This window comes from Cygnus olor, chromosome 24, assembly GCF_009769625.2.
Source record: "Cygnus olor isolate bCygOlo1 chromosome 24, bCygOlo1.pri.v2, whole genome shotgun sequence".
Classification (NCBI taxonomy): domain Eukaryota; kingdom Metazoa; phylum Chordata; class Aves; order Anseriformes; family Anatidae; genus Cygnus; species Cygnus olor.
Window position 1 is genome coordinate 6,861,446 of NC_049192.1, and position 113,555 is coordinate 6,975,000.

Sequence of the window (113,555 nt, forward strand, 5' to 3'; positions counted from 1 at the left end):
CGGCTCTGGTGCTGTGGGGCAGAGGTGGCCCTGGCGCAGCACAGGGGTGGGTGCTCTCTGCTTTAACCCCAATGGAAGCTGCCCTGGTTTTGGACCTTTCGTGTGCGTGAACTTGGATGCATTTTCCAGATAAGCCACACATCCCTCCAGATAGTTCCCACAGTTTCCTGCAGGACATGCACAGACTTGTTCCTCCTCCTCGCCCTTGTCTGGGAAGCTGCAGGACTCAGACCACCGGATGCTTCCCCAAACTATTCGCTGGTGCAGCCCTGTGCAGGGGCTCCGCTGGCGGAGCAGAGCCCGGCCCTCTGGGTGAAAATCCCGCAGGAGAGGCCAGGGGCAGGCCTGCAGCCAAGGACAGGGCTGGGCAGTGCCTGGGGACCAGGGGAGCATCACCCCCGAGCCGGACACCCGACGGGCAGCGAGAGCCGCCCCGCGTTACTCCGTCATTCCCCTTCCCATTTGAATTCCGCCCTCCAGCGGCCCAGGAAAGACTGGGGTGGGATGCGGAGCCCCCTCCATCCAGCAAAAACGCCGTTGCCGAAGATCCCCGCGTCTCCTGCTTGGCAAGGGGGCGGCCCCGCGGCCCCCGGTTCCTGCATCCGCTGATGGGGGGGGTTCCCGCATCGCCCCGCGTCCCCTGTCTGGCAGTCCCCGCATCCCCCCGGACGCCCCGGGCCGGGGCCGGGGTGGGGCCGAGACGCGGGGGCGGGGGGGAAATCCCGGGAGACGCCGTGAGCGGCGGGAGGCGCCGCCCCGGCCCGCCCCGCCCCGCTATAAAGGGCGGCGAGCGGCACCGGGCAGCGACGGGAGCGGCGACGCGAGGGTGAGGGCGGCGGCGGCGCTCGGTGCGGGCCGCATCGCCCCGCGGGCACTGGTGCTCGCCGGGGTTGGGCGGCAGGAGGCGGCGGTGTCGGCAGCAGCAGTAGCTCGCTGCAGCTGCTGCTGAGAGGGCGGTGGCCCTGCGCCGGTAACGGGGGAGCGGGGGGGTGGCGGCCGGGTTTAGGGGGGCCCGACGCCGGGTGGCGCTCGCCCCCCGGTGGCGACGGGCCGCAGAGCATCCCTCGCCCCAGCCGAGCCGGGGGCGGTGGAGCGGGAGCCCCTTCCCCACTCCGGGCCGTTGGCGCCGTGAGCGCGGCGTCCTTTGCCCCTTCCCCGGGTTTAGCGTCGCGTCCGCTGCCGGGTGCGGGATCCCCCCGCAGCGAGCGGGTGGAACCGGGAGCGGGCAGGTCCCGGTGCCGCAGGTGCCTGCGGGGCCGGGAGGGGGGCGAGGGGGTTGTCGCTCGCCGCGCCCGGGGGCGCCTTGGCCTCGCAGCCTCGCCGGGCGAGGTCCGGCCGCGCGCCCGCATCACCTGCCGGCCCGGCCCGTGGGGCTGGGGAGGCCGCGGAGCGGGGCCACCGCCGTGGGAGGGGACGGCGACCTGGCCCAGGTCTTTCCGCGTTCGGCCGCCCGCAGCCGTGACTCAGGCCGAAGCTGCGTGGTGGCACCCGGGCCCCCGCCGCGGCCGGAGGATGGGGACCTCGGGGCGTGGCGGAGGCGGGCAGGGCTGAGGGTGGCCGGGCCGGGTGTCGGAACGCGTCCCCTGCCCGGTACCTGCCGGGGCTTGCCTGGGCATGCTGGGACTTGCCTCGCGATGAGGTCACCCTGCTCGCGCTCCGGCTGCCAGCGGATGGGAAGCTACGCTTCTGTTTTTACTCGGGGATGCCCTCTGTGGTGTGGGAGCAGGGCAGAGGGTCGGGGCGGCCCCGTCTGGGGGCCCTGCAGCAGCTCCTGGGTGTGCTGAGCCGGCTGTGTGGGTGGTGATGCGCGGTGGGGAGCTGGGCTGGGACAGATCTTCCCTAGACCTTCCCAGCTGCTGGGGCTGGGGACAGGAGGCTCACCCCCTATCCTGGGGGAAGGCTGGAGGGGTGCGCGTCTGGGAGTCTGTTGGGGTCCTGGCTTTGGGGATCCCAGGTTGGGTGAGAAATAGCAAAGCTGTCTTGCATGCGGGGATTTTTTTTGTGTGTGTGTGTGAATCCTTTTTTAACCAGATTTAGTAAGCACAGCTACCAAAGTGGGATTGAGTTCCAAAAATCATTAATCCCAGAATGGTGTTGGTTTTGCTATGGTGTTGGTTTTGCTATGATAACAAAGCTTCTCCCACAATGGTGGGTGGTGCAGGGGATCCGTTAGCCCCACACATGTCAGGGAAGGTTGCTTGGAAAGGAAGCCTTTGCCACTTAACATGAAGGCCAAGGCTGTTGGCATTAATTTGGAAAAAACAAACAGGGTCTTGTCCCTGGTTACCCAACAGCTTCTTGCAGTTGACAAATTGGTTAAAAGTGGTCAAACTTGTGGCATGTTCTTGCAGCTGCTTAAAAGGCTTCCTTGCCACTGAGCCTGGGTTTTTGAGATGAAGAAACTAGCCAGAAAAACATCTGGTTGCTTCACTTGCACTTCACGTGCCAGCCTGAGTCTTTGTGCCTGCAAGGAAATGGGAATGTGGTGGGGTTTTAGACTGAGGTGCTGGATTCTCTGCCACGGCAGGGCTTCACCTGCTGGAAGAGGTATGGGGAATGACAACACTTGCACATTTCCCCATCTCTCTGAATCACTACAGGCTGTGTTTGACTTCAGTTGTGTTTGAGCTTATGCCCAAGACACCACTAAAAGACCAAAACGAGTGTTAGCAGATAGAGGCTCCACTCTGGGCTGTTTCGCTGCCCAGCAAGTCCCACCCTGGCTGCAGGCTGCTTTGCCCTGGCAGTAGATGTGTCAGCCCTTGGGCTTGCTCATGGCTTACCCAACACCCTCTAACCTGCTCTGCTTTCCTCTCAGCTGCCACGATGCCCCTCTCACAGAGCAGGGCTGGGCAGGTGCCGTGCAGTAGCAAGGTGTGCAGGAACCTCTTTGGCCCTGTGGACCACGACCAGCTCCAGAATGACTTTGAAGACCTGTTGAGGCAACACCTGGAAGAAGCTCAGCACCGCTGGAACTTCAACTTTGAGACAGAGACACCATTGGAAGGACACTTCAAGTGGGAGAGAGTACTCCTGGCTGAGCAGCCTTCCCAGAAGGTCCTCAGCCTTGGCAAGGCCACCAGCAGCGAGAGCAGGAGCTCCTTGGCCCACAAGGTCCCATCTAAGGACTGTCTTGGTGGGTCTCATGCCGAGGCGTCTCAGCGGAGCTCAGAGGTTGGCAGGGCTGGTTCTCCACAGCACTTGAAACGTGGGCAGACCACCATTAAAGGTGAGTTTTGGTGTCCCCCTGCGCACTCAGTGTCATTGCTGGTGTCGTGACCATCCTGGTAGGGACAGGTGGAGGGGATTAGGTGCAAGAGCCTTGTCTGACTCCTGGCCATGGGACCACCCTTCATGCATCTTTCCTGGGGAAGTGGAGCCTGTCTTCCAAGGGGAAAGGCTGTAGACTGGGGTTCCTTTTGGTTGCTGAGGGGTGGGCAGTGAGTTCACACCAGGGTTGGAGGTCTTGTAACTAAAAATGACCCAGGACAGTTCATCGGCTTCAGTTCCCATGACCTGAGCCTGTCCTCAGGATCAGGGGTGAAAATACAGTTCAGAACAAGCACTGCTGGGAGAAGAGGTGGTGGAGGCCTATGGGCTGTTCTCTCCTGGAACTCATGGCTTTGGTAGGTGGCTCTAAGATGGAGCACCCCTGGGCTGGGTTTTTGGGTGCTGCCATGGGAAGCTTATGATGGGCTGGAGGCACTTTTCAACCCTCTCTTCCTGCCCTCCAGACTTCTACAGCTCCAAGCGGAGGGTTGTCCATGACAAGCCCAGGCTGTGACTGCTGCCATCTGGGACAGATGCTGATGTGCCCTGGGGGTATCTCTGGCTCTTTCCCCCACCCTGTACTGTGTAAGTTCTGTGTATCAAGCAATGTTGAGTCTGTAGTTCCCTATTTATGAGTAGCTCTGGGGTCCTGAGGGACCTTCACTGTGTGCAATGTATAAAGAAGAGTAGGAGCCCATGTTGAAGATTGCAGCCTTGCCAAAGGGATTGAAGAGGACTGAAGGGGCGCACGTGGGACCGTCCAAGTCTATCCTCTGTCCTGTGTTGGTAGGACCAAGCACTGTCCTTGCACCATTTTTGCACTATCCTGCTGTCCAACCATGGTTCTTCCCTGCCTGATGGCCAGCTATGGAGGATGTCAGCTCTGTGGCACCAGAATTCATCAAGGTCACCAATATGGATTGTAGAGCAGTGGGACAGCCTGGCACAGAGTACACAGCATCACTGGCATGTGGTGCTGGCACAGCAGGATGGACATGTCTTGGTGAGCCTTCCCCCACATGGGGAAGCACAGCAATGCTGGGGGCTGCTCCTTCCCCCAGAAAGGAAGTGCTGGTACCTGGACAGCCCTTCCTCTGGGTGGCTCTGTGATGCTATCGATGGACACCAGAGGGGTGATGTGCTGGAGGTCCCCAGCACAGCCCCTGTGGGGCCAGCAGTGCCTGGAAGACTTTGGGTTGCTCTGAACTCTGACCCAAACTCCCATTTCCTCATCGTGTTGTTGGCTTGAGTGGTGCTGTTTGCCCTCCTGTTGTGCCTCATTCAGTGCTGACACTAGGCTGGAGAGCTGCTGCTCTGGCACTGCGGGACTGCTTGAGGGGTGGAGTCTTGCTTGTCTGCGAGGATGAAGCTGAGAGAAGTTGTAGCCTTTTCCTGGACTTTTTTCTATTAAGGAGCTGGGGGAGAGGACCCTTGCCTGGCTCTGTGGAGTGAGCAGCTTCTGTTGTCTCTGGGATGTGGGGATGTCCTGGCAGTGCCACATGGTGCTGCAGGACATGTCGCTGCTCTTGAGGGACTCAGCGCTGCCAGGTCTCAGCACTTTTACTGGGTTCATTTCCTGCCCTGCTGCATTTGGACTCTGGAAACTGGCGCAAGATGGTCCCAGGTGGAGTAGAGATGGGGTCCACCTCCCACCTTGTACCATGATGCACTTTGCTGTCAATGAAGCTGGCAAGCTCCCAGCACTAAATGTTTATTTATAAAAATGCTATTAAGGCTGCCTGGGGGAGGGGAAATACCTGTCTACACCAGGTCTACCTGGTAATACCAGTCTATAAATGTAACTGAATAAACACCTGTAACTGAATAAACACCTGTCTTGTGTAAGGGAATCAGTGGCTGTGGATTAATGGAAATAACTGTGCTGTGTGATGAGCTGGGAGCAGGGTCTGTGGGGGGAGGTGACTAGGTGCCTGCCTGGTAGGATGGGCTGGGGACTACTTTAGGGATGCAACCCTGCGCTGGGGGCTGTGCCTGTCTTTGGTCTGTCTGGGAGCAGGGATGGAAGCTGCAGCAACCATGGAGCTGTGCTTTATGTGGAGCCAGGTGGGAAGGGGCTGTCATAGCACTGGATGGTGTCTTGGCTTGAAACATCAAAGCCATGCAAAGCCATGAGATGGGAGTTTTTCAAGGGTGGTGGTGGGGCAAAACATCACCCCAGCCCATCCACTTAACCCTGTTCAATTGCAGAATTGGGAAATTGGAATTGAGTGTGGAATCCAGTGTCCCCAGCAGAAGCCGCTGCCACATGTGCGGGGACCTCTGCTATCTGTGCCATGCCTCTGCTTCCACATACCCAGAAGCCCCCTTGAAATACTTATGGAGCACTATCATTGTGCGGTCTTTTAGGTGTTGCTGACTCAAGCCTTTTTAATTTTTCCCCTTACATCAGTCCTTCCAGCCTGCTTGGCTGTTGCCAGCTGCTCCCCTCTGCTGTCACCTCACCTTTGCCAACAGCAGTGATGGTTGAAGAAGGGAGAAGTAAATCTGCAGCTGAACATCCCCCAGCACTCTTCATCGGGCTCTGAAGACAGCCAGGACCTGGCTTCTGTGGTCCTGTGTATGATGTTTGTGCTGCCCTGGGAGACCCCAGCCCTGACTGGGGGTGGCTCAGGCACTTCCCTTTCTGTCCCTACTATGGTGTTAAATCCTCTTTGACCAGCCCCTTCCTGGTGTCTTCTCAGGGCCAAAGAGTGCTATGGCTGCTGCAGGTTTGTGCTGTCCTAGAGCTACTGAAGGCTGCTGGAAGGATTCTGCAGCTGGAGGTGATGCTAGGGTCAGCTCCACCTTCCCCTCCCTGCCCTGCAAGCTGTTCCATTGTAAGTGTTGCTGGTTGGAGATATTTAGGGTTCTCCCCAAAAAAGCATTCCCAAGGAAAGCAAAGCTGAAATGCAGCCTTCTCTGTGGAGTGGCAAATGGCCCCAGGGGCTGCAAGAATTAGAGATGAATGTGAGATCGGGGTGATCTCCAAACAACCCAGCCTGGCTGTGTCTGGAGGGAGGCTGTGTTAATGCAATCTGGGGTTACAGGCACAAGCTTTGCCTTTGGAAAGCAAAACCAGAGCAGTCACACACAGCCTTTGCCCATGTAATGAAGCAGGCCTTTGTGGGGCCAGTAGCTGGATGTAAATTCTAGTTATAATCTAAAGATAATAATTGGCATTTCCCTTTGTTGTTCTTTAAGATTTTTCTTGGGATCTCTTCCCATTTTGCAGTTAAAGCTGAACAAAAATGAGTGCAACCCATTTATTCCCCCATCCTGCTGCAAACCAGAGTGGTTGCAGGCAGCTGAGCTGGCAAGTACTTTCTCAGTACTGGCTGTACATGGTGTCAGTAATTCCAGCAGCATCCCGTGGAAAAGACTGGTGCAAGCAGCATAGAGGTGATTTCTCCAAATCCTGGGGCCAAAGCCAAATCCTACAAGGGGATTTTGCAGGTTTGCTCCTTCTTCACTGGAATGTTATAATCCTGTAGTCTTTTACATGGACTTGTAGATTGAGTTATTTGGCCTTTTACTGTTTCTCTGATGCATTTCCCCTGCCTTGCCCCAGACATGTTCCATCCCTGGCCAGATTCTGCAAATGAGGAGAGGACAGGGACTTCTGCTGTGCTTACCAGCGGTGCTGGAGATGCTGCTGCAGGGCTATTGTGGGTTCAGGACAGTTTTAGGGGGTCTGGCAACCCCCTCAGGCAGGCCCTTCACATACTTGCTTGCAGCACAGCAAACAGGAAATGTGTGTGCACCGGTAGTTGAGTGCAACCCAAAAACGGAAAGCTGCCTTGAGTAAGAGAAAAATGACAGCTTGGGTGCGGGGCTGGCGGGTGCGCAGCAGCAACACCCTCGGCTCAGGGCTGATATCCCCCTGACCTCAGGGAACCTCACAGCACGGCCAGACAGCGCCTTGAAGCTCAGGGTACCTTTCAGCACGCAGAAAAGGTAAGTTTTGCTCAAGAGGTGGCTCATGCATCACTTTAAATAATAGAAAAGCATGGAAAAAATATTTTTGCTAGTGTTAGTGACTTACAGTTTAGATTTCGGCCCTCTGTTATTCCTGGCCATGCAGCTGCCAAATTTTGGCAGTGATGACCCTATGGATGCCCGTCAGCAGGAAATACCTCAGACAGGCTTCAGTGTTTAAATCCCTTAGGTATTCTTTTCATCTTTTCCTCGTTCTGTGTCCCCGTTTCATGGTGTGCAACAGGCTCAGTTGTCTGTGGCGCTGGGGCAGGTACCTAGGGATTTTTCCACCACCTTCAGCTGTCTCCCCAAAAAAATGTTGCTTCTGCTGTCTTAGAGGCTGGGACCACAAAACAAGGTACCCAGATTCTGCCCTCACCTTGCTGGGTGCCCTGTGGGACTCTGGTGACTTTGCAGGACCCTCTTATGTCTTCATGATGCTGTGGGATGGTGCTTGTGGGTGCTGCACAAGAGTTGAAGAGGATGGGGACATTTTGGGGGCCTATTCCTGCATTTCCGGTGCACCTTAGGACCTAGCAAAATTGCTGTTTCAGATTGCAAAAGGAAAGAAGCCAAGGGATGGAGCAGCAGGGGGTTTCCCCAGGCAGAGCACAAAGACAGGCTCCTACCCCTGGCCAGCTTTTGGTCAGAATTTGGTGATGTTGCGAGGCACCAAGGATGGGAGGGTTGAACCAGGGGAGAATGTATGGGCACAAGTGGAAACCTCCCCAAGATTGCATGCGACTCTGCTCAGGGATGACTCACGGCTGTGAAAGCTGGGGGAGGAATTTTAAAAGATGCTGATGAGCTCCCACAAAACAGGCGAAGCCACTCAACTTTGCCCAGACTGAGCATCACCCCAGCTGGTCCTCTGCTGAGGGCTATGCCACCTCCCAGCTGGCCTTCAGCCCTGGTGGTGATGCTGCCCTGCATGTCCCCTGTAGTCTGGGCAGCGCAGAAGCTGTGTGCCTGCTGGGTGCTGGGCTCAAAGTCTGGCTGGTGGGGATTGCTGTTGGCTGAGGCCACATTTTCTCTGTGCAACCAAAGATAAGTGCCTCTCTTCCTGTTGCCAAACCTGCCAGCCACTCAGGGCCCTTTCCACCAGTTAAAATGAATTTCTGAGGCTCAGCACTCACTGGTGAGGCTCAGCAATCACCAGTTCCCCCTCTGCAGTACCCAGCTGTGAGCCATGGCTGAACACCGGGCAGGTGCCAAGGGCCGGCGCATGGGCTCCAGCCGTCGCAGGCAGCTCTGCAAGGATCCTGGCCGCAGCGAGGAGCCACCGTGGGCATCTAAAGTCATGCAAAGGGTGCAGGACTTCATCCAGGGGCACCATAAGGACCAGACAGGGTTCATCACCCGCTCAGACATGCAGGTAAAGGATGGGACCACTGGGATCCTGCTGACTGGATGTTTTTTTTCCTAATTTCCTTTGTTCTTAGAAGTTGCAGGAGAATGATTTCCCATGCAGCACAGAGGAGCTGGAGCTCCTCTTTGATGGGCTGGATGCTGCTGGCACCGGGCGGTTGAACACTGAGGAGTTTGTTGCCGGGCTCTGTAAGTACCTACACAGTGCCTCCAAGCATCCCGGTCCCATCCCAGTGCCCCCTTTCCAAGGGGGATCTGCAACACTCCCTGTTCTGGGTGGCACACAGCGGCCCAAAAGCAGCCCTGCGGCAGGGCTCTGAGCCCATGGCTCACTGGGTCCAAGTGCACTGGAGCAGCTTGGAGAAGTGCTGGGATGGGGAATGCCAGGATTCGGGTTGGGCACTGAGGGTTCGGGCTGTGTTTTGACAGGGCAGTTCCTGAGCTCCCAAAAGGCCAGCAGGGACCATCGCCAGCGGAAAACAGCATCCTGGAGGAACTCAGTCCTTGCCGGCCCATTGTTGGAGGGGGTGGACAGTGAGGAGCAGAAACACTTTGCAGCCTTCATGGACCAGCTGGGCACAGATGACATCTCTGAAGAGTGAGCAGCCTGGCTTAGCACCCATGGGTGTCCTGTAGGATGGGGCAGAGCTGCCTGAGGTTGGAACAGGGCAGGATTTTCCCCCAGTTTGGTCCCCATACAGGCTGAGTTGGAGTTGCCTTTTTCCCAGGTGCAGGAGCAGGGGATAGGATCATGGCCATTGTCAGGACCACATGTTCCCAGCAGCATGGGCTAAATGATATGAGATGCCAGAGCTGGCAGGGTATTGGGGGATGCTTACTGCCAAATGCCTCTCTCTCAGCAGGCAGGAGATCTGGCAGCTCTGGGCCAAGCTCCGGAAGGATGAGCCCCAGCTCCTGGGCAACCTGGAGGACTTCCTGGCCAAGATGAGGCACCGCATCCAAGAAGCCAGGAGCAAGAAGGAGGCCTTGGAGGTGACCCTGAACAAGTGAGTCACCCCATGACATCAGAGAGGTACAAGGAGGGGGACAGGGACAGGAAGGATGGGGCCCCTGCTCACCCCAGCCACAGAGATGTACCCAAGGAGGCATCCAGCAGTGAATGGAGCTGAGGTTTCCCTTGGTTCCAGTGTTTGGGATTGGGCTCCCTCTACAGTCACTCACAGGATGGCAAAAGTGTCAGACTCCTGGACACATCCTTGTTGGGTGAATGCCTCCGGGCAGCCATGGCTGCAGTCTGCAGGTTGCATGGGCAACACGGGGTCCCCAGACCTGCACCCTTTTTGACGAGGTCTGAACCCCCCCCAACCCTGCTGTCCCTACCAGGTGCATGGCTGAGCACAACCTGGAGGTGCAGCGGCTCTGTGCAGCCATGGAGCAACAGATCCAGCAGGAGCAGCAGCGGCTCATGCAGGAGGTGGGGTTATTAGCTGCTCATCCCCTCCAGCCATCCACCCTGGGGGGACCTAGCACCCCCAAACCTAGATGGGTGGGTGGGTGCCAGTGTTCCTGTTGCCACCCCAGAGCATGGCCCGAAGCCACTTGCATGGCATGGAGCTGCAGCGAGTGCTGGATGCCAGCGAAAGGGAGGTGCAGCGTTTGGTCGCAGCACAGGTAGAGGTGAGATGACCCCAAATCCTGGTCCCCATTGCAATGCAGAACTTTGCGCTGTGCCTTTACCTTTGGCATGGTGTTGTACACCTGATCCTGGACAGTCCCTGCCAGCGCTTGATGCAAGTTATCACATAGGACCTCCATCACCTCCCTTCTGCCACCCTCAGTCCTGTGCTCCCCTCCTTCCCTGGGAGCATCCAAATTGAGTTTTCCACCTGACACCCTGGGGGAAATCCAGCCCCAGGTCTAGAGGATATGGTGATCCATCATTTAGAGATGGTGATCCATCATTTTTCATGTTGGGCCAAGGGGTCCCGGTTGGGTGTGAGTGTCATGGTTGTCATCCTGCAGCTGGAGACACGGTGCCACAGCCTCCGCAGCATGCAGCAAGCTGCCAGCACCGAAAAGCAGCAGCTGGAAGAGAGCAACCGGGTGCTGGAGGAGCAGCTGCAGCACATCAACCTGCAGCTGCAGCAGACCCATGGGTGCCTGTGGACCACATGGGCCACGGTGGCTCAGGAGCACACAGAGGAGCTGCAGTGAGTAGCTGAGGGACCAGCATCTCCTTCTGCTCGTACCTAGTTTCCTCCTAGGTGTTGAAGCAGATGGAAAATGAGTTGTGATGGGGCTCAGTCATCATTTTGCTTCAGTGGGGAGGCAGTGGTCTCCTTGGTGTGGATGAATAGTGGCTTGGTGTGAAAAGTATTGGGAAAAAAAAACAGGACTATCAGCATCATGCACTGAACGTCCTTTGAAGGTAGCCCCAGGAGATGGAGGCAGCCTTCACCCAGGAGGACCCCAACCAGCACTGGTGCAAGGGCCAGTGGTGGGTTTTGTTGACCTCCTCCTGGCTAGACCAAAGCCCGTTGCTACTTCTGGAGCTAGTGATGACCTGGGGGCAGGGATGGAGGCAGTGAAGAGGATGCATTTCCCATTGTGACCCCTGTGCTCTGTGCTTACAGGGACAGAGCAGTGGCAGAGCTGCCTGGTGAGACGCCGCCATCCCTGCAGGTACTGCAGCCATGCATGGTAGGGACATGACAGGGTGTCCCTGCTCCAGAGCCTGACTTTCACACAGGGGGTTGGCACCACATCCCACATGGTTGGAGAGGGATGGGGCAGCAGCATATTAGGGTTGGTACCTCCAAATTTTGTGTGGGAATGCCTGTAAACCTAAGCTGGAAAGCTAAACATCGTATGACATTGATACACTCCCTTGTCAAGCCTTATATTTTTCCCTTCTCTTTCTCTCCGTTCACCACAGATGAGTCCAGAGCAGAGTGAGAAGTACTGCTCAGAGATGCAGATCAGGCTGGGGTCCCGAGTTGGCAAGCCGCAACGCAAAAACACCCACCAAGTGTAAGGGATCCTGGGCCCAGGATCCACCCTCCCCAGGCTAAACAGCACATTTCTTCCTTTTAGTGCTCCTTTCTTACCCATCTATCTCTCATCTCAGAGGTCACATACCATGGTTCCTTGCTCTGCATTGCTCCTGTTGGAGCAGGCACTCACTGTATCTGACCGAGATTTTTCTTTTCATCTCTGATAACATGAATGCGGAGCTTGGGAAGAAGCATGCTCACTTTCTGGGCTGTGATGTGATCCTGGCTCTGTTTCTTTGCTGCTCTCTGAACTTGGCAGCTCCAGCCCAGATCGGACAATTTGAGCATGGCACCATCTGTAATACAGAGGGGTTTGGAGAGGGATAGGCAAAGTGGCAGAGGAGGCATCCTCCAAGGTGGAGGTGGATGGGACAGAGCTGCTGCCAGACCCAGCACTGTGCTCACACCATTTTCTGCTCTTCCAGGGTTTGGGAAAAGCTGCCAGCAGAAACAAGCATTTCAGGACTGCCAAGAGCACTCTCTGTAGAAGAGGACCCTTTCCCTGAATTTCTGAAAGAGGAACAGTTTTCTGACCAAGGTTCTTTGCTAAGAGAGATGAATGATGCAATAGCAGCTCTGAGCGTGCAGCTGGTGCCACAGGCACCAGCTACACCCACTGCACTGGCAGAAGCTGCCTGTTGCCTGCAAGACGATGCTGAGCCCCAAACAGGACCAGAGGCAGCAGCACTGCATGGCTCAGCCATTGGGGCCCCACAGGATACCCACGTCGGTCACAAGCTGTTCAAAGTAGACCTGAGAGAGGGACGAACTGCAGCTGAGCTTCCTGCTCGGGACATGACACAGGCCGGTGCGTCCACTGAGGAGCTGGGGGCAGAGCAGGGAAACAGCTTGGAGGGAGCAGGGCAGGGCCTGGAGGTGCAAGGGACTTTACTTGGGAAGGGAAAGGGTGCTGATGAGAAGGAGCAGATGCTAAAGGAGGCTGAGCGTCCACAAGGTGCACCTAGAGAGAGCACAGAGACAGCTGAGCAGGCATGGGTGGAGGTGGAGGGAGCAGAATGGGTGCACAAAAAGACAGAGCAGGAAAAGGCACAGCCGCCAGGAGATGCTGAAGAAGCAGTGTTAAGCCAGGGAGAAAATTTGGAGGCAACCCCTGAGGGCTGGGAACTGGAGCTTGCACCAGGTTGGGGCTTTGCCAGAGATGTGCTTGGGGTGCCGGGAGGGTGCCTGGAGCCAGAGCTGACATGCAGGGGTGAGGTGCAAATGGCAGCAAAGCAGGAAGACGGTGTCCTCCCAGGGGTGACAACAGTTCCCAACCCCGAAAATGTAGATGGGGAAGGTGATGGTGCAGAGGTGCAGTCATGGGGACAGGACAAAGGAACGGTGCAGGTAGATGCAGACCCAGCTCAGGTGCATGGAGCAAAGCATGGCAGGAGTCATGGAGCAGCCTGCGAGCTCCCAGCTGAGGCTGCAGAGGAGGAGAGGGGTGCAGGAGAGGCAATGCAGGGAGGGCAAGGTGATGCTGGGCTACAGCCCAGTGGGGAAGATTTTGGGGACATGAAGGAAGGGACCGCACATGCACACGTGCTACAGCTAGAGGCAGTGCCACAAGCTGAAACACAGGAAGGGGCAGTGGTGGCAGATGTGCAACAGCTGGAGGCCCTGAGCAGTGCTGCCTGTGTGCAGCTGCCTGCAGAGATGGGGGAGCTTGAGGCAAGCCCAGGAGGGAGCCCGGCGGCAGAGCTGCAGCGCCGAAGTGTTGCTGGTGCCCCAGGTACAGTGCAGGCAGGGAGCATGGGGCCAGATGTACAACCCCTGGAGGAGGCTGGTAGAGCAGAGCCAGGGCTGGAGGAGAGAACCAGTGCTGCTGCAGTGCTTGGTGAGGGCCTTTCCCCAGCAGAAACCCCTATGGGGAGCCTAGGTCTGGCTAGGCTGGTCCTGATTAATGCTCAGACACTGGGAATGGAGGAGGCAGAAGACTCTCCAGCAGAGACTCTGCTCCATGGGGGTCCTATCCCAGAAGCCTCAAGGGTTGTGGGGCACCACATGGCCATGCATCTCAGGGAGGAGGCTGAGGATGGGGGACAAGGGCCAAGCAAGCCTGGGCTGCCAAATCAGCCTCTGCTTGATCACCAGGGAGCAGAAGCTGGGCTGGCAGAGGGGGCTGCTTCAGAGGTGCCACCACAGGAGAAGGCTGGAAGCATGGAGGTGCTGGAGGCCCTGAGCAGTGCTGCCAGCGTGCAGCTGCTTGCAGAGCTGGGGGAGCTTGAGGCAAGCTCAGGAGGGAGCACAGCAGCAGAGCTGCAGCACCGAAGTGTTGCTGGTGCCCCAGGTACAGAGCAGGCAGGGAGTGTGTGGCCAGATGTACAACCCCTGGAGGAGGCTGGTAGAGCAGAGCCAGGGCTGGAGGAGAGAACCAGTGCTGCTGCAGTGCTTGGTGAGGGCCTTTCCCCAGCAGAAACCCCTGCAGGGAGCCCAGTCCCTGATGGACTGGTCCAAGATAAAGCTCAGGAATTGAAATTGAAGGAGGCAGAGTCACTTGTGCAGGTGGAGGAACTCTTATCAACCCCTGGAGGGAGCACATGGGCTGACCTGCAGCCCCTGGTTGCAGCAGGGACTGGGGAAGTGGCACAGAGCCAGGCTGTGGCTTTGGAAGCAGGGCTGCGCAGGGTTCACAACACAGATGCGTGGGATGGGGATGCTGATGCACTTGTGCCCCTTCCAGCTGTGGCTGCTTTGCATCATGAGTATGCTTCTGCCACTGCACATCCTTATCCAGATGTAATACTGGTAGCACTTAATGATCCAGATGAGCAGGTCCTGGAAGAAAACCAAGCTCTGGAAATTTTCCAGGAAGAGAGTGGTGATGCAAAGGGGAGGCCTCTGGATGGAGCTCAAGGTCTGGAAGTTGTGCAGGGAGCTAGACTAGAGGCAGAGACAAGGATCTTAGCTGAAGTTCAGCATTTAGAACTAAAACAGGGCCATGATACCAATGCAGCCACGCTGGCGTCCCCTGTTTCTGAGGTGCCTCTACAAATTAGCACTCTAAATTGGGATACAGTGATGCAAGAGGATGTTCTCATTCCAGATGTGCAATGGCTAGGTGGTTCGGGAAAGGCAGCCCAAAGTGAGCTCCTGGAGCAGGTCTCATCACAGGCAGACAAGGTGAGGCTTCATGCTGCTCCCCAGCAGCCACAGGAGAAGCCACCATGTGTGACAGAAACCGAGCGAGTAGCTGCTGGACCTGCCGAGCCTCCAAAACAAGAGGTACCACCAGTGTCAGCCTTTTGCACAAGGGTCCAAGAGGAGGAAGATACTGGGAATGATCTGCTGGGGATGAATCTCGGAGACAGCACACTGGTGGATGCAGCCAACAGCAGGGTGCAGCCTCAAAGGCATCTCTCAGGAGAGTGGAGGGAAGACCTTGATGTTGGCCAACCAGAGAAGAAAAAAGAGATTGGGCAGAAAATGAGCCAGGAAGGTGAGCCCAGCCCAGGAGAGCCAGGAGCTATGACTGTGAATGGAGCAGGAGCTTCCCCAAGGGGCTCTTCTGAAGTCTCCCTGGACCCAGACTACTTGTACAATGTGCTGTTTGTTGGTGATTCCCATGTGGGCAAAACATCCTTTCTGTACCGGTTGCATGCCAACACCTTCAACCCGCACCTCACTGCCACAGTAGGTAGGTTTCCTCTGACTGCACTCTTCAGGGCTCTGCACCCACTTGTGTGACTATCACAGTTCCCTTTCCTTTGCCCCATAAGCTGCTGGAATTCATTACGTGTGCATTACTGCTCACTCAAACCTGTCACCAAGGACTAAGTAGGACCACCAACTACACATACCTGGGTGATCACAAGCAGGCAATGGTGGTCTGCCTTGCCCTCTCTGGGGCAATACTGATGGCCCAGTGGTTTTTCTCTCTGGTCTGCCTTTTGGCTCTATTCTCTTCTCTGAACCAAGCTGGTCTTACTCATTGTGAAATCTGAGACCTTTCCAAAATTCAGCCACCAAAGATCATGGGCTCCTCTGGAACCATCCTGCTTGAGCTGTGGCCCCACACCATGCCTACACAGCATGGCTTCTCCATCCATTATCTATCACAGTGGTCAACTCTATGATATCAAAACATCCCCTTTCTGTGTATCCTAGGACTGGATTATCAGGTCAAAAGCCTCATCGTGGACAACAAGCACTTTGCTCTCCGTCTATGGGACTCAGCTGGGCAGGAAAGGTGAGGTGCTGTGCTGTGTGACTGGGAAGAGCAAAAAAAAGCTTTTCATTTTTTTCGTAGCTTAGTGGAATCAAATGTTTTGCCTATGCTAAGCAAAGGCGATTGTTTAGGGATGGACTCTGATTAGTGTGTGAGCTGATAAAAATAATAGAGAAAGTAATTAAGATAAAAATAAGCACTCAGGCTGTCTGTATGGCCTCTTTGATCAGGATAGGAGCAAATTTTGTTTTTTCCTTTTTGATCAACCCAAGTTTCCAGTTTTCCCTCTGGGATTTTAGATTGGTTCTAGGTGAAACCTCCATACTCCAGCCCGGTGATGGTTTGAAATGTCCACAGGTACCACAGCATCACCAAGCAGTTCTTCCGGAAAGCAGACGGGGTGGTGCTGATGTACGACATCACGTCGCAGTACTCCTTCGCAGACGTGCGCTACTGGCTCAGCTGCATCCAGGTGAGCAAGGCAGGAAAACCTTGTTCTGCTTCATGGCCTGGGGTATCATGATGACTGGCATCAGCATTTCACTGTTTGACTTCTGCCACTGGTCGTGGCTGGGCAGCTGGAGGCTGCTAAGCACTTTGCAAAGGGCATTCTGCCTTGCTTTGGTTATAAACTGATTTTTCTGGAAGGATTTAAAAAATTTAGGTGCTCACATTTTTGCAGTGAAGGTTGTTAATAACTTTGTTGTGATTGCTATCAACTTTATAAAATTAAAAACTACTGCAGAAGAATTGTTAATGTTGAAAGTGATTTTGGTAACACTTTTAAATAAAGCGTAGTCCTCTTTTGAGTACTGAGAAATAGGAGGTAACTCATGCCTTCTTAAAAACTTCCTGCCAGAGATTTTTCAATCAAGTATAAAATGTTTAAAAAACTGGAACAAAATAGTCTGTCACTATGCTCAGTGCCCATAAATCACAGTCAGAGCATCTTCTGAAGGGTTGCTGAAGTCAAACACAAAGCAAGTTCACTACAGGATTAACTTGCCCCGTTCCCTGCCCTATTAATAGATTTAACAACAAACTAACATTTTCTTAAATGCTGTTAAGTGAGTTTAAGAATTTAAAGTTTTGTTATCAGACCAAATCCATGCACATCCTTCATGATGTTCCAGGATGTCTTTGGGCAGTGTGTCTGGCTGTGATTCTAGGAGGATGTAGGTGCACTCCTGATTCTTCCCTGTTTCATTGTCCAGGAGGGAGCAGAAGATGGAGTCACTATTCTGCTTCTTGGGAACAAAACGGACTGCGCTACAGAGAGACAGGTCCCTACTCAAGAGGCGGAACGCTTGGCTGAGGTAGGTGCATGGCCCTGCTGCAGCATGCTGCCCACACGGATTCAGTAGGGACACCCAAGGATGGAAGCCACCAGCTCCTGCCTGCCTGAGGACCTGGAGGAAATCCAAAATGTACCTTTAGTGCATCAGTGGGCAGCAAAACGATCTCTGAACCCATCTTATCATTGCCGGGAAATGCCATGCATCTTCCCAGCATAATACAAATAATAAAAACACAGAACTCTATCATGTTTTAAGGATACTGAACACCAAAAATATGATCAATCTCTTAAAATGTAGGTGGCTAATAAAAATTAAGTAAGAAGAAATCCACCTTTACCCATTTAATTTCAAAGTTTTTGAGGTTTGGGCCAGTATCCCCTGACTGATTCTGCCAATGGAAGCAGCAGGACAAGGGATTAGATGCTTTTTTCTCACAAACCAGTCACTGGTAGGTACAAAAACCCAGTAACACCTCATTGCTCTCTCTGCATTTGCTCCACTAACCAGGCTGTGTTGCATTGTTCTCTGCAGTAGTAGCCTTCTTCTTGACACTAAATGTTGGTGTTGCAGCTACCAGAAAAGCTGGATTTCACCCTCACATTGCAGTAAATCAGTTATTGAGTTATCTGTTCCTTTGAGTCCTTCTGTTTTCACTTGACCATGACGTTTCTTGGCTATTTGCTCCCATATGAAGCTATTCCAAGGAAATGCACATTTCTCTGTGGACTCTGTGTCTTCCAGGAGTATCAGCTCATATTTTATGAATGCAGCGCTGCCTCGGGCCACAACGTTGCTGAGTCCATGGTCAGCCTAATCAGGTGAGGCCTGTGCCTGGATTTTGCCAGCTGTCCTGAATTTCATGGACTTCCTCCTGCTTTTTTCCACGAGGAAATGCTGGCATCTCACTGTCACCACAGCCTCCATGTCCCCAAGTGCCATGGAGAGCTCCCAGAGCAGCACATGCATGGCCAGGATGAGCTGGGGAGGTACTGTGAGATGTCACCTGGATGTACAGCATTGCAAGGGGATGAAGGAAACCCTTCTCAGGATGCTGCTGATTTCTTCCTGAGTTGCTTGAAATCAGTTCTGTCTGTGATTGGATTTAGGTTGGCATTTTCAGCAGAGTCTGCAGTTCTCACAGCATGCTGAGCTGGAAGGCTCCCAACTCCTTTCACTGCACTGAGTCCCCTTACCAATGCTTGTCCTAAAAAATATAATAGCAATGCAAAATATGGGGGAAAACACCTGACTAATTTACTTCCTTATTGCCCAGGTCACTCAAAGTTCGTGAAGATCAATTGAGAAATAAGGCAGAAGAGGTACCAAAGCTGCCTCAGAAGAAAAAGGGCTGCTGCTGATGATGAACAGAGTCCCTGCTGTGGTCTGAAACTGCTGTGGCAGAAAAGCAAAAAAACAGTTCTTGACCACCAGCTCTGCTCCCTGTGTGCCTGTCTTGCCTGAGCTCCCTTGATGCTGAGGGCAAAAAATGCTGCAGAGGAGAGGGCTGTTGTCTGTCCTGCTCCCTGCTCATCTCTGCAATTGCCAGTCGCCAGAGAGCACAAACCCTCCAAGAGACTTATTGGGAAACTGCACTGCCTTCACCTGAAGACCAAAACCAGGCTAATGAAGGAGGCAGAAAGGAACCCATCTGGATCCAAGATACTGGAACCATCCTGGAAGCAGCAGGCGGCAAAACCCAGTCTCAGGATAAAAGAAATGAGTACAGGGAGTCAGCAGAAGGTTTAAGGCCATTTGTGCTGCTGTGCAGTGGGGACTTTGGCTCTGTCTTTACAACCTGGTCAGATTTGGTTTGGACCAATGAAACATGCTGTATATCCTAAGTGCACTGTGTAAGTCTCTCCAACTTGGCGAGGCAAAGCTGTTTTCCCCTCTTGCAGTTTACATTGCGAGTGATCAACAATGGGTCCTGACTGAAAAAGATTGAAAACTTTGATCAAAATACATTGAAAAGCCCCAAGAGCAAGTCCGGGATAACAGAAAGGGCACTGAGGTGGTGAGGTATATAGACAGAAAAATGCTCATGAGTCCTTGTTTCACTGCAGTGCACCCAGAGCATAGTCTTGTACTGTCACAGCAAGCCCTCAGTATGGGCAGGGAAAAGTGAGCTTCTGCACCCTGCTCTTTAAAAGTGATACTTCTGATGAAGTACTGAATCTCAGTGTGACATCTAAAAAAGGTACACATCACAATTTCTTTTTTTTTTTTAACAGCTTGATGCAGATAACTATTTTTGCAGAGAAAGGCATACAGACTAAATAGATAAGAATACAAGTGTTACATTTTCATGTTTTTATATATTACAAAAAAAAAAAAGTGTGTTTCTGAATCTGTTATAGCCCAGCTTTCCAGTGAAACAAGGCTTCAGAGCTCCTCATGTATGTACCTAGTTTCTCTTTCCCTGCTTCTAACAGTGACTGTTTTTAACCGTATGTGATAGGTAGTGATATCAAAGCTCCGAGAAATTGCCACTTCTGTATTAATAAAGGCAGAAGTGACTGAGAGTAATTCATGTCCCCATTGTTGAAAAGTTGTTATTTAAGTTTAGTCTTTATTAGGCAATGGAAAATGTGTGTGGTGAAGACTTGCAGTGCACAGTGCCAGGCAAGGATAGACTGCCGTGGCCCTGCTCACAGAATTACACATTTAAACAGAGCACATGTGCTGCTCGCAGCCCTGTCTGAGAAACACAGAGAGGTTTCCCTGCTGTCCCCGAAACCAGGTGACATCCAAAATCAGGCTGTGGCTTTATTCCCTTATTCTCAGGAAAAGTCAACTCTGTATGATCCACAAAAAGTGTTCAGAATTGCTAATGATTTGCAGATGGAGATGAATGGAGACCAAAGAATGACCATGCTCTGAAAAATCAGGGTAACGAGCTCCACCAGGGAGGGTGGTAGGTACTGTCACTTTGCAGTGACAATAGCTGAAGCAGCAGCATCAGTACTGGCAGCTCTCTTAGACATGCCATCCCCTTTGCAGTGCCCCAACACCTCTGTATCATCAAAGCCCCCATCCCCTAAGAGTCCTTCCCAAGCCCATCCTTTTGCCAGTGGCCATCCTCCACTGGCCCTAATCTTTAAAGAACTTTATTTGCTTAATGCAACATATGACACCACTCCATGGTGATCCCCTTCTACCATATTTCATTATAGAATGGTTTTATTACTTGTTGCATTGTGGGACCAGCCTGAAAAATGCAACTACTCAGGAAGAGTTTACTTGGCTCAGCTCAGGGCTGTGGCTGGATTCAGGATATCCATAACAGGATTTGTTTGTTCCCATCTTCACTGTTTCTGCTGTTTTATCTTAAAACAACATAAAGCACACTTTGCAAGTCTAATCTGTGATGAGAGAAGCACCATTTCAGCCTGATCAGCCCAAGTGGGCTCCTTTCACTGGCTCTGTAATGGTTCCTGGCTGCACGGCCACTGTGCAAAGCTGCCCATGTGGTGAAGTTTGACGACAGATCACCTTTTCCCTTTGCTCGGATTGCATGCAGCTGTTGCTGCTTTTCCTGCACAATCTTGCTACTACACAAACGTTTTTATCTGCCACATAAATGTGAGGAGTTGAGGCTGCCGAGGCTAAATTCTCCCATTAGATGGCAGCAAATGCAGCAATACCTTCAAATCGTGAAACTTTGCTGCTCCAGGGAAAGAACAGAGGGCTTGAACAGGGCCCAAAACAGTGATCTGCAAAAGAAAAGGCTTCACAGAGCAGCAAATAGAAAGAAATGTCTGTTCTATTTCACTGGAAATATGTCTATAAAAGAGGATTGACTTTGTGCCCAAAGGTGTTGCATAAAGCAAATGTTACAGCTCTCAAATCCTCCTCTTCAAACTTTGAAATGAATTTCTCATTGAGAAAAATACTAGAAAGGCATGAAATATTAATTTTGTTATCCCAGCAACATTTGATACTGTTTCCCACAGCATTCCCCTGAAGAAACTGTCTGCTCATGGCTTGGGCAGATGTACTGCTTGCTGGGTAAAAACCTGGCTGGGTGGCCAGGCCCAAAGGGTCACTGTGAATGGAGTTCCATCTGCTTGGTGGCCCATCACCAGTAGTGTTCCCCAGGTCTCTGGACTGGGACCAGTTTTGTTTAGCATTTTTATCAACACTTCTGATGAGGGGATCAAGTGCACCCTCAGTCCGTTTGCAGACAACATCAGGTTGGGCAGGAGTGTTGATCTGCCTGAGGGTAGGAAGGCTCTGCAGAGGGACCTATCCAGCTGCATTGATCGGCTGAGGCTAAACGCCGGTTCTGCACTTAGGTCACAACAACTTCATGCAGCAACACAGGCTTGGTTAAGAGCGCCTGGAAAGCTGCCCAGCAGAAAAGGAGCTGGGGGTACTGGTCAGCAGCTGGCTGAACAAGAGACAACAGTGTGCTCAGGTGGCCAAGAAGGCCAAGGGCTTCCTGGCCTGCATCAGAAATAGTGTGGCCATCAGGACTAGGACTCCCCTTGTCCTTGCCCCCTTGTACACAGCACTGGTGAGACCGCACCTCAAGTACTGTGTTCAGTTTTGGGCACTCACTGCGAGAAAGTTATTGAGTTGCTGGAACACATTCAGAGAAGACCAACATCTGGGAAGGAATTAGAAGATGAGTTATGAGGAGTGTCTGAGGGGGCTGGGGTTGTTTAGTCTGGAGGCTGAGGGAAGACCTCATCGCTCTCTACAACTACCTAAAAGGAGGTTGCAGCAAGGTCTCTTTCCTCAGGTGACAAGTGGTACGACACAAGACAATGGCCTCAAGTTGCACTGGGGAGGTTTAGATTGAATATCAGGAAGAATTTATTTGTGGAAAGTGTGTTTCAACATTGGAACAAGCTGCCTAGGGAAGTGGTGGAGTCTTAAATACCTGTAGGTATTTAAGAAATGTGTGGGTGTGATGCTTAGGGAGATGGTTTAGTGGTGGACTTGTAATGTTAGATGGATGGTTGGACTTGATCTTAAGGGTCTTTTCCAACCTAAATGATTCTATTCTATGCTTTTCGTGCCTGAATCAAAAGGATGGCTCATTTGCTAACACATGCATGAGTGTTTGCAGGAGGATCAAAGTCTAAAAAATTAATAGCAACAGGGAAATACACATTTGTTTGAACCACAGGAATATTTTTAAATCAGGTTGTTTCCCTTTGAGCATAATTCCCGTAATTCCTCAAGGCACCTCACCAGCAATAGAGGAGCCACCCAAGTTAAATTAATAATGCAGATCTCATTCACCAGCCCCAAGTCATCAGGCATCTACCACAATGTCGCTTTGTTGTGTGCACCTTGAAAGCAGAGAAACATGATGCGATCCTGACAAGTTGGGACAAATTGGCATAAACTTTTGGTGCACCAGTTGCCAGGTTTAGCTGGCCCCTTGCCAAATTATCTGTTTGCCATTGTTTTGTGTTGACAAGTTGTTGTATTCTGGTTTGCAGATAAAAACTAGACCAAAACAGGAAAAGTGGCAAACTCAAAATAGCAGCTTCTCTTCTCTTCTCTTCTCTTCTCTTCTCTTCTCTTCTCTTCTCTTCTCTTCTCTTCTCTTCTCTTCTCTTCTCTTCTCTTCTCTTCTCTTCTCTTCTCTTCTCTTCTCTTCTCTTCTCTTCTCTTCTTCTCTTCTCTTCTCTTCTCTTCTCTTCTTCTCTTCTCTCTCCTCTCCTCTCCTTTCTCTTCTCTTCTCTTCTCTTCTCTTCTCTTCTCTTCTCTTCTCTTCTCTTCTCTTCTCTTCTCTTCTCTTCTCTTCTCTTCTCTTCTCTTCTCTTCTCTTCTCTTCTCTTCTCTTCTGTTCTCTTCTCTTCTTCTCCTTTCTCTTCTCTTCTCTTCTCTTCTCTTCCTCTTCTCTTCTCTTCTCTCTCCTCTCCTTTCTCTTCTCTTCTCTTCTCTTCTCTTCATTTCTCTTCTCTTCTCTTCTCTTCTCTTCACTTCTTCTCTTCTCTTCTCTTCTCTTCTCTTCTCTTCTGTTCTCTTCTCTTCTTCTCCTTTCTCTTCTCATTCTCTTCTATTCTCTTTCTTCTCTTCTCTTCTCTCTCCTCTCCTCTCCTCTCCTCTCCTCTCCTCTCCTCTCCTCTCCTCTCTCCTCTCCTCTCGCCCTTCCCCGCCCCTCCCCTCCCTTCTCTTCATGGCTGAAAGCCTCAAAACTCTTTCTAAAAGAGGTTCACAACTTCACTCTTGTGGATGGGGAAACTGAGGCAAGCAAAAACAGCATTTGCTTGCCCACGCCCGGCAGCATCCCCAAGAATTTCACTCTAGTCCTTTTGAAATCTGGATGTGGAGACCTTCCCACTTTACAAGCTGGGATTGGAAAGGCAGGAAATTCAAACCTGATAAGAGGATGTCCTTCTTCTCACAATGTTTAATTAAACTGCAGAATTCATCACTGCAGGAAGTTGTTGAGGCCAAGAACTTAAACAAGACTGAAAAGGGACCAGAGAGCTATAGAGATACCAGAATCACTTGTCACAGCCACATCCAGGAAATGGTTCTGAAACTGCATTCAGTCACGGTTGAGGACTGAAGCTTGCACCTGTGAAGCTCACAGGGTGAGGCTGAAATCCCTTTCTCCCACTTTTTTCCAAGCTTTTGATGCTGGGGATGGCACTGGGGACCTCTGCTTGCTCCGTGTCCCAGCCCTTTACTCCTTGAAGCCTTTCCCACAAATATTAGGGCAATAGCATCATTCCGCCCCCCCATCTGGGGTTAACACCCCTTGCTTTAGCTGCAGGGATGGACAAGGCTACACAGCCCCTAACACGCACGGTATTTGCCATCCAACAAGAGGACACCACGGGCATCTGTGTCCCTATAGGGGTAGGTGGGGCACACGGGGGCACTGGATGCATCCCCACGGGAAGCATGGAAGCAGCCCAGCAGGAGGAGGAGGCGAACCGGGACTGACGGGACTGATTTCAGCAGGGCCCGGGGCTGCTGGGGAGGTGTTTTGGGTGGCTGTGAGGACAACGTCGCAGTGGGTGCTGAGAAGGCAGGGTTTAAAGCAGGGATCAGAGATGCTTGGGGTTGGAGGAGGGTCTTGGGAGTGCTGCGACATCAGGCGGAGGAACGCAAAGGGGGTGATCGGGATTTTCGGGCAGGTTGTTGGCTGTGGCGTGTCTCGGGGGTGCTGCGAAGTCCGGTGGGTGTGGGAGGGTCTTAAGATCGTTGGGGGTTCTCAGTGTGCTGGGGGGGCCTCAGGGTGGTTTTGGTCTCAAGTGGGTGCTGGGTGGGCGGTCTCAGGGGGAACTGGGCCCCGGTGGGTGCTGGGGACTGTCCTGAGGTGCCTGGGGGCTCTCAGCGCGCCGTGGGCTCTGACTGGCGCCGGGGGCCCGGGGCAGCCAGAGGGGCTCCCCCCGGCGGTGCTAGGCCGAGCCGGAAGCAGGAAGCAGCGGCCCGGCCCCTCGGCCCGCCTCCACTGCGGGCGGGAGGAGCCCGGAGCCGGGCGGCGGAGCGGGACAGCGGGTGAGGCAGGGGGCGGCAGGCGGGGTGGGCAGTGGGGTGCCAGGAGCTCTGGGGCGAGGGCCCTGCGCTGGGCGAGCGGGCCCTCAGCCCCCTCCGGTGGTCGTGGCCCGGGCGGGCCGGAGGAGGCTCCCCTGGGCCCGAGGGGCTAGCCTGAGACGCGAAGGCGCCCCCCCCCGCCCCCCGGCTCCTGGTTGTGGGGCTTGGGGTGATTTCTGCTTCTGTTTGTTTATTTGTTAAAACCTGGACGGAGGTTCTTAGAAATAAATAAGGGCGATAACGTATTACCGTGGCGGTGGGATGCAGGCTCCTTCCCGGAGAGGGCGGGGAGCTTGTAGGCCAAGGCTCCCCACCGCCCCCTCCCCTTCCCCCCTGTACAGGGGGCAGCAGAAATGATGTTAAAGCAGATTAAAATTTTTCTCGTATATTGCTGTTTGAGGTTTACCAGATGGCATTAGCAATGCAAACAGCTGTTCCCATTTAAAGACTTCTCTAATAGCATTTCTTTCTAAATATTTGTCTTTTTAAAGCCTCAGTCCAAACGCTCCGGTGTATGCCATGGAGGCAGAGCATATTCTCTGCAAAGCCCTGCATAGAGTTTGCTGCTCAGACCGGGTGCATGAATGGAAACCTTTCAGGCCAAGATCTGCTGCTAATTCTGTTTGAGGATTGGCCAGCAGAGAGGGGCTGCTTATTCCTCTTGGGTTGGTGGAGTTCATAAAAAATAGCACTAACCATATGAGTTCTCTAGCTTAAAATGCCTGCCTCTGAGAGGTTGCTGTGTGGACCGACTCATTGTGTAACATCTAAGTGGATACAGTAGTCTCTTGTTATTATTTTGTTAGTCTTATTGTGCTGATGGGAAGGAATATAATGTATTGTTATTATTATTATTATTATTGAAGCCATCTGTTCTCAAAGCAGTGTCTTAGGATAATGCCTTATTTCCTAGCTGAGAACGTGTATTACTGTTGAATCTGTCAACAAACTATACAGGGTTTTTAAATGACTGCCTGTGACTTACAGGCATTGTCCTCAAACATACTTGCTCAGAGCTGAATACATCTTAGTTCTCCCCACCTCTACATTTGTGTCTCAGCATTTTAGTATAGTAGGATGCTTCTGCTATTTGAAAAGGGGGAAACCATCATGTTTGACAGCATGTCTGTAGGGATAATAGTTTTAAGTGACTCGAGAGATTCTGCACACAGAGGAAGCTCACTGGATCTGCTGGAATTCAGCATGGGAAAGCTTCACATGCAAAAAAGCTTTGGCACATGGGAGTGAAAGAGGAAGCTAGGTAACCTTTCAGACCATTTAGCACACCAATTGTAGTGTCAAGGCAACCAGTGTAATTCTAAAAGCTGGAAAAAAAAAGGGGATTTAATACCATGCAGATGTGCTGGCTCTTGCTTCTTTTATGAATTGGGGTATTACATAAATGAAAGAGTTAGTAAAGCAATGTATTGTTTTTATAGAACCAAGTACATGCCAAGTGCTTTACAGACCAGAAGAAAAGGTCCCTGCCTTGGAGAGCTTATGTTCCATAATGAGATATTAATCAAACCTGCCTTGGAATAGCTTTGCCAGCCCATGAAGCTGCTCGGGTAGTAAAATCTGGGACAAATATTTGCATAGAATGCTAGGAAAGGTGGCAGAATAGGGCCAAGAACTAATTAACCTGGCAGCGTAGTGCAACGTGTTCTCCTTGCATGCTTGGTGTTTGGTTTCAAATTGACATTTTACTCTTTTGTTGTTTCTAGGGCTGAAATCAGATATATGACACTAATGTTAAAGTAACATCTGACATTAACTACTTGAGTTGGATGATTAGGCAGTTGCTGACTAAACAAATATGGGTTGTTTTTCAGCCAGATAATTTTCCTGATTCACCGTGTGACCACATAAATGTACAAAGAGCAGAACAGGGACTTGATCCTGGGAGAAAGAAGTAGTTGCTGAAGCTGGTAGTAATGTTGAAATTTTTTTTTTCTTCCCCCCACCGAACTACACCTTACCATTGCAGAAAATCATTAGAAATGTCATTGCTTGAGTTCTGACTTTTAGAAACCCAGGGTTTAGGGGGAGAACTGTCAGCCAATTCTTGAAAGGCAAATCAGATTTCAAGTTTGGTTGCCAACAAGATGATCTTACTTCATGGTATATACATACATACATACATTTACGGTTGATTTGTCCTGTGGGTGCTGCCAGGATGGGTTACAGCAGAACCAATCTAAGTTTAAATAACATGTTCCTCACTGCTTGTCAGCTTGTTCTCAAGTGAGCAAAATGGACCCGTGTTTTTAAAATGCAGGAAGTACTGTGAGGCACATGCAGAGAAAACCTGTGTGAAGTTAGGTGATTATTGCAGTACAGCAACAGACTTAGCAGGGCAAGGTGATGCACTGGGTGAAGCAGCGCACTAGGTGAAGCAGCACACTGGATTTGTGAGCTGTTACTGATGTCAGGTAGTACATAAAGCAAAAGGGGGTTGGGGGCCTGATTTCCATTTTCAGCTGTGAGCTGGATATATTGGTCGAGCTCCTTGAGTTTCTCTGTGATGGTTCTCAGCCTGTGCTTTCAGGGCAATGCCCTAAATGCCCTAAACTGTGACTCTCGAGGAGAAGTGTTGGTTTGATCCAGGTTAGAGTTTTCCCATCTCAGAAACAAGAGGCAAAGCAAGACCTCACAGAAAGAGTACTCTTTCCCTCAGCAGTGTTTTGTCAAGGCTAAATGTCTGGAACAATGGGATTCTCACACTGCCTGCTATTTCCTTGTTCTGCTATTTCTTTGTATCTTTTCTTCAGCACGATCTGCTGCTCTTGATATTGTAAGGCTCATCCTTTGTGGCAGGCAGGGGGAGTGGTAGAAGAACCACTTTTTTGGTGTTTTAATGTTGATTGCTCATAGGTGTGTTCTTACAGGCTTCCCTGTTGAAACTTCAGGATGGAAAGTAATTTGCTATCAAATGCCATTTTGTCTCTGTCCTGAGTTCACAATGCAGTTCTTACTGCAGTTTTAGTTACATTGCATTTAAGTATAAGAATGACCTGAAGGCAACCTTTCAGAGGAATGCAAGAGTTTTCTTTTTGCCTGCAGACCATGCTGCTATCTTGTAACTGTTACTCAATAATCAGTTGGCCTGGACATTAGGTTGCAAAAATTTAAACAAATTGTAAACTGTCGAACTTTGCCCTGCACATACTGCTCGTTTCCCTGTTCCGTACTTAGTTGCTGACAGGGGATTTAATGAAAAGAAATCTACATTAAAATAAGTGACTACAATTACAGTGCAGGAGAGCTTTGCTTGGCTACGCTGTGTGATGATCAACTTTGTCTTGCTGGCTTTCATACTTGGTGAACAACACTTTATGGGACAGATTCATTTGGAACAGATGAATAAATGAACTTTCAGTGATTTCTGGGAAGTTTTGTTCATTTACATAATGTGAATCTCTACTGTTTTTTCTGTTGTCAGGAAATTTTACATATTCTTTTGTTCCTCTGGAGATACTGCACTACCAGAGATTATTAGGATTGCAGCTAATGTTGTGTCTTTGTCAGTGAATGGGCGTGCTCCAGAGAAGCCTTCCTTCTTGTCTAGACATTCTGGTGTTCCTGGGATCTCTTTGCACATGCTGGTGTTGAGCTGAATGACTGGGGTATGTTTTCTGTTAATATATCAAATCTTTCCACAGGGATTTTTCATCAGAGGCCATGGAGCTTTCAGCCACTGACCTCAGCATCTATGACAAGCTATCAGAGACAATTGATCTAGTGAGACAGACTGGCCACCAGTGTGGGATGTCAGAAAAAGCCATTGAGAAATTCATCAAGCAGCTCTTGGAAAGAAATGAACCCCAAAGGGGACCTCCACGCTACCCTATCTTAGTGGCTGTCTACAAGGTAAGGTGTCTTTTGTGCATGCACAGGCTATTTGAGGATCTGAATTTCTCTTTTGGCACCTGAGCCTTTTGTTTCCCATTGCGTTTTCCTGATTAATTTTTCAGAGTCCTTTATTCAAAAAACTGTTAAGTGTAGCTTCCTTCCTTCCTCCCAGAATTTGATTTGAAAAAAAGAAGACAGCTGACCAAGATTTGGAATTGCTCATATGAATTGAAAGTTGAATATGTCAACACCTCCCTTTCCTTAGATTATTGAAGAACAAAGCCTTTGGATTTTTTTTTTTTTTCAGGCATTGATTCCAAGTGTCAGCACACACAGTGGAAATGTGAGGAAGGAAGGAGATTCTTAAAGTTCAGGGTTGACTAATGAAGACATCCAAGTTCTTTTTCTGACCCTGTCATGACCTTCCACCTATCTTTATTCTCCTTCTAGTCTATAAAATGAATCAACTGCCATGGTGCTTGATGACAGAAAAATATTTTGAGGACCATAGCTAGAAGACGTTGTAAAAAGCGTTACAGAGTGGGTAAAAGGATTCCATTCTCTTAGGTAGCTTGGAGATATTACAAGTATGTAAACCTTCCTACTGATATAGTATTCCAGAGTGTTTTAGTGTTGTCTTTGCAAAATCATCACAATGGTTTCTACTCAGAAAAAAAATCCATCCCTTCTGTCTTCCCTCCATCATATAAAAGATGTAAAAATGAGTCAGGAGAACAAGAAACTGGAAGTTTGAACTTTCAGCTTCTGTTCTTGTTTTTGCTGTTGATTCACTCTGACTTTGGCCGAGGGGGAGAAATGCATAATGTAATCTCCTTAAGGCTTATTTTTAAGGGTTTATTATTAAGGGTTCTGTTACAGGGGAGGGAGCTGGCACCAGCGCTGCCGAAGTGTTTCAAGGCTTGGCGGATGTTTACAAAAGGCTTTGAAAACCTTGTGTAAGAGGCATGGTGGAAGTGCAAGCTTTTATTTGGTTAGGTGGGAGGAATTGAAACCATCTGTAGATCATTCTTGCACTGGTGCTGGATTATTCACAGTGCTAAAATAAATGAATGGAGCTGCATGGGTCTGATTTGAAGGCTGCTTTACTTCATCTTTGGAGCTGCTCTAACAATGAAACTGGGTGACAACCCTCTGTGTATGTAAATAGAATTGCAGTTGAGTGAGGAGCCACAGTGAAAAATTTGAGTGTTCATCTTACAGCGCACAGCCACAGCTCTTTGATAACAGCCAGAAGGTGTGTCCTGTTCTGAAAACACATCAGGTCACTGCAATATAATTAATTACACGGCTATTTTCTCTCACAGGGCCTGCTCATGCTGGGATTGGTCTTGCTAACCGTTTACTTCGTGATCCAGCCGTACAGCCTGCTGCCACCTGAAGCTCCACTCTCCAGAGCCCATTCCTGGGGCTCCCTCATCGGTCACCTCCGACTGCTCTCTCTACCTATGGCTAAGAAGTACATGCCTGAGAGTAAGGAAATGATTTTTCTGCTGTAACATAACCCTAGAAAGAAATACCAAGTTAAATACCAGCCATGCGAATCACTTGAGTGTCTCCTTAGACACCAAATAACAAATGTGGTATTGGCATGGCACCATGATTTTCTCTTCCCCTACCATGGTACTTAAAAACAGCATCCTGAATTCTAGCTAGGGTACTTTCCCTTCTATTCACTGGTGCCGAGGCATATTTTCTCTTAAATTCATCATTTTCTTCTTGCACCCTCTTCCTTGCTTTTAACACATTTTTATCTTCCACAAGAGTTCTCTTTTCTCTAAAAATCTTCGCAGTTCTGGGAACTGTAGTGTGATAGCTATGCTGGATAAATGTCACCTTTCTTTCTGAGTAAGCAGGCAAAAACAGTTTGTCTTCATATTTGTGAACAGGGTGTAGAAACCTCAACATGTGACCTAGGTTTAAGGAAAAGTGTTTTTTAAAAAGTGGCATACTAGGAAAGAACTGTGGGCTTGAGAGCCTACAGTGTTTATAGCAGTTGAAGTAATGTTAAGCGTAATGTGTGTGAGGAAGCTAGATAACTTCATAATGAGATGGTCCCATCATGGGAAAGGAACATGACAGATGTTACTAGACTGGCATAATAGAAATGGAAAGTTTGAATGTTTCTCATTCTCAGTTAATCATTTCCATTGACTTAGGCTGGCAAGTGGCATAAGCATGGGCTCTGCCTCTCTGATAAAATACAAAGACTGTCAGTAATGACAAAGCTGTGAATTATTTTGAGCAGGGATGTGGCGCAATGTTGATCGTCTGTTGGCTCACTGTAAAAACAAACTCTAGTGTCCATGCTCTTGGGTGGTTTGTATTTAACTTCTGCAGCTCATTGTGTTGTGGAGTTCTGTTATAGCTCTGACCTTCCTGCTGTAGCTAAAAAGGGCTCCCTGAAATGCCAGCACCATTCTGCATTTTCTGCATCTCCCTCTCTCTTCTGCTGACATGTGATTTCTGTTGATTTGAGTTTGCATGGGTTGGTCAGGGTATCCCCCATTGTTCATTTTCTTCCTTATTCATTGGAATCTCTCACAGGGAGGAAAAAACAAAGGTGAAGGGATGGCTCTTATAGCCACTTGACTTGAGTAGCCTGCTTATCTAGTACATGCATTTCAGTGTTGGCATGAGTTTGTGAACCCTCCTATACTTCTATACTATGGAGTTTGTGAACCCTCCTATACTATGGAGAAGGAAACCAACAGAAACTTCTGTTGTATTTGTTCAGTGCAATTTTGTTCAGAAAGATGTCAGATTCTTTTTTTCAGATGCTGCAGGGTCACCTTGGATGGGGAGAGCCCAATTAGTTTCCTCAGGATAGCAGAAAGTTTTAGGATGGGGCTTTTGGAAGTCTTGAGCATGTTGCTGTGAAGATAAGAGCAGGAACAGGCCTGGGCTGATGTGAAAAACATCTGACTGGAGAGGAAATAGGGAAACATCCAAAGGGAACAAGGGAAAACAAGGGGTTCTGGGAAGGCAGGATTTGAGGTGTTGGTTTAAAACCATGTAAAGCCATGTAAAATCCCTCATGCCTGCATAAGTCCTGGAAATCTTTTGAAGTGATTAGCAATACGGTGGGCAGTGAGCCAGCTCCAGGAAAGGAGGGGAGGTACAGAGGGGATGACGCAGTTCCCTCTCTGTTTCTGCAATGTGTTAGGTGGTGGTGGAAACCATGGCACATCCCAATTAACAAAATCGCTAGGGATGGCTCAGGTAACTTTGATCTAGCCTCAGAGAAAGAAACTGAGTTAGAGTCTGGCTATTTGAATGAGAGAGTGTAGCACCCAGGCTGAACCCCATCTGGATTCCTGTGGAGATCCCTCATGTCCTGGCTTCTCAGAGAGCAGCTGTGGCTACCAGGCCTTTCCCAGTGCTGGTCCAGCAGTGCTTGTGTCAGACTGCTTGCTGCTGGATGGAGCATGGTAAAATCATTCATGAGGGATAGATAAAGGGAATGGCATGGGACTGGGCTGGGTGGTCTCCATCTCTCTCTCACTACTTCTTTTGCAGAATGTAATGTTTTTCCCTTCCTTTTGGCGTTATGGTCTCCTGAAGGGAGTGGGTAATGCTACCATTTGTCGTCCTGTTCGTTGACAAGAATGTGAGGATAGGAGGTCTTGTAAGCAGGTCTAGCATTTTTCATTTGCAAATAAGACACCATGCAAAGAGTCTGCGCAGCAGAATTAAAACACTAGCCAAGGGACTCAACGTACGTACTCTTCTTCCGTTCTTGTGTATATACCTGCTGGATTAATTTTTTGAGGGGGCTGAGGATGAAACTTGAAGCTTTCTGGGCTCAGACACCAGTTCAAATCCAGCCTGGGCTATTCATGTTGAAAGCCACCTGTTAGCAGTTTGGAGGCTATATTGGCCCACCAGCAGTGCTGGCAGAATTCCCCTGTCCACATTGCTTTGATGAAGCCTGGCCACAGTGTGTGTGGGTGGCTCATTTTACTTCCTCTGGGGCAGGCAGGGGCAGTCTGCCTGTGTGGGGCTGCAGTCTGGGGTTGTGCTGTCCCTGCTGGGCCTGTTCTGGAAGCATAGATTTTGGGTAAGTTTTCTTGTCTACAGGATTGCAGGTTGGAGCATCTTCCATGGCTAGATGTGGGCTGAGCAATCAGGTTTATGGGCAGGTTTGGACACCTAGTTTTGCCAAGTGACAGAGCCCCAAGCTAGGGTGGTGGAGGGGCTTTGAGACAAGCAGGGATACAGAATGCTGCTCTTCTCTCCCTCCAATTCAGGGTGACCTGCTTTCCTCCTAACCTTCATCCTGGTCCCTTCTACCCCAGGAACTGTGCTGTGGATGAGAAAGGCTGTCTGTCTGCCTTTGGATGTGGGAGGACCTTTGAGCTGTTACAACAAAGGCAAGGTGAAGAGCAGTGCACACAAAGCTGCAACTATTGCATTAGGTTTGTAGGATTAGGTCCAAAGTAAATTTCCTCTTTGCCTGTCTTTCTGTTCTGTTGCTTGCTTGCTTTCTTTCTCCTCCGTATCAATTCCCATATTAAAAGTAATGTTCCCAGTCTTTGTGTCTTCAAAGGTGACTCTTAGATTCTTGGGTTTGGCCTCTGTGCCTCTTTTTCAGCTGTTTTCCCAGGGCTGGGAACCAAGGTCCCTTTGGATGGGGAAAAATTCTACGGAAATGTGGTTTGCATTTGCTCTTCCTGAGCTTGTGTTTACGCAGAGCTTGTGAAAACCCCAGTGCTGGGTCATGCTGCCTGCTCTGGAAAGGGTGAATGCCTCTCATCATGTGAGCATGTTTCTTTTGGCTGGATAACTTGGCACTTCACGTTGCACTGCTCCCCATGGAGGCTGTAGATTTGCAGACCTCTGGGCTCAACCTGTTGCATGCAACACAGAGAATTTTGATTGGGCCTGTGGGTTAGCGCAAAACTTCCTAGGAGAGAAAGTAGAGCCTGTGTAATCTGGATTCATTTCTCTTTTCTGAATAGGTTGGGATGGACAAGTCAATCCCTCTGTGTTTCTGTTCTGTGCCTGCAAAATAAGGCTACAAGTACTTCCCTCTCTCCTGCAAATGTTAGGAGGAAAGATAATGAGAGTGGAGCTGTTGGAGCATATAGTAATATGAGCCAAATGAAAAGGGATTGTCCTTTCTTTAACAGAACTTTTAAAACCATAACGGGGAACACTCTACATATTTATTAGTGGTTCTTCCTTTTGTGACAGTATGACATCTTTATAGCTTTGTTGATATCTAAATATTAATTTTGATGTCATGTTGGTAACTGTTCCCTGCCAACCGCACAGAGCATTGATGAGGATTTATGTTGCTCTTACATTAACTCATATGTCTGCCTATGATAAGTACAGTAAGTCCTTGCAGCTCAAAAACCTCCACAAAGCATGTTGGTCAATGATGAATGAACTGGCTCTCATCCAACAACTTGACAATTCATGTGCTGATAATAACCCCTGTAATGACCTAAAGGAAAATCCACTTTGCTTCAGTAATGAGACCCAACGCTTACCAAATACACAGCTTAAAATCAACTGGATCAGTAACTGCTCAGCACCCCAAAAATCAGATGCAAGCACACACACCTATAAAAGTGATCCTGTACAAGTTACCCCCAGTTCAGAGAAGAGTTATGTTAAAAGCTCCCTTCTGTATAGACCAGAATGGCTAAAAAACATGTTTATTGGTTTTTATACAGAACCTATTTTAGAGAAATGAACCCTGCTGGAGGAGTTGTGTTTAAGCAACACCTTGTAAATGGCATGTCACTGACATCCTGGGGCCTGTCATGTGCCTCTGAGAGCTATTTGTGGGGATGGGTCACAGCAGGCTGGGTTACTGGAGCTGCTCAGCTGGGAGAAGACAGCAGCCTCTGCCTCTTGGCTGGCCACCTTCAATTTAGCTTGAGGCTTGCCTTGGTGCCTGGCCAGGCTCTGGCTTCTTTTTGCAGTTAACCTTTTGCAGGCAGCCTGTGATGGGCCGGCTGCTGCCAGATTTCTCTCTGTTTCATGTTCATTGCCACCCCTCTTATTGTAGCCCTGAAGTATGTTTATCCTTGGCTCAGCTCTGTGCAGAAAGGGAGCATCCAGTGTGCCTTTTTTTTTTTTTTTTCCCCACCTGAGGGGGGATCTTCTGCTTCCTGAGCTCCCTGTGGGCTAAGCATCTTAGTATTCAGACTGCTTTTCCCAGCAAGTTTTGCAGCCCATGCTGCATCTGACCTGCTGGGTTCACTGATGTATGAGCCCAAGGAACATGGGTCTTCTCTGAATTAAAGGTTTGAACAAGAAAGCTGCTTGGGGCATAACTCAAGGTCTGATTTCCAACTTCTTGCACATTTTAGTGGTCTAATCACTAACCTGACCTTTTTTCCTGCCTCCAGCATAGCCTTCCCCTCTTGCTTACAATGGATCTTGCTTTTTTTCCTAAACCAAATGCATTTTGGCCTATTCAAGCTGTTTTGCTCTTGTGTTTTTACATACTCTCATGTTTCCACTTCAGGGGCTTGAGCATTTTGAGGTGTGACATGGGTTGCTGCAGACAGGGCTCCCTCCCATCCCCGTGCAGCTACTAATTTATCTGATTTGTGTGTGTGTGTAAACAACCCTTAATAATGTAACGTGAGACTGACCGACAGACACCTGTGTCGCTTGTTCAAAGGGGGGAAAAAAAAAAGGCTGATAATGTTGTGTAGGGTGGTGCCAAACTGTTTTCAAATACTGCTTTACTTTGGTCTTCATTCAGCCAGTGGACTGTTTATTTGGATTTGCTAACAGTAAACTAGCTCAAAATAATTGCGGTACTCCAGAACCTTAAAAACTCTTCCTTTTATATTTGGATGTCTCCAGAATTTCTTGTTTACTCATTAGCAGAGCAAGTGAATTCTCATTTTGGTTTGCTTCCCTGGAAAGAGTGATTGTGCCATATGTGACCTCTTGCAGAGGCAGAGCTCTGCAGACTAGCAGAACTCTGTTTGCACTAGTGATATGGGCGTGTCAGACCTCTTGCAGACTCAAGTCACTGTCAGGCAAGTGAAAGAAACTGAGAGGGATTTGCTTCAAATGCATGCTGTTCCTCCAAGCCACATTGCTCACGTAGACACTGCCAGAGCAGCACAGGCTGCCTTCTAGGGCACATAACCAGAGGTGCAGGCTGGAGTGGACTTCGAAGGATTTCCTGACAGCTTAATGCCTGCCTTCAGTTGTGCAGATTTCTCCTGGAAGTAATGCTCTTTTGTCCCAGTGGTCTGAGAGTTTCTCTTGGGCTAGGCTGAGCAGACTTGATTTCACAATGTCTTGTTGGGTCAAAGTCATTTTTGTGCTTTACTAGAGATTGACTAATCATCCTTTGGTTGTTTGACCAGCCGTTACCCATTAGTGAAATGAGCGAGTAGTTATTTGAGCTGTTGACTTTTTACCCAGAACAAAAATAAGTGTTTATTGATGGGCTTACTTGTAGCTGTTATTTTGTTGCTAGCTTTTCCTACAAATGCTCTGAAGCCAACTGAGAGGTACTTCTACAGGCATAAATACGTTAAGAAAAGTCAGAGCTACAGACATGTTCAATATGAAAAAGAGGTGAGGGTCTTGTGCGGAACAGAAACTCTCTGTGTGGTATATTATTAATAGCCCACTGTGCTGCTTTCCTTAATCGGGACTTCCACACTGTAATTAATAAGCACTCCTGATTGTTGCTTTCTAACTTACTGAGGAACCTGTTGGTTTAGCCTGAATTTGACTTGACATGTAATCGTGAATTGATATCTGTAAATGGCTTTGAGTTCTTAAAACACAGTTTTATCTTTCCATAAAGTCCGGGAAGGAGGCACAATGATAAGTTTATAGTATATCTGCTACAATGACATAGCTCAACACATGCAAACTATTTACCTGAGGAGTGTAGTATCTGTAAGCCTGCAGTGGTCCCAAAGCAACAAGAGGCTAGTTGTATCTCAGGAGCAAGGATGACCTGGCCTGTAATATTCTTTGGCTGCCAAAGCAATAACAGTACATTATGAGCTGCAGCTTCACTTTAAGGTTAAGGGCTAGACCTTGCAAATCCCTGTCCTAAAAATAATGGAAAGCAGCATTGTAAAATCCAGCATCTGGAAGCTAGATATTTCCAAATGGAGGAAGAGCTGCAGCTTTTCTGTAGTGGTAGTAATTGGAAATCAGAGCACTGAGGATCTCATGGGCCCTACATCACTTGGAATTTTACAACTGGGATTGAATGTCTTTTAAAAAGCTCTGCCCTGCGTCAGCAGTAAGAACTAACTCGTGGTTGGGCCTTAGCTACAAAAATGAATGGAGGAGGTATCTTACTGTCTGTCAGGTGCGTATCCATAAAGGGTCTTTTTAGCCAAGGGCAAAAGTATGGTCACAGCAGAGGGTAGACTGAGGTCTTAACCGCTTCCTTTTTAAGGGTCTTTTCAGATCCGCATTGAAAATCCCTTGATTTTGACAAATGTGAGGAAACATGGCAAATGTGGAGATCAGCATCTTCTCGTTGTTGCATCTAGCACATAGGAACAAGACTGTGGCTGAAGTGCAGCATCATCAATGAGGCAGTGGGCCAGGCCAAGGTGAGTCCACCCCCATCCTGAGCCTACCTTTCAATTCTCCAATGTTAGTCATGCTTTTTCTGAACCCTTGGGTTTGCCTGCTCACCCACCCTGCTTACAGGTGTAGTTCTTGATGGTATGTTGGATCCTGTGAGGGGTGGTCTGAAATAGTTGTGGGTGTTAATGGAATATTCGCAGCCATACAGTACAGCCAAGCCGTACAGTAGACTTACAATAAAGAATAGAGAAATGTCTTATGACAGTTCAATGTATAGAACAGTGTATAGTCTTTTCTTGAGAGTCCTGATTTCATTCTAGGCTTGTTAGAGTTGTTCATATATTCCTGGAACTGGTCTCCAGCGAATTATGTTGGAGGTCTAGGGAAGTGTGTCAGGCTCAGAAAGATGAATTGAGGATTTGGAAGCAACCTTTGCAAGTTGTGGAGCTGCTTAGTACATTAGACAGTCCTCTGGGAAGCTTTCTTTTGTAGGTGATGGTGGCAGAAGGTCTAGGGTGGCTGCGAATTCTTGGGAGAGGCCCCCATCCCCTGGAACAGATCTTCCTGTGCAAATTTAGCTGTCACTTGCCTAGTAGAGATTTCTTCAGCCTGAGTGCTGTGAAGCAAACCAGCTTGTTGGAGAGCCAGCAAGCTGCTTCCACACCTGCAATTCTGCAATTTTGTTTCCAGCACTTTGTTGGGGTCAGGAAGAGCCCTTGACTTCCTGTGTCATGCTGGAGCAAAAGGTTTCCTTGCTAGATGGCTTCCCTCTGAACTTGTTGCACTGGCATCAGGCTGATACTTAGCCCTCTATATGGTCCGTTAAGAGACCTGGCCCTTCTCCTGGTCTCGCGTCAATGTGGGCAAGTTTCTGTAAGTTTTACTGCTTCACTGCAGCGGGTAAAAGCAGGGCCGGGTCTTCTCAGTAACCTCTTAGCCTCCCATCTGATTGTACACGCCCAGCATCTCTGGGGCTGTGTGCACACACCCCTCTGTAGATCTGGGGACAGCCAAGAAGCTTGGGAGATCCTCTGTGAAAATGGCCAAATAGGGTGGGGTACTCATTTTAAACTAATTGTAAATTGAAAATTATTTCCCTACACAATGGAAAGTACAGCTATAAACTCCTGCCAGCATTACTCAGAGATGCATTTTAAGGAAAGTTTTCATCTCTTTGTTTGTGCTACATTAGAAGCTGGAAGTCCCCAGCCCTGGTTCTGCTAGGAGCTATCCAAACACAAGGAAGAAGACATCTCTTGTTCTGTAGAGCTAATAACGTATAAAAGCAAGTGTTAGGTGAGTGTGATCAACAGAGAACAGGTTCTGTGTAACGAAGTGAAGGCTGCTCCTCAAAGAGGGGTGAGAAAGCACAGGCGTGTAGGAGAGGTTCATTGGGTCTGGCCCACACTTCTGTCACGTAATGAATAGTTGTACGTGTCAGTACTACAGCTGCTTTCCTGCAGTCAAACTCCACAGGGATAATTGCACACGCCCAACAATTTAACATTTGAATGTGAGTGGATAGAACCATCGTGTGACAGTTGCACGTGATAGTTGCACTGAGATGAAGCGTGCATCTTTCTTTTCAATATCCAAGCAAACTATGCGTGCGCACAGTGTGCATGACTTAAACCAAAATAATCCCCCAGGGTGTCTGGGCAGGGTGGTAATGTAAAAGGAATGCAGGGAGTGTAATCAAAAGAGAGAATAAGCATCCTTGGTAAAACTCCTGCTCTGGTCCCCAATGTGCGGTTACATGCCCTCTGCTCTGTGTGCAGTCTCACCTCCCTCCCTCCCTGGTAAGGGCAGGCCCTTCTCACTGCCTGTACTTGTCATGCCAGTCACACACATGCTGGTGCACAGACTGACACCCTCAACAATAAATCTAAAAGATTAATTACAAAAAAAAAAAAAAATCCCACAGTCTCACTTGCGGCATTTGAAATGCGTCTCAACTGTGCTCTGCTTGGGTTATTCACAGGGAAAAGAAATAACCTCCTGAATCAAGCAATTGAGAATGCAAATATACCAGCCTAGCTCAAAAGAGAAATCAAGCTCTATACTGTCAAAGCTGATTAGCATCCAGTTATGGGGTACTGCCCTGAGCCCAGAGAGAAAATGTAGGGACAACTGGGCTTAACACTGTGGGATGAACTTTCTAAATTTTGCACAGAAAGAAATTTTAGTAATGTTGCTCTCTGTATCGTGACAGACCATAAGATATTTTTTCTTGTTCTCTTCATGGTGACTGCCCCTCCTCTGGAGAGATCTTTCAGCCTTTTGTTTCCTGTTGCTGACCAGCTGTTTTTTGTGAGTTGAGTTTTTTTGTTGTAAAATTGAAGCTTTCTGCAGACAGTGGAACAAAGATTTTCTTTTTTCTCTTGTGAACAGGGAGGGAAAGTGCGTTGGAACAGTTTCTCATGGGACTTCTGCTTGCAATAAGGATTTTCCACTTTGTTTTACCTTTTTACCCGTTTCCTCAAAAACAGGGATGCTTTTTCCAGAAAGACTAGGAATTACGTCCTGATCCCTTTCAGTCCATATCCCAGCAGTAGGGTGGGAAATGCAGCATTTGTGAGTTGGTTGGATATATTCAGAGGAAAAAAAGCAAAACAAATCCCTATCTGCTCTCTGTTGTTATGTCCTGATGAACCTAAAACCCTCTATAATGTTATTCTTTGTATGTTGCAGATGCCAGATGGGAAAAATGAAGCAAATGCTTTCCTGTTAAGTGGTGTTCATCAATTATGACCCATGAGCAGGAGTGTCAGTGTGGCTGGAAACCATGATCGTAGTAACACAAAGGCTGCATGCCTGAAGAGCTGCTCTGTATCATGGTTTCCCAACTATTTTTCATACAGGCATCACTGTCCCTTCTTTCTCTTCTTTCCCATTCACTCTATTTCCCAAATGGGTGGCCTGCACAAATGCCCAGGAGACCTGAGCTGTTTTGACATTTGCTGGCTGTGCTGGCTCTGGACAGGACGGGTGAGCCTGTTATGAGGGAAGATTTCTGGATGTCTCATGTGAGGTGTGGCCAGGGCCTTGGGTTCCTAACCCACTCTGACAGATCAGGTGTTTGGGTGGGTTTGTTGCCACTGCCCAAGTTAAACATCTTCCCATAGGATTAAGGCTGTTACTGCTACTAAATCACAGCCAAGTCCTTTTAGTCTGGTGGCTGCAGGTGCCTTAACATAGAAATACATGGGATATTCAGCATTGTCTTCTCTTGTCCTGTTTGTTCAGTGCAGGAACAAGTCAATTCGGTTACTGTTTGGTTACTCTTCTGTGCTGGGAGAGCTGCAAGTTGGAGGGGCGAGGCAGGATATAGGCATCAAGTAATTGTTTCACGTAAAACTCATATTCTTGAAGTAGTAGATGTATGCAATGTTCACCATAGTCCTGTTTAGCCGATGGTGGTGTAACAATGATTTCTGGAACTTAAGAAAGATATAGGTGTGGTTCAGGAGGAAGGTGGGCGGACTGTGTGTCAAGTTAATAAGCTACATATGTTGCAAAGTTTTTCCTCATGTTGGGACTTTTCTTCCCAGTTTATCTTCAAGTCAATGCATGAGATGAAGGAATAATATATCAGCACCACATCTTGGTGAAAACCCACATTTCCCAGCATCATCTGCACATCAGGGACTGGGCAAACTTTGCCCAGGACAGAGTCTTTCTAAGTTAATGCAGGTAGAAAAGGGAGGGTAGTGATTTCAGGGATGTCTTAGCAGGGCTCATGGCACCAGTACTAACCACATTAGAGTTACTATTTTCAACTTGGAGATACTTTTTTTTTCTTAAAGTAATTTTGTCTTCTGGATGTCTCAGTCATAAATGCTCTTTGAATTGCTCTATTGCTTGTGGAGTTGTTTCAACTTATTTGCACTATATATGGTGGTTGCCTTCCTCATATTGATAGTGAAAGGGTAACTTGGCCTGTATGCCTTATATATACAGAGAAGTGGAGTTTATATACAGCTCTCCCATTTCTCCGAACCATGAGCCAATTCTCCAACATCTTCAACCTGTGCTGGAAATGTTCCCTACCCCAGTGAAGCTTGCTTTTTTTGAGTAACTTACAGCCATTGGAAGCTATAAGTAATCTCAGTGTTTCACGTTGGGGATAATGAATTTATGTTTGAGTCTGTCTCCTTTCCATTTCGTTTTTGGTCTTATTAAACACATTTCTCTTGTTTCCTCCCAAGAATGCCAGGACTGGTGGGCAGCAGGTTGTAGACAAAACACTTCTACACTGCCTGCAAGTTGCACAGCATGTTCTTCTGTGAAAAGCCTTCAGATTGTGACAGACTTTGGAGATCTATCAGAAGAACTCCAGAGGTCTCAGCCTTTTCTAATCAAGGTAATGTCTGGATTCATAAGGCTGGATGCTTAGTCCAAGCTCTTGAATAACACCAGCTGAAGAACGCTGCCATGTATTTTCAACCACAAACTCAGATTGTTTATACAGGTGGAACATATATCTAAGAATACATTTAGCCCCATTTTAAAGATATCAGGGGGTGGAGAGCTCTCTGCAACCTTAGCAAGTCGTTCCTCTGAGTAATAATCATTGTGGTTGAAAACTTAGCAGTCTAGATGGCTGTCACTCTTGGATGTTCTTCAGTTGGATGGAAATGGGAGAGGGGAGAAACCCCAGGTGCGCAGCTTTTTTTTTGTTTTGTTGTTGTTCTGTGTTGTTTAAGACAGGACAGCATCTCTCTTATGAAGAACTAAAGCACTTTCAGTCCCAGGATCCAGAACTGGCAGAGGTTGTAATAGAAGAAAATTCATCTGAACTGTGGAGCTGCCTCCCGAGACAGAGCTTCCCATTTTTCTTTCCCTGGTGAGTCAAAGATAAAGGATGTGATGGATGTATATATCCTGTCTTCAGGGGTACCCAGGCTTTGCCTGTGTGTGTTAGCAGGAGCTTGCAAGTTGCACATTTACTGGAGTGAAGGGGAAAAGGTGTGGGTTACAGGTGCTGTCCACCTGCTGACGCTGACTGGATCCGAGCAGAATACTTGTGCACTAAAAATGGAGTGTTATGCGCTGGGACTTCTTGTGTTGCTCCCCTTTCAAGACAAAAATATCCCAGTGACTGCTCGGTCCTGTTCTTTAGGCCATATATTAATCATCTGGGCTGTGGTCTGATCACCTGTGGCAACTGGTTTACATTTCTAGTAACCTCTGGAAAATTTTCCACCCTTAATATCAACTGAGAAAAGGTACCATGAGTTTTGCGAAACACTGAGAAGTAGCAGAACACTAACGGATCCTGCAATTTGTATTTGGTCTTATTCAGGAAAAACAGCCTGGCCTAATCCTGGACCTCTGTTAACTGTGGTACAGCTTTTAGAGTGACTACAAGACATCTGAACAATTCAGAACTCTCTAAGGTTGCGGAGCAGCCCTGCATGTTAGCAAAGTCTTTTCATGTGGATAAGAAGTAACATGGGAAGGTGCCACATGTAGTGGAGCAGACTGCTCCTTTGCTGATACGAATGTGCCAGGTAGCGTCCTGTTTGGTTTGTGCAGACAGACTTGGAGAAGAAGGGCATGATGGATTTTGCATTTTTGAAATGCTTAGGTGGGATCTACCCACCGGACTTCTTGATCACAGCAATGGTAGTCAGACAATCAAAGTATAGCAGTATTAATCATGTCAAGCCACTTGACAGAACAGTAAAAATAACAGACCCCACCCTGCCTTTTCCAGCTACATTGCCTGGCCTAGAGGATATGCTTGGACATGCCACCTCCACTGTCACCCCCACTGCCTTGCCATGTGGTCTCAGTTATGGTTGCATACAATGCCACCTCTCTGCATTTTTGTAATTATTGGAGCTGATTGACAATTTGGATCATTTTGAGGGAAGGAGAGGAGGAAAATTCTTAGGTATCCAAGGCAATGTGTTTGTTCCTTGTTTATATGGCCCTGCTGCAGGTACTAAAAGGAAGATATGAAGGAGCACAGGTTCATCGGCTGAAAAGTCCAATAGTGCTCTTAGGAGTGATGTTTGTGCTCTTTTAGCTTCTCTAGTCTCTGCCTCAGTCTCCCCCTCCAAAAAGGGGCTAGTGTATCAGCATTCATGTTTATCAAGCATAAATGTTTGTGAGCAATTTTGATCTTGGATGTAGACTTAAATATAAGCATTGTCATAACGTGATCTTTCTCTAATACAGGTTGTTTTATTCTTGTTGGATTTTTTATTTTTTAGGAGCAAATCTGTAAACGGAACTCAGATTCTGCAGGAATTTTTCCCCACTTCCTCTTCATTGTCTTTCCACAAGACAGTGTCCCTAGAGAGTTGCTTTCTCATACGCCATCCAGATTTGGGGAATAAGGTGAGAAATTCATCCCTATCACATTATTTCCCTGTCTGTGAGTTGTCATCCATAAGCTTCACACCTTTAGGGGATTTGCAGGACATGTTCAGTGGATACAGAGTTGTAGCGGTTCTTCCCATCCCTGTGTAACATGGCATCTCAGAGTTGCTGTACCATCCAGAAGGAGGGAGGAGGTGTGTTGTGTATAGTTTTGTGCTGCTAGTATACTGCGTCCGTCTCCCTTGGCAGTTAGAAATACCCATGGGATGTCCCAGCTCCACTCATATTTATGTCCTGGCCTTGCTCTGTAGTGGTGAAGGGATGGAATTTGTATGTGCAATGGGGCACAATTCACTTGAGAAGTGCTTTTTTGGAGCAGTTCCTAGCAGTAAGTTCCATCCATTCTGAGATACCTGCCATGGAGACACATCACTGAAATGGGTGCTTCTAGCCTGATCTCCTTTGTTTTCATGTGAGTTTTGTGGGTGTGGAGGGCCTGCATTGCCTTGGAGAGTTTTGCCATGATCTACTGGTAGCTGGGGGGAGCAGCAAACCTGTGATTTGTGCTGTCTCACCTTGTTTCAGGGCAGTGATTTGCTCTCAATTAGACAGACTCGAGAAAAGGGTCTGGCAAGGCTTCTGAAATATTCTGCTCTCATCCTAGAGCTACAGCTTGCATGGCCTTTTTGCTGTTGGAAGCGGACAGCTCACCCTGACTGTTGTACCTCTGGACAAGTGCAGAGGACACTGTGAGATGTTCAAGGTGGAGCTGGAAGCTGGAGATTTGGGTGAGTATCTGCACTGTAGTATGCAGGGTATGGGAGATCCGTTAAAGCCAGGAGACTTCCTCCAGCTGGGTCTTTCGTAGCTGACACCTGAGAAGGTGGTGTGTGCCTTCAGTGTTTGCAGCAAGATATAAATGTGATTATTCTGAATGTGGGAATTCATGGGCTGGAACACAAAAAACTGGATACTGTGAGATGATGAATGGGTAGTTGGGTTTACTCAGAGATGCCAAGCACTGGGCAGTTGGGGTTAAACAAGACAATGCTCTGCGAGGTGTTACAAACCCAGTGTGGCACAGAGGGCAGGCTCTTCACAAAGAGCATCTGCATACCCCCACCACTTCATGGGAAATGTGAGCAGTGATTAGGCATTGATTCATCTAATGTGTCTTCATTGCTTCTCCCAAAGGTTATGCCAGCACAGATTACTGGATGATGAGCTTCATGGCCAAAGGGACAGAGCCGGCGGTTGTTTGTTATGGAGCTGCTAGCTAAGGACAGTGGGTGGGAAAACAGAACTACTTCCAGGACAAGATGATTTTCAGCTTTGAAGCCAAGGCAACATCTTGAAAGCGATAGACCTGGGGCAACTGTGGCAGGCAGCTTTGCCACCTTGCATGTTTACAGTGTTAAAAAATGACTCTTTTCCTGACCCTTTGACCTTCCTCAGATGTATTTTGGGAGAAGCTCAAGCTATTCATGACCTTCCCTGTCCCCTCAGGTAAGCCTTGGGCTGGCAGCAAAGGCTTTTTCCAGGAGCACCAGAGGGGTTTCTCAGGATGAGATTCACCTTTGTGGATTATGGCACTTCTGAATCTTCGTGGGAGAAGGTTGGGAGTGGAGGGGTGCGTGACATTTCTGTGTACGTTCCTCCTGGGGAGGAGGCCTGAAGCCTGTGTTGGCAGGCTAGCTCTATAAAGGGAATTGATATGTCCCACCTCCGCTCCATCTCTCCATCACGTTCATGGCTGTGTGCCTCAACAGTGTGCCCTGCAAAGCCAGCCTCAGCTCTGTGCTTCAGGGCTGACACGAGCCTCCCAGCCTAGTGGCAGGGGCACTCACCCACAGCATTGTTCTTGTACCAAATTAATCTGTTCAGGCCTCTTTGTGTCTTGTGATCGCTCTTCTACTGTTCTCTATCAGCAGATTGTGGTTGAGTCAAATAGTAACTGTGCTTTTTTTCCCCTACTTCCTTTCCTATAAAAACACCGATGCAAGTTTTTGTGGTCATGGTGCCAAGAGTGCAGTAGTTCTGGATGGAGGTGGAGCTGGGTGCAAAGTAGCTTTCTGTAAGTTCATATTCTGATTGTGCACCTAAGATACTGGGGTTGCATGACTGTTTTCAGATATATTCGTTGCTTTGAGAAGTACTGCCTGTGTTCCTGGCTCGGGGTACCTGCGGGAGCACCAGAAAATCTCCTTCTCGCTGGCTTTTTTGCACCAACTTCTTCGAGATCTGATACATTGTATTCAGGATGAATTTTGATTTTTTCCTGAGTTCCTTCCAAGCTGCCTTTGCATGCTTCCTGTTGCTTGAGCACTGCATTATCCAGTGTCCTGAGAGAGACTTGGTTTCAGTATTTGCAGGCTGTGGATGCTGCAGTCCCTTCCAAGTTTGATCCTTTGGGTCTGTTCCTGCTGTTGAAGATCATTTACAGATGTGTAAAGCTGAACTCATAGGCCAGGGCTGGGGTTCAGGACATACTCTCACACTTGTTACTGTGAAATTGGAATGGGTTTTGTTTGAAAGCAAGTTAACTCTGTTCTCAGGAGCAAGAACCTTTTTCTCTGTAAATATTTTAGGTACACTTAAAATGACTGATTGGAAAAACGTCTACCCAGCCTTTGCTTTCAAGCAAAAGCAGGCGAATGGGAGCAAATGTCTTACTAATCATATTAAGGACTGACAAAAGTTGCCAAGTTGGATGACCATGTCTGGCTCCTGCAGAAGGATAAGGCAGAGGACAGTTCTTGCTCCAAAGAATTTAGCCTGAGAGAGTTTAGTCTGCGTTACAAACATTTCTATGCATAACGCTTGTTTTTCTCCTGTAACCTAATGAGAACAACCTCAGCACCTGTGTCAGTGTGTTTGGCCCTTGACACTGAACCAACATACATCAGATATAGTAGAACCAAAGAGGGAGAGACTGAAAAAGAACAGAAGATGACATTTAATTTGTAGCAAAGCTGTTAAAGGGAATTGGATTAATAAGAGTTTTATGTTAGTATTGTTAATGCTTGGGGTGTGTTTTAGACTTGTGACACTACACACAGTCCTGTACATGCCAAGACACACGCACCACCCCTCTCGCTCTTCTTAAAGCCTGGGTCTTAGTTAATGGAAATTTGGGAGTTTAGTGATGGCAGAATCATCAGAGGGCCCACATTAGTGACTGTTGCTATTTACGCTTTGGCAGCTTCTCAAGTCAAAAAGTCAAAGACTGACAAGGTTACTTCACCTCCTACTGTTTTTGTACCTGATCCATTTCATTTGGTTGGAGATGTATACGGAAAGAACCTGCTTGGACCCTTTGTTGCTGAGATTATAGGTGGTTTGGTGATGCTGTTACTTCTAAGTGTCCTTGAATGAAACTTGTAAAAGAGCTGCAGAGACAATTCTCAAGTGTCTGTGAAATGCCTGCTTTTTGTGAGTCATACTTAAGCCATTGTGGCTGTCTGGCTCCTTTGGGAAATAGCAGAGGAAATGGATCTATTTAAGGCTGCTGTTTAGGTTGGGGGTGGGGGGGCACTAGAGCAAGTTTGTGCCTGATAAGCAAAAGTGCTTTTAGATATTGCTTCTCCCCTCCTCAGAGTGTTACAGCTGGTTGGACAGATGGTGGTGAATCTGGACTGTTTGTACATCAGCTTTCCAAGTGCACTTTATGGTGTCTTCATAAGTTTCCAGATCTGTGTCTAGGTGATATATTGCATATGTCCCAACCTTACTCCCTTTGGAGTTTACATCATTTGTTTTTAAACTTCCAGTATATTTTCTCTTCTTCTTCTAAGGGCTGTAAGGAATTGGATGCTACACTGAAACCGGAGGGCAATTATTTGCTGGTAAAGAGCTGATTTTGGCCATAGCTGCTGCTGTCAAGTGTGGAGCCTCAATCTGTAGTGCAGCATGTTGAGTAGCTCCTGTGATCAGCTGCCAGAAAGGTAATGCTAATGCCTTCTGCATTATGACATGGGTAAGGAACTGGGTATGGACAACTCAGAGGTGAGGCCAAAGTGGGAAAACTAAGATTAAAAAAAAGAGGTTTTAACATCTTGGTCAAGTGGCTGCAAGTGAGTACTGGCCATCTTCCTCATCAGGGGCTTCAGCTTCACACAACCTTACCAAAGGCTGTGACCTCCCTAGAGAACTAGGCAACTCCTAATGAGCTGCTCAGTCTTGAGTAGAACTGGGGGGAATGTGTCTATTTTCTCAGCTGTTGAGGCATTGTGGCAACAAACATGATCTGGATGAGTCACAGAGGGTGTGTGTCCCGTCACAGTCTCCCTTGCCACTAGCTTCACTTTGGCACTTGTGTATCCAAGTGTGTGTGCTGTTTTGCATAATACCCCCCTTTACGTGCTGGCCAGCTCAGAGGGGTGCCCAGTAAATGCGTGCATCCTCATTTTAAAACTCTATTTAAATGCTTCAGAGCGCTTTACCTCTAAGCTGGGAGAAGGATGTCTGCACACCTGACATCCCACAGACTGCAAAGCTGCTCTGAAATCACACTAGTGAGACCCTGAAACTGGTGCTACCCAAGAACCTAGTGGGTGGAGATGTGGAGGGGTCATTCTTCTGCTTGTCAAGCTGGAGAGATGGGCTGCCACCCGTGATCTGGACCTCAGGAGGATCGTGTTTTAAAGCTAGTTTCCAAAAGCAGGGGTCATTGACCATTGCTCTTAGTCAGTCCTGAACTCAGGGTAACTGAAAGGAGGAGAAAGGAGTATTGTTTTCTTCAGTACCAGGAAATCAGCATCCCCTGTGGGGGGCAAGCTGCCAGTTTCTGTTGATTCTTTTCTGTCTTTATTCCTCTCCCCGTTGCCATTGTGCACACACATTCCTCTGAGGCAGCTCTGCAGATCCCAGCCCCAAACTCCCTTTGCAGTGCTCTGGAGAGCTTTCTAGGGTCAAGTTTCCTGTGTATCCTGGGCCGTTAACTTCCCCTGCTAGTCTCCTTGTTGTAATAGTCTGTCAGGGAAGCTGGTTTTACTGCAAGGAACAGGACTGGATCAAAGCACCTCCCTTCTCTTCTGGCTTGGCCTCCCTGACTTTCCAGCAGCAAGCCTTGCACGCCTTTCTCAGCAGTCCTGCTCACAGCGTGGGAACTCCCTGAGTGAGATGAGGTGGAGAGCGGCAAAGCACATTCCTAGAGGTGTGAATGCCAGCATCTCAGCAAGGTGATGCTCCTGCTCACACCAGTAATGCTACTCTGGAGTGTGAAGTCTGCAGGATCTGTCCAATCCTGGGCTCAGTGGTCCAGGTTCTCTGGCTCCCACTTGGTTCCCTTGGGAGCCACAGAGCTGAGCACTTTCTGGGGCCAGATCATTTTGGTGGGCCTTGCGGTGGGTGTGCGGAGAACTTTTACTTCTGGGAAACCAAACTTTCTCCTCTTCCTAAATTTTATACGTAGAGTTATATATTCTCGTCTTCAGGAAACTACTTCTCGTAAAGGATATATTTAATGTCCTGCTGAGTTAAACAAGGGAGATGCTGGTCTTCCCCTTTCCTTTGAAGATTCAGACAAATGACAGGTGATTTATTTTTAGCATTCTCTTTGTCTATGGGGAGAGGAGGCATATTATAAAGGCTCAGGGGTGCTAGGAAGTAAAGCTATATATGCATAAAGACTGTTTCAATGCTGTACACTATAAATTCAGTGGTGGATTAAAAAAAAGAATGTAAATATGCAATTAATGCAGAATTTTATGGATGGTCGTAATTTAATATATTGCAAACTTTGTAAATACTTGGGAAAAGCCTGTAAAGTATGTAAATAAATGAGATTTGTATGTAGGGAAGAAGAATAAAAAGTTTTTACTTTTTGCAATTAAATGCAAGTGTTAATGCACCTTTTCCCTCTTCTGATTTTTGTCATGTTGTGTGTCAGCTGTTGAGGGGTTATTTAACCTCTTTTTAGGGCACTTTGTGGAAATGTCATTTTAACTTAAAAGTTGCAACAATTTTGTTTGGAAAATGTCAAAAGAAATGCTTTAAAAACAGTTTGCCAGTTTTAACCTGATTCCCTAAGCAAAGGTGATGCAACAGCTACGTCTGTCCTTCCTTTTTCCTAGCTAACAGCCTCTGTCACTCCTTCACAATTCAGCTTATTTCAGCCAAACCTTGACAGGGAGTTAGAAGATGATGATAATCTCTTCCAGATCTGATAAAAGCAGGCAAGTAGAAGAGAAAGATCCCACTTCTACCAGGATAATGTGCTAGCTTTGTTAGACACCCAAGAAGCCATGCTGAAGACCCTCAGGATGTGAATCAGTAGGAAACCAGGCTTCATTTCTTCTGCAGTGCCTTTTTGGAGTCCACCAGTGTTGAGCTGAGCCCTTTACACCCCATCAGGTATCAGCGCATAGCTCCTGTCTTGTGCTGAGGCTGTTGGCTCCCGGGGGTGCAGTGGACTGGCTGTTCCTTGAGTGAGCAGTAGGAAATCTGCATTCTTCCTGCACTTACCTAATGGTGTCTGGACACGAGCTTGTCAGCTCCAGGGTGGGGCTTGGACCATTTGCTGTTAATCTCCATGTTTCAGATGCTGGCTTCAAAAAGAGCCGTTGGGGCAGATTGGGAAGTTGGGAATTGTCTCCCCATAAGCCACATGCCCTGGTTGTGACTCTTCCAGGCCTGTTTTCTCGGAGAGCACTGTGTCCCCTGATTTTTTTTTTATTCCTTGTTGCTATGCTATATTCTGTAAGGCCTAGTCAGTGTGCTATAGTGCCAGGGACTACTTGCTGCTTGGCCCTTCATCTCTGCATCACTTGGAGATAATAGCAAGTTCATTGGCGTCTTAGCACTGCCTTGTAGACAGGTCATAGTGAGCTCGCTGGTAGGAGAGGGGATCCAGTGTTTTTCCTTTCTAGCTGTTTCTCCAGAGATGCAGCAGCAGAGCTGCTGAGATGTCTTGTGATGGAGACAGGTTTGCCTTTTTGCCTTGACCCAGACTCCAGGCCTGTAGTTGACCTTAGCAATAAATGTGAACCTCTCATTTGAACAAATGAGTTGAAGCCTCAGACCCTTCTTGCGGAAATTGTTGGGCTACTGAGAGCATGGTAAACCCTGGACCTAATGAAGGAGAAGGTAATGCACAGAGGTAAGAGATCTGGGGGGGCAGTAGGGAGAGCAATTGTGGCAAGAGAGGTGATCAGAGCGGTGCAAAGCAGGACGGGAGGGAGAGGCAGAGCAGACTGCGTGATTAACTTGGCTCTGCTAGCTAGGGCTGCTCACTCGCTGATCCTTTCTAATAGCCTGTGATCCCCAAAGACAGATCCAGGAGCAGAGCTGGAGTGATTGCACAATCGCAGATGGGGAGGAAGAGGTGGCAGGCGTGTGGGATGGTCTCTGCCAGACAGTCTCCAAGGCAGGTGGTGTGGCATGCATTTTTGCAGTTTGAGACACCTCAGCTTGAGCCCTCCACATGTCTGGCTAGGCATGGAGCAGTCTGTCCCTGCAGAGAAAATGGTCTGGTATTCCAGCCAGACCTGGAGCCTGCTAACTCCCCTTCTGGGGGCAATTTCAGCTCCACATCCTGTTCTTCCTTCCCTCATCTTCCTGATGGCATGGGGAAGGGGCATCAGCTCTCTGCTACCCCCTGCCTTCCTAATGGGCTGGGAGAGCCTAGGGGCTGTTTTCCAGCTGCCTGCTGCTTTCCCGTGGCATGATCAGTGTACAGATGCAGGGACTGGACAAGGTGGGGTCTGACTCCCAGCCTGGGGGTTACAGTGCTGCAAACCGTTCTCAGCAGTTGCATCTCATTGCCTTTTTTTCTAGAAATGGCTGAGTCCCAGTGACAGGGGAAGACCCTTGTGTAAAATGGAACTTTGCATTTATTTGCTAGTTGCTTGGGAATTATTGCAGTTTAGGAGAAAACATGGAAAAGGAACCCTATAACTGATGGTTAAGGCAATGTCTGAGACTTGGAGTAGCAGAGGCTTGGATGAAAACGCCAGTGCAGGGAATTACAATTCACGCACAGGGTCTGTCTCAGGGAGTGGACCCTGCGAGCTCATTGGCACTAGACATTGCTGCTTCTCTATCAAGTTTGATATGTGAGATGGGTGTGTTCCATGTGGCTCTGAAATCCTCCTCTAATAAATACATTTCCTCCCCAGTCTTCAAGCTGTTGGGTGTTCCTTGCTTTTGGGAGGTGCTTTAAATCTGACTGCCAGAGCCGTGGGCTGCTAAGAGCAGAAGCTGGCTGCATGATGCTGAGCACAGGTTTTCCTCCTGTTTTCCTGTTGCTCACTGCGCTGGAGCTAAGCTGGTCCCTGACTGATGAAGAAAAGAGGATAATCTTGGATGGGCATAATAAATACCGCTCCCAGGTCTCTCCTCCTGCTACGGATATGCTGAAGATGGTAAGTGGCTTTTATTGTGGGGGGGATTTCAGAGGGAGTTTGTGTAGTGCAAGCTTCAATCTTAATGCTAGCAGGGATTTGGGAGGCAGAGCAATTATTGTGTAGGGTTGCAACTTGGTATCAATGGAGAGGTTCCCTAAACTGCCTCTAAAGAGATGAGTTTCCTTTCACTTACAGAGTTGACTTTGATGATTTTTGGAAGCTCCTGAGTGTGATCTGAGTCCCCTGATGCTCTGTGAGAGCAATGCAGCTTTCACAAGGAGCTGGAGCTCCTTGTGATGGATAGGAAAGGCACATGCTTGCACTGACCTTGCAATGAGTGGGGCCCTGCAGCTGGAGGAGGAATCCTGCTCCACCACCTGTGTGAAGCATCACCTAGTGTGCTTTATTTGCCTTTGCAGGTGATTGGGTTGTAATTTATGAGAGGGAATATCAAATTCAAGCATGACTACCAGGTCAGTTTGGGCTCTCCATCACGCTCCTACTTCCTACCATGACCTGTGCGTGATGACATGGAGGTGAAGGATCTCCCATTTTTCTGTAAGAAACTGAGTCAGGTGCCCACCAATGCTTGTGGCTGCAATGGAAGCAAAAATGACCTCCTGAGCCGGTGCTGGTTTTTGTCTTATTTGGCCCCTTTATCCTGTACCCGGTTATTTTCCTTGCTGTTTACAACACATGCAGAGGACCAAGAGAGCTGTTCATCACAGCTATTTGGAGTGTTGTGCTCTTTTGGTCACAGTGTAGTCAGAGGAGACCTTCTTGTCTGGCCTTGAAGTTGCACCACTTGAATTAAATGTTCGTGGGCTGGTAAGTGGGAGCTTGCTGAGCAAATGAAGAAAGAAGCGATGTTAAGGCATGATGGGGGGCTAACAAGAGACTTTGGGTTCAGAGGGAATAGTGTGAAGACCCTAAGCACCACAATTTCCATGGACGTCCACCACAGCAAGGCACAGAAAAATCAGGAAATACGGGCTTCGGAGCCAAACTCTTAGGGAAAGCATGAGGGAAACAATCTCTCAGGTGCCTAAAATGCGGGTCAAGGTCCTTAAGTTGGTGGCAATTCTGATCTGGTGAGTGCTGCTGCTGGCTGTAGGAGTGATGGCAGATCACATGCTTTGAGATGCTCCCCTCTGCAAGGCTGTGTTGTCTCTTAGTCTAATACGATTTGTTTAAACACAAGACCTACTGATACTGCAGAGCAGAAGGCTTTCTTTGAAGCACAATAAATGTTTATCATAAAGCAGCCCTAACAATTTCTTATTAGAGGCTTTCTACATAAGAGCCATTCTTGCCTTCCTCCCTGGGACTTTGCTTGTGCTGTGTTTGTCTCTGAGGTCGCCTGCTGCTGTGGCACCATGCCTGGCTGATGTCACCCTGTGTTTCTGTTTGGGACATGGGTCTTGTTGCTGTGGAAATAGTTAGGCATTGGAGGGGATTCATAGCCTAAAGACACTTTTTTTTTAAAAATGAGGCAAATCCTGCAGGTGCGAGCCTGCTGTTTATGGAGCCCAGCTCTGTGCCAGAGGAAGATGGGTGAGCATTTCCCCAGCAGGGTTTCCAGCCATCACTCTCAGCCTGGCTTGGGGCCATGATGCAAGGTCAACTAGCTCTCTATGCCCCCACCGAGATATTTCAGTGTTTCCTTCACCTACAGTGCTACTGCTTGGGGGCCAGTCCATGTCCCCTTGACACCCCAGTGGCAATGCCCTGTAACAGAGCTGTGCTCTGTCCCCCTCCAGTTCCAGCTCTGGCTCCAGCCAGGAAGGTCCCATTGAGGACCTGTTGTTTGCTGGGCTGCCTTCCAACCTGCTACAGAAGCAAAGCTGCTGTCTCCATCAAATGGTGTTAGGATAGTCCAAGCAGCTGTGGTGTAGGGTTCCTCATATGCCTCCTTGCCAGGCGTAGCAGCATGGTCACTAGGGCCTGGGGGCTCAGCTGGCAGTGGGGCCACTGCTGCTCCCTGTGCTGGAAGGGGGCTCTTGGGAGGCAGACAGCTGCTGCGTTTTGGGTCCAGGGGATCAGATTATGTCTTTTAGGAGCATGTGCTTCCAGGACCTGTGCAGCTGCCGGGGGAGACGTGTCCTGCTCTCCTCCCATCCCCACCCTGGTCAGAGGGATATCCCCTGCTTTCTTCCTGTGTGACCCAGTGTGAGCGTCCTCCCTTCCTCCATCTTCACTGCTTCTTCATTGCTTTTCCACACTGAGTTGAGGATGCTGATGTTATGGGTGCTTCAGGCAAGGTTGTGAGGGTTATGCTGCAGCACTGACCTACATGTTTGATCTGTAAGTTGAGGTTTGTTTTGTGCTGAGATAGACTGAGGAGCTCCCATCTCCTGAGGACTTCTCAGAGTGCACTCAGGGATACCCGTGTATTGAGTAGCAATTTTAGTTTTACTCATAAATGGGGAATTGCAACTAGGGAGCCCAGGGGCACATGTCCTCGTGCATGTTGGAGAGCCCAGTGTCCCTCTCTGTATGCTGACACTGAGGTCCTTTCAGAGTTGGGACACAGAGCTGGAGGCCTTTGCCCAAGCCTATGCGGAGAAATGCATCTGGGACCACAACAAGGAGAGGGGCCGACGGGGAGAAAACCTCTTTGCTATGGCTCCGACACTGGATCTGGAATTTGCCGTGGAGGACTGGAACGGGGAAGAGAAATACTATAACCTGACGACTTCCATGTGTGTCCCTGGGCAGATGTGTGGTCACTACACCCAGGTACTGGCCTGCTGGGGCAGAGGGAGAGGGTTGTCAGGAAAGGAGCAGTACCAGAGCCCTGGGTCCTCTCAGAGTCATTGCAAAGAGATGGGGAACCAATGCTGGGCACCATGTAGGAATCACTGATACAGGGGAATCTGGGCATGGTGCCAAACATAACCAGCATTTTAGATAAGACCTCTCTTGAAAAAATGCTCTGCACCCCTTTTTGGCTACACAGCAGAGCCAGGTGCTGGCTTGTCTTAGGCAGACATGAGATGTGAGTGTGTCTTTGCAGCTTGGGTGGATGGGTGAGAGTGGAGAAGAGTATAGATGGTGGTGGTAAATATCAGGATGGATCTGTGGAGGTCCTCAGGACCAAAACAGAGGTAGTGATGCTCTACTTGGGTGAAGTATAGGGTAGAAAAGCTGTGGCACTTGGGTATGTGGGCTGTGGCTCTACGTTGGGAAGGTGGTCCAGACAGAGGCAAGTAGCGGGATTCTGAATGTGAAAGCAACATGGGCATGTGGGATCTGGGGCACACACTGAGATAAGGGGGGTGTTGGTGTGATGACGGAGCAGCCTTCAAGGCCAGGGGATGGGTTGCCAACAGGGCGTCTGCCTTCATCCAATCACCTCACCTTCACCCCTGGTCTTTGTCTTAGGTGGTGTGGGCAAGCACACATCGTATTGGCTGTGGGGCAAAGTTTTGTGAGAAGATTGATGGAATCGAAACAGAGGACATGTACCTGCTTGTTTGCAACTATTATCCTCCGTAAGTCCTATGCCTTGCATGACTTGGTTCATTTTGATGGGGCTTCTGCAATGGAAATGCCCTTCCTTCAATCCCTATAACAGCAGGAAAAGCTTTTGGCGTTGCTCAGAAAAAGCAAGGCAATTTCAAGAAAGGCCTTTATTATCTTGGATTGGTCACAAAGGAAGGAAGGGTTGTCTGTTGATCCTTGCCCATGAGGATTCCTGAGGTCTGGTTCAGCTCCTGCCACAGACCAGGGAGGGAACTCCCCCAGAGTGCTGCCCAAGGTTGATGTCGCAGTAACTAAGGGTACAAACATCACCTACCTGCTCTGTGCCTTGTTCTTCCCCAATAGCAGCAGTGATTGCCTGGGAAGGGGTCAGGAAGCATGTATTGTACCAGCAGGATGGGTTACACATGGGAGGAGAGGTGGGTGCCTGCTTGTGAAACCCTGGGGCTAGCCTTGGGGACCACTCACTTGGAGATGGAGAGCAACAGCAGACCTTCTTAGGGTTGTTTAGTAGAGGGGAGACAAAAATCATGTGTCCAAATGTCCACCAACTTTCTAGGAGGTAGTGAAGGACCTGGTCCATGGAACTTTCTTCCCTGGTTTTAGCCACCTTAGTGTCAGGCCACTGAGTAAATGGCATTGAAAGTGTGTGGCAGGAGACCAAGACCTGTGTTTTTTTTTTTTTTTTTTACATTAATTCTGAGTTTTGTCTTGGCTGGGATATTCCAGTTGAATCAAACCCCCCTCTTTGGGGTTGGCATTTCCCCTCTTTCCTCACACTTTCTTTTTCTTGGTGTCTTCTGCTTCCAGGGGTAATGTGAAAGGCCGAAAGCCATACAAAGAAGGACCCTCTTGCTCACAGTGTCCTGAAGGCAGAGTGTGTGTCAAGTCCTTGTGTGGTAAGTGAAGCAAAGCAGTGTATGTGCCTTGACAGGCTATTGGGACAGAGACCCCTGGGTTGGGGTCCAAACTCTGAACCTGGACCAGCAGCTCCAGGCCTGGACTATGAGGCATCACATGGGATGGAAGCCCTTGAGACTGGTCAGCTGCCACTAGATGAGGATTGGACACAGACCTCATAACCCCCTTAGCCAGCAGTTGTTGCCTCATCCCCAAGGGGCAGGAGGTTGTGTGAGGGAGATGAGATGTCTCCAGGTTGGGAACCCAAGAGTGGGAGATGGCCCAGAGTGACCTAAGTTTGCAGCTAACACCAAGCTGGGGGGAAGTGTTGATCTGCCGGAGGGTAGGAAGGCAGAGGGACCTGGACAGGATGGGTAGATGGGCAAAGGCCAGTGGGGTGAGGTTCAATATGGCTAAGTGCTGGGTCCTGCACTTTGGCCAGAACAACCCCATGCAGCACTATAGACTTGAGGCAGAGTGGCTCAAAAGCTGTGCAGAGGAAAATGACCTGGGGGTATTGATTGACGCTTGCCTGAACATGAGCCAGCAGTGTGCCCAGGTGGCCAAGAAGGCCAACGGCATCCTGGCTTGTATCAGGAATAGTGCAGCCAGCAGGACCAGGGAGGTGATCATCCCCTTGTATTCTGCTCTGGTGAGGCCGCTCCTTGAGTACTGTGTTCAGTTTTGGGCCCCTCAGTACAAGGACATAGAGGCTTGGACAGCAACGGGTAAGTTGACCCCAGTGCTAACCCATGGTGTTTTTCATCTATTACCAGAATCCACTGTAGAAGAGACCACTCCAATCTCTCTGACAACAAAGAAAAGCCCATCCACCACAACCACACTAGAACCTACTACAACATCACCCACCATGGCCACAGCGAAGCCAGAACTCACAACCATACCCCCAACCCAGACACAAGTACCCACCACATCCATGGCAAAGCCAAAACCTACTGTGCCAGAACCCACCGTAGCTACAGGCAAGCCAAAGCCCATCACACTAACAACTGCCATGCCAAAACCTAACACAACCACTATGGCCAAGCCAGCACCCACCACGCCAAAACCCACAACCTCTACAGCCAAGCCAGCACCCACCACGCCAAAACCCATCACAACCACCACTACGGCTAAGCCATCACCCATCATGCCACAACCCACCACAACCACCACTACAGCCAAGTCAGCACCCACCACACCAAAACCCACCACAAACACCACTACAGCTAAGCCAGCACCCCCCACCATGCCACAACCCACCACAACCACTACTATGGCTAAGCCAGCACCCACCGCAACTACCGCTCTGGCCAAGGCAGCACCCACAACATCTAAACCCACAATGACTGCAGCCAAGACAGTACCCACCACACCAAGGCCCACCACCACTATGGCTAAGCCAGCACCCACTACGCCAAAACCCACCACAAACACCACTACAGCTAAGCCAGCACCCACTACCACGCCACAACCCACCACAACCACCACTACGGCCAAGCCAGCACCAACCATGCTACAACCCACCACAACTGTCACTATGGCCAAGGCAGCACCCACCACATCAAAACCCACAATGACTACAGCCAAGACAGTACCCACCATGCCAAGACCCACCACCGCTATGGCTAAGCCAGCACCCACGACGCCAAAACCCCCCACAAACACTACTATGGTTAAGCCAGCACCCAACACCATGCCACAACCCATCACAACCACCACTGCAGCTAAGCCAGCACCAACCATGCCACAACCCACCACAACTACCACAATGACCAAGACAGCACCCACCACATCAAAACCAACAACCACTACAGCCAAGTCAGCACCCACCATGCCAAAACCCACCACAAACACCACTACGGCTAAGCCAGCACCTGCCACCACACCACAACCCATCACAACCACCACTGTGGCTAAGCCATCACCAACCACACCACAACCCACCACAACTATCACTATGGCTAAGTCAGCACCTACCATGCCAAAACCCACCACCACTATGGCCAAGCCAGCACCCACCACAACTATGGCCAAGACAAAACCTTCTACAGCCAAGCCAGCAACCACCTCACCAACATTTACCACCATTTTAACCAAGCCAACACACACTTATACGACTTCAACAAAGCCAAATCTCACCACCTCAACAGCAAAGATGATAACAAAACCTACCACAACCACAAAGCCAGAACACACTGAAACAGAAAGACCCAATCCAACTGAGGCAACTGGGCTCACGCTTTCCTTTGAGCCCACATTAGACGTGGATTATAAAATATTTTCAGATGTAGAGTTAGACACTGGAGAGCCCATTGGCTTAACTACAGAGGATCCTACCTTATTAGAAAGTATTGGCACAGCCTTCAGCCCCAAATCAATCCCAGAAACAAATAGAGGTGTGAAAGAGGATGGGGGAGAGAAATCATTCTTCTTTTCCAGTCCACCTCCATCCTTCAGCAAAGTTATTCCAGAGATCAAGTTAGGTTTCAATAAAACTGAGCGCATAACCTCCTCAAAGTCAGTGGTCTTCAGTCCTGAAGAACCCACCTTCTTGCGTTTAACATCGTCTTCCAAAGAAAAGGGTCAGAGCCCTGCTTTCCAGTCCTCCCTCTCAGGTAAGGTAATTGTGGAGCCGGTCCTGGCATGGACATGTAGATGTTGAATGATCCCCAAGCAGCATGGGGCATGGTTTGGGAGGAACTAGTATCAGACTGGTCCTCTGGATCCTCATTTCATGTGTGGCACCAACCCTTTTCCTCACTCTTTCCCCTAACACTGAAAGGGGCAGATTGGATGTCTGGTTCATGAAGCATGATTTTGTTTACTCACTAACACCCACCACCTGTGCCGTGCCTTTGCTGGATCTGTGCACTGCTGTCCCTTGCACCTCGGGGTGTCTTGGTGCACATCACTGAAGGACCTGCATGAATTGGAGTTTCTCTTTTGCTCAGATCTTTCCCTCTAACTCCTGGTTTTCTGTTGTTCTGCCAGCAGATACTCTGGCCATTGAAGAACGGGAGACAAACTCAGACCAGAAAAGCATGGATCAACCCACAGCTGGAGCCCCCCGTACCTGCTGGGGCCTTTCACTCTTCCTACCCAGTGTCATCTTGATGGGCCTTCTGCTTTGAACAGTCTTTCTCAGCTGTCCCTGCACCAGTCACCAAGCCTTTCTTCAGCATTGGTTGTCCCACAACCCTGGTAGACTTGGGAGACACTGTGGACAGTTCAGGTTGACACACTCTCTTCTTACACTGACTGGCTCTGATGTACCAAGGGCAACTGTCCATCCCATGTCCCTCAGTCCCCTTCTGAGGAGGCCCAAGGGCAGGAGGGTGTCTGCCATAACGCCGGTGAACTTGGACACCAATGCTTCTCCTTTCTTCCCAGAAAGCCTGGGCTTCTGGTCTCTTTCCAAACAGGAAATGATAAGGTGTCTCATAACCCTGTGCAGCTGGCAGGTCCTGCCGCACTGTGTCTCTAGGGAAAGCAGAATGCCTTGGAAATCAGAATGGCAATGAGACATGGTTGTTGGCTTTGGTATTTGTCTGTAGACAACACATGGTTGATGGGTTTGGTGTCTGCCTACCAGAAGGAGTTTCTAACAAAAAACCTCTTTTCTCCTCTCGATGTGCCTATTTGTCTCAATTTTGGACTTATCACCTCTTCCTTCCTTTTCCAAAAGAGTGGCATTTTTTTTTCTACAGAAGAGGATTTATATTTCCTTCCTGCTTCTGGTATAGCTATGGCCAGTACCTATATGTACTCCTTTCTCCTTCTCACATCTGCAACCTTTGCTTTCTTCCTCACTTCATGTACCCATTCCACAGTTACTTCATTGGCATGGCTTTATTTTACGCATGTGCCTGCACAGAAGACAAACCTTCAGCTCTAGAGAGGAGTTATTGGCTTCTTCATACAGCTTTCTTCTGCATGGCTTCCTTCTTTGCATAACTTAAGTGTACGATGTATTTGAAATTAGATACAGATCCCAGCTAACATATATTTTGTGGTTGGTGGAACTTGGTCCAGAAGAAAAAAAAATAATCAGGTGTGCTGGTACAATTTCAGCTTGAGAGAGCCAATTGAATGATGTTAGAGGTCCGATGGTTCCAGGCCTTGTTGCAGGATGGTATTCATTCTCCGGAGCACTGTGTGTTTTAGCCCTCCATGTTTCTGCTCTGTTCACCTGAAGATTCCCAGTAAGGTGGGTTAAATAAGTGACAAGTTTTGCAGACCAGCAGAAGGGACTAGAAGATCCAGTCCCTTCTCTAGTTGTTGCATCATTTGGTTTCGTAAATAGATGAGGTGGAGAAAGACCTTAAGTCCAATATTTGTCTATCCCCCCAGGATGCTGTGTCCTGTGCATCCCCAGAGCATGCACTGAATAAATCTTGTTCTGAAAGTCTGCACTGTCTTTCTGGGGTATCCAAGACCAGTTTATATCTGTAAAACAATCTTGCTTGTGTGTTTAAGTAGAATTGCTAAAAGACAGTGTAGCTCCTGTGGAGTGCTAAATGTTTTCTTGACTTTCCTAAAGCATCTGGGTGCTGGTTTCTGTAAAGTTGCAATTTTATGTTTTTAAGCTTTTGTAAAAGCAGCAGAAGGAGGAGATGTAGCATGACGTAGGAAATATTCCCCTAGCTCCCAGATGCGTGCAGAGCAAAAAAATTTGTCCCCAAATTTTTGAGCAAGAGGAAGAGAGCTCAGAGAAAAACAAACAAACAAACAAATACCAAAAGCCTAGGGCTAGAGTGCTTCTGGTTCTGCATTTAGAGAGGCCCAACAGTCAGCTTCTTCCCACCCCCAAACACACACTGTTTCATCTTTGCAGTAAAGAAAAAAGTTAAATCCAAGTGTCCTCCCCTGCTTTTTCCCCAGACTCTGCATTTCTGCAGTGTTTTCACTGCAGAACATCACCCAGCCACAAAGAGCGTGCGAAGAATGGAGTTCTTATTGTGAGGAGTAAACCTGCTGCACAGGAGCAATGGTGACACTGGACCTTTGCTTTTTGCTTTTCCCTATTCTTGCACCCCTGCCTTGCCTGGCAAGGCTGCCCTGCGGTTCTGTGTTTCACCTCTTCCTGCAGTCCTGGTTCAGGAGCCCAGCAGCACCAGATCCCTTACAGGAAACCAGCTGCCTGTGGGGTGTTTTTAGGTCATGGTCACCATTAGCCCTGCTGAACGGTGGCCAGCAGATGGCAGTGGGACAGTCACCACGGAGAACTGAGCAGTTTCAACTTCACTGCACAGCCCTCTGGGGAGTCTAGTGCTCAATTTAATCACAAGCATCAGATGTAGTTAAGAATCAGGTTAAAAATAGCCTCCTGCTCAGGTGCCGTGGTTTTCACATGGTCTTGTTGCAGGCTGAGCTTTTGCAGGCTGCTGCGGAGCTGCTTCTGGGAGAAAAAAATCCAGCCTGGGTCTGGATGGTCACTAGACCAATGATAGAAGTACAGCCAGAGCAGCTGCTGTTCACCTGTTGTAAGGGGCTGCAGCCTCATGAAGGGTAAGGCAGAGACAGAGCATTTCAGGCCTGTAACTGTTTTTCCATTTGGGTAAAGGAGAGTGCAGCATTAATTCCCAACAAACAATTAAAAGAGCAGAAAAGCATTTCTCTTTCCAGCAAAATCAAGATATTGGGTCAACACCTGTGTTTTTTCGCAAAGCTGGGTACTTCACCATCCCCTGCCTTGGGATCCATTATGGAACTGGACATCATAGTGCTGCTGGCAATAGCACTGGCATGAGCCTATGAAAATAATCCTACAATTTAAGTATTTTATCATGGTTTTGAGGCTGCTGATTTCTGTAAACTGTTGAGTTTTGTTTTTGTTAAGGTTTTGACTTCTGTAGTAATGCAATTGTGCAAAGACCTATTTATAGAGTTATTTCTAACAGAAAATTCAAAAAACAGAAGAAAATTCCCGTTCTACTTCCCCATGTTCCCTGACTGAGACCTGCCAGCAAGGGGATTTGGAGTGGTTTGGTTTAATCCCAAATTAGGAGGATTTAGGGAAGGAGAGAAGGTGACTGTATGGTAAAGGTGGGCCAGGGTTATGGTGGGGTATGCCGGAAAGATGCAAAACATTCAAGGGAGACTTTTGCCACATTTCCACCCCATTTCTGGGGTTGATATGAAGGATGCTCTGGCATTGAGGTGAATTGGTGGGAGATTCCAGGGTATGGGGGGAAGGAGCCAAGCACCTGTCAAAGATACTGCTGGTGCTTGGCAGTCCCACAGTTGTGTGTGGCAGAAGTGGCAGGTTTGTATATGGCTATCCTTTCAATGGTGAAGAGGACCATGCTAGAAAAGGACTGTGCTTCATGTTCTTGCTGTCTGGCCTCCCCATGTGACCAAAGTCCTTGGGGAAAATGTAGGTATTTTAGGGTAGCAGATGGCATTTGCCATGACAACTGAAGGAAAACAGCAGCTACCAGGCCATAGTGGAGCCTGCTGAGGGTGGCCAGGCCCTGCTTATGGACAACTTGCCATCATCGCCTCACAACACCTCTGAAGGATGCCCCATGACACTGGGTTGATGGTTTTGATGTTTGTCTGACCATGGGCTACATGGCAGCAGGCTATGAGGTGGCAGGAAACAAATTCCTGAGCCATGGGGGCCCATCACCATGGCAACACAGCACCACAATTTTCCATCCCACAGGCTCTGAGCTCACTGACATAGTGTCTCAGCATGCTTTAAGGCATTTAACCATCAGTTTTGGCCAGTTGGGTTGAAATCAGGGGATTTGTGGTGTTTACAAGATCTGGCTGCTGCATGAACCCCACCTGCACATTTCCCTGAAGCCCCAGGACCTGTGTTCCAGTGGGGAGGTGGACGTGCTCACTGCAGGTTGGGGGAAAGAAGGTCATCTGGATTTAGCTCCTGAAGCTCCCCTGAAGATGGTGAATCGGAAGGGTGGGTGGCAGCATATGTGCTGTCCTCGGGAATTTACAGTATGGGCCATGACACCAGCTATGAAATGGCCACTGCCCTGCTAGTGTGGTGGGGACCTCAGTTTATGGATAATTGGTATATCTGGAAATCTGTATCGGATTTACAAATGTGCTTATAACAATGGCTGTCCAAAGCAGAGAGGAGCCGAGCTACAGCCCCAGAGCTTTGCAGTGGGATTCAGCTAGAGAGCACTGACAGAAAGACCTACGGTCTCAGCTGCATGGCCAATCCCATCTGCCCCACACCCTTATAATGTCCTGGCTGTGGTTTCCCCTTCCTGCTCAGGGGTTCGGTCACATGGAGAATTTGGTTGGGAACACACAGTCAGGAGCACTGGCCAGCCCTAGTCCCAGTTCATCAGCTGTGCTCATTTCAAGGCAGTAAAAAGACAGTATTTTTTTTTTAAAGAAAAGTCAAAACAAATTTATTTTTACAAGAGAGTATCTCTACTAATAATATTTTATTGTTGGCTTCCACCTTAAGAAGGTGGCTTCCACCTTGCTGCTTAAGATTCTCCACATTAACATCAACGCAATGGATGGAGCTGAACTGATTCAATTTGGGACACAAAGGATTAATTCTTCTCTAGGGGATACCTCTTAAATATTAAGTTGATGTGCTGATCTATTCTTCTTTGGTACCTTCTGAGCAATCTTGGGGGTAGAAAAGGCCTGCCCCTTAGCAAGCAGCTAGAGGATAATAATGTGTAGAAGAGGAGCAAGCTGTAGTTTTGTGTGGCAGGTCCCCAGGACTGCTCAAAAGCCAGATTTATGGAGAGAGGGCTGCATTCCTCTGATGCTAGACACTGCAGCATCCCCACCCACCAGCTGTTGCCCAGCCTGCAAAAATCACATCTCAGCCTTACTGCAGCTACACCCCATCCCAAGAAGCAGAAGACCCTTAAGCAAACTGCTTCACTTCTGGGAGTCCCATAGCCCAAGCAGCCAGGTCTCATTCTCCCTGTCTCTCGCTTCCAGGCTGAAATTTGAGGGCTCTAACATCTTTTTGCATCTCTCGTTCTCCCAGTTCATCTGCAAAGGTGTCCTCAGTTTGCCCTTGCTCCCCAGTGTCTCAGATCTCACATTTCCCTGATAGTGTGATGCCAGTGATAATCTCCTGGGACATCCCTCAGTCTTGAAGAACTGGTGTAGCCCTGATCATATTACAGTCCCACTCATGATCTTGGTCCTATTTACTTTGGAATATGGCAGAGGGATAGTTCCAACTGCTTCTTGGAAAGGGAAAAACCTGTTCCCTGTCTGTTGTCAAGTGCTAGAGCTCTGTAGTGTGCTGTCTTCTCATTTGTCTACTGTCAGATGTCAGTGCTTCCTACCTGGGAGAACCCAGAAGTGTTAAGACTTGCTGCCTTCGCCTCACGTCTCTTCTTCACCTGTCTCCCATCTAGGCCAGGGTGTTAGTATAAATTGCTGGCTTATTCTAGGTAAATACACGAGCCCTAATCTCCTTGCTAGGGTTTGCATATCAGTGAGTTCGGCTGATATAGATTATCAAATTAGAAAGAAATACCCTCTAACTTTATAACAGGGTAGAGCTGGGAACTTGTCCAAAACCTGAATGCACTTACTGAGCAGACGCCAACCAGCCAAAATCTATCAGCTCGCGGGGCTTTGAGTCCACAGGCTAAACTTACTCTTGGATCTAGTTCTTAATCCAAACTTCAGAACTGAGTTCAACAAACTTAAATCACAAGTACAGATCTATCCTCTTTGTACCAAAAAGTACAAATACACTTCCCTCCACACTTGAGAATAGACCAGAAAGAACAACATGCTTAAACCCTTCACAACTTGAGCTCATCTCCAGAAAAATAAAAGGGGGTGGGGGTGGGGAGGGATAGAACTGAACACCAGGAGCTGAGGCACCAGCTCATTCCTTGTTTGTCTTGCACCCATTAAACAGAGGGACACATTTGTTTTTTTTTAAATATATAGTGGCTCCCTGTTCATATGACTTAAGCATGGAGCAGTCCCCGGAATAATGCAATCCTGGATGCTGTAAGAGAAAACCCATTGAGTTGGTCAGCAATGCCCTGCTCTGGGTTTGGATCCTCAACGGAAAGAAATGACACCTCTGGACCTCTGTGGCTGAGCCAGTTCTCCAATGGTTTTGCTGCTCTTTAAGGAAGGCAATAGACTGTATAGTTATCACCTGAAATGGGATAAAATCCCTCCCACCAAACTATACAACCTACTACCTCACCTCCACAGAGCAGTACAGAGGTCTTGTGTGATTCACAGCCACATTACTGGCTTTCTGTAAGAACAGGATTACTTGTACCATCCGTCTCCATGCTTGGTGTTGAAGTAGATGATGAGAACTGAAGACCTGACTGTCTCCTTAGGAAAGACAGTAGATTGTATAGTTAGCTCAAAGGGAGGATAGGACTCCACAACTATTCAATCTACTACCTCAGCCTCAAGGACAGCTTGGGACTATGGTGATCTAAGGCAATGAGATGACCCTTATCCAGGAATTGGCTGCTCCGTGGCTCCTGTAAAGAGAAATGCATGAAAATTCATCAGACTTTATGATGTTAGGGGAACTGAGTCTCATACCCAACTTTGCCCTGTAGCTCTCTTTCCTCCTTTAAACCCCTTTCTGTCCACTTTGACTATAATGTATCCTTGGCAATCACACTGGCTGCAAATTTTATGCACCCAAGTCCTTATGGAAGCAGCAGCCCTACCCTTTGAACCCAGGGCCATGCATGCAGTTAGTAAAGCCTCCTGAAACTGCAGTAATGCCAAATAATATATAGGCAGGCTGACCTCACCCCTTGAACACAAAGCATATCTAGAACAAACCTGACAGACCATATAAAATAATTCATTAATTTAGCTGCTATGTACTCCAGGGAACTGAGCAGATCAGAAATAAATGAGTACAAGGAAGCTTTTAGGCTGCAAATGTAATGGTATTGAGTACATTAAGGCAGATCTCATTTCCTAAACAAACGAGTACAACATGCAGGCTTGGTGTCCCTTTAATGCTATAGCACAGCCAGGCAATATTAGCATGGATCTGAGACAGACTGGCTTCTCCCCAAGCCCTTGTCTCACCTTCTGAGAATTTTTCATTCTTTGTACACCTAAACACAGATGCAAGGTATTAAGTTGGCCATTTAAAAGAAACATTTGAGGTTCCTCTTGAAATGAGAAAGGGTTCCCCTAAAATATTAAAGAACGATATAACAAAAAGGAAGCCACTAGTAGCACAATAAAGGGGCTGCATGTGCAGCACAGCAGAGACCCAAAGGAGGACTTCCCATGGGAACTCAGCACCCTGAGGCAAGAGGGGTCCCCAGCCTCCCTGAACATCTGCTAACTGCTGCGGTGGGATATGCTGGGGCTAAGGCAGAAGTTTTCAAAAGGACAAAGGCTGTGCTTTGTGCTTCCACAGCTAACAGGCAATAGCCCAAATGAGTGAGATTCTGAAAGGTCTGTTTTAGATGGAATTCTTAAGGTGAGAGTTTAGGATGAGTAGGTACAAGGGTATTTCTGCAGTGATGCTTGTGAAGTGCCCCTGTTCCTTTGCAGAGATGTCCAGAAGTCATTCTCACTGGCAGTGAACACAGTCCAGGTACTTCCCTTAATTTCTTTTGACAAATTCAGCCTTGCCAGGCCTCTCCTAGTATGATTAGATGTAAATAATGTCAGAAAACCAGTGTTGCAGGACTGATTCGTATAGCATTTAAGTACCCAGCCCATCCACAGTGCCAAGTACTTTGAATCCCAAATAGCCTTCTGATGGGAAATATTATTCTTCCAGTTTTATTGGCATAGAAAGCGATGCACCAAGGTTAAATGAGCCTCTTTAGTGCATGCAACACCAGTCAGAGCTTCATAGCAGTTACAAACAGGAACGGGGTATTAGTTTAGATTAAAGTCAGAAGTTTAGCAGTTGGACTTGATCCTTGCGGGTATCTTTCAAATTGAGATTTTCTATTCTAAAGTGTTTCAGCTTCTCAAAGATTAAGCTAGTGCCACAGACAGCAACCAGAGGGATTGTGGTGGCAAGAAAGCCATAAGTTGTTGCAGTGGTTGAGTACTGAGGAGGCGAAGGGCCCCAGATGATCACATCAGGTAATGCCCATTGCAAAGGATGCTCACCTTCTCCCATGAGGCCCTTAACAAGTGAATTAGAGAAACAATCATTTCCTGATTCCCATTATGGTGTTTTGTATTATTTTAAACATATAAACGTTGTACAGGCCATGCATTTAAAAGGTCACTTTTGGTACCATTGCAGGGAATAGGAGTTCGGGCCAATATCAAACTGTGGATGGGAAATTACATTAAGTAACTCCTAGTTCACATAGATCTAATTATACATGGAGAGGAAAAAAAATCCCTTCTGACTTATACAAGCAATCCTGAAAACAGGAGATTTAATTATGATAATTGTCTTAATGAGTACAGGTTTTGGGAATACTGAGCTGCTGACACTACAATCCTGATCTTGCCAGGGCTCATGAAGAAAGCAGTCAAACAGGAAGATTTAGAAGTGCTATGGTCAGTAAGGATCAGTATGACTATTCCAGCCTTTGTATCACTGTCACACTTGATTGTTCAAGCTGCTATACAAATTGTAAGGCTAGCTAGTCCCTCTCCTGGATTATTTATGGTTTAAATCATGAAGTCCAAAGATGGCGAAAGAAGAAACAAGAGAGGTGACCAAATTTGCCAAAGGTCACACAGCAAGTCCATACGAAAGCTGATACTGGAACCGTCATTTTCAAGTCCTGCTCTAGTCTCTGGTCACACTGCCACAGAGATGGCTTGCCTGGGCTGGCCTAACCAGGACAGGATAGGTTGATATCCACCTCTACCAACAGTATTTCACAGAGATAGAAAAAGTCGTGCTCCATTCTAATATTTGCAGGAGAATCACAGATCCTGGGAGAGAGAATACTACACACGTATTGGAAAAAAGCTCAGTAAAATAGAAATGAATGCTCACAAGCTTTGTGAAACCTGCTGGGATTTCACAAAGAGGCATATCAATATATGCATATGCATATATGCATACAGCCGTAAGATTTGTGCAAACTCTTTCTGCTGAGATTCTCAGCAAAATCCCAGGGCAGTCACCAAAGTGAACTGTGTTCAAGTTCTGCCCTGGTTTCCAGACATGAAGACTTCCCTTCCAGCACACTGCTGCATTAGATGTACAAGTGCCTAAATGTGATGCAGCTATGTAAAATTCTGCATAAAATAGCCAAAAGGGTCTGTAAGAGTCAGGAGCCCATAACCCTAAGCCACTCACTAAGTTCTTAGTTATTTAAGCCCAGAGTTTCTGAAGATTTTTAGATACTTCACTGTGAAGAGCTGGGCCACTTTGAAAAATACCATTTTCTGTGCACAAAGTTTAAGGGAGTGGTACCACTGTTTTCCCCTTCCAGATCCACATGAGTTCTTAAAAATTAGCCAAATTCTTTTTTTTTTTTTTTGGAAAAAGCTCAGTCAGCTTCTCAGAAAGACTGCAAGAACATCCCCATGCTCAGAGTATGCCACAGCATGGTTCTACTGTCTAGGTGTCTTTGGAGGGGTGAGGGGAAATTGGCAGGTAAAGGATTAATATATTTCTTCACAGCAAGATCCTTTACGCTGAAAAAAAATTGGCATCTACCGTCCAGCTTTCCTACTAATTTCTGGGAGGGAGAGGTGACCTAAAACACTGCTTTTCAGTTACCTGGGCTCATGATGAACTAGCTGATCAGACCCCCCCACATGACAACTCATGCTGGCATCCCCCAACTTTTGATCCATCTGCAGAAAAGCGATGCCTGAGCAGGGCCAACTCTGCCTTTAAAACACTGATAGCATGGATAGGAATGGAGCTTGCCTCAGAGCCTCGGAAAGTAGCTGGAACAGCTCTGAAGCGTTGAGGTGCTGATCTGGCTTATTAAGGAGAACTGAATGAAATGGAGGAAGGGGGAGGAAACCATGAAAGAACAAAGTCACTCCTTTAAAAGCAGACTCTGCTTTCAGCCTTTGTATAGATGCAGTCCAGTGCTTTGGTGCCAAAATGTGCCGGGGACAGGCAGGACTTCCTAGTGGGAAATCATGGCCCTGAATCTCTGAAAGCCTTTTCAGCCTCTTGGAGTCACAGCTGAACTGGGGCAGAACCAGCCCTGAGGAACACAAAACCTACATTAAGCCAGCTGCCTGCACTGACACAAAATGGCTGACTGTCAGCCATTTTCTTTCCTTAGCTTTTCCAGTGGGGAAGCCTGTAGTAACTTCATGTCCTTGCCTCGCCACCTTGCCAGGGTGGGAAAATGAAAAGCAAGTGGACAAAAAGAAAAAGAAAAAGAAAAAAAAGAAAAAAGAAAAAAAGGAAAAAAAAAAAAAAAAGGAGGTGGGGAAAGTTTTCACTAGCTCCCTAAAGTTGCTGGAATGCAGCAATGCTGTGTGCCTGCACCAGTTCTTTTGCCTTGTTCGCTTCCTTTAGACACAGTATTGCTGTAAATGTACTTGGATTTGCTCTGGACTGGATGGAAACACTGCCCTGGAGCATGCACCCACACTGCCAGCAGCAAGGAATAGGCAAAGCAGCAGTGGTCCAGAAAAATCTCTTGAAGCGCTCAGTGCCACCAGAAGGCAGAAAATACACTTGCCGAACTAGCCATACTGACAAGTTTATTTTAACATCACACAAACCATGTGGACCTGTCAGAAAAGCAAGACAATCCAACTGCTCAGACACCTGACCCTGGAGTTGATTGTAAAACACCACTCTGCAGAAGAGTTAATCAAAGGTGCTATAAATAAGCACAGTGGAAAAGGGAAATGGAAGCAAAAATATTTAAAATTCTTTCAGCAACCCCATGTTTCAGTAATGCTTTTTCTCCGTGCTGTTTTAATGATGTAGATAGCATTTCATATCAATGTTGCAGCATTTGTTTATAAAGAATTATTAAACAATTAACAATTAATGAATACCTACTTGTGCTAGGGCTTGTCTCAATTCCTATCAGATGCTTCTAAATTTCTGGATCATCATTAATCGATCCAGTATTGTTATCTCCAATATATGCATCTGTAACATGCTTGTTGCACTATTTATGTTTTATTAACCCTTTATAAATCCATTATTAGAGTTGGCCACAAAGGTAATACTTTTTCTAAACGTAAATATATTTTCATTGTCAATTAGCCTATAATTAATACTTTCCTGAAAGAAAAAAAAAATAACACACATTTTTTGTCATAAAATTAAAAACAAATGTTATTGATGTTTCATGATTTCTTAAAAATAATTAAAATCAAGAGATATAAGAGAAAAAAAATGTTTATTTTTTTAACTGCTCTGTATTCAAGTCTATAGGAAAACCCAAAAATCTGAAGAAAGAAGATAATGTAATATCTTCCTGTAATATTCTATAAACTCTTCCATCCATACTGCTTTCCTTCATGATTTTCACTTCAAAAACTGCTCACAAAAGGTACACAGGTAATGTCCACCCCTAACATATATTTTGACCAAAATATTTAATTTGCTACACAAACCACCTGCCCAGTGTCCACACACACAGCACCAGCTCTGAGACCACCGTTTCCAGTGCAACTGCCTGCACTGTCCTTTTGTAAAAAAGCCAAGCAGATATGGAGACAAATACCTTTTCTATCTAAGAACAGCAATTCCCAACTTTCTGTTCTCTTTCCCAGCTTCTCTCTGCATTTCTCCAAATGTCTGAGCAGTCCCTCCAGGAAAAGTGAGACTATCATCCCACTGACACATTATCAAAGCCCAATCCCCCTATGCCACCGGACAGAAAGCTGTTCCTCCAAGTGTCCGGGAACAAAGAGTCATGACTACTAACTGAGAAGATATCCTAGCTACTGAGGGTAATGCAGAATCACTTAAAGTAAAACAAACAAACAAAAAAACTTTTCTTTGGCACATGTTCTGGTATTTTTGCCATGCTTCTGTGCAACATTGTATGGTAATGCCACCAAGTTCCCTTAAACTTTCAAGGCACCTTATTGTTCATGGTGTATCTGATGTGTACCACACCTTAATGCGTGCAGACAGTGGTGCAGTAAACAGCTTGTTATCATAGCATTGCACGATCCAGGCAAGAAAAGCAAGTGCTTAAAAAGCCAGGAGCATCTATTTCTTTTAATATTTAAATTAATATTTTTATTCCCAAGATGAAAGCTTTTAAGGCAGTAAACAAAACAAAAATACCTAAAAAAATCCTCCAGATCCCGTTAGCTAAATTCAGGCACTGCCAGATCAGTGGTCAAACCCTGTATTCACCAAAAACAAGAGGACACACAACAGGTTAAAATGCTACTGTCCAGCAATGACTGGCTCTAATCATACCAAGCCGATGTGTAAAACCATCCGCCCGTCCAAAAACAAATTAGACAACAGTGCTCACTGGTACTTTATAAATACACAAGAAAGGAGGGCTGTTTTATTGAATATAGTGAACAAACCTTTCCATCCAGCTATACCGTGCAGCCCCACGACTCTGCATGCACCGAGTAGCCTTACTCTGCTAATACAAAAGCTCAATTTGGCAATTCCAGGCATTTTCAGTGCTCAACATATGCCAAAACTACCCACTCTCTGTCTCTGACTTTGGTCTCATTCCAGAAGGTCCTTTTTTTCCCCCGCTACAGCCGGTGCCACGTCGAGAAGGGAGAGTTGGGTTCTAACATGGCTGCAGCCTCCAAAAAAGAGCCAAGTCCCAGTGTTCTTGCTTCCCCCTTCCAGGCAGAAAACAAAATGGCCCTGCAGCAGCCATTTTGTTTGCTGGGAATGGGAGGGAGAAGGGAAGGGAGGGGAGACGCAGGCCGGGAAGGATGGGGAGGGGAGAGGGAGGGAAAGGGGAGGGTGTGGATTCAACAGGAACTGCAACACTTGGCAAGGATGCCTGGTTGCGTCCTGCCTGCCTCCTGCTGCAGACTGAGCGGCCCTGTCCAGCCCTGTAGCAAGACCAACGTGGCAGGACAGACGTGGGTTGGGACTTTGAGCTCACCCAAGCCACTTGAGGTCAAATTGCCTGTCCTGAAAGGATTTACGCAATGTTCCTAGGCCTGGTGGGCACCTCCTTTCCAGCAGGCTCCAGTCCCACCATAGCCAGCGCCGTGGGGCTTGTTCTCTGATAAAGCTCCCAAAGGGAACAGGGCAGGAGAACGGAAACCAACTCAATAATGTCAAACTCCTGAACTTCCCTGGACAGTAAATAGTGTAAATAATGTGATGTGCTCCTTTCCCAATAACAAGGCTAGATCTGCTATGCAGCACCCTCCTGGTGGGCCAGAGCTGGAGAGAGTGGATTATAGACATACTATGGGACTGGGATTATTGAAGACATTTATAGCCTCCAAAAAACTGTGCATAACTCTTCAGCACTTGTTGCTTATTCAATATAACTTAGTCAAATGGGTGTACAAGGAGTGAGAGATGGGAATAAGAAATTAAGAGTAAACAAGAGGGTGTGCTCACTTGGTCTTTGGAGGCTTATTAGCATGGGGAGAGAGGAGGGTAATCTGACCATGTAAGCAAGGGAAGGAGATCATGAATGCATAGGTTTTGTGGACATGAGCTACTGAGAGAATTGGGATGTTGTTTTCTATTAGGAGAGGGGGGCCGTGAATGCCATTAAAATGCTTGACATTGCTGTTCATTCTTTCAGTGTTATTAAGGGTTTACTACCTGGGCAAAGGCTGGTCAAAAACCAGGAGCACATCACTGGTAAGTCATGTGGGACCATACTCAGGCCCCAGGAGACTCTCTTCCTCAGGAAAATAATCACTGAATGCAGGAGTTGGTGCTCATTCTTCAATGCATGTTTTCTTGCTGCCCAGGAGGGTCATTGGGTGGTAGATAGAGCAAAGAATGCTGTCTATCTTTGATTCAGACCTGGGTAGGGAGAAAAAGACTGCCAATTTCTGTTTGTAACTGGGGCTCTTGAGACAGGAACTGTGATACTGCCATGGGTCTTGCAATCCAAAGAACTCTGTCTTTGTGCTTTAGCTCTGTTTGGTGTTGTTGTTTTGTTGTTGTTGTTTTGTTTTGTTTTGTTTTTCCTTTTTCCTTTTTTCCCTACCATGTTGTAAAGCTGTGGAAATCAGCTGCTCGTCATTATGGGAGACCTTATTGCTCTCTACAACTACCTGAAAGGAAGTTGTGGGGAGCTGGGGGTTGACCTCTTCTCAGCTGTAACTAGCGATAGGACTAGAGGGAATGGTCTTAAGTTGCACCAGGGGAGGTTCAGTTTGGAATTTAGGAGACATTTCTTCTCAGAAAGAGTAGTCAGGCATTGGAATGGGTTGCTCAGGGAGGTGGAGGAATCACCGTCCCTGGGGGTGTTCAAGGAAAGGTTGGACCTGGTGCACGGTTTAGTGGGTGACATTGGTAGTAGGGTGATAGTTGGACCAGATGATCTTGAAGGTCTTTTCCAACCTTAATGATTCTATGATTTCTGTGATCCCACAAACCAGACCATTTAGTATGTTGGCCAGTCCTAAGCTCATCCAAAGACCATTTTAAGCATCTTCAAGCACCTTCTGTGTCTGTTGAGGCAACTGAACATTGAAGTTGAATCCCACAACAGAGGCTGTAACCTAGTTCTGAAAGTTCCTAACAAAGATGTAACCACTGGTGCTGATGGAGGTTGTTTGCCTTCCTTAGATATGAACACAGCAATCCATTTAGACTCTGCACTTCATCAGGATGCCAAAAGTTACCCATTTTGAGTGAGACTCCCTCCAGGCCATCCGGTGTGGGCTGGATGGAAAAGAAATTGTGACAGTTTTGATTGCTCAAGGAACTGAGGTCAAGTTTGATTTGCAAATCTGAGATTAAGTTCTTTCCACATCATCCTGCAAGCTCTGAAACTTTGTAGGTTTAGCTGTGTTCCTTTCCATCTGGCAAAGAGAACACAAGGTAGTGTCACACACAGCCTTGAGGGCTGAGTTTTCAGAGCTGCATTTTCAGAAATGAACTGTTGCTGAAAGCTGGCCCTCTAAAATAAGCAGTATTAGCAAATGTTCCCACCTCCAGCAGTTCTGACAATGACACCAACAGACAGATCTTCAGCACCCATTTGGCAGAGCCCTTCTGGAACCATGGACATATTTTCTATAGAGTTCTTTACAAAACTCCCCTTTTCCAACACAGAAACTATACAGATTCCTAATTGCAGCCAAGTTTGACCACAGATACTGTAACACAAATCCATTTCTCTTTCCTCTTTATCAATGCAAAAATGCCTTGGAGAAATAATATCAGTATGCCTTTGCTAATTGATGGTGTTGTGTTGGCTTTGACCCATCAGTTGATTGGCCATCCTCAATTGCTATTTCCTAGAAGCAGTATTTTTCTAGTTGTTTATCTTCCCTGGCCTTGTTTTTACTCAGCCACCACCCCAAACCCCCTCTCTGTCCAGGGAGTAGGATTTATTGGTTCTGTTTGAGTAGCAGCACAACACAGAACAATGTAGGGCCTATGCAAACAAGTGCTGCTGTTTTCTTTTGCTTTTCCATTATTCCTTATTGGTAAATCAGTGCATTGGAAAACAAATAAAAATCAGAAGATTTAGGACCCAAATTGCAATCCTGAACAATATAATAGAGGATGACAATAGGTTGCATTTAGAAGTTAAGCAACAAGTGCCCCTTGAAAGCAAATTAGATGTTTAATCCTGTGATGCATACTTCAAATTGTTTCTGACTGGTAAAGATGTTTTGTCTCTCTGTGCAAGTGGCAGAAGTTTAGGTGCCTGTATCACTTAATACACAGGAGAGATCTGAGCTGACTGTGTAAGCTGCTTCAGGTTGGGACCATCTTTATTTTCTGTGTGGACAGCACTTAGTACAGTGGATTGATCCCTCAAGACACTCTGATGACAAAATGCGACACAAGCAAGAGCTAATATAAGAGCAAGTTCATACAGTTTGAGTATACAGTTTGAGGACACCAGAACCACAGACACCTGAACCAGTACTCAGGATCCCATGTGATGAACACAACTTTACAAGCTCAGTGTGGCACCTGAACGTAATCTACCGTTACCTGCTTACAATAAGGTTGAGCTCAGGGGAGTAGGCAGTGTCTGGAAAACTGAAGTTATCAGTACATTACAAAGATCACTCCAGAAAGTGTAAAGCACTTTGGAGAAGACACCCACCCACCATCCTCTTGGAGAGCCTTTTCCTGTGCTTGATCCTCCCATTTGCGGTGATCGCAGCTGGTTTGTTGTCCACAGCTCTCCCAGAGCTCCTGCTGAGCCTGGAGGGCAGAGGGAACAGGTGCAGTTGTTGGATCCATGGCTCAGAGCGAGCCTTGTCCTTGGGCTACCTGGAGCATCCACGGCAAATGCAGATAACAACAGTGCCTGGGAGGCATCTGCCTGCAGTGGGGTGTGCACTGCTGATGCACAGGGATAGACAGATGGGTTGATTACACAGGGAGAAATGGACTCTAATTGTATCCAGATTGACCAGCTGCAGGATTTCCTCTTCAGCCCTGAAGGACAGAAAGCTTTTACCTGCTTCTTTAACATATCTGTGTTCATTAGCCCTTTTCCTCTGCTCTGGGAACCACATCTCAGCTAATCCCCTAGGCCCAGACTGCAAAGCTGACATCCAGATGGGAACTCCCACAGTGCTCCTGTGGCTGGATCCAGGCCCAGGCCAGGGGCCGATCCTGGCTGTCAGCTCCGGCATAGCCAGCCTTACGCTTCTCTGCTTGGGGAGCTCATTGCAGGACTCTTCCTCCACTGCCTCTTTGAAGAGCAGGGAAGAATTCAGGTCAAACAAGAGCAAGCTGTGCAACAAAGATTGTGTTGGGGATCAGTACATTATATGCCACCATGTCCTCCACTGAGATGCAGCCACTTCTGAGGTGATGTCCAGTGTGTGAATGGCACATATCCAGTGAAGCCAGGGAATAAAGGTGTTTTAGTAGACTTAAAACATCAGAAGTAATCCCCTAGCAGGCTGTCTGATGACTTGTCAGACTGAACTGGGTGATGATGTTGGAGAATTTAACTGCAATCTTATTTCTGTGGGATTGAAGCATCTTGAGTGGTCAGGTTTCATAGCCTGCTTAGCTTAGCAGCACCACCTTGAAGAAAGGAGTAAAAACCTCCTTGACCCCTTTATCTTTGTCCCTCTGCATCCATCCCAGCTCTCTTCAACCACACTGGCATGCTCCCAAGGCAGCACGGCTGCAGGGATGGTCTCAGGTGTCCTCCCTGTGGGTCAGTCAGGTCTCAGGGCCTCAACTCAATCCTTCTCCCACAAACAGGAACCCTGGGAGCAGAGGCACAGATATTCAAGCTGTTGATCATGTTGTTATCAGCACCTGCCTTCATTTTTGGTGGTGTGCATGAGGAGTGTAGCCTGCTTGAAAAATGTTACAACCCAAGCTGTTGCTCTGAGTGGGGCTTTTGGGGACCCTCTATCCTTGCATGCTGTGGGTGACTCCACTCTTAGCCCTCAGACTTGTGTTGTCAAACTCAGTACAAGCAAATCAGCCAGCTCCCAAGCCATCTTGACTTTGTTCACAGGTATGCTACGCAGTTCTCCTGTGACCTCTTCTCAGCAGAGCTGGTGCACAGTACTGAGCAAGCCAAGACTGAAGGAAAGGAGAACCACTCCATGCATTCTTGGTGTAGATCCCAGAACCTCCCTGCCCATGCAGAGCTGCTTCAGGTCACCATAAACATCGCACAAAAACATCAGCACAGGCCATCCTGCGAGTTTAAATTATAACCTAGAAATGCTGGCTGAGCAGTCAACCAAGTTGAATGTGGCCACAGCTGCTGCACAGACCCCTTCAGCCAGGAGGAGGAGGAAGGAGGAAGCGCAACAGGTGCTTGCAGGTGAGGAGAAACCTCCTGCCCTGTCTCCCATGGGCAGGGGTTGCCCTGCAGGGTATGGACAGCTCTCTTGAGCTATTCCTCTGTCCCTCTGCCCAGCAGCACGGTGACTCTGATGTGCTGGCAGCAGCCACAGTACACAACAGCACGGTTGGGCATGACCGGGGGAGATGCTCGTGAAGCTGCCACCCTGCTGCCTGGTACAGACCTCACCAAACCATGGGGTGTTACATACAGGGTGACTTTTCATTGTTATCATCACAATAATGTAATACTTACCTCTTAGTCTCCACAAACCTCACTTTATGCGGCATGCATATTATGACCATATCCTTTGCTGGACTGCCTCTTCTTTTACATGTTCTGCAGCTGGCAGTAACTCATGAGCGATCTTATGGTGCCAAACCCTGCCTATCTCACTAGCTTTCCAACTGCAGACCCAGACAACACAACTTGTAAGCAGCCCTACAAAAACAAACCATATGCCTCTTTTTGTCCTCCTAGACCTCACCTTTCACAGCAGCCAAGTAACATCAAAGAGAAACAGAAGCCATAAGCAACACCACAGTAACAACCCAGAACTACAGAAAAAGTGGAGGGAAAATAGGGAATGAAAGAGGTGACAGAGAGTAAAATCTGCAGCAAGGAAGATAAATGACATTGATTCTTCAAAGGACCAGATGTGGGGTGGTACAGGGGTGAACCAGCATTGAGTACCTCTGGGTAGTCCATGTTCCCCGATGGTGCATGAAGCATCTTTCCCTTGGATGTGTTTCTACCAGGATCCCATTAGGCTTGTGCCCCACAGACCCATTGGAACAAGCTGGCAATTAGTGGAAAGTCTGAGGATGAAGTCCACAAAGACCTAATTCAGTCTCCCTGCCTTTTACACCCTTTTTCTTCATCAGAAGTGGTCACTGGAGGGGTGAAGCGGGTTGCATGGATGGTGCAAACTGGGGGATGTTGGTCCCCACAGGGCCGGCCTGTGCACAAACAGAGCACAACACTGTCTGCAACTGCAGATTGGGCAATTTTCACCTGTGCAAGTTTTGCTCCAAGTTAAGAAAAATAATTTAAAAAAAAAAAAGAGGAGGGGAAGAAGAAGAAGAAGAAAAGGAAAACACAGTCCAAACTCTGCTTTGGCCAAACCTAGCCCTTTTAAGGAAAGAAAATTTCCCAGAGCCACACTTGACAAACCTGGAGGCCTGATCCTGCTCTCAGGAATGTCAATGCAAATCCAGAGCAGCTCTGCTGGCTGCTGGGGGGGCGTTTATAGAAGCCAAGAGAGGCTTGAGCTTTGCAGAAAAGCTCCTGGTCTCCCCCCTGAGATGGCACAGAGCTCAAGCCAGAAGAGCTAGTGAGCAAGCTCCAGATTCAAAGGCAATAGTGGCAGAAAGATCCACCTCCCAGTTTCAAGAATTTGTCCTTTTTGCTGAGCCATGTTCTGGAAGCCTCAGCCCTATTTTTCTGCAAGCCATGTGGAACAAAACAGCTGCGTCCCTTGGCTGGATGGCTCTTACAGAGGTGCCAGATGTTTTGCTTAGGACACATCAGAAGTGTCCTTCCTGAGTTCAGACTTTCTCTGCTCTAAGGCTGCCCACTGCAGTCACTGGAGTCACATCATCGGCTTCGGCAATTTTCTTTCTTTCTTTTTTTTTTTTTTTTTTTGGTAGCAGCCCTCTGCCAGCAACTCCACCTGAAGCAATAGAGATTGTGGGCAAAGAGCAGAGAAGGAAAGAAAGGTTTGCTTCTACCCCAGCCCCTATTTATGTAAATAATATGCAAGGAGAAAGCTGTACTGATGAGCAAAAAAGTGTTCCTGTCTCATTAGCGTTAAAGGTCTGGATGTAAACTGTTGTGTAAGTGAGCTCCACTGCAGTTGGCATCCTGAAACATTTTGGGGCCAGGTCCCAAGAATGACTGACTGCCCTGAGCTTCTGCTAATGGCAATGTGGGCGTTTCAACTCCCAAACCAACTGCTGTGCATCATGAGAGCCACGGACACATAAGAAGTGGCCTCACAAATGAGATCTGCAGGCAAGGGCCCCAACACTGGTCTGCAACTTGCAGAGGCATTGTGGGGCTGCACTCACCCCAGAAGGTCTTCAGTAACTGCTTTCAAAATCCCTGTCAGCATCTTCCTACATCTGCTCTGGCCCATTGCATGCTTTGCCTTAGAGCCACACTATGGCTGTGCCAAATGGCAAGTGAATGGGAAGTTTCAGAACTGCACCCAAGCATCCCAACGTCCAAACCCCAGTGCACAGGGCCACAAAGATTGCTGCTAGGCCCACAAGACACCCAACACCCGGAGAAGCATCTCTAGGAGGTGAGTGGTAACTGAGACAATCTTGGGGATGTCCCCTCGAGCATGGCTGAAACAGCAGCTCATGGAGGCAAAGCTGAGTTCAAAGGCTTTGCTGTAGAGCTGCGTGTCACTTGCTGAAAGAGAGGGTTTTTTTTGTTGTTGTTGTTTTTTTTTGGACAAGGGAGGAGAAGGAGGAAACCAGGAGCAAGGAAGGAGGAGGAAAAATTTGGTGAAAGAGGAGGGATGGTTTCCACGGCTCCCAAGCACCTGTGTAGTGTGTAGCAGCTGTGGAGGAGGCAGGGGAACTCTGACCTGCAAACAAGCTGCTTTTGTTGCATCCCAAATAGGCCTAAATTAAGTTTGACAGAAAGAGGGCAGATTCACACTCACTATACACAAGCCCCCAAGCTCAGGCAGACCTGGAGAGCTTTGCTGCAGCAGTGCAGAACCTTTCTGGGCAACCAAGGAGAGGTATGAAGCCCCGTGAGGGTGCATGTGGTCAAGCAAATTGCCCTCTCCAACCACCCCGTGCCTTTGCCAAGCAGCTCCTTCCCAAGGGTGCCCAGCTGAAGCCATCTCCAAAGCCTGAAGGCCACCATCACTGCATGACAAACAGCCTCCCTGCAGAGAACACTGGAGCACTACTTCATCCATCTTTACCCACTGGAGCCACTGGAGCCTCACACCCCACTCCTGGGTTTGCCCTGGCCGTGTGCCCAGACCAGCGCACTGTGCCAGCGGAAAAAAAAAACGAGCTGGCTGCTAAACGGTTAACACTGACAAAACCAGATTGCAGGGGTTCCCTCATTCCCAGATCACTCCTGGTTTAATTCACCACCCACAAGAAAAAAATAAAAAAATCTTCTCCTCCACCCCAGCCTGGGCACCCACCCGGCTCTTTCTTCCTGTGCCAATCGCCTGCCTGGTGTGGCCAGCACAAAACACCCATGCCTGCTGGGGCTCAGTGCACAGGCTCCTACCACGTTTGCTGCGGCTGCCATGTTGAATTGCAAATCCGACATGATTCAACATATTTTTTCCCCCCCTCGGTGGTTTGGAAGCACAAAGCATTCGCGTGACACACACCCAGCTCTGAGTGGCTCTTGGGGATGCCAGTGTCCCAGGCAGTAGGGTTAGGGTGGCAGGAAAAAACACCTCGAGTCCTGCTCCAAGCACTGCCCATAGGTGGATGCATGTCTGCTATACATCCCTCTTTCTAGATCGATTTAATAGTCAGATGTTTTAGCACCAAGGGCTGGGGGACTCAAAGGAAAGGGGTTTCGGGGAGAAGACAGGTTAACAGCAACAACAAAACGACTGAGTGGCTGGAGGAATTAAATATTATTTCAAATCAAAGGCAAAAGAACCCCAACCAACCAACCAACCCACCAACCAAAAAAAAAACAAAAGCAAAGCAAACCAAACCAAAAACAAATCAAAAGTGAGGTTCGATTTCGTACCAAGGCAGCAAGAGAGACGCACCGTGGAAGAGAGTGGTTTTGTTGTGGAGTGGCTGCTGGATTTAGCTCTGCTTATCCGGACAATCATCGGGGAAGGATCCTTTTCCGAGAAAGGCCAGTTTGAGTGAGACAGCTTTTTTTTTTTTTTTTTTTCTCTTCTCTTGCTTGCTCTCTCCCCTTTCCTTCTCCTCTCAGCTCAATGCCAAGAAATGGGCGGTGCCTGGATGCCAGGCTCCATCCGAACAAGACACCAAAGGCCAGGCTGGCACAAAGGCAAACTGGCATGAATTCCTGCACTTGGCGCCACACACCCACTTGCCTGCCACTCCGAAAAATTGCTGACGACACTGCCCACCCTGAAAAGTTGCCCTGTTTGGTTTCAAAATGCCCCAAGGGGCACAAGGACGAAAAAAAAGCTAAGACCTTCCTTCATGTCGATGCAGGTTAAACAAAAGGCCTGGGGATGTGGATATAATTCCTAGCTCCCCTCCCCCCCGCCAACCCAATCCTCCTGCCTCATGCTCTCCGTCGCCAGCTCCCTTACCCGCCGACCCACATCCACACAGCTTAAGCCCTGGGCGCCCTTCTGCCCAGGTTTGGCATGATGGGAGGCAATGGGTGCTTGAACAGGGACTTGAACACCCAACGTGAGAGAGACCCAGTGCAGGAGAAAAAAATAAAATAGCAAAAAAAAGAAAATAGATAACAACCCACCCACTACAGAGGAAGCCTGGGAGCAGTTGCCTTCAGGGGGGCAGACTGTGGGTAGTTTGGGTTGCAGGGGATATTTTGTGCCTTTTTTTGCTGCTGTGAGCACATGGGTTGTGCTGATTACAAAAAGGGAGTCACAGTGGGTCGGGTAAGGCAGTGGGGAGGTGGGACAGACAGGTTGGTAGCACTACTGGGGAGATGCCAAAAACACAAAACAAAACACGTTTTCATTTTGCCTGCATCAGCCTGGCGGTAGAGGGGCAAGCGGCAGATGCACACTGCTGAGCAGCCACTGTGCTCCCCAGTGGGCCTGCAGCCCCAGCCCTCTGCGGCTGCCTCGGCTGCGTCCCCGCGCCCTCCTGGCTGGGCACGCCTGCCAAGTCCGTCTTGGCACGGCTCCCCCGGCTGCTCCGAACAAAGCCGTCACCCATCCCTGAGCAGGCGCTGACAGTAAGCAAAGTGACAGGCACATCTTCTGCATGTTAATCCAAACGGCAAGAAGGCAAGTGAGCAGCGCCAGCCCCCCCACACAACCACCCCCGGCCTGTACACCCCACCCTTGGCACCCATCGGCCTTGCACAGGGCTGGTGAGGCCCCCGGGTGTGCCAAAGCCTCCCTTCGGCATGTTTAAATCAAAACAAACGGCTGAGCCACCCCAGTCGGCGGGCAAACAAGGCCACTCAGCTTCCGCGGTACCTGTTCCCGCTGTCTTCATCTTGCCTTGGACGTGTGACAAGAGCCAACTCGCCTCTGGTGGGCTCTCCGAGCTGCGGGTCTGTAACCCTTTGCAGGAAGTTGGCACCGATCCCAGGTAGGACTCGACTCCCACATTGCTTCCCCTGCTGCTGCTGCCGCCACTCCCGTCCCTCCCTCCACTCCCCCACCCATCCTGCCCCCAAGGCCCAGCGCGCCCCCAGACCCGTGCGTCCCACTCGCCTCTTCCGCGTCGTGCCGGGTGCCCACGGGGCCGCTGGCCAAGACACGCATGCACACCCGCTCTTGCACACATACCCTTTAAGGATGACCTGGGCAACACTGAGAACAACAACTTCCTGCTCCGGCTCCCTAAAATGCCTGTTTCCATGCAGTGCGCTGAGACGGGGGGGAGCTGGGAGGAGGTTTGGGGGTTTGTCGTCATTGAATCATGCTTTTTTTTGTGACCATGTATTTTTTTGCCCAGCAGCCTGGACCCAACATGAGGGGAAGGGGGGGAAGAAATCAAATGGGAAGAGAATAGCTTCACATCGGCAGGACAATGCATGGGAAACGGGGAGATTAGCGTAGCTCTCAAAATCCATCTTGCCCGCCCTGTTTCTGAACCATTCGCCCCTGCGCCTCATCTTTTTAATACTCTCAGCTCCTGAATTATTCCAGTCCATGAACGGGAGGGAGCACACAGTCCAGAGTCCCTCAGAGCTGCCAAGAGCATTGCAACAGAAAAGAAAGAAAGCGCGAGGGGGAGAGCGAGGCAGAATCCTCACAATTGAGCAGCGAGAAGAGCAAAGAGAAATTAACATCCAATTACTGCCATGTTTAACAAGGGAGACAGAGGCAGCTGTTGTTTTATTGCCCTTTTCTTTTCAAGCACATCTGACAGGCAGCAGGAAAGGCACCCCTGCTCGAAGTGACGTCATCATATATATGTATTTTTCCTTTTCCCCTGTCTTTCCTCTTCCAAGTTTCAGGGCAAGGTCTTTGCAACTTGGCCAGGGCAATTTGGGACTTTCTCACACTGGAGCTGCTGGCTCCCCCCTCTACCTCTGGCCTCCTTTCCCCCTCCCCAGCACCGGCTCTGGAAAACAAACACACCAACCGAGCCCAAAGTCTTTGTTCTTCCAAAAAAAGAAAAAAAAAAAAAACACAAAACATTCAGATAAACCCAGAGGGAGCCCAGAGGAGGTTTCTCGGCATGCACGGCTGAGCGTCTGTGTATGTCCGTCTCTCTCGCGTTCCTCTTCCGAGACAGCTCGCTTGGCTTGTAAAACTTTGCGGCATGTGACGCTGCTCCCAGCCTCCTTTGGCAGCGTGACAAGAACCACGCTGCTGGATCGGAGAGCGCAGGCGGCTTTTAAGGAAGAAACTCAATTCACCAAGATTAGAGAATTAGGATGTTTTAATCAAGGGACTACAAGGGGCTGCCAGTGGGTGGCTGGGAGGGACAGCCCCCGTGCAAGCGGCTGCATGGACGGCGGTGCCATCACCCCACTGTGGGGCCATACTGGGGGGAGAGGAGCTGAATCAAAACCAGGAAAGACTTTAACAATCTCAGCTCACCAGGTGCCCCTCCTCCCCCTGGGGCGGGGGGGCCACGGCACCATGTAAGCAGGGTGGGAGGAAGGCACGTGGATCCAGGCAGCTGCGGAAAAAGGCGTCTTGTCTGCCCAGGCAAGCCTTTGCCACTGCTGCCAGCTCCAGGCCTCTTCCTCTGAGACCCAGGTTCTCCTCACAGGGGATGAAACACAGCTGCAGACCTTGCATACAGGAGGGAATGGGGTGGTTTGGCTGGCCCAGTCCATGGATTTTCCCTAAAAAGGCTCTGCACAAAGCAAGAGGAAGTGTGGAAGGCAGCTCCGCACCTGCTCAGGACAGCCAAGGTTCCACATGCAGTTCCCCTCCTCTTCAAAGCTTCCAGCCATGGATGGAGACACCATGACCAGCCTGGCAGGCCAGGCCACAGCTCCAGAGATTACCTGCTCTCTTACCTAGGACTCCATCTGTGCTGTTTGTGGTCTCTTCTCCTCACTGCCTGCTGGGATTGCCCGTTACAACCTTTGCCTGCTCCACCTGCACCCTGAGCAGGACCTGGCTCCATGTTCTCTGTAACCTCCTGCTTTGGGCGAAGGCCCTGCCAGTGCCACCCTGCTTCTCCCCGTCCGCGTGCCAACCAGAGCTGAGCTAAGACAGTGGACAAGTCAGGGGCCACCATGCCACTTGCACCTGGGCTAGGTCTGAGTCCCCATAGTGAGCCTTTCCTGGCAGGACTGAGAAGCACCAGCTGGCTCTGCTGGGGTTATTATTATTATTTTTAAATAATTATTTGCCTATATGGAGCTGGCAGCCACTTTACTGACTGACACAGGGGTGAAGGGCACTGTACAGCCATTAGGAGAGGCGTGCTTGGCTGCTCTCTTCCTGGCTCCACAGTGGGAAGAGCAACACTGGGGTGGGAGCTTTGTCTTAACTGAAGGGTCTTTAGGAGAGCAGGAGAGCTCTGGAGGAGGCAAGGGAAGAAGGAAGGTAAAATCATTGCAGCTGGTCTGAACTGAGCTGCGCCATCCCTGGCTTAACTAGCACCTCACTGCTTCGCAAAGCCTGCAAGACCCACACATCCAGGCCACAAGGAGAGTTAGAGCAGCTTTCACCTGAGTTTCTCTCTCCTAGCTGTGATCCCTGCTTCCCTTCTCCCCTTGACACCTGGGAGCAGATGAGGGCAAAGTCCCGTCAATCTCCGCTTTCCACTGTTGGCTGATAAACTGCAAAAGCACAGAGAGGCTGCAACCTCCACCCATCCCCTTTCTGTGTCAATATTTAAATACAGGTTTGTTTCCTGGCTAGATAGGGGAGTGCCAGGACCATGCATGGGCAAGTGCCTGACTCCATCCTGGTGCTGGACCCAAGCTTCTTTCCATGCCAGTTCATTTATTCTCCTGACTGCAGGTTTCACCCCTGAGCCCCTCTCCTGTAGAAGCAAGGCCCCAGTTCCTGTGAGCTGTGCTGCAGTGGCAATGGCTGCAGGGCTGGGTACCCACCAACAGGGCAGCAGTTAAAGGTGGGTGCGAGTGCCAAGCCAGAGCTTTCTCATTGCCTGCTCCTGGTACAGGCACTGTCCCTGTGGTGGGACACCTCAAACGAAGCAAAGGACAGGAAAAACTAGGGTTAGAAAGAGGAAGTAAGGAAACATTTAATCATTGTATGAATGACAGCCCTTGCTCCAAGGTAAGCCTGAGGATCTGCATTACCTCGTATGTGCTACCTTGGGCCTTTGAAACCTGGTTTTCATTTAATTGACCAAAAGCTTACCAAGTAAGAATTGTGTGTCCTGCAAAGGTTGTGGGGCTCAGTGAACTGAGCAGGAATAGCAGGCTGGCTCTAGTGCAGATTTAGGTGAACTGGTTAATGGAAATCGTACTTTTCAGTGCAGTGACTGCAACCAGGCTGTGTAGAAGGTGTAGGAGGCTTTTACAGGTTTTAGAGGTATATCATCAGCAGATGGTGGCCTTAAGTTTGAGGATAAAGGATAAAGTTCCTGAGCAGGTGTTGTGTGATCTAGGAGATGCAGTGCCCAATGTTGCAATAGGCAAGAAACCAACTAACGCATTAAGACAGGAGGGTGAGGCCCCTGTAAACAACACAGAGGAGGATAGAGGGGCTGAGCCCACCTGATGAGCTCAGACCAGGAGCAAAGGGTTTCTGTACCTTCCAGAAATGCTCAGGGACAATTTTAACTACAAACACCTGCTTTATCACGTTTCAAGTAGCCATGACAGCTAAACAGTGCAGAGCCACAAAGATGATTAAGGGAGTGGAGCATCTCCCTTAGGAGGAAAGGCTGGGGGAGTTGGGTCTCTTTAGCTTGGAGGAGACTGAGGGGTGACCTCATTAATGTTTATAAATATGGAAAGGGTGAGTGTCAGGAGGACAGAGCCAGGCTCTTCTCAGTGACATCTAATGATAGGACAAGGGGCAATGGGTGCAAGCTGGAACACAGGAGGTTCCGCTTAAATTTGAGATGAAGCTTTTTCATAGTGAGGGTGACACTGGAACAGACTGCCCCCGGGGGTTGTGGAGTCTCCTTCTCTGGAGACATTCAAAACCCACCTGGACGCATTCCTGTGTGACCTGATGTAGGTGTTCCTGCTCCATCAGGGGGATTGGACTAGATGATCTTTCAAGGTCCCTTTCAATCCCTAACATTCTGTCATTCTGGGAAGACTACTGCTGTCTCCACCCTTGGTCCAGGTGCACCCAATGCAGTTTGCTCAGCCTAAAATTGCTGACCTTCCATGGAGCTGAGAAATATCAGTGGCAATCTGAGTTAGCAACAGCTGTTTCAGCCCCTACTTTTGGGGGGAGGGGAGGGGAGAGGATTGCTTATCTTAACTGGAAGCCTTTCCCAAGTGAGGGATCCTACTGTACAAAAGAAATCAACACTTCTAAAAAAGGAATCAATCAAGAAGAGATGTTTTATAGCTGTATTTTAGAGTATAGTTAAATACTCTTTGAGACAATCTCTGGTGTTAGGAGATAGGGCCATGCATTGAGTATTGTTAACGTAACACAAACTGTACATGAGGAAGGGAGGACAGACAGGACTGAATCCACAACACCAAAGGGAGCTAGTTTGGGGACTGCAGGTCCCACATGCACTGGTGCTGGCCCTTCCTCCTGCAGGCCTCAGCTTCGAGGTACGGATCAAGCCCCTCTGATAGAGGAAAATGCCCATGCAACAGCAGGTTGACATCCCGAAGGGACCAGGGTGGGCTGCAACACCCCAGCTGCAGCAGCAGCACATGGGAGCTTGCTCAGGGCCCCAAAACCTCTTCCCAGGGAGTGCAGTAACACACTGAACTGTGCAAAAGACTGCTTCATGGGGAGCTGGAGTTGGGGAAATCCACCTGGCTGTGGTAGCAGCACAGACTGGTTAAAAAGCAACCCCCCCGCCCCCCCAACAAAACCTCTGAAAGGGGAGCTGAGAATGAATCTTGCGCTGCTGTCACAGGTAAACTCTGATATGCAAAGGCAAGCCCTGCATGTGAGGAGTCCATGACCCCTGACTCCTTGCAAACCTTTGTCCAGCCTCAGGTTTACTCCTTCACTCCACAGTGAAAAAAAGGCAAACCCTTACATTTGCAGCACCAGGCCAATGCCACACAGCAACCCAGTGCTATCACATGGCTCTGTGTCCACCAGAGACATGGTGATGCTCAGGTTTGGCAGGAGTCCTGCCAGCTGGAAGATGTATCCTAAATGTGCCCTACCCAAAGCAGTCAGCATGTACAGTGAACATCCCTCCCCCAGTGCCTTCTCCGTGTTCAAGTTCTGCCACTGTCCTTGAGATAAGTCATACCTGTCTCTTAAGGACTGCATTGCTCTTTGTAGTGGGGCTGTTTCTCTCTTCTGTTTTGATATTACTTCCCTTCCAGGGGTACTCCCTAGTTTTCAGATACCCTCAACACCTTAAGTATGGGTTTCAGGGTTGACCTTGCCCAGCATAAGCTACCTGCCAAACAAATAATTGCCCTCTCCAGAAGAGATGAGACAGGAGGCTGGCTGTGCTGTTGTTGCCTTCTCAGCAAGGCAGCCTTTGATCTCTTGCTGCTTCTCAGCTCAGGCAGAACAAAGCAGTCTTTTGTCCCAGCATCTCAGGCTCATTTAGTACCTGGGCATTTTCTGGTTTCCCAGACTTCCTCAGTGACTCCAGACTCACAGCCCAGACCAAACAAACAACTCTTCTATGCGCCCTGGTCAAGGCAGCCATGAGGATGGGACTTTGATCAAGCTGGAGCCTGATGTCAGATCTCTGCAGGTCAACTTGTTGCAGGCCTTGCTGAAGAGTGTCTTGTTCTGGCACCACAGCCTTTGGATCAAAAAGAACAAATATATATATATATATGGAAAAATCTTAGGGTCTTTTGAGGAATCCAGGTTCATCGCCTCTCCCTGCAAGCTGGAGTCAGTCGACGGGGAAGCAGGCTGCTTGCACAGGCGCTCTGCGGAATAGCAGGCTGGAGCCACGGAACAGCTGCCCCTGAGGAGGAGAGCGCTGGGGTTAGGGCAGCCACGCCGCAGCATCGCCTGACTGCTAGACTAGCAGGGACGGAGTTGTGCCTGCTGCATGGCTGCAAACCCTTAGCACCCCTGGTTGCTAAGAAGGAGAAAGTGGGCCTTCAGCCTCATGAGCACTGAGGTCAGGTACTTCCAGCAAGGATGGCTGATGGAGAGGGGCAGAGCCATGGGGCTTTGCTGTGTGCAATGCCTTTGCTAAAAGATTGCACGCTGCAAGCTCAGGTAACACAGGCACACTAAGTGCTGTCACGCCTGGTACCAGAGCCATAACTGGAGGGATGGAGATAGTTACCAAGCACATAAAGGGTGCAGCACAGGTACTCATTGGGCAGTGCCAGAGCCCTCAGGAAAGAGCAGAGGGAGTCCAAAGCCTTGTGTGTACCCCACTCCCTCACCTGGGCACTGAGATACCTCCAGCAATGGATCCAGGACGTGAACACGGGAGCGTAGGGAGGGAGGCCAGCACGCAACCTGCATGGCAAAGAGAAATAGCCAAGATGGTCTGTACAGATGTCACGTTATCCAGACAGAGATAAAACAAGCAGTGATCAGTGTAAATGAGTACACAGTGTCTGCACTGGGCTGAAGGCCAGATCATCAGCTTGTTACCTATACTGCAGCAGATCATGTCATTTATGGTCCCCCTGCCATCCAGCAGGACCTAGACAGGCTGGAGAGTTGGGCAGGGAGAAATTTAATAAAATATAATGAGGGCAAGTGTAGAGTCCTGCATCTGGGCAAGAACAACTTCAGACACCAGTATAAGTTGGGGACTGCCCTGCTGGAGAGCACTGTAGGGGAAAGGGACCTGGGGGTCTTGGCAGACAGCGGGACGACCATGAGCCAGCACCGTGCCCTTGTGGCCAAGAAGGCCAGTGGCATCCTGGGGTGTATCAGAAGGGGTGTGGTTAGTAGGTAGAGGGAGGTTCTCCTCCCTCTCTACTCTGCCCTGGTGAGACCACATCTGGGATATTGTGTCCAGTTCTGGGCCACTCAGTTCAAAAAGGACAGGGAACTGCTTGAGAGAGTCCAGTGCAGAGCCACAAAGATGATTAAGGGAGTGGAGCATCTCCCTTAGGAGGAAAGGCTGGGGGAGTTGGGTCTCTTTAGCTTGGAGGAGACTGAGGGGTGACCTCATTAATGTTTATAAATATGGAAAGGGTGAGTGTCAGGAGGACAGAGCCAGGCTCTTCTCAGTGACATCTAATGATAGGACAAGGGGCAATGGGTGCAAGCTGGAACACAGGAGGTTCCGCTTAAATTTGAGATGAAGCTTTTTCATAGTGAGGGTGACACTGGAACAGACTGCCCCCGGGGGTTGTGGAGTCTCCTTCTCTGGAGACATTCAAAACCCACCTGGACGCATTCCTGTGTGACCTGATGTAGGTGTTCCTGCTCCATCAGGGGGATTGGACTAGATGATCTTTCAAGGTCCCTTTCAATCCCTAACATTTCGTGATTCTGTAATTTAATTACCCCTGGAGTGTACAAACAAGGTGCATTACCTGGATACATTAAGAGTGCAGGACTATGGGCTGTATCTATACCTTCAAGAAGGAGCAGATATCAAGACAGCATTATTCCAGTGGGTCAGATCCAGTCCCATTCCCATAAGCACATACATAGGAAGACACAAGCAGCAGTGGAATTGGGAAAGCAAGCTGGGTGAAGGAGGTATTACTGTCTGGTCCTGCCCCACCTGTGCCTGTCTCCCCTTGCTGCATTAAGAGTTTTGTTTTTCCTCATGCTGCTCCCTGGAGTCAGCATCCTCTCTTTGATCCCTTCTGCCTCTGGTCTAGTTTAGATCAGGCTGCACCACCAGAACTCTCCCTATTCCTCTCCATTTGTGCTTTTATCCTGCTCTTGTCTGTGCCCTCTGATCTAAAATTTTAAGTAATCTGAGACAGGAAACCATATAGTTTATGGTTCTGCATGAAAGCTTTACAATCATTAGCAGAGGCTTCAGACAACAAGGGGCTGAAAGGAAGGGATAGAGTTAGATCTCAGTGTGACAGACATACCCACAGTTGTTCACTGCCATGAGGTCTCCCACGAGAAGGAACGGGTATGTCAGCATGCTCATAGCAATCTGAAAGCACAAAAAAACTGGTAGCATCTCTACATGTTCATGCCAAAAACAGTAGTTCTACCTTTTGTGTGTTAGCAAAGTTATCCTGGATACAAAGTACAGACTTCAAACGCACCTGCCTTTGTCCTCAGACCATGAGCTCTCACCCCACAGATAGCAGGAAGCAAAGCAATGACATGGCAGTTGCCTACATACCCCCATCACAAATTTAGTGTAGCTCCGGATCACCGATGCCTGGCTGAACTGGAAAGAGAAACAAAAGCATTGTGGAGGAGGCAGATGCCACCAAGCTGTCCCCGTCGCTATGAGACATCTCTGCGAGCCTGAGATGATGAGCCTGGGGCATAGGAACAAGACAGAAAGCAATGGGGTAACCACACTACATCCCTGTTGAGACTCAGGGAAGACATTTGCTATCAAACCTGAACCTCAAACTGCAGCTAGAACAGTGCCCTGATGAGACATGGCGTATATAGCACTTTACAGGGCTTTATCCTAAACCCACTGTCTATTTGTATTAAATTAGTCTCCCCTCCCCATTAACTCCTTACAACTCTGAGTGCTCTGTACGGACCCCCAAGCCCTCCATTGGGCACTTCCACTCACATTATCGTCCACTGCATAGGTGTTGATGAAGTGAGCCAAGAGATTGCAGCACCAGAGGAAGATGACATCCCCCAGGATGTGAGGGACTACACCACTGCAATGGCAAAAACATGGGAATGAGGTGCAGAAGGGTCCAAGTGCTGCCTTTGGAGCCCTCCTTTCCTCTACCAGCATGAAGGAACCCTGCTCCCCATAATGCATCTTTATTTAGGGAGAAGGGGAGACTTCAGGGAAGAGCTCTCCTGGCCTTCAGAAGCGGTTGTTTGTGCTGCTAGCTGCTCCAGCCAGGGGATGCTATGACTAGGAAGTTTTGGATCTCTTGTTGGGGTATGACTCAGCCAAGTCCCCTTGTTCTACCCCAAATACCTTCTCAGCCCAGCTCCTGCTCTGAAACCCAGGCAAAACACAGATGGAGCAGGTTCCTGTTAAGCTCATTTTGCAGATGCTCTTCTGGATAAAGAATTAGAAGGTCATCTCTGATGACCACCTCCCTCTCCTTTTAGAAATTAAAATGGGGGGAGGGGGAGGGGAGGGGCTTCCTACCAAGTCTGCTCTAGTGCAAAGTGGGATTAACTGGGGGCAGCACCTTAGCCCCTCTGATCTTCCTAGTCTCCAAGTCCAGGCTGGGTCCCTGCTGCCACCTGGGAGCACAGAGACAGGGGTTGACTTGCTGCTTCGGCTTATCCCTCTCAAAACCCAGTACTGAGATCCCAGCAGCATGAGCACCCCCAGCTTCTGGCACTAAAACATTAATGAAGCATTTCTGAGCATTTCTACAGTTTGTCAGAGCCTCAGCAGCATCTGCTCTGCCAGCATATTCACCAAACCTCAGGCCTCCTGCTTTGGCCTTGCAGTTGTTACACTGCAAAAGGATCCAGGTGTGTTTTAAACCTGTGTTTCACCAGATGTATTAAGACAGTTCTTCTCAAAATAAGTCTAATAGGGGCTTATTAGAGACTTTGGGGCAGGGGATTAATTTTGTTTCCTGCTCTGATTGCTGCAGCAGAAGAACAGCAATTGGGACAGCATGCTCTGAACCAGCCTGCTCCGCCTGCTTGGTTTTTACAGTTTTTGGAGACAACCTGTGTATTGCCAAGGCCCAGGCAGCTCTGGAGATGCAGCCAAGGTCTTGGGGCCAGGCACAGCACACATGTTCAACAGAAGATCTGCTGATTTAAGTCAGACTTGATACATGACAGCAAAAGGCAGGACAAAGAAATCAAAGCTGTCTGGTCCCAGGGATTGTCTGCTTTGCATTCAGCCTGTGTAACAACAACAAAAAATAATAAAAATCCCTCATCTAACTCAAAGTAAAGTCTTAAGAAGATTCCTGAACTACCACTGATACAACAGAGACTTAAGCAACTCCAGAAACAGAGGGGTGGTCCAGGATTGTGCCATGCCAGGCTTGTAAGTAAAGCCTCACCCATCTGTTGATACAGAATCAGACCACTTGTTCCATTTGCAATAAGGATCATACCCCTCTCTATCCCCAGTCATCCAAGTAATGATGAATGTTGGGTTTGTGCTTAAAGGATGGCTGGAGACCAGAGGTCTGAGAGCTGCAAAAGGGGACCAAGAAGAAATTAATTTGCACAACAGCTCTCACACCTGATGAGATGTCCAAGGACATTTGGATGAGGAACAAATTCTTAGAAGACAGCAAGTCATTAAAAAGCTCAGAGCAGAAGACCAATGAGGAAGCCTGTATGATGTACAGTGACGTGACCTACTTGCTTCATGCAACCCAGCAGGAGAAACTCCAGTGTGGGGCGGGGTAGGACAAGCCATCTTTGAATTGACCATGTGCAGCAATTTCAGTGCCCATTTCAGAGTCCATAGAACATCATTCTGGTCTGCTGGCTGCAGGAGACTGCTAAGATATCAGGGGAATTAAGAAGTCCACTCATTGAAATGTCTTTTTCTCCAGCTGGTCATGCACCCAGAATGAGAATGTGCCAATATTGTGCTATGGCTGTGTAGAGGTTGTCAGACCATGAGAAATAAGTGCTCCTCAATGATTTTAAGGGAATGGATGTGTTTGGATTTCATTAGAAGTGCTGAGAGCAGAACAGCAACAGTTTGGTCTTACAAATGTAGTTTGTGTTCCTCTTACTGTAGTGTGATTACCTAGCTGAGTTGTAGAGCATGTATAAATTCAGAGCCCTCCTGAGACATTCTGGGTTATGTTAAAGCCTTTCTTGTTAACTGTTAAGTTTAATTAGGCTACCAAGTGTTTATTTTATATGGAGGAAGAGAACACAGCTGGCTCTTTTCACAGACTGTTTTGTAGGGAGTTGGAGGAAAGAGGAGCTCAGCAAGAGCACATGGAACATCCTGGAGGAAGCTGTATTTAATGGAGATCTGGGGCTGCAGATCCTGAAGAATAGCTGTAGACCACAAAAGATATGGTGACACTTGATTGACAAGGTCTCTACAGACCTCTGGCCCTTTCCCCTTGGGGAAGAACAGAGTGAGACCCCCTGTGACTGCTCATCCTTTCCTGATGCATTTATATTTAATCTGGAAGCCCAGATTTTGTGATTCCAAAGCCAAATATTTCAGGCTTGAAAGCCCCTCCTGAAATTTTGGAGCTGCCTTTACTATTATTGACATAATAAAGCAAGTTACCTCTCCACTGGGAACAAAGGCAGCAGGTAGTTCTGTTTTATATAGATGTGAGAAAAAGTCAAGAAGTGTTAATAAAGGGTTTAAAAAAAGGTGTCTGCTAGACTTTCTCTTTAGTGATGCTGTCAATTCACCACGCTTTTTAAGTGCAGTCTGAGCTCCTTCAGGCAAGCTGGTCCAGGCAGTAATGCTGCTGCACCAGTGTCCTGCTCCTGCTGTACAGACAAACCTGTTGCCAGAGCAAAGCACCAACTCATTACAAGCACCCATGGTGCTCTGCTGAGGAATGTACTTCTTATCCAGGGCCTGGTTTTTATTTCAACAAAGGGCCTCATTGTTGCACTTGATCTTGGTGCCTGCTGCACAAACAAATGCTTTAAACGCTCCTTCACTGAAACACATAGAAGTACAAGGGAAAAAGAAAGGTAAGAAAAAATACAGTTTTCCCTGGGCTCTGAAAATTTGATTGAAGATAAGGTCTGAGGCAAACTTAATGGTCCAACTGGAGCTCTGTCAAAGCCACAGATTTAATCTGTGCTCATGGGAGTGATGTGAGAGTCCTGCAGTCAGACAAGGTTTCAGGGAGGAGGGAGCTCAGCACAACTCCTTTCAGTGAAGTTGGAATCATAGCCAGGAGAGCCATTGGCATCTTCTGACTACAGGAGACGGTATTTAAACAACTCACGTACACGAAGAATCCCAGAATCCCTTCTTCCTTAAATATCCTGACGATGGCACTGAACACACCGCTGCCAAGAAAGGAAAAGAACAAGCTTGCAGAGGTTGCTCCGTCTCTGTCCTGCACAGCTTCATGTGGCCATAGCAGAGTCCCCCCCACAAGTCACCCTGCCATCAATGTAGCAGGCAGCATCATTCTGATCCTCAACTCATGAAGAAGGGTAGTGTCTGTGCTCTGCCAATCTGCAATAACTCCGGTACTCAACTTGCCGACATCTATGTTTAAATGCTGAAGCTAGAAGAGCTCTGATTGGCTTTGTGTGAGTGGGTAAGTGTGCCACAACCATGGCATGTAAAGTGCTTTGATTAGGCTGATTCTTCTGCTGTGCCCCTGGGAACTGGTGACAGCTGGTGACACGTGTTAGCTGCAGTTGTGCCCAGTACACTTTCAGGTGGCTGCATGTATGGTTCTGCCCTGCAGAGGGGCAGGTACTACTGAAAAAGGCTTGGAAAAATCATGCGGACTACAGGAGGGCTGCAGCAATGCTTTGTATTATGTATTCCACCCTATTCTGTTTTTTTGATGGCTTCCCCTTCTATTAACATATAAAGCAAAAAGGCAGAAAGCTCACTGAGTAATCAGCAAGGTGCACTGCAGCCACCAAAACACCCACTGGCACAAGGCTGAACTGAGAGGCATGTGAAGGGACAAAGTCCAGCCTTCCCACATCCCTTCACCCCATGCTCATCCAACCTCTATCCACAGCTCAGATTTACTTTTCAGTCTCCCAAACCTCCTGGGTCACCATATCCCCCACTGTGTGGGAACATCAGGCATGCCTGACTCCAGGACTCGTGCTTCTGTGTGCCCACACTCTTCATTCAGTGCTGCAGCCATTCACCTGTATTTGACTTCCCGGCCTATGAACTGGACCATGCAGCGCATAGAGATCACTAGGAGAACAGAAACATAAGCTGACAAACAAATCAAGTTTGAGTTGTGATGGAGGTGAAGGAAAATGCAACCCGATCCTTCTGCCACCCCTTTTCTCCTCTCAAATCAGCTCCTCTCAGTGGTCCTCATCACTGCAAGGCTCATTAGAAAACAGTGCTTTCCCTTAGTTTCTAAGTGGAGGGAGGGATTTCTGGCCCCAACCCCAATGGGACCTCTATGACAAACTCTAAGATGAGTGAGAAGAGACCACCTCACTGCTCATTTGGGTTAGTCCCTGAAGGCCAGTCCGAGTATCAGCCTTCCCAAGAGACCACTTGGGACCCACATCTGTTCTGTGGTTTCAAACAAAGCCACTTCTAATAGAAAACCACATCAAGGAAACAGGATTTTGGAAGTGATCCTCAGCCAGGGAAGGATTCCTCAATCTGGAGAGGACAGCCAGGCAGAGGGACAGGACTCACCATGCAGTGGATGTGACACGACCCGAGACACACACTGCATCATCATCTCGTGAGATGTCTGGGAAAGGGAGAAAATGCCACAGCTGTGTGAAAAGCTCCACCTGCACAGATCAGGCCCTTTCCCTTAGTGTAGGAAAGCCCACTTCAGGTCCCAGACCTGTTTTTAAATCTGTTTTTCACAGTAAACCTCTATTTCTATGAAATATTCCACATCTGGACATAATGGCTACTAAATACTTCAGTCTTTTTACCCAGAGTTTCCCCCCAAGTAATTTCACCCACAAGCCACAGTTTAAGCTTCCTTTGCTCTTTGGGCACATTCCCAGTGTGATCTCCCTAATCACTCATTAACATGCAATATCCATTTCTCACCTCTTTCACCACTTTCCTAAGGGAAGTCTTCATATCATCCTTGTTAGAAACATGCTCCATATCCTCCAGTGGAAAGGCCTGAGCAGGAGAGAAGAAACATATGGCCAAAACTGATGGAGATGCTGACCCACAAGCCCTTGATTTCTGAGGACTGGAAGGAAACCATGAGCAGTTGTGCTCTAAACTACAGGAGAAAAACAGGCAAGGAGGAAGACAGCAGAAGGAAGGATGGAAAGTAAAACAGAGGAAAACTACCATGAGACTGCTTGTAAAAAATAAAAGGCAAGTGACTGGTCAAATTCAAGTAAGATTCTTTAGAAAGTAAGTTCTGGGGATACGGGCACTGTTTTCCTTCTGTCCTGGAGGACTATTTAGAGCCATCAGGTGGTGGAGTGGAATGGGTACTTTAATCCTCCATGTTCAATCATGGCTGGGTGCAAGTACATGCAGGCTCTGTTGCTCTTCTCCAGTAGCACTGTCTGCCCCAGCAAGATGATTTATGGAGAGAGAAGCCGACCTTTACCTTCTTCACACTTCCCCTGGTGATGGTCGATAAAGTGCTTGAGATGAGGCGAGGAGTAAGACCGCGGAAGAGGCCTCTTCTCCCATCCACTTTCACAATGTGTCTGGCTGGGTAAGAAAAGACCAGGCTGCTGTCAGCTGGGATACAGCCGACCTGTGGAGAGCACCCTGCCCCACTTCAGTATTCAGCTGAAACCACGCCGGACCTCTGGAAGTCACAGCAACTGCTCTGCAGTCTTGCCGTAAATGTTTTATTATAAAAGCTCTAAATAAATTTCTTATAGGTTGCAAAGAAACCTTAACTATTCTTTGTCACATCTGTCTAAACTGGAAGGATGAGTGCATCCTTCGACTGTTTTTGCTTACCTGAAAGGGCTACACGGCAGTCTGGACTGAACTAAGGTAGGGTGGGATAATCTCTTGTGTTGTGTGTTGTAACCTTCTCCCTCTGCCCTGAAGGGTCAGAGTCAGGGTAAATACAGACCTTGCAAAGCCAGGTTCCGCTCCTGCCCTGCCACCTTCTCCCAGACAGGTTTCCAGACAAAAAAAAGCCAAAGGAGCCGATCTGTCCCTGGTATAACAGGGGGGAATACAACCCACCGTGAGCTTGCAGGTACTGACTGTTCCTGCCCCCCATCTTCTGCTGTCCCGAGTGAAGGCAGTGCCCATCTCCCTCACCCAGTGCTGTAAATCTATTTGGAAAATGCATCATCTTCCAAAGCACAGCACTGGAGAGTTTCTAGCTCTGGGTGTCCCAGCTTGCAGTGTTTTTGTACTGCTCCTGCTCTTGGCTCCTCACCCTCAAGTACTGCTGTCTGATTTTGGGATTGGCCCCATTTGACTCTCAGGGCTCACCTTCTCCAAAGCTCCGCACACCTATGAAAGTAGGCCCTACTTTCAGGCAGTATTCACCTGCCTCTCCCGTGCTGCACCCACAGAGAGAAATATATTACCTTCCCCTTTCATGGTATTTTTGTCTCTTTAGGGCTCCACCTACAATACAAATGAGCTGGGCAGGACGCCAAGTTATTGCAGTGCTGTTTTGTAGAAAAGAAACACAATGCACTATCTCTAATACATGCAAAACCCTCCACCAACAAACCCACACCACACAAACCCCCACTGCACCCTCAGCTATGGAAACAAGCCAGTGCAACATGCCAAAGGAGGGGGATGCACTCTGGGCTACCACCTCCTTGTCCCTGCCTCATAACAACAGGTACATAAATCTGATGGCTGTGCAACTGGTGGTAGCATATAATGTCTCAATGCAGCCTCAGAATGAGACCAAGGGTGCAGCTGGGAAGGTGGAAGAACAGCTGGAGGCTGGGTCCAGCATTGCACTCAGCGTGTGTGGGCTGGCCTAGAGGAACACTCACCATAGGTGAAGAAGCCAGGCAGGTACAGTACTTTCTTTCCCAGCACGTTTCTTCCAATGGTTGGAGGTAGTGGCTCATGCCCAACCTGCAGGAGAAACCCCATAAGCAGGTTCCCAAAGCAGTTCTGGCATTCCTGAACCTAACAGACCACATGGCCTTGATTCCATCTTCCTGAGATGCTGAAGGGCCATGTCCCACTCAGTTACCATATGATAGATGGGGGTCCCATGACATGGGCAGTCCCCTTCCCATTAAACAGGGTCTCTGGAGAATGGGGGTCCTCATCGCTCTCATTTTATAGGAGTTCCCATTACAGAGAGGTTCTCAGGATACTGTGGATCCTCAACCCCCCATTATAAAGGAACGTCTCATCTTTTATTATATAGGAGTCCCCACTGCATGGGTATCCTCATCTGTGCCATTTTATATGGGTCCCCACCTGCTGTCATATAAAGAGGTCTCAATTCCTCTCTTTTAAAGAAGTCCCCACTGCACATTTGGGTCTTCGTCCCTCCATTCTATATGATTTTCTATTCCTTGTCCTATAGAGAGTCCCTGTCACTGAAAGTATTCCCATCCTCCTAATATATAAGGCTCCCTATTTTATAGCTACCCTCATCCTCCCAATTATATGTAGGTCCCCCACTCTGACATGGGGATCCCCATTAGAGAGGGTGCCATCCTCTGCTATACAGGTGGACCCTGGGCAATGGGGACCCCTCATTACTCCATTATACAGGTGCCGCTTTCCCCCATTATCTAGGTTAACTATACACACAAGATGCCCTTATCCCCTCAGTCAAACAGCGGTCCCCCTCCCCTGTCATACAGGGGTCCCGTTATAACCCTGGTACACGCGGGGTTTGCCCTCCCGCGGCACTCGCTGAGCGCCCTGCCACGACACAGGTACTACCCAGCGCCCCGCTCCCCTTCACACCGCGGTCCCCGTCGCACAGAGGTCTCCGCTGGGTCAGTACAGCGCAGTCCCTCCTTACACGGGGTGTCCTCACCCCCCCGTGTCGGGGGTCCCTCCTGCCCCGTTAAACGGGGGTGCACGGGGCAGCCCCTGCCCCGCCACACAGGGGGCCCGGCACCCCCCCCCACACAGGCCCCCCTCGGACCCCTCCACGCGGGGGTTCGCCCCTCACCGCCCCGCCGCCAGCCACGGACCTGGACAAGCAGCTTGACGTAGAGCAGCGGGTGGCTGGCAGCGGCGAGCCCGGCGCCCAGCACCACGAACAGACCCTCGGTGCCCTCGGCGCCCTCGGCCCGGCCCGGCCCCGGCCCCGGCCCCGGCCCGGGGCCGCCGACAGGGGGCGTCTGCGCCTCCGGGGGCAGCGGCGCCGCGTCCGCCATGGCCCCGCCGCCACCGCGCCTGCGCCGGGCGGACGTGTGAGGGGAGGGGGAGCGCGCGGGCGGGACCATGGCAGGAGAGGCGGAGGGGACGCGGGCGGGACCATGGCGGGAGCGGGGGGGTTGGGGGGGGCAACGCGGCGGAGGCTCGGCAGCGGCCCGGCGGCGCCGCGGGGGGGGCTGGCGCCGTGGGTGCGGCCTCGAGGAGGCCGTGACGGGGCCGGGCAGGGGCGGCTGCGGCGGGCCGAGGGTACGGAGCCTCTCCGCAAGAGGCTGGCCCCAGCGCGCCGTTCTCCCGCGGGCTCGTGTCCCCCCGCGCCAGGGCAGCCCTGCAGCGCCAAGGAGCCTCAGCTCCGCTCCCTCGCAGCCCGGTCGCGGCCCCTCGCAGTGCCGGGCCCCGTGGGGGCTGCCCCGGCACAGCCCCGCCGCCGCCGGCTTGCCGCGGGCCGGCACACGAAGCGGGCTCGTGGCGTTGCAGCCGCCCTGCTGCTGCCCTGCCTTTGGTGCCGCGGCCAGGTTGGGGCCGGGCTGAACAAATTCCCAGTGTTTCTGAGAGCTTCTCCTTGCAACCTGGTGCGCTTCCTCTTTCCTTTTCCTTTTTGAGGCCACCCCAGATAAAAGCTCATCTGCTGCAGAAGCGACAGCAGCTGGTCCGTGCTGTGGGTCCCGGGGACACCTCGAAGCGGAGTAAGGGAGGGAAAGGCTCAGGGCTGTGGCAGGGAGCCACAGTCACCTGCCCCCGCAGCTCCATCGATACACCCGGGCTCTGCTCCCAGCTGACACGGCCTGTGCCATGGAGGGGGAGGCGGGCAGTGAGCGGAGCGTGCTGAACCTGGTGGCTGTGTTTGAAGAGTGTGGGTAAGGAGCACACGTCAGGGGCACTGCAGGTGCATTAGGGCTCCACGTAGTGTGGGTTTTGGAAAGAAGACCCGTGGTGGAGGTGGTTTGGAGGCTGTGGGGAAAGGCGATTGGGTAATCTGTTCTTCTTTAGCACTCAGATTTGCCCTGCAGCTTTCCTCGTGCTGCAGGTCATGGAGAAAAGTCTGAAAACCTCAGCTAGGAGGTGACTGACTTTGCTGGAGGTTTCTGTGCCAGGATCAGGTTTAGGCTCAGTACCTTTGCAGTTAGCCTGCCTGCTGAATGTTGTTTTTCTGCTGCTTCTGGAGAAGAGGATTTTGGTTTGCAAACATGCAGACAGTTCTCACCCAGTGGCAAGTATGGCTTGGGGCGGTAGGTGCGCATGCTTCCTGCCATAGCTCCACCAGTACACCTCCAGCTTCCTCTGCAACTCTTCTGACCAGAGCAGCTGCACGAGCTCTGGTCCAGCAGGTAGATAGCTGGGCACTTCGCAGTCCTTGGAAATCGGCTGCTTGAGTGTCTAGGAGGGCCTAAGCCTCAGACACCAGCTTCAGACATCCAGTTGTTTGCAGCAGTATGACCCCTAGGAAGGGGAACAGAAAGCATCTTGCAAGGGAGTGTGTGTGGGGGGGCAGTGAATGCCTTTCAGGCTGTGTGGCTGCTCTGTAAAACAGCATCTTCACTTGAAGCATGAGCTGGGACCTGCAGATCACACGGGATGACAAACAGCATAGGCCAGAGTCAGGGCTGGTGATGTGCCTTGCCCTAGTGAAGTGGGTCATGTTTGTGGTCAGTGCCTCGGTTTTCCTATCTGCTAAATAGGGATACCAAATCTTGCCTTTTCTTATATCTGTGAGGTGCTGTCAGTGAGCCTTGGTTTTGCAGCCCTTCCTAAAGATGGCGAGACATAAGATTTCCTTCTGCTCCAGGTGCTTTGCCTGCATTGTGTGCTTTGCTTGACCTTTGTGCTCTGGATGGCTTCAGAGTAGCATGGTTGTTCCCATGGTCCTACAGTCACAATTTGTCTTGTGATGTTGTGTTGGAACCACTTGTGGTCTTTGATCTATCCCCATTTTGCTGCTGCAGTGTGTTTGTTGTTTGCATGTGTTTGAGTTAGGGGAAATAAAAGTAACTTTTATCGCTTTTGGAGGAAGCTGTAGAACCTGGAAACAAGTTTTCTGGAACAGAAAACAGCTTAGCCTAAGTCAGCACAAGTCATACTGCAAATAGAAAGAGAGAAGTTCCCTGTTGGATCTCAGCAGCGGATTTAGACTGACACAGGTCTGGGAGGCACTCGGAGTGATGGATAAAGCATCTCTATCACATGAAGGACTATGACTGCCTCCAAGGACAGGTGTGCGTGGCTGTGGATGCCCTCACAAGCTCACAGACACATGCTGGTCCATGTGGGGACAGATCTGTCCTCCTCTTCAGATGAGTGTCTGCTATTGAGTCACTTCCTGTCTGCAACTTCATGGTTTTATGTCCAGTTTCATCCTGCTTTTCTCCTCCTCATTCCATTCCTGTCTGCAGGCCACCACTGGATGTCTTACTAGTTTCTGCCTGGAGGAATTTACTAAACAACCAGCTCTCAGGTGACAGACAGCTCACTGCTGTCATCTTCAAGGTGCTGCTCTGGATTTGTCTTCCTTGTCTTTGCCAGAAAAGAGATCATCCTTCTGCAAAACCACAAACCTTCCTCAGGGCTGAGACCTCTTGGCTATTTGGCTTTTAAAGCCTTGTGCCCAGGACAGCTGGTTCCCTGCTTTGGCTCCACGGCAGCAGTAGACAGAAAGCCAGAGCTGTTCCAGTGCTGCAAATGACAGGTCTGCACTTTGGGCATTAAACAGCTGGGAGCAAGCAAAGATCCAGATGTGCCATTTGCTAGCACCAAAGCTGAATGGCGTGGACTTGAAGTGGAAGAGGATCCTGCTGGGAACAGGGATGATGCCCTTCCATGGATAAACAATACAGTCAAGCTTTGTCTGACATGAATCCGAAGTGATGCTGTGAGCCCAGAGATGGAAGTGGTCTTCATGTGGGATTTGTCATGTCCCTGGGGAGGAAGGTTGAAAGGATAAAGTCTGGGATGATCAAGGACTGGCATTGCCTTGAAAGTTGTTGAGTTGGTGAGAGGCATTCAGAGGCTGTCAGGTTTCCCAAGTCAGGTCCTAGCACAATTAGTAAAATGAATTTTAAACTAGAGATCCAGACTGGAACTGGCTTGAAGAGCACCATGCCAAGTCAAGCATATGGAGACATGGGGAACAAGTTGGCAGAGACACATCTCTGGGAAGAAACACTGAAGTGGGAGGGGAAAACGTCCAGGTGGTCTGTTGCATCCCAGAATTTTGGCTGGAAACCTTCGGCAAAACATGGTGACATGTTTGTGTGGAATTGCAAGGAGACATCAGGAGTGGGGAGGAGAAAAGCCTGGGGCAGGGCAGGAAACCCAGCAAAGCCTCAGATTTCAGATTGCTCCCACCTAGTGGTGCCTGAGAGGAAGTGATGGGTTGTGCCAAGGAGACATGTGACTTGTGCAAGTCTGGAAGGCTAAGATGGCTCATGCTGCCTGTGGATGGGATAAATGGCTGAGCTGTGCTCTTGCAGAGCAGGATGGGGATTAACCACACCAGCAGGAGGAACCAGGAGAGGAGAGACTGGATCGTGTCACCCTCAGACTACGTATAGGCTTTCAGACACTGGATTGTATCAGCAGGGTTGTGGCAGAGCAGGGTAGCATCAGCACTGAGGTGCTGACGTTTCCTGCCACCTTGCTTGAGGATGGTAGCCTGATCCTAGGCCAGCTCAGGGCAGTGCTGTGGGAAAGCCAGCCTATGGGTTGGGAGCCGGGAGGCCTGCACTGTGCTGGGGCAGCTGATCATACTGGTTCCCCCCCTTGCAGGCTTGGCAAATTCCCCTGGAGGGACCGACACTCTCTGCATGGCCAGACTTGTCCTGTGACCAGCCAGCCCCAACAGCTTCCAGCATCCTCAGCCAGCCAGGGCCAGAACTTCTCCCATATGTCTGCCAGGCACCAAGCAGAGCAAGAGAGTGAGGAGGAGGAGGAACAGCAGCAGAGGAAGGCCTCAGCAGCAGGGCAAAAAGAGCAGCAAGGTCAGAAGGGGCTTAGCTTCAAATGCCTTCGTTCTTTCCGACACAAGATCAGCGGGGACAACTGGAGGCGGCAGCAGGATCCAGGCCTCGAAGCTGGCAGCAAGGTGAGCTCCGGAGGTGGTTCCTGGTAAGCTGGTGGGTGCCCGCACCCAGTTGTGTGTGCTGGATCAGAGCTGAGGTCTCTGCTGAGCAAGTCCCTGCCCCTTCAAGGTCTGGTGCAGGGGGCGACGGAGAAGTGGCCCTGTTCCTGGTGCTTTGGGCACAAATTCCCTGTAGTCAGATAGATCCAGGCAGAGCTTGTGTCTTCTAGCTCTGATATAACTATAGCATGGGGGTCGGATGCTCAGGTGGGCCCTGCTGGGTTGGTCCCACAGCGTCACCTGTGCCAACTGCAGATGCATTTCTGCAGGTCTCATTCAGAAGCCTTGGTGGAACTGCAGACCATGGGGTTAACCCTCCCCACGCTGTCCTACTGTATGAGATCACTAGGCCTGTATTGCCCTAGGAGAAACGGGCATGGAGAAAGGAGTGACCTGTGAGAATGTGAGCCAAGCTTCCCCACAGCCCGCAAACAGCTTTGTTTTCACACTCTGTTGAAGCCCTTCCTTTGCCCTGACCCAGAGCAAGGTCCACTTCCAGCTGGACTGTGGGCTCTGAACCCTGCGGAACAGAGCTGGATCCCCTCAGGCTGTTAGGGACAGCTCACATCACTGCCCATGAGACTGAGCCCTTCTCCTCATGCAGGAGCCAGAGGAAAAGAAAATCGCTCTGGAGCTGCTGGAGACAGAGCAGGCTTACGTCAACCGCCTCCACCTTCTTGACCAGGTGAGCTGGGGAGTGGAAAGGCACATGCAAGCCTGGGAAGTGATAGCCCTGCTGCAACCAGCCCCCACTAGCACAGCCTGGGCAGCCCATGCTGACAAACCAGGCAGGACCAAGGCACGGGCCACACTTAGCAGTTGTCTTGTGCTCCTTGACAGGGCTGGGATACTGTGGCAGTGCCTGGACTCAGCTCAGTGTGTGCACAGGCCAGGAACTGTTTCCTAGAGGTTATGGAAAGAATGAGTCTGTGCAGATGTGAGCCTTGCTGGGTTGCTGGTCGTCACAGCCAGAGAATCACAAAATCATAGAGTCATAGAATCACAGAATTGTTTGAGTTGGGAGGGACTTCAAAGACCACCAAGTTCCAACTCACCTGCCACGGGCATGAACACCTTCCACCAGACCAGGTTGCTCAAAGCCCCATCCAGCCTGGCCTTGAACACTACCAGGGATGGGGCATCCACAGCTTTTCTGGACAGTCTGTTCCAGTGCCTCACCACCCTCATAGTAAAGAATTTCTTCCTAACGTCTAATCTAAATCTACCCTCTTTTACCTTAAAGCCATTACTCCTTGTCCTATTCCTGTGCTCCCTGATAGAGTCTCTCTCCAGCTTTCTTGTAGGCCCCCTTTAAGTACTGGAATACTGCTATAAGGCCTCCCTGGATCCTTCTCTTCTCCAGGCTGAACTCAACTCCAACTCTCTCAGTCTGTCCTCATAGCAGAAGTGCTCCAGCTTCTGATCATCGTTATGAGCCTCCTCTGGACAGGTCCAGCTCTAACAGGTCCATGTCTTTCTTATGCTGGGGGCTCCAGAGCTGAATGCAGCACTGCGGATGATAGGGTCTCATGGAGAGCAGAGCAGGGTGGGAGAATCACCTCCCTTGACCTGCTGGCCATACTTCTTCTCATGCAGCTCAAGATACAATTGGCTTTCGGGGCTGCAAGGGCACATTGCTGGCTCATGTTCAGTCTTTCATCCACCAGTACCCTCAAGGCCTTCTCCACAGGGCTGGTCTCTTTTCACTTCATCGCCCAGCCTGTATTTATGTTTGGGATTGCCTCGACCCAGGTGGAGGCCCTTGCACTTGGCCTTGTTGAACCTCATGAGGTTTGCCCAGGCCCACCTGTCAGTCCTGTCCAGGTCTCTCTGGACGGCAGCCCTTCCCTCCAGTGTGTTGACCACACCAAGCAGCTTGGTCTCATCAGCAAACTTGCCGAGGGTGCACTCAATCCCACTGTCCATGTCACTGACAAAGATGTTAAGCAGTGCCGGTCCCAATACCGACCCCCTGTGGGACACCGCTCGTCACTGGTCTCCACCTGGACATCGAGCTGTTGACTGCAACTCTAAGTGCGACCATCCAATCAATTCCTTACCCACCGAGTGGTCCATCCATCAAATCCATGTCTCTCCAGTTTGGAGAAAAGAATGTTGTGCAGTGCAGTGTCAGGTGCTTTGCATGTGTCCAGGTAGATGATATCAGTTGCTCTTCCCTTATCCACCAATGCTTTAACTCTGTTGTAGAAAGCCACTAAATTTCGTCCGGCACGATCTGCCTTTAGTGAAGCCATGTTGGCTGTCACAAATCACCTCTCTGTTCTCTGTGTGCCTTAGCATAGTTTCCAGGAGGATCTGCTCCATGATCTTGCCAAGCACAGAGGTGAGACTGACTGGACTGCCAGGTCTGTTCCCTGGGTCTTCCTTTTTTCCCTTTTTAAAGATGGGGTTTAAGTTTGTCCTTTTCCACTCACTGAGAACTTCAACAGACTGCCACAGCTTCTCAAATACGATGGATAGTGGCTTAGCAACTTCATCCACCAGTTCCATCAGGCCCTGTGGATGCATTTTGTCAGGTCCCTTGGACTTGTGCACATTCAGGTTCCTTGGATGATCTCAAATGTGATCTTCTCCTACCTTTCTTCCAGGTATTCTATACAGAGCTGATGAAAGAAGCCAAAAATGGGAAGACAGTCCCAGAGGAGGTGGTAAAAATGATCTTCTCCAACATTTCCTCCATCTACCAGTTCCATGCCAAGTTCTTTCTGCCAGAGCTGCAGAAGCGCATGGAGGATTGGTGAGCTGTGGGAGGGGAGGGCGCAGGATGCCTGGGTTAATTTCCCGGAATAAGGGAGTAGTGGTGAATTTGGCCTCCCAATAGGACTAGAGAGTTCAAGCCTGTTTTGCTCCAGACGTCTTTGTGCTGGAGAGCACTTCCTTAAAACAGTCCAGCCCAGATTAAGCTATTTCTGAAAAGGGGAGTGACATCTCATGTGGCTTAGGGGTGTTCCCAGGAATGAATGCCAAGGCTGGCTGGCCATGTACCTGTTCTAGAGAGTGGGGAGGTGTATGGGGATGTAGCAGGCCTCAGCCATAAACCTCTGTCCTCTGTCATGCACAAACTGCCCCCCTTTTTTTATCCCTTGCTGTCCATCTTCGCTATGGTCTGAGGAAGCTGCGATTCCCTACTGCAGGAACTCCCACCCGAGGATCGGGGATGTGATCCAGAAGCTTGCACCATTCCTGAAAATGTACAGTGAATATGTGAAGAACTTCAACAAGGCTATGGAGCTCATAACTATCTGGACAGAGAAGTCACTGCCCTTTCAGGAGCTCATTGCTGACATCCAGGTGATAGGCCATGGCAGTGTGGGGGGACCACAGCAATGCTTCCCAAAATCTCCCTCCAGGGAGGAAGCAGAGGAGAGTAGGAACTGCTGTGTTTACTGTTTCTTTCTCTGTGCGTGGGTCAGAAGAGGAAGGTCTGTGCTAACCTAACACTGCAGCACCATATGCTGGAACCAGTGCAGAGGATCCCACGCTATGAACTCCTCCTGAAAGACTATGTCCAAAAACTGCCGCCTGAGTCCCCAGATCGGCATGATGCAGACAGTAAGAGCTCCCTGCTGTAGTGAGCAGCAGGGTGGGTTGGTAGGGGAATTGACAGCTCCTGGTGTTGTACATGGGCATCAGGCTACCTGGGCCCTCTCAACAGATGCTCTCGGATAAACCTGTCAGTCTGACCCTTTTCTGACCCCTTTAGGGTTTGTGAAAGTTGTTGGGAAAGGTGGGTGATGGTTCAGGACAAGGTGCCCTGCTGCAGAGCATTTCCCTGCAGGGAGATCTGCGATGACCAGGGGAGGTATCACAACCATGTGGATAACAGCAGTTCCCAGTCCAGCTGGGATGGAGGATAAATTAGCACCGTGTGTGTCCCCCCACAACTGTCTCTGCTGCACAGTCTAGCTGGACCCAGGCTCAGGGCCATTCAGATGGTGTCCAGGGTAGTACAGCAGCCACTGCATGTGTGGTTCCTGGTGAGGACAGATGCAGGAGTTTTCTCCTGCCTCTCCACAGCAGGCGTTTAACCCTTCTTCCTTTCTCTTTTCCTTGCAGAGGCCCTGGAGATGATTTTCATGGTGGCCAAGCATTCAAATTCAGCTATTGCCGAGATGGTGAGTGCCTGTCCCAGCTGGCAGTGCTTTGCAAGTCATGGCATGGTGATGTGCTGGCTCTCTGCCAGATTTCCTTATGGCCTCATTGCTGTGCAACTCAGAATAGAGCAAAACCCTGCCCAGAATGGGGCAGGGTTCAGCCGGGGAGGTTAGACTCTGCTTTTGATATCTGACCCCCATCTCCCCAAGCCTGGGGAAGTAATGCCTGTAGCATCAGCTGTGTTGTGACAGGCTGTTTCCAGTCTGGAAGCTGCTTGTGAAGGTCAGTCTGGGGTGAGTGAGATGTGCCGTCTCCCCCAGTACTCAGCAGCTGGGCCGGGGCTGGAGGGGACCCAGGTGTGACAAGGTGGTAGCTGTTCAGCTCCCTCCCAGACAGGTCCCCCTGCCTCCCCCAGGAGCGGCTGCAGAACCTCTGGGAGGTCTACCAGAGACTGGGCCTTGAAGATGACATTGTGGATCCCTCCAACGAGCTGATCAAGGAGGGGCCAGTCCAAAAAATCTCAACCCGCAACAACAGCACATCGGAGAAGTACCTGTTCCTGGTGGGAGCCAGGATTCCAGGGGGAAGGGGCAGGGAGCAGGTGGGATAGGGATGGCGAGAGGGGCAGACAGCTCGGCCAGGGGTGTTGGTGGCTCATCTCTGTATAGAAGGTATTATTTCAGATCTGGGCGGTTTGAACACCCTGGTTCAGGGCTCCATGTGTTTGGGAACCTCTGATTCCCTGGGGGATGCCAGAATCCTGGAGTGCTTTGGCTTTGCAGGGTGGGAGAGGGCTGGGGCAGAAGTAGGCACTTTTTATTCCAAATCCTTCCCAGGGACCAGCTCAGCTCCTAGGGTCTGAGGGACCTTTGATCCTAGGGAACCCCCCAGCCCTGAGCAGATAGGTTGCTGGGCACAGACCCACACTCTCCTTCTCCTGCACAGTTCAACAACATGCTGCTGTACTGCGTGCCTAAGGTCATTCAGGTGGGCGCTGAGTTCCAGGTCCGCCTCCGCATTGACATGGATGGCATGAAGGTCAGACAAGCCCTTTGTCTTTGTGCTTTCCCCAAGGCCCTGGGGAACAGTTTCAGAGGCTTCCTCCAAATGCAGCCCTCTCTGGGGTGTAGTGCGGCTGCTACCTTGTACTTCCTGGGAAGGAAGGAAGAATTTGGAGCCGGGGATGACTTTGTGGGGGAGGGGGACTGGTTGCAGTCTGATCCTGTGGGATCGCATTGCAATGTCATGCGTGGATTTGAGGGGCTGAAGGGCTTCTGCCTGAGGGAACTCCCTGTTCCTCACTTCACAGATGGAGGTCCCTTTGAGCTGGACATTTGTTCAGCTGCTCCCCATGTTCTTTTTGGTGTCTCTCAGGTGCGGGAGCTGAATGACATGCAATTCCCTCACACCTTCCTGGTCTCGGGAAAGCAGCGGACGCTGGAGCTGCAGGCCAGGTAAGGGAAAGTGTGATGGCCCCATGTCTCCTCAGGGAGGAGGGATGCCAGCTCATCCATCTCCCTTTTTACATTTAGGTCTGGGGAGGAAATGAATGCCTGGATCAAGGTACTGCTGAGTGCTGTGAGAGGTGGCACATCTCACACCAGCTGGATGCCTGGGTCCCCAAGGGTGCTGATCCCCTACCTGTCAGTGTTTGGATAGCCCCCCTATCTGTCCTTCCAGCCCTGCCTTCCCTTCTAGGCTTTCCAGGATGCCATTGACAGGAAGGAGAAGAGGAGTGAGAGCTTTAAGATGGTTGTGCGTGGGCTGGAGACAGGAAACGCCACACTCAGGGTAACCCTCCTGCCATTCCCATGTCCTGTCTGTCTCCAGCATCCCCTTACGCTGAAGCTCAGGGAGGTCACACTTTGCTGTGCCTCAGTTTCCTAAGCTAAACCCTACAGGACTAGTGGGGGCAGACTGGGGAGGGACGAGTAAGTGCAGAGGGCCTCGGGAGGCTGAAAGGTGTGTGAGCAGGACTACCCTGACCATGGCTAGCCAGCCCCAGCGATGCCATTTCCCACCCTCAGACAGAAGAGCTGGGCCGCCGAGCCCCACAGTGGGTGCGGGACAACTTGGTGACCATGTGCATGCGCTGCAAGGAGCCCTTCAATGCCATCATGCGCCGCAGACACCACTGTAGAGCTTGTGGATACGTGGGTTACCCTGTCCCCCAACTCCTCCCTTCCCTTCTGGCCTGAGCAGTTGGGCCAGGAATGCAGCCTTTGTACATTCTGCACCCCTTTACCTGGGCTTGGGGCTGTTTCCTGGCCCTCAGCTCCTCATGGAGTCATAGGGATGTCCCAGTCCTACCCTAGCCCCATCAGTGTCCATGTCTGATGGTTGTAGGTGGTGTGCGCTCGCTGCTCAGAACACAAGGTGAAGCTGCAGTATGATGGGAACCGCCTAAACCGTGTATGTCAGGAATGCTATGTCTTCCTGATGGGCCATGTAGTGCTGGAGGACCAGGAGTGGAAGCACAAAGGCATCCTGGAGGTCAGTTGTACCCCTCTCTGCCCATCCTCCCTGTGCCCTGCTCCTCCAAGCTCTGCTGCCATCCCCAGTCCTTTGATCAGTGCCCTTTCTGCCTCCACTAACACTGGGTGTTTAGAGATTTGTTGGCTGTTTTTTTTTTTTTTTGGCAGAAAGGAGCCGCAGAGATATCAGGCAGGAGTCTTCTGTGCAGTTCCCTGCAGCTGCTGGACAGGAATGGCAAGGGAGGCATGAGGGGCTGGTTTGTTATCCCATGGGATGATCCCCTTGTGCTGTACATTTATGCAGCCCCCCAGGTAAGGCAGGGCTCAGCTCCATCTGCAAGGGACAGCCCAGTGCTTAGATTCCCTGCCTTTCATTGCTGTGTTCTCTCTTGGCAGGATGTCCGAGCCCACACCTCCATTCCGCTGCTGGGCTACCAGGTGAGGGACCTGCCACAGGGCAACGCCCGACACCTCTTCCAGCTGGAACAGTCCCAGCAGGTCTACACCTTCGTGGCCGACACAGAGGAGCTGAAACAGCGCTGGATGAGGACCATGGCACGCTGTGCTGCAGGGATCATACACCCAGGGGGGGGTGAGGATGTGGACTCATGCAGTGAGGCAGAATGAAGGCAGGCCTAACTCCTGGGCTGCCTGGTGGGTCACACCTACCCACCAACACCTCCTGCTCATAGCCAGCCTTAGGCAGATCCCCCACCTCTCTGCACTTTAATTTTTCACTGCAAAAAGGGCAAGGTGGGGGTATGTTTGCCACCATATGGACAAGCCAATTTCCCCTCCCCTCCCCTCCCCTCCCCTCTTCTCCATAGGGGATGGAGGTACCCAGGATGTGAGGTGGGGGGAAAGCCAGGGCATTCTGGGGATCCCGCAGCCTGCCTGGCATTGATCTGCTGCGTCGTGCTGCCGCCTGAGGGCAGCAATGCCTCAGCTTTCCTCCGAGCCTGGTGGTGGGATGTTGGAGGGGCTATGCCTGTGTTTGTGAAAGCATCTATGGAACTGGAACCGCTGCCATAAATCCTTCCTCTTACCCCAGTGCACAGTCTAAGGAGCCTTTATGGAGGGTGTATTTTCTGGGGTGCCCTGCAGGATTGTCAACAGAGGCTGTTCCCTAGCATCATCTTACCCATAACCAGTCCCAGTCTTGCACCCTGCAGAGACCAAGCTGGTAGCTTGCCTTCACCCAGCTTGGGGACCCTAGTTCAGGATTTAGGATGCTGCTTTCCCAGCCTGTCACCACTCCTGACCTCACAGTGCTGCAGTCCCATGGTGTGGGGGTACCCTGTAAAAATGGACACCCCCATCGGCGTCCCTGTGCTGGCTTGCACTTTGCCCATCCCAGACTTTCCTGGACCTCATTCTGCTCACAAATGCTTTTCACCTTCATACCTCTCTTGGTCACCCAGTTCCTGCAATGCAGTGCTCTGGGACAAGTCTGGGTGCACACCCATGGCACTGCCACACTAAAGCAGACTAGCAATGCTGGGGAGATGGGGGAATTCCCCTCTACACCATCAGCATAACCCCCCTCCGCAGGGTTTTGCCCAGCACTGCAGGCTGCAGCCTCTCTTCCTATCCTTTTTAGCTCCCCAGAAATGTTGCCCAGGCAGAAGTTGCCACTTTGAGCCTGACAGGGGCTCAAAGGGGATGCGGAGAGTCTCCAGGGGCCCCAGCAGCCTTGCATCATACAGGGAGCTGGGGGTGCCCACTTAGCCATCAGACAGTGACAGCTACTTGCACAAGGGCCCTGCAGCAGCACCAGCCCCAGCCAGAAGCACAGTGGCCTCAGCCAGGGCCCAGGGGTGTCACAGGTCAAAGGGATCTGAAGAGGGTAGGAGACATGGCAGGTCAAAGCCCAGTATTGCAAATGGGGACAACACTCAGGGAAAGGATCAGGGTCAAAGACGAGCCACAGCCATCGCCATTCTGGGGGTCTCTGGGGAGCCATGAGAAGTCTGTAAGTTTTGTCTGCCCTCCCCAGCCTAATCATTTCAGCACATCCCAGGAAAGGGCAAGCCGTGGTGGCTTTATCTCCTCTGAAGTAAAGAGATACCATCAAGGCATTGCAGAATTAAAATATCCTGAATTGGAAGGGACCCACAAGAATCATTGGATTTGACTCCTGGCTCCATAGGGGACCACCCCAATATTAAACCATGTGTCTGAGAGCATTGTCCAAACACTTCTTGAACTCTGGCAGTCTTGGTGCTGTGACCACTGCCCTGGGGAGCGTGTTCCAGTGCCTGACCACCCTCTTGGTAAAGAACCTTTTCCTAATGTCCAACCTGAACCTCCTCTGACACATCTTCATGTCATTCTCTCAGTTCCTATCGCTGTTCCCAGAGAACAGAGCTCAGCGCCTGCCCCTCCACTCCCCCTTGTGAGGAAGCTGCAGGCCGCTATGAGGCCTCACCTCAGTCCCCTCTCTCTAGGCTCAACAAAACAAGGACCTCAGCTGCTTCTTCACACATCTTCGCATCTAGACCCTTCACCATCTTTGTTGCTCTCCTTTGGGCACTCTAGTAGTTCTTTCTGATATTGTAGTAGTTTTTTCTGATATTGGGGCACCCAAAACTGCATGCAATACTTGAGCTGAGGCCATGCAGAGCAGAGCAGGACAATCCCTTCCCTTGCCGGCTAACTGTTGTGCTTGATGCACCCTAGAACACGACTGGCCCTTCTGGTTGCCAGCACACACTGATGATTTGTATTCAACTTGCTGCTGAACAGGAGCCCTAGCTCCTTTTCCGTGGGGGTGCTCTCCAGCCTCTCATCCCCCAGACTGTATGTTTATCCAGTGCTGCCCTGTCCTAGGTGCAGAATCTGGCACTTGCTGTTGTTAAACTTCATGCAGATGGTGAATTCCCAGCTCTCTAATTTGTCAAGATCTCTCAGCAAGGCCTCTACAGCCTCCAGGGAGGCGTAACGGGGACAGGAGCTCAGATGTCAGGGGCAGAGCTCTGCCAAGGCACTTACCCCCAGGGTACCCCCGAGTTAGGGTTAGGGTTAGTGGTAAGGGTTAGGGTTAGGGTTCGGGTTTGGGTTATTGTCTACCATTAGGGTTAGGGTTCGTGTTAGGCTTAGGGTTAGGTTTAGGGTCAGCGTTTAGGGTTAGGGTTAGGGTCAGTGTTTAGGGTTAGGGTTAGTGTAAGGATTAGGGTTAGGGGTTAGTATTAATTGGGGTTAGAGGTTAGGCCTAATATTAGGGGGGAAGGCCAAAATAGGATGGTGGGGAACACCAAATTTTGGGGGGACCCCCAAAATTGGGAGGGCGAAGCCCCAAATTAAGGGAAAGGAACCGCAAAATTGTGGGGGAAACCCCAAAATTGGGCGGAAGAACCCTTAAATGGAAGGGTGAAACTCCAGAATTGAGGGGGGGAACCCCCAAAACTGGGGGAGAAGACCCAAAATTGGGGGGACCCCCAAAATTGGGGTGGAAGCCCTAAAACTTGGGGGCGAAGCCCCAAATTAGGGGAAGGAACCCCAAAAATGTGGTGAGAACCCCAACATTGGGGTAAAGAACCTTAATATTAGGGGGGGAAGGCCCAAAAAGGATGATGGGGACCCCAGAATTGTGGGGGGAACCTCCGGAACTGGGGGGAAATCCCCAAAATTGGGGGGAACCCCAAA

At 49.3% G+C, this 113,555-nt stretch overlaps 7 protein-coding genes and 1 long non-coding RNA gene across 28 annotated transcripts; 6 read left to right on the forward strand and 2 right to left on the reverse strand.

Moving 5' to 3' along the window:
- Nucleotides 1–738: 738 nt before the first annotated feature.
- CDKN1A (cyclin dependent kinase inhibitor 1A) lies at nucleotides 739–5,120 on the forward strand. Of its 5 annotated transcripts, none has more exons than XM_040536215.1 (3): nucleotides 739–826; nucleotides 2,819–3,229; nucleotides 3,735–5,120. In XM_040536215.1, exons 2-3 carry the CDS (start codon nucleotides 2,827–2,829, stop codon nucleotides 3,782–3,784), a joined length of 453 nt encoding a protein of 150 aa, XP_040392149.1. In that variant the 5' UTR covers nucleotides 739–826; nucleotides 2,819–2,826; the 3' UTR covers nucleotides 3,785–5,120. The 5 variants fall into 5 exon arrangements, with proteins under 5 accessions (XP_040392149.1, XP_040392150.1, XP_040392153.1 ...); XM_040536216.1 differs by having other exon boundaries at nucleotides 779–970; XM_040536219.1 differs by lacking the exon at nucleotides 739–826 and adding an exon at nucleotides 925–941.
- A 533-nt stretch (nucleotides 5,121–5,653) lies between these two features.
- Nucleotides 5,654–20,908, forward strand: RAB44 (RAB44, member RAS oncogene family). Of its 4 annotated transcripts, XM_040536214.1 has the most exons (17): nucleotides 5,660–7,224; nucleotides 8,419–8,620; nucleotides 8,688–8,802; nucleotides 9,043–9,211; nucleotides 9,477–9,620; nucleotides 9,958–10,048; nucleotides 10,156–10,251; nucleotides 10,597–10,784; nucleotides 11,208–11,256; nucleotides 11,510–11,604; nucleotides 12,053–12,435; nucleotides 14,674–15,264; nucleotides 15,735–15,816; nucleotides 16,153–16,267; nucleotides 17,010–17,111; nucleotides 17,835–17,911; nucleotides 18,367–20,908. In XM_040536214.1, the coding sequence occupies exons 2-17, from the start codon at nucleotides 8,435–8,437 to the stop codon at nucleotides 18,449–18,451; spliced, it is 2,568 nt and encodes an 855-aa protein (XP_040392148.1). In that variant the 5' UTR covers nucleotides 5,660–7,224; nucleotides 8,419–8,434; the 3' UTR covers nucleotides 18,452–20,908. The 4 variants fall into 4 exon arrangements, with proteins under 4 accessions (XP_040392146.1, XP_040392145.1, XP_040392148.1 ...); XM_040536212.1 differs by having other exon boundaries at nucleotides 5,654–7,224; nucleotides 10,156–10,245; nucleotides 12,053–15,264; nucleotides 18,367–20,907; XM_040536211.1 differs by having other exon boundaries at nucleotides 5,655–7,224; nucleotides 12,053–15,264; nucleotides 18,367–20,907.
- Nucleotides 20,909–24,487: 3,579 nt separating this feature from the next.
- C24H6orf89 (chromosome 24 C6orf89 homolog) lies at nucleotides 24,488–49,196 on the forward strand. 2 transcript variants are annotated; one of them, XM_040536224.1, is made up of 9 exons: nucleotides 24,488–24,563; nucleotides 28,262–28,469; nucleotides 29,777–29,942; nucleotides 32,768–32,887; nucleotides 41,219–41,373; nucleotides 41,717–41,856; nucleotides 43,232–43,358; nucleotides 44,005–44,128; nucleotides 44,535–49,196. In XM_040536224.1, exons 2-9 carry the CDS (start codon nucleotides 28,281–28,283, stop codon nucleotides 44,618–44,620), a joined length of 1,107 nt encoding a protein of 368 aa, XP_040392158.1. In that variant the 5' UTR covers nucleotides 24,488–24,563; nucleotides 28,262–28,280; the 3' UTR covers nucleotides 44,621–49,196. The 2 variants fall into 2 exon arrangements, with proteins under 2 accessions (XP_040392158.1, XP_040392159.1); XM_040536225.1 differs by lacking the exon at nucleotides 32,768–32,887.
- A 2,252-nt stretch (nucleotides 49,197–51,448) lies between these two features.
- Nucleotides 51,449–65,053, forward strand: PI16 (peptidase inhibitor 16). Of its 3 annotated transcripts, XM_040536223.1 has the most exons (7): nucleotides 51,449–51,703; nucleotides 54,206–54,424; nucleotides 55,070–55,179; nucleotides 55,979–56,067; nucleotides 56,845–57,182; nucleotides 57,450–58,686; nucleotides 59,063–65,053. In XM_040536223.1, exons 1-7 carry the CDS (start codon nucleotides 51,548–51,550, stop codon nucleotides 59,200–59,202), a joined length of 2,289 nt encoding a protein of 762 aa, XP_040392157.1. In that variant the 5' UTR covers nucleotides 51,449–51,547; the 3' UTR covers nucleotides 59,203–65,053. The 3 variants fall into 3 exon arrangements, with proteins under 3 accessions (XP_040392157.1, XP_040392155.1, XP_040392156.1); XM_040536221.1 differs by having other exon boundaries at nucleotides 56,845–58,686; XM_040536222.1 differs by having other exon boundaries at nucleotides 56,845–58,686; nucleotides 59,066–65,053.
- Nucleotides 65,054–74,826: 9,773 nt separating this feature from the next.
- LOC121059412 lies at nucleotides 74,827–80,817 on the reverse strand. The gene is made up of 2 exons (XR_005814559.1): nucleotides 80,687–80,817; nucleotides 74,827–76,327 (listed from the first exon to the last, which is right to left on the reverse strand). It is a non-coding gene; the product is annotated as an uncharacterized LOC121059412 (long non-coding RNA).
- Nucleotides 76,319–83,698, forward strand: LOC121059411. Of its 2 annotated transcripts, none has more exons than XM_040536238.1 (2): nucleotides 76,319–82,187; nucleotides 82,557–83,698. In XM_040536238.1, exon 2 carries the CDS (start codon nucleotides 82,754–82,756, stop codon nucleotides 83,696–83,698), a length of 945 nt encoding a protein of 314 aa, XP_040392172.1. In that variant the 5' UTR covers nucleotides 76,319–82,187; nucleotides 82,557–82,753. The 2 variants fall into 2 exon arrangements, with proteins under 2 accessions (XP_040392172.1, XP_040392171.1); XM_040536237.1 differs by having other exon boundaries at nucleotides 82,560–83,698.
- Nucleotides 82,492–110,968, forward strand: FGD2 (FYVE, RhoGEF and PH domain containing 2). 7 transcript variants are annotated; one of them, XM_040536228.1, is made up of 16 exons: nucleotides 82,492–82,502; nucleotides 100,838–103,284; nucleotides 103,925–104,005; nucleotides 105,930–106,078; nucleotides 106,476–106,632; nucleotides 106,755–106,893; nucleotides 107,398–107,456; nucleotides 107,852–107,998; nucleotides 108,382–108,474; nucleotides 108,811–108,890; nucleotides 108,969–108,999; nucleotides 109,135–109,227; nucleotides 109,464–109,589; nucleotides 109,783–109,929; nucleotides 110,079–110,222; nucleotides 110,307–110,968. In XM_040536228.1, the coding sequence occupies exons 2-16, from the start codon at nucleotides 102,901–102,903 to the stop codon at nucleotides 110,535–110,537; spliced, it is 2,061 nt and encodes a 686-aa protein (XP_040392162.1). In that variant the 5' UTR covers nucleotides 82,492–82,502; nucleotides 100,838–102,900; the 3' UTR covers nucleotides 110,538–110,968. The 7 variants fall into 7 exon arrangements, with proteins under 7 accessions (XP_040392162.1, XP_040392165.1, XP_040392163.1 ...); XM_040536229.1 differs by lacking the exon at nucleotides 82,492–82,502 and adding an exon at nucleotides 99,365–100,063 and having other exon boundaries at nucleotides 102,969–103,284; XM_040536227.1 differs by lacking the exon at nucleotides 82,492–82,502 and having other exon boundaries at nucleotides 99,367–100,992; nucleotides 101,218–103,284.
- On the reverse strand, nucleotides 86,555–99,217 carry MTCH1 (mitochondrial carrier 1). 4 transcript variants are annotated; one of them, XM_040536235.1, is made up of 12 exons: nucleotides 99,023–99,217; nucleotides 97,853–97,937; nucleotides 96,475–96,581; nucleotides 95,952–96,029; nucleotides 95,580–95,637; nucleotides 94,175–94,234; nucleotides 91,444–91,498; nucleotides 90,858–90,951; nucleotides 90,447–90,494; nucleotides 90,184–90,251; nucleotides 88,558–88,633; nucleotides 86,555–88,124 (listed from the first exon to the last, which is right to left on the reverse strand). In XM_040536235.1, exons 1-12 carry the CDS (start codon nucleotides 99,206–99,208, stop codon nucleotides 88,050–88,052), a joined length of 990 nt encoding a protein of 329 aa, XP_040392169.1. In that variant the 5' UTR covers nucleotides 99,209–99,217; the 3' UTR covers nucleotides 86,555–88,049. The 4 variants fall into 4 exon arrangements, 3 of the variants coding, with proteins under 3 accessions (XP_040392169.1, XP_040392170.1, XP_040392168.1); XM_040536236.1 differs by lacking the exon at nucleotides 91,444–91,498 and adding an exon at nucleotides 95,066–95,117; XM_040536234.1 differs by lacking the exon at nucleotides 91,444–91,498 and adding an exon at nucleotides 95,066–95,138.
- Nucleotides 110,969–113,555: the final 2,587 nt, after the last annotated feature.

Bases quoted from the DNA above. Each gene is read 5' to 3' on its own strand.
- CDKN1A (XM_040536215.1), top strand. From the start codon at position 2,827: ATGCCCCTCTCACAGAGCAGGGCTGGGCAGGTGCCGTGCAGTAGCAAG. The intron at 3,230-3,734 runs GTGAGTTTTGGT...CCTGCCCTCCAG, and splicing joins TGGGCAGACCACCATTAAAG to ACTTCTACAGCTCCAAGCGG.
- RAB44 (XM_040536211.1), top strand. From the start codon at position 8,435: ATGGCTGAACACCGGGCAGGTGCCAAGGGCCGGCGCATGGGCTCCAGC. The intron at 17,112-17,834 runs GTAGGTGCATGG...TGTGTCTTCCAG, and splicing joins AGGCGGAACGCTTGGCTGAG to GAGTATCAGCTCATATTTTA. The intron at 17,912-18,366 runs GTGAGGCCTGTG...CTTATTGCCCAG, and splicing joins TCCATGGTCAGCCTAATCAG to GTCACTCAAAGTTCGTGAAG.
- C24H6orf89 (XM_040536224.1), top strand. From the start codon at position 28,281: ATGGAGCTTTCAGCCACTGACCTCAGCATCTATGACAAGCTATCAGAG. The intron at 28,470-29,776 runs GTAAGGTGTCTT...TTTCTCTCACAG, and splicing joins TCTTAGTGGCTGTCTACAAG to GGCCTGCTCATGCTGGGATT. The intron at 29,943-32,767 runs GTAAGGAAATGA...CTTCTACCCCAG, and splicing joins TAAGAAGTACATGCCTGAGA to GAACTGTGCTGTGGATGAGA.
- PI16 (XM_040536221.1), top strand. From the start codon at position 51,548: ATGATGCTGAGCACAGGTTTTCCTCCTGTTTTCCTGTTGCTCACTGCG. The intron at 54,425-55,069 runs GTACTGGCCTGC...TCTTTGTCTTAG, and splicing joins TGTGTGGTCACTACACCCAG to GTGGTGTGGGCAAGCACACA. The intron at 55,180-55,978 runs GTAAGTCCTATG...TTCTGCTTCCAG, and splicing joins GTTTGCAACTATTATCCTCC to GGGTAATGTGAAAGGCCGAA.
- LOC121059411 (XM_040536238.1), top strand. From the start codon at position 82,754: ATGAACGGGAGGGAGCACACAGTCCAGAGTCCCTCAGAGCTGCCAAGA.
- MTCH1 (XM_040536234.1), bottom strand. From the start codon at position 99,208: ATGGCGGACGCGGCGCCGCTGCCCCCGGAGGCGCAGACGCCCCCTGTC. The intron at 96,030-96,474 runs GTAAAGGTCGGC...TCTCCTGCTCAG, and splicing joins CCAGGGGAAGTGTGAAGAAG to GCCTTTCCACTGGAGGATAT. The intron at 95,139-95,579 runs GTGAGTCCTGTC...TTTGTTTGTCAG, and splicing joins CGTGTCACATCCACTGCATG to CTTATGTTTCTGTTCTCCTA.
- FGD2 (XM_040536228.1), top strand. From the start codon at position 102,901: ATGGGTTGGGAGCCGGGAGGCCTGCACTGTGCTGGGGCAGCTGATCAT. The intron at 108,475-108,810 runs GTCAGACAAGCC...GGTGTCTCTCAG, and splicing joins TTGACATGGATGGCATGAAG to GTGCGGGAGCTGAATGACAT. The intron at 109,590-109,782 runs GTGGGTTACCCT...TGATGGTTGTAG, and splicing joins ACTGTAGAGCTTGTGGATAC to GTGGTGTGCGCTCGCTGCTC.